Below are 125,942 nucleotides of genomic sequence, written 5' to 3'. Positions count from 1 at the left end.
TCAGATTTTAAATGCAAATGAGGGAAAATCTGGCTCATGTTGGGTAACTTTTAACTCTGTTGACAATACAGAAATCAGACGTCTTGTTTATGCTACGTCCGTGGATAGTCATTATGCTATATGTATGCAATGACAACACTGCCGTGTGGGTAAAGCACGTACATCAGCATGCCTGTGCAGTTCCATAATGTATCGAGTACACATTTGTGTTTACGCTACTTACAGTATGTTGCTCTGACCACCTCTGCATATCACTTGAGCAATCTAGAGTAATCTTAGAATATACCATATTCAATAACACTCACATTCAAGTCAGGAAGTCACTTGCCATATTAATATTTAACTGTGGACAGTCATCCCCTTAACCCGGTGGTTTAGGTCACCCACCTTTAATAGTAACGCTTTACTTTAACCCCCTTATTGCATTTATAAGGACCATCTAAATATTTAAGAAGTTAGTTTATCAGTTGCTCACAGATATAAGAACATTTTAAAGTGTTTGTTAATGTGCAGTAAATGTCAACAATTATACCTTCTCCTATGGAAACCAACAAATTCTCAATCAGGTGACCCTCATCATCTTGGTAGCAATAATAAACACATGGTTGTGAAACGTTCTCACTTTGGTTAGGTAGAGGTTAGTGAAAGCCCTGTGTTTGACCCAATCTCTTTTTAACAGCAAACCCACTGCTGCTATACGTTTTGGAATGTTTATTCCCAAGAATTTCACCTTCAATCTGTGCTGTTTTCCAGAAGTGGGGGAGTAATCTGACTCCCATAGGAGGTTTACTCCTCACTAATGACATGGGAAGTTTGTGTGGGATGTTTGATTAGCTGGACTTTCTCTGGAGCAAGCACACGAACATAGACACAGCCATATGGCGCTGGCCTTCTCCATCTTTATTGGCAGTTTTAGAATTGTGCAGTCACTTTTTTTGGAATATTATTATTGAATTCAATTGAAGGAATGCAAGAATTGACAGAGGAGTATGGACAAATCAGGACATGCCCTTCTGTTCCCTTATTTAGAACAAAGGGGATCTTTAAGCTTTAATAAGGCTCTCAAACTGTTGGCACTCAACACCGTGTGAGTGCAAAACATGCATAGTCATAAACCGCAACAGTAAAATAAACAACAAAATACAGATCTGCACTTGTAGGAGAGAAAAACAAAGAATGGGATATTCACTTGCACATTCACACTCAAAAGCAGACTGTTTTAAATGTTTTAAATGTTACTCAGGGAAATCTAAGCGTGCTTTCACAGGGTTGAGGTGCAAGTGCATTTCAGCAGCCAATATATTTCTTTATGGCGTTTTTATTAGTTCCCTGGGGAAGACCAACCACCAGGGAAGCTGAAGTTTTGTCACATGACCTGACTCATACATGACCCTACTGCACAAAGTGGACCTGAGTCGAGATGGGTGAGGGGATTGAGGTGGGGAGGGGGTGGTGAGGAATGGTAGGCTTGGTGCTTAACCTCCCCAGGGGAACTCAAAAATGTCTCTGGTTTTCCCAGGCTGTGACAGGACTTCTTTTCAGTTTTCACTTGTCAAATCAGTGTATCTCTACATACTCAAGGCACTATACATTCAGCAATTACAGTATTTAGGCTTCAAATGTAAGATATAAAAATATCAACATAAATGTTCTTCAGACCTCATAATTTTACAGACAGGTGCCAGTCTTAGAAATGTGATGTGGTTCCGCATGTTTCATTTCAATTCACTTGAGACTTTATGTTGAAACTTTATCATAGTCGTGATTCCAACAGATGGAGATCATCAGTGAAAAATGTATCATGACATAAGAATGCACCATCAGTGAGAATCGCTCTCCTTAACTGTGATGTCCAGCTACGGGAACTTAACCGGAAACTGAATCATGTGAGTCTCCCTGTCTCTATGTTTGAAGATTGTATGTTGTTCTCCTGAGCCTGTTTTGTTTGTATAAGGCAGGAAAGGCAAACAGAGTTTTACATGGCCACACACTGCACACCCATATTAAAAAATAAATAACCTATAAGGTGTCTCTCATTTTTCAGCTGTTAATTAGTTCACTAAATCAGTTGTCGGGATTCTGAGTCTGCAGGTGCAGCATGTTGTACTGTACTGTACTCTAAACATATCTGCGTTTTGTGTTCTGTCATTACTCTTCCTTCCTGTCAGGTTGTGACCTTTCTCTTCTCTCATCTTTCCTTATGTTTTGTGCCAGAACTACATAGAGTGGCTATCTAATTGTAAATTGTTGCATCCACCCACAAGATGCTGCTGAAACAATCCACAGGTCAAGCTCAAGCTCTGTATGCTACATAATCAACATTCTGACCGTACAGTGGAAAGTGGTTGTACAAGAGAATTTTAAACTCTCTAATTTATTTATTTTCTAATTTATCTCTAATAAATTTTAAACTCTCTAAGATTCTACGACACCTAAAATATTTGACTAATTTGTGAAAGCGCCACAGCAGACATGTCCCTGAGCTTGCACCATTGTTCTTGTTTTGCCATAATGTTTTGCACCCTTGGGTGTTTACGATTTTTCCCTCTGCTGCCAGCCATCGTGCCTCTACAGTTAAATGTTGTTTTGCCACTCTACCACTGTGCCAAAGCCACATCAAGTGTAAACCAGACTGTACAACCTGGTTGGGCATTTTATTTTAAGAGTAAGATAGCTTCTACCCCGAGGGGGAAAACAAGTACAACCTAAGAACCGCTATTATTAAGCAGTATTATCTTTATATGCTCAGGAATATACTTGCCTGTTGCTGATATTGAAAGAAAGTAACATGAAATAGGTAATACTTTCGATTATCCAGAATCTAGATGCAAACAAATCAGAGCTACTTATAATGACATAGTAAACTGTAAATTACAGAATAAAAAATTTGGTGAAGCCTTTTAATTGACAGGTGATAAAAAACTGTCTGTGAGTGTAACAAAGTAATTTATTTTTAACACCATCTACAGCCTCCTCTGGAGTTAGCAGTGACAAGAATCTTAAAGCTTCCATATTGGAAGAAAAAGAGGAAAAGCAAAACATTGCACAAAATGAAGGGATTTTAATGTTTCAATACAGTGTCCAAAACATTATGTCTATAATGTCATCACTTCTTCCTCATACATTAGATTTACAGTAAGCTGATGAAGTGATTTGATTTTGTGCAAAAATATACATATTGATGAGGGAAATGTTAACCTTAAAGCTGCACTGAATGATTGTAGGCCACTAGGGGACTGGAAAACAACAAAAACAAGTTGACTGAACGACAAATATTGCATGTCACAGGCTTTTAAAGTTTTTATAGCTAACAAGCTGAGAATATAATTTCCTCCAGCTGACATAGAGCAACATGTCAGTAACATGACTCCAAAGGAGTCGTGTTTCTGACCAACAGATGAGTGTAAGTCCAAGAAACAATCTTGGTCTCCACCAACTACAAAAGTATCTGCCTTTCACCTTTTCAACTTTCTTCACTAGCTAGACTCTAATGTTGCATATCTGGTGTTAGGTGCTGTTAAGGTAATGTGCAGTAGCTTTAATGGACTTTGTTTTCCTCGAAATGCTAAAATTGCAGCTGAGCGCTGAACTGACTTAGCCAAAACAAAACCAATAAAAATAACTTATGAAAAAAGCTTAAAAAGTTTAGAGCTGCAGAGATAATCATTTTTGGTGACTTTGGCAATTTGGCAAACGGTTGATGACCCTAAATAAAAGGCATGAAAGTAAAATATAATTTAAATGCAATATAAATCCCCCACTTCTGTAGCTTGTCTGTCAGTCATATACTCACATACTCTCCCGTCTTGACTTGGAAGCATTAACAATTATTTTCTCCCACTTGATCTAGTTCTAAACTGCTTACATCATGCATACAAATATAAATGTTTAAAAGTTTGTCAATATGGACCTACTACACATCATAAAATCAGTGTGATTGCCCACAGTTCAATCATTCAGTTAATTTTATGGAAACAATTCAGACTTACTGGTATGGTAAACAGAAAAGCCACATTTTTATACAAATAAACTAGTTAATGATAGCCTACTTCCCATCTTTGCTGAGTAAGAGTTTTGTGCAAAAGAAATGTAAAGGCTGTCCCTTATAGATGCTGGTCCCAAATATAGACATTGTGAGTTCAGTGACTGAAGCAAATGAAAGCACAGGATTTAACAGCGATATCTTAAAATGACAAAGATTCTAATCAAATGGAATTGTAGACAACACTTTGGGGGTCTGTCATGTGGTGGTTGGGACATGGTATTATATCTATATGTAATACATATGGGGTGGTGATGGAACAGTGGAGAAGACACACTTTTTGTCTTTGAGGAAAACATCACCACAAGGTCAGAGGAAGTGGTACCTATGAGAGGTTACGGTATTGTTAGGTGGAATGCATGACACATTTTAGCATGCACAGCAGATCACGCCACCACTTTGTTATAGTGTACAAACACTAACATCCTGCTCAAACATTTTGTTTACAGGCAATAAATAACAGAATTGATTCATCAGCCAGTCTCTGTTTGATTCAGTGAACACACTATCAACTCCCTGACTAGTGTCCTTGCAAACATTTGGATATTTATCTGCTGCAGATGTTTTTGGTGAACACAATGAGCTTGTACAAGTAAAACTAGCATCAAAAATGATGTCAGACATACACTGATGATGATGCACTGTTCATGTCTTAAAATTGCATTTAATTTCATTGAGCACTTCTTTAAAATTAAAAACTTTTTGCCCTTTTAAAGCAATATATTTCTTCAGTTAATGTTGAAATGTTTAAATTCATTGAGATTTTGTGCAGCAACTTTGCAAACTTGAACTTACTCAGGGGAATGTTTACAACATCTGAAACCTCGGTTAAGAGCTGCTATTACCACAAGCCAGAAGTACGTTTGGATGACGCAGTGGTGTGCTTTCATGTCTAACCTTTGTGAGTGTGAAAAACAAAGTTCAGTAATAGTGTACTGTAATAGGAATTTCATGAGAGCCATCTTTAAAACTCTGCCATGCAACTCTGCAGAAAACTTGAATACAATTCACAGTAAGACCATTGTTTGCCTAAGCTGTTTATTTAAACACACTTTTCCCACTGCAGTACATAAAGTGGGTCACTTATTTTGTACTCATTTGCAACCTTTTTGAAGCTTCGGATGTACACTTGGAATCACACCTGTCATTATTATCACTATTGTGACTTCTTTTGTCTCAGTACTTTAATAAGCATGTGAGAAACATATAGTGAAGTGCAGCTTTGGTCTCTACAGTTACGTAGGGTAACTTGAATTACTTGTCTTAGGTATAGCACTTTGAATTGCAATGTTGTTGAAAACTGCTACACAAAATAAACTTGCCTTGCCTAGAATAAGTACAATTTTGGAAATATTGCACTCCACATTTATTAAAAATTAACATATAACATATATTACCAATTTATAAAATCTGATTCAACGTTCCAGACTAAACTACCTAGGACTATGTAAAGTAATATTAATTTACTTCGTCTCAATTTTAATATTTTAACAAGCAATATTAATTTTAATTATTGTTGTATTCTGATATATTTTTGGCTTGCCTGCTAACTACATTTTATTCTGTTTTGGGGGTCCATAAACCTCAACCTATACACATCAAAACCCTGATAATATGTTAAATTAGCAGTCACAAAAATCCAGTAGAAGTAAAAGCAAATACTCAAGTAAAATACCTCAAAACTGTACTTGAGAAAGTGCACTTTTTGTTCCACCATAAGGAACATCTCAGATTTATATAATATGTGTCAGGCTATATCCACAGTTTATATAAAAATCAACTGTGCAAAATGATCTGATCAAAATTGGCATAATGAACAGAGATGACAAATCCCTATAATAAATACTCTGGAACTGTTGTCAAACTCTCAATGAATCACTACCATCTTTTGTTGATTTGACACATTTGAAAGGGAGGTCCAACTCATCTGCAGTTCTGTATCCTCAGTATGTTGTCCAAGCATAATTTGTTCACTCGCAAGCTTAATCCTTAAAGTGAGACACACACTTTATTAAGTAGGTTATGTGGTACAAGCTGTGGTCTCTCTGTTTGGGTCCCCCTTTGTGTTTCACAGTGGTAGAAGAAGTCTCCATACTCCCTACATTCAAAATCACATGAGTAGGATACTTTCAGTTACAGTAAAAAAGTAAAAGTACTGTAGAATTGCTTGTTTCATATACATATCTAATTAGATTAATATTACTGATGCATATGTGTGTAAACTGCATGTTATGGCTGTAATAGGTTGAGGTGGAGCTATGTTCTGCTAACTTCTTTGTGATTCAAATAAACCTGTAGAACTGTAGAACCTGTATCTAAAAATAAGAAGTAGGCTATGATGCATGTTGTTAGAACTAAGAAAAATTTGATTTCATAATTCATACTAGGCTGGGGCATTATTCAGAAAGAGGGGCTAAGACTCCATTATTGGCTAAACAATAGACTAAACCGACTTGATAATAAAGGTTTTTGCATAAAAAAAATACATACATAATTTAAAAGGAAATGATTTGTATGAAATATCTTAATCAGTAAAGTAATTAATTGTGGTTGTTAAATCAATGTGGAGGGAAAATATACTCTATTTCACTCTGAAATGTAGTGGAGTAGAAGTATAAAGTAAACGGAAATACCCAAGTACAATGCAAATAGTCTACTTCTACTTGCTTTTGATCGACGTTTAATCGGATTTTATCTCACACACTTTACATGATGCACGATTATTTCAACCTGTTTATATATGCAGACTTCTTAATAAAAGCATTGACGTTGTTTAAATCAAGTGACAGATGTGACTTTGCTGATGTTAATTGACAGATGACGAGGATGATATAGGTTCACGCTGCCGGAGCTGCAAGTAGGCCAAATGTCTGGGGGAATTCAGTGGCAAGGAAGAACTGAAACTGGGCAGGACACCTGCCGCTGCATGTGGTGCTTTGCTACACTGTCTCTCAAACAGCTCACTGGTTAAATGAAATGCAGAGGAGGAGCTGCCTTCAGTGGCCCCAGAAGAAACTTCCCTGTCAGTTGAGAGTGTGAGAACAACTTGGAGTGCAGCACGCAGTCAGTCTCGGAGCATCGCTTGAAAACCCAAACCACTAGAGCACCCTAAGCATCTTTATCCTGTGGATTGTTGGTTCATCACAAAACTGGCGGATTGTGGAGTTTCCATTCTGTGCACAAAAGATGGATTTGCTGCTTGTTGGAGAACCTGGAGATTGCTCATTAATGGAAAGTGTCACTATTTCGGAAGTGAGAGGAGAACCTTTTCTTAGTGTGAAACAGTGAAAGACGACTCTGCAGGTATGAACTCCACGGGAGACACAGAGAAGAGATTTCCACCGCCCACCATTCCGGTGATTATGTTTATTTTCGGGGTGGTGGGAAACGTCATTGCCATAGTGGTTCTGAGAATATCACGGAAGGAACAAAAGGAGACTACTTTTTACACACTTGTATGTGGCCTGGCGGTGACAGACCTCCTGGGCACCCTGCTGGCAAGCCCTGTCACCATCGCAACCTACATGAAGCGCTCCTGGCCGGGAGGTGATCCGCTGTGCCAGTACTCCGGCTTCATCCTCCTCTTTTTCTTCTTGGTCCAGCTCAGTATTGTGTTTGCAATGTCAGTGGAGAGATACTTGGCAATAAACCATGCGTATTTTTACAACGAGTACGTCAACCAAAAACTCGCCGCGCTGACTCTTTTGGGCATTTACATTTCCAACATCGTGTTTTGCGCGCTGCCCGGCATGGGGTTCGGCGAGGTGAAGCTCCAGGACTCGGGGACCTGGTGTTTCATCGACTGGCAGACCAATTACACAACAGTCGCGACTTTTAATTTGATGTACGCGGGTGTGAATTCAGCCATTGTGTTGGCCACTGTCATATGCAACGTGATGGTGTGCGGGGCTCTGATCCTGATGCACAAGCGGTATATCCGCCGCACATCTTTGGGCACAGACCAGCGGCGCATCGCGGAGCTCAGGCGCAGACGGAGTTTCGGACGATTAGCTGGCGCAGAGATCCAGATGGTGATCCTGCTTATAGCAACCTCCGCTGTGGTTCTCATCTGCTCCATACCTTTAGTGGTGAGTATTGGGAAAATTTAACCTGTCACCGGGTTTGTGCATAAAATATTGTTTAGGCATTAAGAATGGCACATATTAAGTGTGAGAAAGAAGAGCTTACAACTAAATTCTTGAAAAAATAACAAAAACAAACGGGGGAGGTGGGATAATTATAATAATATGTTAAGTGAACTTCATGTTCCAGTTCTAGATCTTTGTGGTCAGATGACGCATTTCCCTGAGGCACCAATGACAACGCTCAGGCTGCAGTCCTTTCAGCTTTGTTAACAAAAGCAGCATTTCCATAGTTTTAGTATTAGCATAGTAGGGAAATATGCGGCTGAGAACTGATTACCGGCAACAGTCACTGAGGGGGTTTGCAGCTCTCTTCACCAGACGGAGCAAGAGTCGCTTAGAGAGTTCCCCAATGAGTTTGCTCACGCAGGATGGAATGGAAAGCAGTTATCTCTGTATCTCTGATTTCAGTGATAGTGTACCCATGTGTGCACTTACACTGTTTTTGCAATCATTCAGGTCTCCTTCTGAATAAAAATACATTCAAAAGTTAAGCTGAAGTTACAAATAAAGTGAGCATCTTCTAAAGTTGATGTCTTTTTAGTACAAAACTCCTTCATTGTTCAGCTCAGCCCGGAAACAGTGTCCCCTGAAGTTTTCACTAAAGAGACTGTAAGTGTGTAAGATCCCCTCTTATATTGTCTAATTGCGCATATCAAGGACTGCACTTTTGATCCCTCATCTATTCCACTGGAATAGTTTTAGAAAGGGATGTTTTAATGGCCAGTAGGAACAGGAGGAATAATTATGGCTAGCCAAATCTGCTTTAAAGTGGGTGTTATTTTAAGACACACTTGGAAAAACTGTTAAATTATCGTTTAAGGACCTCACTTCTATACTTGAAAAAAATAGCAAGCCTTTTGACTCTGGCTTTATGATGAGGCTGATTATTAGACTCTGGGGAAGCCCAGTGGCCAAATGCTGTCTTATGATGAATGATGATGAGAATTGTAACTCTGTTTTTATTGGCCTCTTGCCATCCCTGCTGTGGTTACACAGAAGTTACACTCAGTATCTATTTAGATTTGACCATTCTGTGCTAGCCATGTAGGAATATGTAAAATAAACAATGATTGTACTCTTGTAAATTAAGTGTAGACAAGTTTGGGCTTGAAAAAATATGAGCTCAAATTGTTTCTGCATTTGAAATGTGTTTCCACGTTCCTTTATGTGACAGCCAAACAACTTGTGGATGCTTGTTAAGTTCCTAAATGTGTCTACCATTGCTCTTTTCTCTTCTATGCCATCAGTGGAGGATCTTTGTGAATCAGCTGTACAGAAACCAGAAAGACCCTTTAGACCTGCTGGCAATCCGCATGGCCTCTGTCAACCCCATCTTAGACCCTTGGATCTACATCCTGCTCAGAAAGACAGTGGTCCTCAAGCTGATGGAGAAAATCAAGTGTCTGTTCTGCAAAATGGGCGGAAGGGGACGAAGGAACGGCGGGCAGTTCCACTGTGCCGACGGCCACTTCTCCTCCTCCATCATCTCCAGGGACTCACCCTCACTGGTTTCACGTGAGCTTCGGGAAATGATGAACACCTCCCAGACCTTCCTGTACCCATCTGAGGGACACACCGGGAGGCTGGGGTCATTTCAAGCGGGGACGCAGGGCGGCTCCAGGCCATCGACTGTACAGACGTTACAGGACCCCCAGGAGGTCGAGGGGCCTCAGAGGGGGCTTTCACAGAGTGATTTAGAGGACACAGCGCCGGGCAGGCCAATGAAAGAGCTTCCATTGTGCTCAAAGGACCCTGCCCTACATGTAACCTTCACAGATGAGGCTGAAAACATACAGGAGAAATGCATATGACAGTCAGCGTGATTTCGAAAAGCTGTCATCACTGTAATAAAAACGCCTCGGGACTGAAGATAGGAACTAATGAGAGCAAAAACGTGTTAATGAGTAATGGAAAAGCGTGAAGACTGAACTATCATCATCAATCTATAGATATTTAGTGGAGAGCAAATAAAAAGACATTTGACAGAAATTACGGAACTACATAGCCATTATCAATATATTACTCCTCAGTCATAACTTAACACAAACACCATATCACAAAATACACTTCAGTACAATCACAACAGTTATATCATCAAAACACAGAGAACAACATGACGTACAGGAGCTCCTGTGTTGCACTTTTTGAACTCTGAAACCACTTCTAGGCTGTTAGTAATGCTTGTTTTGTAGCATTGCACAATGACTGTAAAGAATTCATGTTAAAATGTGAAAAGTTATGTGTTATGTTAATAGTTATGTTAATTTATTAAGTATGAAACTGTACGTTATCATCTTCTCTGTGAGAAGGTCCAGATAGTTTGGAGCCATTTTAAATCGGTACAAGATGAATATGTTCTCTCTCTTTTTTCTTTTCTTTTTTTTTGTATGTAGGAACATTTGCAGACAATTTGGTCAAACTGTTTGACAGAACATCAAAGCTACAATTCCCTACATTTCATAACAAACGGCAGCTATACTATTGGCTTTTCCACAATACAGACACTGGGGGATTTTAGGAGGCCTCCTAAAGTAATGTGTTAAAAAAAAACATTAATTTGCTTTTTAAGGATTAATCCAATTACATATTATTTGCATCTAAATGGGGAATTAAGAAGGGGAAGGAGAACTGAAGACATTATTCAGTTCGTGTCTGATGAGTTTAAAGGTTTTTGCCTTTTCTAACAATGGATTTCCTGGTGTAACACAGCATTAATGCTATTGTTGCTATAAAGGTTGATATAAAAACCATTATATATTTCAAGACTAATGTTGTACCAAACTGTGAATATGGTAAATATTCATATAAATAAAGAACTTGCGTCACTCTTTTGCAAACTGTAACAGTTAAGGTTTAGTATGATAGTGATGTATTGCAAACTCTGTCTTAGTATATGATATTAGGCTAAACATGCATGGTGAATATGTATAGTGTGCAGTAAAGCAGGAAGGGAAATTATCAGGAACATATTTAGAGCTGAAACTATCAGCCGATTAAGCAATTATCATTTAAGTCATTTTTGAAGCAGAAATAACCAAATTGCACCAGTTCCAGCATCTTAAGTTTGAGGATTTGCTGCTTTTATTATTGTAAATAAAATTTTTAGGGGGACAAAAAAACTACTTTTAAGACACCACCTTGAGCTGGACATATTTCACTATTTTTGAAAGAAGAAAATAATCTGAATATTAATTGAAAATAATCCATAGTTGCTATTGTACAGATGCTAGTGTATCTGTACAGACACAAGACATAGGTCAGCAAAATCTAAATAACCTGCATGAGGCCTCTATGAATCTTTACTGAAAATGAAATATTGATGATCCTCAACAGAGCAACTTTAATGATTCAGTACGTATCTTTATTGATCAAAACAACTGAAGCTGCTGGCAGGTCATGTGCAAAGACATGCTGCAAAGCTTTTTATGACAACCCTAATTAATAGTATTTACTGGATGATTCATTTCTATGTCAAAACAGATTCAGAGATAGCTCAGCCAGATCCCAACGGAAATTCAAAGCTGTCTTCAATTAAATGCTCTACAATAACATTTTCTTTTGCCAGCCTGTCACTGCTGCAGAGAAATTACAGGTCAGCTTTTATTCCTTTCATCTACAAGAGCGCTATAACACATTTTTAATCAACAGCCAGTTCAGGTGGCATGGCACCGCTCACCTGCAGACAGATTGTTTCTTGACCCCAGAAAATTTCCAGGTCCAATGTGGCCGGTGCCCAGAGCCTTCCGATAGCAGTAAAAACCTCCCTCTGAGAACAATATCCCATAAAGAGAGTGTGACCTCAGACTGAGAAATCTGTTAAAGCTGTTGAGTCTCTCGGGAGGCAGGGAATAGTGTTGACAAAGCAGTTGTGATAGCATTATAACAGGGCAAAAGTAAAAATGATTCTTTTTGGAAACTCGTCCCCTCCTTCCCCAACTCATCAGCTAAGGCTAGTAATACACTTTGGTATGTGTGACAGACTGTTTTAGACATTTATACCCCTGCCATGGGGAGCCTGTGAAAACAATCAGCTATTAGAAGATGCCACTCAAAAAGCAGTGTGCTCATGTTGTGGCCTTTTAGCGAATGAATGGAGTTAAGAGCAATTGGAAATTCCAGGACATGATGGATCTAAAACTAATAACAGTATTTGTACTATTGTATTTGGGCTATGGCTAATTTTAGGGTTGAGGTGCATGAGGATATAAAATTAGGTCAGATATATTTAGGATTATATTTATGCTAAGGTCATGGTTAGCATTACATGAAGCAAATAATCCAGAAATGGAGATCTTTTGTCTTTATCATACCCTTCAAGGCATATCACCACTGTGTTTGTGCCTTCCACTGGTTGCTGGTGCTATCTTAGCTTTGACAAGTCTATTCATTTAGTCTATTCATTCATCATTTCTTTTAGTCTCAGGCGCTCTCTGATCCCATCATAATTGTCATTCTTAATGTCTATTTGCTGTTTTGTTTAGACTTAGACCAGCTTTGGAAAGTTGAAATAAGGCATGAGGCAAACCATGAATTCTTTCTAAAATGTCCATTTTATTTTATCATAAAATGATGCACAAGACATCTAGAATATTTCCATATGATGGAGCTGTACAGCCATAAACTGCAGCCTTACCAGCAGCTCTGACAAACTGTATTTAGCCACAATGGTGCTTTGAGCTAACTGGTAACATCAGCATGCTAACATGCTCACAATGATAATGCTAGCATGCTGATGTTAAGCAGGTGTAATGTTTGAATTATTGATAATTAGGACTAAAGACAAAGCTGAGGCTTCACAAACAGCACTCTCCTGGGTAAAAGTCCGGTGTTTGACCCATCCATCCAACCAGTCTTAGGGCCAATACATCTATTAGATGTTCAAGTATTCACAGCAGAAGTGACAACTTTGACCTGCTGGTGGCCCTACAGATAAAGACAGGCTATCACAAATTCATTAAACCAAATTTAATGGCAATCCACCCAATATAGCTTTCAAGACATTTCACTAAAAGCAAAACAAACATAAAGCTCCTGGTGGTGCTGGAGAAAAAGTCAGGGGATCACCACAGTCAGTTTCATTTTTCTTTCCAGAGAGCCACGCTGCAGGCATATCTAAAAACATGGTGTCTTGGGTTTGAATACTTCGCTCAGTGTAAACATCAAATAACTACAATGAACAGTTGAAATAATCTGATTATGTCAGACAGTGTGGAATAAGATGATATTAACAACTCTGATGCTAATATAATTAACTTGTATGTTAAGGCCTAACATTAGGTACTAAAAGGGTGCATGTTCTCGATATCACAAGCAGCTGTAAGGTAGATAGAGTGTAGGTTTGGTTTGGTTTGGAAAAACAGTCAAACAATTAACAACAATCAATTAAATGGGATTTTCTTTATTTATTCTTCATTCCTTGCAATAAAACATTTTGTTGTCATAACACAGTGTTAACCAAGAAATTGACTAACCATCCACTGGAGCATCCAGATACATGTGTATTTAAGCTAAAATACTTGGCACACCTTAATTAAACACAGGTGACCTCCATTTATCTTATTATGCAACTTTTAAAAACAACAGCTGCAGTAGAAATGATTTGGGTGTGTCGCAGACAAGGGTGAGACAACTTCAAATCATGTTCTGAATATGATCTTGGTCTTGACATTTACAGAACCGTTCAGAATGATCACATGGCAGAAACCCTAACCATTGTTTACATGACCTGCCAGTGGTGCTGACTAACCACATACATACAGGATAAACAGGGTATGTTCAGATCCAGTTTTCAGAGTTATTCATACAGAACCTGTATTATCTCGAGACATCCAGTGGCCCTTTTATAGGAACTCAATTATTTCTATATTTACAATGCCCTACAAAGGAGGAGCACCAACTGCTTGAGAAGTGAAGCTGAAAATAACTTAATTTTTTTGTATCTAACGTCCACACATGTAGAAGGGTTTCTTTCCACAGGTTTGAAACAAAACCACAGTCACGATTGTAGTAAGCTGAATCTTAATATTGTAACAGTTACTATCTCTACTGACATTTTACATTAAGAACATTGCCTATACTATAAGTTATACTTTAGATCATATGATGTTTGTTTTTTTCTTTGACTGTTGTCGCTGTTAACTGGTTTGGAAACAATGACTTGCTGGAAAAACTGAATAAAGCTGTTACAAGGAAACAGAACACAGCTTGTCGTTTACTGCGTCGTCTTTTATATCCTTCATCGTGTTTGCTACTGCATTTGACTCTGTAGCATATTATATAGAAGTGCAATTTGTTTATTTGTAAAGGGTCCCCATCGCCATAGCAATCAGCTAATCTTTATTTGGGAATGTAGCCATGAATAAGTTGCCAGACTCATGTTCTCTAACTCAGTGGTTCTCAAAGAGAACCAGGGGTGCTTGAGGGGGTTCCATGGGGTCCCCAGCAAAAACGGGAATAATTTATTTTCACTATAATTCCATCCATGAGTAACACAGTGACAGAACATACGCCTATTATGCTTATGGGTTTCATACACCTTCTTAAATAAATCATCTAAGTCAAAAATCTATCAGATGGGCAATCCTGGGACAAAATCTTTTCAAATGGGGGTCCATGGTCAAATTTGTGTCAGTTTCGGGGTCCTTCACATGAAAAAGTTTGAGAACCACTACTCTAACTGATAAACTACCTACTGAGCCTAGTGCTCACTTGTCACTACCCGCAATTCATTCAGTGTTTCAACCATTTCATTTTACTCCTCTAACAAACTGGATTCTAACAAATCCGCAGGTCCTGACGAGCTTGATCCTTACTTTCACAAGTTAGCTGTACATTTGCCGTTCACATAACACATTGCAAACCTTCTTTCCAAGCTGCAACTTAAATTAAGTTTATTTTTTAGGAATAAATCCTGTTCCTGTATAGTAGTTCCTAATTGCTAAACGCATGTTGATTTTGCTATTTGTGCTCCAATATTGTTCTGCATATTCAAATTTATTTCCAAGATTCATTCAAGTAATCTCCTTTAAATAGCTTATTATTATTATTATTATTATTATTATAGATAATGGTCCCCAGAGGATGAATTGTAATGATTTTAATCCCCTGTCCTTTTATCTATTGTGTTTAAGTCAAAATCTGAGTTTGCCCAATGCTTTGGACCGAATACCTGCAAAACTAATGACATTCCCATCAGCCTCAGCTGTACCTTTATTTGTGTTTAGTGCTAATCAGCAAATGTTGGCATACTAACACGCTAAACTAAGATGGTAAACAGTGTAGCTGCTATTTGCTGTCATTATGTGCATGCTGCTGCTAACATTTAGTACAGCCTCACAGAGCTGCTACAATGCCTGTAGACCCTTATTATTGTTACTAACAAACTAATTAATATTGGGTTCAACCTTGGAACAACTTGGGAAAAATCTAGCAAGTCATCTCCAGAAAACATCTAAAGATAAAAGATAACCACCAGACTCAGAAAACCAGCAAGACAGAGCACGACAGGAAACACAGAACTATCACACATTTTGATTCATGTTTATTACTCATTTACAATTTGCTGAGCATGCATGCCCTTTTTCAACAACCTGTTTCACAAACACAGACGCATCAAAACATCACAGACAATAACATCTGACTATCAGAGCAGATGTGCCTTAATTGATAAAGACCTTCATCAGGTCACCTAAGGAAGCAACTATTTTATTCCGTTTAATCTCTACCACCTCTCTTTCTGATTTTGATTTGTGTTCATAAACCTTAATTAAATTCTGAAAGATTAATTTCTTAAATGTAGGCTACTACTGAACAGTTTTAACTCAAATGTTTGGGTTTCTTCAATAATGTGCTAGCAGCTTCATTTACAAGATACTTAGTGTGTTGGAGCTTCTGTTTTCCTTCTTAATTTGTACATCTTTTATGTAAACTGAGTCTAAATTGTATAACAATCCCAAATAAAAAGGCTTGACAATTCCAACCAAGCTAATTTGCTAAATGTGAGTAGAAGCTTCTCTTCCAGGGACCGCCAGATGCTTCTTGGCTGAAATATGACTCTCAAGCTGTTTTCTTGGCTGTCTGGAACTGAAGGTGATTTACAGTGATGAGCCAGAACAGATTTAAAATGTCTTTAATCTTTGGGTGTGCATGCAAAAACTTTACATGCACATATAATGCAATTAACATTAAAGGGACGGAAAATGTAAAACAATAAACCTCAATTGTATTTTATTCTGTTGCACATAATCCTTCACTAGACATTGTCAGAGCATGTTTGCTTCTAAAGAAAAGTTGTTATGCTATAGGTTAACACACTCATTGCGGTTTCTGAAATAATCCCATTCCAATCCTAAAAAATGGAACCCAGACATTCAATTCACGCTGAGACCAGTTCAAAGTCCTCTTGCTTTGACAAACTGTTCCTTTGATGGTGTCGCTGTGTCCTCTGATCCCCCTTCACCAGTGACTACATTTTTTATATTTCCCTCAGCGTCTATGACCACGGCGGTCCTCTTCAGCTCCTCATAGCGCATCTGTCGCTCAGCAACGGCCTCGCAGGCTGCCAGCACCTCATCCGACTCAAAATCATAGTCCTGCTCGAGCTCAGGGGCATTAAGGATCTGTTTTTTGGTCTCCTCCTCTTGTCGAATTTTCTCCATGGTAGCTAAGTGCTGCTTCTGTAACCTGCACGCCCACGCCAGGTCTTCCTGCCACAGGGTGCGGTCTGACGGACACAGGTGGATCGCAACCTGAAAGGACTTCACAGCCTGCAGGGACAGTACTGCGTGAGATCAGGATTCATACACAAGCTTTTAGGGGTGGTCAAGATGAAGGAGTAATTGCTCACTCTGCCAGTGAAGACAAGTTCATAGTCTCCAACAAATCAAATGTTTAGCCGAATTCTTTCAGGCATATTTATGGGCTCACTGTAATTATCAACAGATGAATGGTGTGACACTGGCATCTGTGCAGCTGAATGAGCAGGTGAGCACATCGTCAAGGCCCTAACATTCATCGCACTGTATTGCAGGCAGATTTTTGGTTTCATTATGAAGACATCAATATCTCTTAGCTGACTGTGCAGCTGTAGAGCAAAAATCATTGTCCTATTGAACAGGAATACAAATGGCTGCAATAGTTTATGGGACCTGATGTTTGATGAACTTTCCCTGTGACCACTTGCTGCCTGCATCCCAACATGCTATTTGAGATGACCAATGAGCTCATAAATTAATATATGATAGTCTGAAATCTGTCATGCATACTCTAAAGTAGAGGGATTGAAAAATCTTTGTGTAATGGGAGGTCCATGTTATTATAACGAAGCCAGTTAGATGAATGAAATATGAGTAGCGCTGCAGCTAACGATGATTTTATTACTCGAAGCTTCTATAGATCATTTCATCGATTCATTGATGCGTTGTTTAAGAAGTACTTTTGCCTGGCGGCGGCGGTACCGCCCCCCACCCTGGTCACAGGATCAGCTGTGTACGTTGATAGATGATAGATATTTATAAGTCCTTTCGGAAATTCATAGTGTGTCATACAGCAAACGTCAGACCAGCAACCAGACAGCTGCTTTACCAACACAAACATCACCTGAGTGCTATATAAGTTATACTAAAGGTGCAGCTCCCCGACACCCAGTTACCTCATGACTGTGATATTACAACCCTTAACTCACTGCTCCACCAGAAGAACAAACAACACACGTGTGTGCATTTTCAGCTGAGGACTGCAGCTTACTTTGGCTACCCTTCAACTCAACAATCAATCATGATTTCAGTTAAAAGCTAAAGTTACTGTTACCTTGTCTGTGGTCCGGGTGCTTTCTGATCAGGTGCTGTCATGCAGTTGCAGTAGGCGACATAAGTTTCGTTTTACGTTGGATGGACTGTAACATTACAGAGCTGTTGTTTTCTTTTAGCTTGAAACAATCCCATACTTTCTTTTTTGTCCCTCACTATTTTCTCTCTCTTCCTCCACCTTGCAAACAGCGTAATCATAATCACATTGTGTTCACACAGTGCAAGCGCGATGTGTGACAGTAATAAATGTCTGTGTGAAACAGTGTGCTGTATAGTTATGTGGATTAAACGAAGCGTTGATGCAAATAATTTGTGTCGATTCATTTTAGTAATCGATTTAATTTATGAATTGTTTCAGTGTGAACTTGACTCCCCCTTAAAGTTGTTCACAATTATCTACGTGACCCTGGCTGGAGCTTGAAAACCTGTCTGCATCAGTAGTGCACCAAATCACAGTTCTCATACTCCCACTTTAACGCCTACGTTTGCATGAATTAGCACTAGCCAGTGAAGATGACACAACTCAAGGTAACAGAAAGAACACAAGTTAAGCTAATTTCAAGGAGCATTCCCATTTTAAGGAGCACTACTCAGGCTTGAAAAAAAAATCTATATAGTTCAAAACTATATACGTAGTTGAAAAGCTTAAATGATTGATGTGATAAAAATGTAAGTTTAACCGTTAGACTGTGACTCGATCAGCTACATTGTTTTACTAGATAAGACATATTACTCTTTTGTAGTTTTCGGAACCACAAAACACTCCCACTCTCGATGTGTTACAGATTTAACTTTCTTGCCTCACAAAAGATCTTTGTGACAAAAGCCAAGTTTACTTTTGATCGGTCATCAAGTTACATGTTATTGACAGCTGATATAACGCTCGTCATTGGTTTTGTGAATATTTTATCATTGCTCTTTACGAATGGGAACAAGACGGGAGAGAGAAAAGATTCAATAACAGATTTGTGTCGGAGCTAAGAGAACCCGCACTCCGAGTCGCTTGCACCAGCGCGGCCAAATAATTTCTCACGCTTGCACTCTTCCCCCAATGGCTTTAAGAAAACATGGACTTGTTGCAAGGAATTTTTTAGTAAACATAAAAGTAAACTGGTATGAACCTAATATTTGATTGGATTCCATGTGAAAGAATGATCGTTCTTATCAACCTCTTAATGGGAATCTCGCATCAACTTGACGTGAAACGTTCCCCACCTGCAACATAAATAACTGTACTGTCAAGTTCAACTGAAAAAGTTTTTGACAGGTTAACTATAATACATGTTTGACAAATGAAACTGTCTGTGCCTAAAACAACATGTCGTGTTTCATCTTGAACAGACTAGTCTCTTGTTTTTAAAGTAATCCTTTAGCAGACAAAATGCTGCAGTAGGCAGATTAACTGGCTTCTCTGCGAAAATTGTGGCTTGAAAATGTAATGATGATGAGATTAATGGCAATGTCCTGTCAATGTCAGTTTCCAATATTTTTTAAAACATTAAGAGAAGTGACAAAAAACTAAATCAGAAGCTAAATGCTTGTTTTATTTGGGTACTTTCTATTTTCCTTCAGTAAGGAAGAAATAAATGGAGATTAAAAAGAAAAGGAAAAGAACAGGCTCATGAAAGAAAACATGACGAATCGCTGCACTCACATTTGCACACACAGACACTACTCGAACATGTCGATGCATACAAAGCTTTAAAACTAGACTGAACAAGCCTCACTAAAAATAGATGTGCGCTTCCCCCCCTTCCTTCCCAATAGGTTTATTATACAAGGAGGTGTGTCTATATTTGGTTTAGTTTTAGCTCACATAACTTTCAAAACTTCCCATTGTTGATTTTGGTGCCGTAGGACAGGTCTCTTACTTAATGCACAGTGCCATTAACCGGAGGCTTTCTGAGTTCAGCCCTGTTTGCTTGGCTCTGAATGGGCGAACAGTGTAACTATGATCTGCAGGTTTCATACACCCACAGGTCCCTGCGTGTTTTGGGGCAATTTAAGCAATCGTCCCAGCCCCAGGCACCAGGCCGTGCTTTGAAAGAGGCAAAAGGTTGTAAACAGAGATAACTGACGGATCTTAGACACGGCTGATTTAGAGTCATCTACAAAAACGGATCATTGCAAAATCAAACATTCAGAAATGAAAAGGGAACATTCCGATGATCATTTGTGACTGACTGCGCAAGAAGCCGTTAAATGTTATGCAACACTACTGAGTGAATGTTGGTACGGCCAATACATGCCAGCTCAAATTTTGGTGTATTGTCAAAATGGCGCCATTCACTACAACCATGAGATGCATTCGATTTTAATCACTGCAGTGAGCACGGTTCAGCCATCCCCAAAACATTTGCATCTCATTTAGTAAAAAATATTCTGTAATTCCCCCCCAACCACAGGTTGTGTGTATTTCCTCCAGCTATGATTCATAAATTCCTCTATCTAGTACTCGCATTAGTTTGCAGCCCTGAATTCAGGGGCATGGTGGCTGCTGAGGAAGTTCTGTGCGAGTGCTGCAACAGTCAATAAAGTAGCAGTTGAAAGCCTCAGCTAATCTATATAGGTCTGAGTCAGATTTCCATCTAGGTCACTTCACTTCTAATTTGATTTCCTGACCTGTGGTCTTGGCATTGTCTCTTGCCTTACTAATAATGTTTACAAGAAGTTAGCCTTGGCCTTTCTCAGTTCCTTAATTACCTCGTTTCTTAACATAATAATTATGTTTATCATGTTCTAATTTAGATTTAAGAGCCATGTTTTTTTTCCCCAATTTGTTTCCTTTAGTGGGATTATAAACTGTTCCGGCTTTTTTAGGAGTAGAAAAATTTGTGGGAAAGTGTCAAGCTGTGATCAGTGATCATCTGTTATGAACATGGCGTATCTAAATTAATTTTCATTTGGAGTGTATTGCAAGCAATACTCACCAGGTCCACCTCTCCCAGGTTGAGCTGGGCACGGCCCAGAGTCTGCCAGCCCTCCCACCAAAGGGGGCGGAACTTCACTGCCATCTCCGCTGCCTTCACAGCAGGGAACACTTCCTGCAGAATGGTCAGAACCTGTAGAGAAATATGATGTGGTTCAACGGTGGGCATGGAGTACCCTTCACAAAGTATAAAAGTGGGATTCCCAGTGTTAACACAGTATGTGCACTACATTAGAATGATTTTATGAATGTCCAACTGAAAGAGTAGGGCTTCATGCTCTATATTGTATTTGCCTTGAACAGTCCTTGAGGGTAGTCGCCCACCTCATGTGTCTGCTCAATACAGCTATCTATAGAGGCTACGTAATGATTGTGCTTCATGCATATAACACTTGTCCTTAAGCTTATTTTTATGATTAAATTAAATTAAAAATTTTCTGCCATTTCATCATTATAGATACAGTGATTATGTACTGAGCTCTGAACGAGTTGGGCAATATTTGAAAGATTCAAGATTTGAACGAGTTGGGCAATATTTGAAAGATTCAATATTTGTAAATATTTTAGTTTTATAAATTCTATGTAGTGTGTAGAGCCAAACAATTAGTTGATAAATTGATTGATCAACAGAAAATGAAGTAATTTTAATAACTGATTAGTCACTGATTAGTGACGTGACTCATTCAAGGACATACGGCACAGTGTGGAACAATAGCACAGTCATGGTCATAAGATTACTCTCTGTAATTTGCACTGAGCTCGTTAACCTCTGTAACCTTGCCAGACGCAGTGGAGTCTTATGAATCATCTTTTATTCAGACATTAAGTAGATAAGTGCATGCAGTTTTATAAGAATACTTTTACTTTTGTCACATAGGAAACAAGCTGTCAAGGAGCTTATACCATTGTGCATGTATTTGCATAAAAAACGGAGACAAAACATTATTCAAAAGGCTCACTAATTACTGGCTGTGCTGTTTTTATTGTCAACTGCAGTGTAATGTTCTGTCTGGCGCCGAGACTGTGACAGAAGTGCCTGAAAAATTGCTGCTTTTTCTGTCAAAAGATCATACATATAGGTTTATGTTTGTGTAAAGCAATTCTACTTTGACACAGCAGCCATCTCACCATCTCACCATCTCACCATCTCACCACGATACACATGTCTAGTCACATATTCAGTGGAGACACGAGTGCACTTTTGACCAAATAAACCACAGAACTAAGAGTGAGGAGCAGTGGCTCTTCTGTGTTGAGTGTCTTTCTCTGTAGCACTTCAACAAGAAATTCAGATGAAATAGCACTACTGCATGATACAATTAAATTCAAAAGGGTATCAAAAGGGTACACTGAACCCAAACCAGGTCCAGCATCTAGGTGTAAGTTTTATTACAGCCTTTATACCTATGCTTGGCACATAGGCCCATTCAGTGATAAGCCACTACTAAATGTCTCTCTCTTAACACTGAAAAGCAAAATGGCCCAAGACCTGTCTGCCTTTGTCTCATACTGAAAGAAATTTACAAATACACACATCCCAATGAAAAATAGCAATAAATGTTAGTTTAAAAAGTAAATCCTAACTTTACCACAAAAACAGTTTTAATGACCAAACAAGCCACCTCTCACTATCACCAAGATCCCCTTAAGTTTAAAATCCTTTACATGGCCAGGAAGAAGTGGTGACAGTTTTACAAATGCAGCCAATTTTCTGTAGAGCGCACTATAGTCTGCTGTGGCAGACATACAGTAGACATATGCGGACATACATGTTGGTAAATTACTGATTGAGTTAAATGAGAAGAAAGTGATGAGGGGAAGTAAATGACCAGCATCAGTGTAACCATCTTCGTCATCTGGGCCAGTAATGGGAATAGAATGAGGTTGAGCCAATTTTCAACCTAATGAATGTGAATAACATCAACACTGCTAATGGATACTAATAGGTTACATGGGCTGCATGTGTGTAGTGAAACACACTGTGGCTGAATCTAAGCAAAAACAGAAGTACGCTTATTTCGTGCTTTAAGTCAGTCATAACATGGGGGAAAAATCCCTTTTGTGGTGTTGCTTTCCAGGCGTGGCCCTCTAATGATTTCCTTCTCAAATATCCTATAATAGATAATATTACATTAGTCATACAATATTCCATGTGATGTGAAGGGCTATAAGGAGATATTTTATTGTGTTAGTTGTAGTAAATGAATAAGCAATTATGCAGAGCGTTCTGTCCGTCTGTCTACCTCCTCTGAGGAAAAGGAGAAGCTACAGCTGAGGAATGATGACAAAAAAAGCCTCAAAGACAAAGACATCGACCGTGAGGAAGTGAAAGGGACAAGAGAAAGGGACAATGAAATGGAGCTATAAAGATAAAACATTAAAGCTGTTGGAAACATGCTGCAGACTTTCTGTGCTGATATCACTTATCTAGCTCAAATGCATACCAAAGTGGCAGCTGAAAGAGGGCCTACGTGGCTGGGATGGCTGATAAATAATCACACACATAATACACAGGCGGGGATGTGTATACGTACATACACAGGATGTGGTCAATAGCATTCCCAAACAGAAGGACATGAACTTATCTTGAAATTTCAAGCTGTATAACAAATTGCTGCAAGTGAGTGATTTACTGTATGTTAGCTATAATTTCCTTGGTATATCCAGAAAACAAAACCCCGGACATATCGTCCTATCCAGATGTATAAGCAACCTCCTGGGCTGAAAAATTAAGCCAAAAACTGCAGTTCATTGAATGGCCACTTGAGGCTGGCTCCAAAATCGAGTCAGTCACTGTAGACCCCCATGTCAAAATTCTCAACTTTACAGCAAAAATAAACATGTTTACAGCCTGGTACAGTTTTGGTGTCTAAAGTTATTTCCCCCCCATCATGACAACTGTGTGAGGGTAAAGTTTTATATAACTTATACATATAAATCATATTAAGGCTTAAAGTTATGCATGATTAAGGGTGTGGCTGTTTCGAATGACAGTCGGTTGCCCTCTCATGTGGCTAGCTGCTAGATGGTTCAGCAACCAGGCTTCATTCGGCCCACCTTTGGACTAGCCAGAGTCAGGCACTGCCAAGATGTCGTTAGCTGGAGAAGCCCACATTGAGTTCTAGAAACCATGTTTAATACGGCCTATGGTACACCCTCAAACTCTGAAGGTAGGCGTTTGACTCCTTTTACATTTTGTAAACATGTACCAGGAAACGGAAGATACATACTATGTCTTAGACATGTGGTTAAAGACAATTTTAACCACGTTACCTCAAGACTAGCTGCTTAGAGCAGAGGTTCATACTTGTTAAAGTCTATCTTGATACAACACTCATATGTGCATATGAGTGTGGAGGTGATATTTCTGGTTCTGTTGCCTCAATTTTTATCCTTTCTGTTTGATTGTTTATTTTTAAAATACTGTCCACTGTGAATCCAACAATTTTACAGGAGTGGAATGCTTAATCGGTGTACTCCTTCAAGCCAGACTTGAAATACTCATACTTTAAAAGAAAAGGAGCAGCAGATATGGCGAGAAAGGTGAGAAAATGAGTAAATATCAAAATATAGGTTTATGATATACCTGAGACTTCATCTCATACAGTACTGGATTGTCTGGAGTCAGCTGAATGGCTTCGTCCCACTTCTTAACAGCCTCCCAGTGCCTAAAGAAGACACACACTGTAGTTCAAACATACATGGTAAAACTGGGGGATTAATCAATAACATGAGAAGAGTTTGTTTATGGCATCATAAAGCATAACCTGGCTGCTACTGGTGCACTGTATACCTTTGCAGTGTGATACACTACTAAACCACCATGCATCTGAACTATTTATGTTGCGTGGATGTTTATTGGTATGACTTTCAAATTACCCAACGCTATCAACACCATACATAGCGGGTGTTGCGCATGTTGCACTACATCAAGGTAAACATGACTTTGGATTGACTTTGGCTGATGTTCAACTCTTTGAATAAAGCAATGCTAAAGCACGAGAGACTCAAACAGACAATCATGTAAAGCAGAGCAATCAGACGCTCACGTTTCATCGTGTCCGCCCTGAGATTTCGATGTCACCTAACGCATGGCCACGTGTTTGCTCAGTGGATTTCTTAAAGCTGTTTTACGTGGTAATTTCTTGTTATAGAGAAGTTGCTTGTGTTATTGGAAATCTTCCCCGATCCTGTCTTTCCAGTCTTGAGGTAAATAGACTTCTCTGAAACATGACTGAGTCTTATTTCAGTTAATGTTTACTAGTCTTATTTCAGTTAATGTTTACTAGTCTTATTTCAGTTAATGTTTACTAGTCTTATTTCAGTTAATGTTTACTAGTCTTATTTCAGTTAATGTTTACTAGTCTTATTTCAGTTAATGTTTACTATCACTTACGCATTTTAGTTATTCCTTATTTTCACTCAAACAAAAAGCTCTAAATCAAATGAACTGATCTTTGTTCTTTAGACATGTATATAGAGTGAAGAAGGATAAATGGCTCACAGGAAAGCATGACGCTGTAAAGCTGCAAGCACACCTGTCCACCTATCTGACAGAATGGCATCACAGGCTAAATAAACACACGCATGGCATGTCCACTAAAGTGAATAGACAGGTCTGAAATGAAACTCTCCCCAGGGAAGCCTGTAATGCAGTCCGTTTCTTATCAGATAAGACTATCTGAGCTAGGGATACACTAACATTGGTTACTAGCTCCCTTTTTAAGACATGCAAAGGGAAAAATAAATACATTTGGGCAGAAGTTAGCCTCACTCCAGGCAACTGTCAGCACTGAAGTCAACTGATCTGTTTTGCATAGATGTGTTCACAATTATTTAGGTTTTTGTCAAGCCGATATTCACTGAACGGACATGTGAACATGTTCATGCTCACTCTAACAACCCTCTCCTCTTCAAGTCAATATTGACTTAAGAATCATTTCAATAGCCTGATCAAGACAACGGCTTGGAAAGATTATGAGGCGAAATCCTGGGTTTGACAACACAATGTGTCTGTCGTGTCTACATCTTTTATAGCTTTATTGAGAAGGATATCCTGGAAACAAATCAAAAGCAATTAAAACCACACAATGAGACCATTAACACTGATCGGTTACAAAACTTGGATTACAACCAGAACCAGGATCAAGCCTGTGAAAACATATGCCACTGCTATTGAACAGTCAGAGAGAAGAAGAGAGGAAATGGAACTACAGCAGTGTAGAAATCTTCCAGATGAGGCAAAAGGCACTGCAAAATCATGTGCGGAAATTAAGCAATATGACAAACTCTACTGTTATCACAAGTCTGTACATCAGTCAAAGCAAGGGGCAGACAGATAGGGAGAGACAAAGAATGAAAGTCAGATACAGTAAGAAGCCTGCAATAATTTGAATAATATAAATGGTTGTTTAAGTGGTTTGAAGAAAGAGTGAACAAATGTGCAACTAATTGAGATATGTTATTGTGCTGAAAAAAGCAGAGGGTTGGGACATTCTGACCACTTTATACACAGCCGTCCAAAATAAGGAACCATCCCGAACACATGGTTATGGTGACAGCACAAAACCAGTAAACTGACTGGAATGATTAATGCTCAACGTTAGAAATAGCCTCCGAGAGCCAGATTACATCTTGCAAGCTCAATTTTGTGAAAATATTGACTCAGCCTGACAGCTAGAATACCATGTTTTTTCAGTTTGGACGGGATCAAGCTGGTATCTGATTGATGGAGAGAACTTTCAATCTGTCATCTTTTGTACGACCTATTTGAAAAGACAACGGTCTCAAGCAAATGCCTGTTGAGCCTTGCTACGGTCTTTGCGTGACTATTCCAAATGTTCAGAAGACTTAAGGCTCTCACTTCAGTGGAGAACAATAAGTAGTGGCCCAGAGTTAAGCTACATTTACAAATGAATGTATGACTATTCTTTTTGAGTGTTTTGTTTTTTCAACCACTTGTTTATCAGTCAGTTAGATAGTGGGTATTATTTTATTTTCTGTGCAGTTCATGAATAAAAGTGTCACCCAGCCTTTTCATGCATATATAACACTGACAGGGCAGTCTGTCATCCTTATTAAGATTCCACTCTGCACAGCAGCAATAGTCGATATTACAGAGAACATTTTGGTGTGCTGCTGTATGAAGGTTAATAATGCGACTTATGACCCTTATACATTTACATTGAAATTATATCTGCTGACCATAAAAATGTGGAAACCTATCTGCAGAACATGTGACTCAAGGGCCTACATTAGGAGCATCTAAACCTTCTAATGTCATCAGAAGTCAATATCGTTAGAGGAGAAAAACTACTGGCTGACATCCCCGACCAGACACCATCTGAACAGCCATTATGGCGCAGCATGACATCATTTCCCCGGCAAAATCCAGTTTCTCTTTGCAAATCCAATTACAGGCAGTTACTAAGGGTAACACTATTAGATCTTCTGGACTGGGGTTTTTCACAAAGTGATTGTCACTTGGCTAAAAAGGTCAATTATAATGAAATAAATATCAGTTCCTTAAGGAGGCCTATTTTGGTCTCTAATATCTGGGTCAATCAAAAACAACTTCATGCAAAGTCAGGTGAGTGATTTTTTGTCACACAATATAAATACTAAATATGGTGTTGTTAATTGTTTTTTACATTCACAGGCAGAAATCACTTAAAATAATAATATTGGCTACTTTAATTCAAAATAACATATTCCACAGCAGTATACTTCAAGGGGATTAAAGATGTCTTTTTTATCACTTAAGTTTAAAACCTTTAATTAAATTGCCATTTTTTTTATTTCACACCCTAATATTAAACATAGGTTGACAGGCATGAAGAGCCAGCTTGTCCAATGGCCAAAATGAAAATGACTGCCGTTATATCCAAACCCAAATCTATACAATAAAGTATCATTGCAGACACCAAAGCACAACTTGTGCTTTCGCTAAAAAAAGCCATAAAATAAAATTCAGGGAAAACCTCAAGCTTAGATGGCTCTAACTTGACTGTGCCTTTAAAACACATTATTTATTGAATGTTTATCTTTATTAGCAAGTCAGTACAGCGCTATTAGCTGTGTTAGATGGGTATGTGCGCTCTGTACAATGGTGCCCTCTCTTGGAAGATTTCTAATATCACATGTCCCAAGCTACTGGCAAAGTTGACCTTCTTTAGGCTATTCTATAGAGAATTTAAGTATGTCCTCACCAAAACACATAGTAAAAGCTGAAAGTGTTGTTATCCTTGTTGCACTCTCCTCTCCCTCCTTTCTCACAATAAAATTCCTAATCATCTTGCTTCAGAAGATGAACAGCTGATGGTTCACTGGCTACAGCAATAACTGTTTCTGGACAGTACCATCAAAAGGTGTAATTAAGCCCCTGCTATTCAATACTGTAGTGCACATAAGGAATCCAGCAGCACACAAATAGACAGGAACCCCTCAGTATCATAGAATAAAATTTGAATCAAGTTCTAATCCTGCTTGCTATAAAACTGGCACAGAGTACGGAAAAATGTCTTTCAAAGGAAATAATAGTGCATGTAAAAAGCTTGTTTGTTCAACACTAGTCCTTTTCATGCAAGAAACAGGTGAGCAAATATTAAATGTACAGTATATATTCTTCTAGAATTGAATTTATAAATGAGCAAAAACATCTAACTAATCCTGCCACCCATGCAACAACTAATTAGTGTACAGCTCTATGAAGAATTAATATGTGACTCCATATACAATGAATTCAATAAAGAAGTTACAAAGCTGACCAAATAATGGATGTTTGTGTGTTTGTGTTATATTTTAAGCTGTCACTGATGTGCACAAAGCCAGCACAGAAACTGCCAGCTCTTAACAGCGTCCCTCACCTGCCTTGCTCAGCCAGCAGTGCACCCTCATCCTTCAGCCTCTTGCTCTTGGCTGCGCAGTCCTCCAGCAGGACCTCCCGCCGTCGTTTTATTGCGTGCAGCCAGTCCACATCCTCGTCCTGACTTGGTCCATCATCGTCAGCCTTCTCTGCCTCAGCCTCAAACTGCTGCACAACTGACTTTAAAACCTTCTCACCAACTTTCCTCTTCCAGCCAAATGAAGCCATCCTGTAGGGAAACGGGAGTTGACTGACTGACACACGCCGTGATTCCAGAAATCCTACCTTCTTCTAAAATCAGCATGCAATCAGTAGTAGAAAATCCTTGGAGACAGACCTTTATTTTGAAATATCAGAAAACTGGCTACATTTAGATGTATCTCTTATTTAAGTACAGGACATATAAGTTAGCTAGATACCTAAGAGCTATAAATAAAAACACTGTCAACACAAAGCTAGCTAGCGTGAGCTATTTAACTTAGCTAACGTTAACATTTGCCCATACTCTTGGCACCTGAGTACATTTGCAAACACAAAGTTGCTCTTGATTAAATATTGACATAATTCATATTGTTATTATTTTAAGTACAGTATGCTCATGAGGGAGCTAAGTACGCACAGGCTTCTGCAGCTTCCCGTGAGCAAAACTAGCTAGCTGAAGCTAACGGTCAGCCATATTTGGTAACTCTTCCTGTATGACCCGGAAGCTGTGGTGACGTTTACATCGTCTCTTAAAGAAACACGAATCGTATTTTAAAGATGATCTTACAGCATGATAAAAACAAATACTCTAACTAATAATGCTTTTATTTTTCAAGAAATGCCTTTACTAAAATGTAATGTCTGGAACAGACCTCAATTGTGCCCACTAGATGGCACCACGGAGTGCAATTTCATACCATACAAGATGCCATTTTTAATAAAGGTCACAGATTTAATCTAAAATGATTATTGCTTCCCATCACAGTAATGCCATACTGCCATCTAAATTAACAGCTAAAGTCAGTGCTATTTCAAAGTAACAAAGACTAAGGACAACTTACATGTGAGAGTCAGTGAATAAACCTTTCACCTCTGATATCCCATTTACATTGCAGGTAAATATGCAGCATAAAAGCAGTAGCAGGTGGAAAGGTTCAATGTGAACACCAGAACCAGACAGAGATTAAAGCCTTAGGAAACCTTTGCAGGTGTTAAGTTTGAGTTAATTTGCTAATTAGACCTCTTCAAAGGTCAATATTTCTGTACTTTTGATTTCTATGATGTATGCCGTAATCATCCATTTTAAAACAACCCAAAAAAAGGCTTTTTAATTAGTACTACATTTCAAGTTAATGTGACTTAATTGTTCCCCAAAGCTGTCCAAGCACTAGAGAAACTTCAGCAGAATTGTGCAGTTTAGCAGTTTATTAGGCAGTTGTGTATACAAATGATTTCCAACACTGTCCATTCAGATTTACACTGGTCAATCTGGTAGGGTCCCTTTACACACCAAACAAAAATAGAACAATATTTCTTTGAAGCAGTTCAGAGACTGAATTTATTTGCCAACAGTCCAAAAATACACTACTCCATAAGCTCTCAAAAAAAGGTCAGTTTCACACATTCATCTTTCTTACAAAACCCGACATGAAACCCATGAAATGTTTTGTAATCAGAACTTGCAACTGCCCTTTACAACTAAAAATGTTTAGTTTGACAATGTCTTTCCAAGACCAAAGAGTATGTTTCTTTACCATGATCACTATCTTTTATAAACTCTTGTTTAAAACTGAGACAATGAAGGTCAAAGATCAACTACATATTTCAGTCCAAACCTGCCCTGCAAGACCGCAAGAGAAACAAGATGATCACAATTTCTGTCACTCTTGGCAATATTTGCTGTATTATCTCTCTGAAATTGTTTATACAAACATATTTTTGATTTTTAAAGCTGTGGAGGGCTAAACACTGGAAACCTAGACTTCCGCAACTGCCAACACCTTAATAAAAATACATTTTTCAGTGTCTGATATTACAATGACAACATGCAAAGTGTACTGAAGACAAAATTGATGATGACGAAATGACAGTTTACCTTTGAAGTTTGCTTTTTTTTCCTATTGCCAAAATTAAAAGGTGGAAGCAGTTACTGAAGTCTACAATAGTTTGGCAACAACATAATCAGAAGTTTTGCAGTTAAGAATTCTCTTTTTTCTGTAACGCCAACACATGGATTTTAAACAGTAATTGTGAATGAACACTGACAAACTAATTGGTGGACTTTAACCCTTAAATTTGAAAAAGATGCCAATAATTCTGACCAGCACTAATTCAAGCTTTTACTGACATAAAAACTGATCAACAGTACTGATAAAGATAAGGCAGCCAAACAACAAACACCACTTAAAACTTTAAGACTGTGGAGAGGAAATGGAGGGAGATAAATGATGCTGAAGACATATCTAAGACTTTGTGAGCTTGCAATTATCAGGTTCTGTCTGACATTTTTATCAAATAAAAATCAGCCACACATTTATGATCTTAATATTTGTGTGACTTCTTTTCTTCATCAGAACTGCAGGCCTTTACATTTCCAAGCTCACAAGTCTTATTCAGGTTAAACAAATGTAACCTTCAAGGGAATGTGTGGGTAATCAAAACATAAACATATCCAACAGTGGCAATATTTCGAATGTATTTACCTGCCAATATACATTGTCCATGCATTGCATGTAATTGCTACTACTCATTTTCAAATATAGCCCAGAGGCCTATACACTTGTGATGGATTGGCATTTACAATTTGAATGTAGGCAAACGGCATTTAACTCAGTAATTATACTCAAATCCTAATTCTTGATCTAAAATATAAGAAATAGAGAAAATACAACAAAAAAAGTGAAAATCAACTTGTCATTTTAATATGACACTGAAAATGATATATTTCTAGAATTTGACCATCATGGCAAAATCTCTCTTAAATGGTAAAAGCAGGCTATATTTATCTGGAAAGACAATCAAGTATCAGAATAATTGTGATTGAAGGAAAACTAAATTGTGATATTGATTTAAAAACCAGACAGTAAAAAAGGAAAATATATACCATCCAGCAATAGATCTTAATGCAATAAAGAAAAAACTAATCCATGTCCAATATAACCAACACTGCGTCCACTTAACGCACTGATAAATATATTCACGTCTTTATATATAAAAATGTAGGGGACAGACAAATCCAAACAATTTTTTACAACAAGGACAAAACCATGACAATTTAGTCTCTGACAACTCAGATTCTCAAAAAAGAAAACCAAACATAAATCTGATGAAGCATTCGGTTTGTCCCTGACACAAGACAGAAATACATGGGTCATCTTCAGAGTCCAATGAGTGTGATGGGCTTGACAGCCCTAGTTATAGCCAGTGCAGTGCCAAAATACATCTGCACCACTTCTCCGATCCCCACTGAGAGAAATACAAGAGCAGCAGGAAATAAAAAGATACTTGTGCAAAAGTGCTTACTGCATCCTATACGCCTACCACCCAAATACCCAACCAGCAACATGTGGCTTCCTTCTCTGCACGTCAAATATTGATCTTGTTCTCCGTACTGGACAGCAGTGCTCACTGGCTACAGTACAGGAAATTCAGTGTAATCACGCATATATGTATAGGTGGGATGTGGATATTTGCTATTACATTGATCAAAATGTTGTAAAACTCCCTCCAAAATGTTTTCTGTCCTAGCTATTAACTAGCTTGTCATTCTTTCCCAGTAACCCCTTCCATTCCCTGCCAGCTCTGTATACATCTCTTCTGCTTAGGGAACACTAACCTGCATCAGTGCCATGGAACAATCACTTCATCCTCAGCCAGGATGAATTGAGCCATGAATCGGTTGCATGCTTATTGCTATAAAGACACTCGGAGAGGAAAAAGGCTAGCGATTGTTTTGCAAGCTATCGTGCAAGTAGTTTAATAAGATTTGCACACATCTCAAAGAACTCGATGGTGTGGCTTCCTGGTCGAGGGACAGGCACGATGTCCCCCCCTCCCGTTGAGTCGATGGATGAGGTCAACGATGACGCTAAGGAGCCTTCTGCGGCCTTGGTGGAGTGCACAAGGCTGGATATAGCTGGAGCGTCTGCTCCATCTACATCGTTCTTAATAGTGGTGCGGTAGTTGCCCACAGACCCAGAGCGGAGAGGGGTAGCAGTTCCAGATTTTGTCTCCAACATGTCATCTGAATAACACAAGACACAAAAATTTTCATTTCATATCAATGTCTATAACCTGGTTATCTTCAGGTCTTGAAAAGTCTTAGAAAGCACTAAATTCTGAAAAAGGGTCTAATTAAAGGGTGCAATTAAAATGTTTTTGTATGCGGTAACGACTGTTTGGATAAACTAAAAGTGGGATTGTTGCAACAGCTGCATATAGCAAAAACACATCATTTTGTATTCCAGGTAGCAGCTTCAGCCAAATTTGAGACAGACTCAAATTTGCTAATGATAATTACTGTTGTAGGTTAGCAAATGAGTGCATTTTGCCAAGCATATGCAGTGGAACTCTGCTCTGTAGAGACTGGCTGTGGTAAAGGAGAGCAACACTCACCGGCTGAGGTGGACAAATACATAATACAGTAAAGAAAGGATTGGGTTTTCATCCGTTTTATTTTAGCTGATACAGATCCATCAAAATATGCCCAGAGCAGCCCTATTAAGATCCTTAGGATCAGCTCAGGAAATCTCTAAATTATTGTACATTCTGCTGGGAAGTAGACAAAAATGTGATATAAATATCAAAACATTTGTGGACTAACTGACTTCACTGATTTTATCTCATTCTTTGACCAGTGTGGTTATGAAAAATGTATTAAATCTAATTCTATGTGATATTAAAATGGTCTTGAAAAGTCTTAGATTTAATATGATGAAACACGCTGTACAAGGAAAACCCTGTATAACGTCTCAAAAATCAGCTTTAGACCTTCTGCGTTACTGAGCAACAAGCTCAGCCATAAATTAACAAGCTCAACATAAACAGTGTGGCTCACTTTGCCGTAGCCTGAAGTCAAGCTTTAGTCTCATAACCTTTACACAGCATGCCTGTGCTATGTTAATGGCCTATAACAGTCTTATCTCATATTTTCCTTTGATGTCCCACTGCGCACCGACAGAGACGGTGCAAAAGCCCAAGCCCTGCCGAGTCAATCATTTATGAATACTGCACTGACGCAGCGTACTACAGGACAGAAGCCAGGTAAACACTACCTAGATACAAGGAGCAGAATTCAGGGCTTTCCCCAATATCACATCAATGTTAAGAGGTTATACTTATAATTTACACAACGTAGTGGTATGATAATAGTTTAAATGATACAACTACCATTAGACTACTGAACTATCAACTGAATTATAATTTCTTTTAATATCTTTTATTTTATTTTCATTGGAGAGTTTAATCACTGACCAGCTTTTTAATTCTAAGTCTGTTTTTGTAAATATGTAATGTAAGCAAAATCATAATTTTTCTGTGTTTTTCTACTGACTTGTGTTAAATGTAACTGAACCAGAACAGTAAGGTTAAAACTTACCGTCTATGCTACGGAAGTCTAGGAGGTAGGTTCTACTGTCCACTTGGTAGAGTTGAAGGCTCATCTTGGTTTGCATCCCAGTTATAGGATTCTTCCTTCTCACACGCAGATAATAAGGATTCACAACCTGGAAGAGTTGTGAAGGTTGAAGAAACACTGACTGTACAAAGCAACCTACTTAAAAGGTACAGTGATATCACAAACTGTTACTTAAAACTAAACATGATCCTAAATATGTGAGCCCATTTCTTTTTAACTTAACACTATTTTAGGCAGATTTTCTCATATACCCCTCTAATGGATGTTTTTTTCCTTACCTTCCACTCATAATCCAGCTGTTTCATTGCACGGCACACTTCTGACATGATATCATTTGGTCTACTCTGACTGCGGATACCCAGGTGCCACTTGGCCCTCCTAACACCCTGGTGCTTGGATTTCTGTGGGTTCAATTCATCCAATGTGTGGCGAGGCCTGGGCAGAGTCTCGGCCACAAGGAAGGGTACACGCTCAGGGTGGGGCTTGCTAATTCCGGTCACAGCTGCACCAGATGAGGTCAGGTGCTGGTCATCTAGAAAAGAGTCGGGAGGACTGGACGCCAGGTAGAAATCCTTGGCTTCATTCATGATCCGACGATTGTCAATGATGAGATGGTAGGCAACGGCCAATGGATCCTGATGGTTGCGACTATATATGCATGACAGGACCTCCTCCTCTGTGCACTCAAACTTGTCACATACCTCCTTCAGGGCCTCGTCATCAATCATGTTGTTGCTGTAGGAGGGGTCCTCAGGGAACAAGTACTTTGGTAGGTCCTGTTTGAACCAGTCATCCTCTCTGGGAGGAGAAATAATTTTTGTATTAAAACAAACCACAGATCATGAATGCAACTGTGTCAGTAAGACTAGTTTTACATATTCACTTGCCTTCAAAAAGACAATATGCTCTGAAATCTAGGCATAAAAGTGGTTGGTTATAGAAATAGCTGCCTGACTGTGTAATTAATCTCATCGGTCTCACCGGATCTCTTTGATGGTGGCTCTTTTCATTGGGTCCACCTGTAGCATGTGTTTAAGGAGGCTAATTACTGAAGGGTTCAGATACTGCGGGGTGAAAAAGATCCCATCACAGATCTTCTTAAAGAGTGTTGGCACATGGTCGTCATCAAAGGGAAGTGTCCCACACAACAAGGCATAGAGAATGACCCCACTGCTCCAGATATCTACCTCTGGACCAGCATATAACCTGAGGACAAGTAAAAAGAAACAGTCCTGTAATCACGAAAGCAACATTTTACTGGCTTTGTTTATTCAGCATCTTGTAGTAACACAACATGAGAATGCTTTACGTTCTCTCACGTTGTCAATGTCAACTTCAGATGATAGAAAAGGAAACATTACCTTCCTGAGATGACCTCAGGAGCAGCATAGTTTGGAGAACCACAGCTTGTTCGCAGGAACTCTCCGTCTGACATCATGTTTGATAAACCTGCACAGAATTTTACACCGCACGTGTATAAACGCCCATGGATTTAAACCTGAAATTATGGATTTGTTGGCCATTTAAAGGTGGCAAACAAAGCAAAGTCAACACAACTCTGACATGTCACCTTTTAATTTGATATGGCAAACTTGTTAGCAAACAGTTGGATATTTACACATCCAAACGTTACAGAACAACATTATCATTCATCTGAAGTCATGTTTCTATTTTATAGTCACTCTCTTTTAGCGAAGACAACAATTTTAATAGTGCGATGCTGGAATCAGACATTCAGAGCTACTTATATGAGCCAGAATACAGTGTGGAGGAATTATGGCGTATGGAGGAGGAAGAGACTGCCACAGTGGAGAGTCAGGCACTGCCAGCTTGTGAGGATAGCAGCACAGAGCTGCCCCGTGCCAGGGACAACTGTGTGCCAATCGGAAACAGAAGTGGAGGTTTAGCTGTCATAATTCAGGATCCCAAAAAGAAACTGGAAACAACAACCACAGCCAGTGGGGTGAAGCAGACGTCTGATCATAAAGTAAGTGCAACGGCGACAGTGTTTTGTTACTAGCATGGCAGTGATAAAACATATACTGTAAAACTTTGAATAATAGCCCGGGCTTTTATTTGCTAAAATCACTGAACTGACCCTGCCTTTATTTGGGACAGACTTCCATTTGGGACAGGCCTTTAATTCCTTTTGCACAAAACTGAAACTACTATGAAACAGTTTATTTATTTCAAACAGAATAAATACACGTTGTTCATTTCAGCTAAAGCAGGCGACCCCGCGGGGTTTAAGAGGTTTTATACATCCAAAGAACTTCTATAAAAACTAGACCAGGCATTAAATTGACGCAGGCGTTTATTTGTCAAAATGTGTTCCCTCACCAGGCCAGTAAACGGGATAGGCGGCTATTTGGGACTTGGCTATCAATTGAAGTTTTACGGTAATACATGTTTTTATGAGGCTTAGAATATACACTACCAACATACACTTACAAGTTTTTTTACTCAGCGGTACTATTATAGTTTAGCTTTAGGTTAGTACCTCTGACCAGCTGTTTGTAGATTTTTGTGAGATTGGCCTTGGAAGGCAACAGGCACAATGCATTCTGGTAATTGTAGGTTTTCTACATTTTGAGCAAAAGGGAATACCATAGCCCATTTTCTCCATTTTTCTGTGGTCATGCAGCTCCAATTTCAAAAATGTTTGTGTCTGCCTACTCCCCACTTTAAAACAGGTAAATATCCCTTTAAATACGTATCCGCAGTATCATTTCAAAAGTTCAAACGGTTTGATTTTGATATCTTGAGGACGAATGTTCCACCTCATCCTGCTGGCCCCAGTGCAATTAAACTTTCAGTAAGCACAATATGGTGCTACACAGATAAAATAATGAGTTATTTAGTCCCCATAAAGTAAATGCTTAAGTACAATTAATATTATTCCCATTGTTTCTTGTTTATTCTAGTATCCACAGCTACTGCAAGTCTCCTGGCAAGGAGTAAATGCCTTCTTCTCTCGAAGTATGATGTGGTACATTGCCTTAAGGTAAAACACTACATTCAGCACTTTGCATGAGAAATACAAGGTGAAATTTAGATTTCAATAACCTGTTCTGCATGTGTGCTTAGCAAGACCTAGTCTTTTTAGTAACCTGTTGAGTTCTCTTGTGAAGAAACACATTTGCATTGAGTGTTTCCAACCATGAGGCACTGTGTGTATTACCTGAGGCTTAACACACATGTTGAATATATTTCCTTCCTTTTAAAAATATATTTGAAACCTGGATTGTTTACATCCATGTTTACTAACAGTTAGTTTTCTTCTTCCTTGCCTTTGCTGGCACATTACTATGTTTCTTTGGCTAGCCGCCAACTGTCGGTCAGTAGAGTGAAAGCATCAGAATGATGGTGATCAAGAAACTGTATTTAATGTCGGTCAGTCACGATACCCAACATGCAAGGTCAGCATATGGTCAAACACTCCATATAGTACTAGGCTTGGGTGTTGTTTTTTTGTTTGTTTGTGTGTTTGTTTTTTTCACTGGGGTATACATAGGGCAGGAAAATAAAACAATGACAATAATTATCTCAATTTTTTTTTTCAATAACATGAATTTGTTCACTTGAATCATACACATATTAGGACTCAATTTTTAATTCAGATGTTTATTTTGTTGAGGAAAAAGGACTGAAAAAAAGCTTTTACTTAATTTTACTCATGTATATTTGTTGAAAAGATTTTATCATAATTGTTTTGAATGTTCTACCTCAGATTTGAGAAGTGATTCACTGTTTGGCATCAAGTGTTGACCATAAAGAAGAGTTTAAACCACAATTAACCATCAGGTTTCTTCAACTTTCACTCAGGAGAAGAAATCAGCCTTTAAACGTAATGAAATTAAAGAAATTTATTAAAGAAATAACGATTTGATACTTATCGAAATTAAACTTTTTATCGTGATAACATTTTTGGCCATATCATCCCTATGTGTTTAAAAAAAACAAAAAAAAAAAAAAAAAACAGGAGGTGGATAAGACAGGAGTGAAAAACCACTTGTGTCATCCTCTAATACAAACACATCAATAGGCTGAACGTTTATCACACAGCTATATCTGTGTTGGCTGCCTCAGCATTATCATCACGACTAAACCCAAAACACTCCAAAATAGGGGCAGAGGCATTTTTCTTGTTTACAAGTCCTGTAATGTTATTCCCACCACTCGCAATCGAGTAGCTCCTTTTTGTGTGCATAATGAGTGTGTGGTTGAGGGAGAGTGAGCAAGCGGCAGGAGAATACAGCAGAGCAGAGGATAAGGTGAGCAGTGCTTAGCAGTAAATGTTCAGTGAAGGTTACAGTTTGTCAGCGAATAAAGGACCAGCCTCCAACTGCTGGAAAGTGAAGGGGGTTAATGCAGTTACACGCTGTATAGCTTGCCTACATTGAGGGCATACACTACAATACAGCATGTCAATACAGCATTTCCGTTTCACTTGAGTGATACCTTGATCCCACCCAAGCTTACATGGGACATTTAATCTAGAGCTACTGAACAAAGTCCTGTACTATTTTGTCCATAGCTTTCATATTAAAATAATGTCACCACTTAAGACTCCCAAGTTTGGGACTGAGACACTTACCAAAGTCTGCAATCTTGGCATTCATGTGTGCATCAAGCAGCACATTTTCAGGCTTGAGGTCTCGGTGCACCACCATGTGCCTGTGGCAGTAGTCTACTGCTGAAATAATCTGCTGAAACAGCCGACGACTCTCCTTTTCATCCAACTGTCAAAGCAGAAATTATCCATTAGGTGAGATCTTCCCTGTGACTCAGTTAGCGCATCACAGCTGACTAAGCAGAGCTTCGTGCTGTGATTTGGTATCTTTTCCAGCCGCTGTTGGTTTTTGGTTCACGGGTTACTGTATCTGCACCATAGGCTGCCAATAACACAGAGCACATAATGCATTTCTGTTTTCTAGTCCCCCCACTGATAATAAAATACACAACATATGCTACATGCTACACGTGACAAGATGAAAGAGTGATAGAAGTATGGGAAAGCAATATACTAGACTCTAAAACATTTTCCAGTATCACAGTGTATTACCTTTCCATTTTTGCAGATGTAGTCGAAGAGCTCGCCTCCTGAGACATACTCCATCACCATGAAAATATCTGTAGGGGTGCTAATAACCTGATACCTGCAGACATTAACACAAAGTTGGTGGGTCAACAACAATTAGTGGATATTACACTGTTGAAATATGGACAGTTATATAGACATATAGGCGTTAATACTTCATCACTGCTGAAACATCAAAAGAGACCAGAAGAAATATCTTTGTATTCTCCGTGTCTCACCAAAGCGCAAGCAGTAAAATGGCAGAGCAACGATATGACTAATATATAATATGTTGGTATTTTATGTCCTGATAACAAAAATACCACTTTAATAAAAGACAAGTATGATATACTTGTCTTTCACTGCACCATGCATTCCCTCCCTCTCCCTTGCCCTCAATTGCTGTTCAGTAGTAGAGCTGCAACAATCGATTAATCGTACTGAGTCATTTTTTAAGAAAAGAAAAGTAAGAATCTTTTGATTTAGGATTCTTAAATGTGAATATTTTCTGGTTTCTCTGCTCCTCTATGACAGTAAACTGAATATCTTTGTCTTGTGGACAAAACAAGACATTTGAGGATGCCATCAACACTGATTGACATTTTTTGAAATTTTATAGACCATACAACTAATCGAGAAAATAATCAACAAATTATTCAACAATGAAAATAATTGTTAGTTGAGGCCCTACTCAGTAGTAAATACATTTTCATAAATGATGTTTAGGGCAGTGTCCAACACACTTTCAACCAGGGCCAGGAGGCGGATTTACAAATCCTACTATGGCGAAGGCATGAAGCACCGTACTCTGTCTCTGATTGGTGTAGCATGATGATAACATTTCTCACGTAGCCCTACCCAGCAGTTAAATAAGCTCAATCTAGTTGCGGAGAAAAAACAGTAATGCCGCTTCCAGTACATCAGACATAAAAACACATTTAAAAACCTTCCTTGTTTAAATACAAAAGATATTTAATAAAAAACATACACCTCCCACCAGGTAACAACTAGGTTGTTACCTTTATTGTGAACAAATGCGTTTAAATGTCAGTAGCACAGAAACCACAAGATTTAAAATACTAAAAAAATAGCAGCAAACTAATGACAATGTAACAGAGTTAAGATATATCTTCAATCCACCAGCTGTAGTTCATACATCACAAAATTAGCCAGTGCTGTCTAAAGGTGAATTTTTAGCAGGAATGACCGATGCTGACTAATAGCTAATAGCATGTGTAATGATTGATGCAAACATCCTGTAAACTCAGTGAAGCAGTATTGTATTGCTGTATTTGCCCTCACTAGACATTATTCAGGATAAACAGGAAATGCTGCGCACTCTGCTCCAGTGTTCCTGCACACTGTCTAAGAGCCACTATCTCTCTCCCTCCCTCTTCCTCTGTCACATACCAGGCAGGAAGTACCTCAGCAATTTTCCATCTACATTTTTGATCAGTAACTCATTTAGCAACAGTGTACCACTACAGCATTTTTGTATTGCCAAATGGAGTGTTTGCTTCAGGCTAACAGGGGTTACCTGTGCTTTAAAGAAACAGGAGAATACTGAGCTGGCCTCGATTAGCATCACAGTCAGTCCAGACTGATGTTAAACAATGAGTCATTCAAAATCACTCAGTTGTGTATCTATCTGAATCAATACATGCAAATGTCAGCAGTTTCATCAACTTTTTAAAACAGGATAGATAATATGTTTGCTTTGACAAAAACACAAATTTGGATCACAGGTGACAATTCTTTCCTGCTGTATTAGAACTGCACTTTACAGACCAATGAGTTCTGTAGTGAGTACACTTCTAGTGAATAATAATTTAATAATAAATAATTTAAGAAGAAGAGGTCACAAAGCGTTTTTACATTAAAGTGAAAGGTCAATAGAGGAGATAACCAAATCAGCCAATAAAGCAGAATGAGCAGAGGACTGAAGAGAGGAGACTGGGTCAGAGAAATATTGTCCTAGATGGATGTACTCTAAAACACACCATTATAGCCTGGAAATAGCTCAGTGGGTGGCATTAATGTGGCGGCAGGGGGATTATGGAGCAGCGAGCAGGGTATAATCTAGGACTTACAGTTTAATTATGTGAGGATGCCTGAAAAGCTTGAGGTTCTGGATCTCCCTGCGGATCTTTCCCACCACGTCCAAACTGCGGATCTTCTGCCTGTTCAAGATCTTCACCGCCACTTGGTGCTTGGTCAGCTCATGTTGGCCCACTGCAGGATAAAATGACATAAGCGCACATGAATAACACCAATTATAGCCACGATACATAAAAGATGAAAAGGACCACAATTGAAGGGGAAAATATTACGTAATGCAAGTAATACAAACTACTGTTCCTATGAGGTGAGAACTTTGTACCTTCAAAATGCCAGTTTTTCAGGAACTAAGACAAACATTAACGTTTTGAACTGTCTTTTTGGCCACCTGGGGAACAAGCTGTAAACACACCATCGACATATTTTCACCTCATAAAGTTGCGATGGCGGACATGTTAGTTATTTATACATCCAGCAGACACAGATCAACACCATCACTGGTAGTCATGTTTCTGTCCACCTGGTTAATTTAAGTCCAATTTTCCAGGTGGGTTCATGACAGCCTTGTTTAGTCCGGTTGAACCAAACGCGGGAGCATTTACCCCCTTGGTGCAGTTCATTTGGGTTGGTGTGAATGCCAGACTCAGACTCTGGTGCGGGCCAAACTGCTCTCTGGTCTCTGGTCCACCTCTCGGGCCGCTGTCAACTCTGGAGCGGTTCATTTCTGGTGTGAACGCCATTTGAACATATCACAGGAAGTGTACCATTGTATGTGTCATTTAAAATAGTACTTATTTATTGTACTCCTAATAACTGTACTATTAAATGTATTATTGTTATTTATAATATTTCATATTTATCAGAATATGTTTTATTACCAAGTAGGTTTTCACTGTTGCCAATTTGCCTTGGTGTTTGATACATACAAAAAACATATCAACAGGAAATAAAAAAGAAGGCAAAGTAGTGCAACAGTCAAGAACGTAAATATAGAATAGGAAATTACAATAACCATATTATCCATCCATCCATCCATCCATCCATCGTCAACCGCTTATCCTGCGTACAGGGTCGTGGGGGGGGGCAGTGCTAACCACCGCACCACCATGCCGCCCAATATGAAAATATACACTAAAAAAATATGTACAATATATAATAATATGTAATATTTGTATGTAGGGCCATATTTGCAATAATTCATTCATTGAAGGAGAAACATTTGGATGATGTAAATACAGCATGTTTTTATCCTTTACTAGTCTATTTGCAACTTTGTGATCATTGGGTGTTTTCAAGTGTGGCCCACTTCCTTCACTGGTCTACTTTGTATGGCAAATGCAAACAAGTCAAGGTATGATCTGTGAAAAGACCGACTAATGGCAGTGTCTTCCTGTATTGTTAAATTATTTAATAACTGCTTTCTTCACCGTTCATCTGCGCTGTCCTCTAAAGTCTGCTGATGTGTGCTCCAAACCAACACCAACATGAATCTGACGGTGCTCAATGATGTACAATATCTCGGAAGAAATTTGTTGTCTTTTTACCTGCCGACTCCATGACCATTAATCACAAAAATTTCGACCACATAACTTTTGTTTACAATTTCTGGACCGTTTGAGTTTTGCCTTTGTGAACATAAGCCGGACCAGTTGGAAAAGTTAAACAAAGTATCATCCTTGCATTGGTTCGATTCAGGAAATGGACTTTTAGGTGTGAACCCAGCCTCACTCTTGATTTAGCTCTGGTCTGGGCTCCACAAACTCCTGAGGTAAAAATCTGGCCTTTAAGCTACACAATGCTCCACTATGAACACCAGCTAGTCACTCACATTGTCTGTGCGTCATTTAGTGCAGGGCAGGTAGTTTATGGTAGGTTTAATCAAAGCTTTTTGCTGTTGCAGACTGGGAAAAAAAAAACAAAAAAAAAAAAACAATGAGCTAAAAGACACTAAAATGCTCTGTAAAGATGAGGGGAACTGCAGAGTTGTGGGATATTTCTCTATAAAGTCATCACTATGAACAATCAAATTCACATACAGGTAGTCATATGATCTATTGTTAATATGAAAATAATGATTATAGCAGCTTTAAGTGTTACAAACTGCCATGGAGTGTTGTTCAGAGCTCAAAGTGCATCTGCAAAACACTGAAATATCAATGTGCCTGTAACCACAACACTCAAGACTGAAGACCCTATTGAAGAACTATTAACTAATGAAAAAAACAATTCAATTCAGCTTGTTTTCATCTTGAGGATGTGCTTTAGTCAGCTGCTTTTCAAGGGGGTTCCAAACCCAAAACGTTTGAGATCTATCTAAACCCAAAGATGTAATCCTTCAGTTGAAGTGAAAATAACCATAACTGATGCTGCAAGAATTTCACATGACAACTGCAATATGAAACATTAGCAGCCTGGAGAAAAATGTGCAAACAGACCGAAAACATGAGAATAAATATAACATCTAAATGGATGGTGGGAGGACAGGATACAAACTGGAGTTACAGCTGCTACTGATTTACCAGTTTTGCTGGTAGTGAACTATTAACCAAGTCTCCAGTAATCAAGACCATAAACTCCAGTATACTGGAGTCCTCTTCCTTACAACAACAACAAAAAACAGAGATGACTCACTGGGAATTAACTGAGGGTAAACAAAGCTTGTGGTTGTTCTGACTATTTTTCTAAAGAGGGTCTGGTTGGTTCACTTCATTTAGGTATATTACTGCTTAACCATGTGTTCCTACGGGCCAGAAACTGTTACGGGGTGAAACAGAAATCAGCCTAGAGAAGAGTTTTTATCCTTTTAACTATCCCATCAAACGACAATAGGGGCACCTGTAAAAAGAAAATGTGAGCAAATACAAATGTACGTTTTCCAAAATCCAATAGGTATTTCAGACCAATACGTGTTGATACAAGCAAAGCTACGTTATATATAGACATACTAATTGTACCGCCCTCTAGACTGACAAAACTGGGCGTAACGTTAGATCGGGCTGGGTTTGCCCCTTTCCCTCCCCATACACATCCAGGTATTATAAACTTTAAAATAGGATAGTAAATAACGTTACAACTCATAAGGAGGGAAGAGTTGAGATCAAATGTAGTGCCAAGCTGCAGAACTTTCTTATGCTTATAAGAGAGGAGTAACGACACGAATCGTGATAACGTTAATTAATTGCTTCTCTTTAATATGTAACCAGCTAGCGCTAACACCAAGACGGTCCCACTGACTGTCTTGACAAGCGACTTGTGGCTTTCTTGCTAGCTCACAACGCAACCGACGCTAACTGAATTATAAGTGGCTAAAAAGACGCTAATGTCATAAAACCTGCATTGTTTGGCTGACGACGGTAACTGCAGCTGGATCCCAAAAAACGCTCACGTCTGTCACAAACAAGTTTAGCTAACTAGCAGGACAACAAGTGTGTTACCTTCCTGGCGTTGCGACAAGTTAGCTTTCGTAGCAGGCTAGATTAGCAGCTACGCTAAAGGCTCCATCTTTCAGTTGGTAGGATGCACAGACGTCAAGACAGTCAGACATACCTTTAACCTTTCCAAATGTCCCCACTCCGAGTGTGTCTCCGAGAATGTAATGTCCAATTTTAACTCTTCCTTCATGTTTCGGTTTTTCCGTCGCCATCTTCCCGCGGTGGCCTTGCTGCGGGGCTAGCTAGCTGCGGGCAGAGATGGACTGATCTCCGCTGTGTGCGTCTCTCTAGCGGCTCTGTTCCGCACGGAGGGTGGGAGGCGCCCCGGCTCCTGTGCGATTCGTCAAAAGCGTAAGCGACGTAGTATGGTGCCTTCAGGTAAACAAGTAAACTCCTAAATCTGGGCGTGATTGTCAGCTTGTCGAGGATTAAACTTGTTTGTACCTTGAAAATATTAGGTGTGTAGTTATTTTGAAATCAAGGTCACAGAGAAAGTTACATTAGACATGGATATTAGACATTAGACACATATGTTGTAATGAATGAGAGACAAAAGTAAGACAATATTGTAAGCATGGGCACAAAGGAACAGAATGTTCAAATGTGCAAATGTAACTAAATGTAACATTAATCATTTACAGAAATAGTTAAACAGCACTGAGGAAACTTTTTTATATACAGTCTATGTGGGGAACTGTAGATCAACTCAGTACTCTAGTGCCATATACGGAGCTATAAGTTTTCTTAGCAGTCAGACCAACATTATGCATTCTGTTATGACCTTTGTCTAAGAAACGGCATACAGAATTAGACTATAACTTAAAGAGAGTTATAGACAGGGAGTTTTTATATACAGTCTATGGTTTAGGCCTACATATCTCCCTGTTTCTAGTGAATGTGATTCTGTGGTCACACAATGTTGCTCAATTTTAAATATGTGGCACGCCCAAGAATAGGAAACAGTCGTTTACATTGCGAGAGTAAGTGTGAAAGAAAAACATGTACATACACAGAAGAACTTTGATTTTTCTAAAACATGTTTCAATAAATGAAAAAAACCTGCAATATGTTAGAGAAACTTCACTCCTCTACAAATTTTGACAAATATCTGTATCCTTCTTTATATACACATGGTTTTAAAAAAACTGAACTTGATCTGGGTACAGCTCTTCTCAAACTGACAAGCTCATGTCTCTTTTCCACAACTAACAAGGAGAACAAACCAGACCAAACCAAACTGAGAAGAACTTGCTGGAATAAGTATGTATAATACTGTAGGTACCTGATCAGAGCAAATGTGTGTCTAAACAAGGCCCAAATGAGAACATACTGTTTCACTGCATAGCTGAATATACAGTTGGCTGATACACAGCTAGGCAAAATATGATTCTTCAGTAGTTGACCTTTATCCTACATACATAACTCATGTCCTAGATTATGAGTAAAGTATTCCAGTATAGGCCTAATTACCTAACATTGGTGCCTAATAACCATTTGTCAACAAAAGCCTATTTACTGTCACTGGTGACATTTCTTGTCTATTACTTGATTTTATCAATCCTTGGATTATCGTTAAGGCTTGGTCACAAAACTATGCAAGTGTGTAAGGTGAGTTCAGTGGGGTGACTCACTGTAATATAATGATCATTCTAAATCTCCTCCAGGCTGCATGCCGCAGTGTCCATGGATTTTTGTTTACATATATAGGTGCTGTCAAAGATAATAAGCAGGTGGCTTAAGAGCAGAGCTGCAGAGCTCTGGGTCTAGAATGAAGCAGGCAAAGTCTGCTGAAACAAGCCTGCTGAACCACTTTTCATGCTGCACAATCTCCCAGACAATGGCAGCTATGAATGCCAAAAATTAATCTAAACGAATCTTAGCCTCTTGATCAGAAAATCTCTTTTCATCGTGTTATGTAATTATTTCCCCAATAGTCAATTTTGTTTTCTGTTTTAGGCTCTTATTCATCATTTAGACATACATTTTGTCATGTCTCAGTATTGTATTCTATTTTAGGAAACTATTCAACGGTTGAGAGATGAGAGCAACCATATGGTAGGTTTAACAGCAATAAGGTCACTCATCTGCCTCCAGAGACTGAGATTTGCACCACTTTAGTAATCATGGGAACAGTATTTTAACTCATGGTATAGATTCTCATAATGGCATTTCAAATGTGACATACCTATCCCATACAATCTACAGGAAACTATTATAAACAAAGTTGTTTATCAGTCTACTGTGTACGTTTTTAATTGAATGGCTTGCTGGGAAACAATTTGACAGCCCAGATCTTCTCTGATATGTGAGACAGATGTGAACTCCCTAAAGTCCTCCTGTGCCCACTTGCCCATCTTACAGATGGGACTTGTTCAGGGCTGGTCTGGGCTGGATCTCCTTGTGAGTTGTGAACATGTCCAGAATGAGCAAGTCAAAAGTGGCTGAACTTTGCTGTGTAGGATCAATGGTGCTTCTTGACTCTGAACAGAGCCACTTCTACCGTATCTCATGACCTGGGAGACTGAAAATTCCTCATAGACATGATGTGAATAACAATCAGCTTGTCAAGGACTGCTCAGTGTCAGCAATGCATGACCAAACACCCTCAAAGTATCCCAAATCATACCCCAAAGCACAACACAATGTACTACAACTTTTTGCAAAACCAAACTGTAACCCAAAGTACAGGCTGAACAAATACCTGTTTCACTTTGTCAGTGAGTGATTATTAAAGAAAGAATTGCCTGGTGATCAGTTACCATGACTCCCCTGAGAGATCTGGTAGGAATTAACAGTTAGTACCAAAATGTCCTCAGTGACACTTGGTGTATGTTTGTGTATGTGTGTGTGTTTGTGTTTCATTTTCTTATATCTTGGTGGGGACTTTAACCTGAATGCATGCTAACCCATGAGGACTCGTATCACTGGGGGGACATAAACAAGTGTAGAGACTGCCTTTTGAGGGTTAAGATGCGGTCTTAGGGTTCAGGTTACAATTAGGTTAAGGTTATGATAAGGAGTTAGAGAATGCATTATGTCAATGAGATGTCCCCACAGGCATAGTGGGAAAAATTGTGTGTGTGTGTGTGTGTGTGTGTGTGCTTTGAGATGAAATGATACTGATTACATTATACATAGTTCCCCCCATTTTAGGGAACAAGATGCTCCTGGGAAGTTTAACATCAATACAGTACCGTGTGGTAGTCAGGTGTGTTGGAAATTTTAATTTCTAATCAGAAACCTACAAATGTGATCACACAAAATCCCCTCAGTGGTGACATGTCTTGGTTGCTTGTCAATCTCGCAGGTGCGATTTCTCAGTAGAGGTTCAGGTCAGCTCTTCTTGTTAGAATGAGTGGCTCATTGACACTAGATCCAAGATTTATGTATTTAAAGAGACTCTAGAGGCAATGCTACATATCATTACAGACAATTTTTGCATTTACTATAAGAAGTAGTTAAATGAGGTTTTACATTTCAAACCCAGATGGGCTGAAAAGTAATTTGAGATACTGGAGCAACTTATCTAGAAAGAGGACACCTCCACCTTAACACCTGTTCATAATGTTAAAAATGAGGTCGATGCTGAAACCAAAAGGAAGACAATTGGCTAATTAAGTCCAGTGATAACAAGATGACAGACATGGGCTATTTGTCCTATGCAACAATCACTTGGAGGAATTATAAATGCTAAATGAGTGTTTATAATTATACTTGACATTATAATAGTATTATAGTTCTCTGCTGATAATGATGCTTAATGAAGGCCTCCAGCTTAAGCTGGATTTTAGCACTTATTGGCTTACTTATCACCATGAAAGATGAGGTATCACACTATTATATCAAAATGAAACCTTCATTATTACATTTTTAATGGTGTTCCACAATGTAGTTCCTCAATTTGCATGAATCCATTTCAGGTAGTTTGTTCAACAGTATGTCACTTTCTCATTACGAGTCAAATATCTCACTCATGTCCTGACTTTGAGCCACCAGTAGATGGCAGTGGCAGAGCAGACACTGAGGGGGAACATCTCCTGCCCTTGTGTTACCAGTGTGTTCGTTTTTCTCATGTCAAGTCACGGCAATTAATGATCATCACTGCAGAATTTTACAACTTTTAAATACTGATCTTGAGTCAGCAAACGCTATGATTGAAATGAATACATCAAAAATGAATCAAAAGTGAGTCAGTGACTAGAACAAATTGTATATATGCTATCTTCTGAACGCATAGCTGAAGCAGACTGACTGCGGACATTCAGATAAATAAAAATGTTTGGGTTTTTTTAGTGAGAGGGAAGGGAGTGAGATGGTTAAGTACACAGCAGAGAATTTAAAAAGACTTTCTTTCAACCAGCCTGATATCTCTTACATTTGAGATATGAAAAGGTAGATGAAATGCAACAAAAAGCAAAAGTAAATTTGATGTTGCTAACTGTAGCAACCATAATAAACAAATTTGGACCTAACATGGGCCCCAGGGTCAGTGCCATAATCATTAGCTGGATGTTTCATTTTTCCTTATATGAGCACTGTCCAACTGTTGTAATTTCTTCCGCTGTGCCTATAAACTCCTGGCTGTTCATTACATGCAACAGTGATGATCATTTTAATTACAGAGGTGCTTATTATAATCCTACTTGGTCCGCCTGTTCGCATGCTTGTTAAAGTATTGCTTACACTTATTCCACACCCAGGCACATACTCTATCAAATTAAATAGGAATGACCTTTACATACGGAAAATAAGACACAAATCAAACAAGCAGCTATTTCCTTTTTTATATAAGCATTTTATTGCTCAAGAGTATGTATGCATATGGCTGCATGTACATTAAGTAGCATGAAAAGTGAAAGAGACAAAATATGGAATTAAAGTATTTTACAATGAAACAGTGACTTACTTGTCACAGCCATATATTCCCACACAATTTACCTCTGCCTGTGAATGAACTAGAAGATGATCATGCAAAACGGAGACTGAGATTATATATATGTAATGCATGGGTTTCACCTTTACATTTGTCATCACCGACTGTTGTTATATGACCTTTTTCAAAACCACAATCCTTTATTGAATACTCCCTTAACTCGATGGACAGCCAGTCTATGACTGTGGAGTTCTTTGTAATGCCATTCACTTTTCAATGTACAACACAATAGGCTTCAGTAAATAGTATTACTGCATCTATGACTAAATCTACGTCTCAAAGTAGTACATCATCTCCTGCTATAAACGTAATAGTGGAAATGTATGATGAAATTAAACACAGGTGTTCATAAATGAAATAAAAAAACACTACATTTAAACACTAATATTAAAGAAGTTAAACCATTCATTTTACACCCAAACTCAAAATTATTTAAGAGTTTAAAAGAGATCTCCATTGCTGCAATAAACAATTCAAAACTTAACAGGCCAGTGTAAGAAGACTTTTAATTCCTTTGGTGTCTGCCAACAATGTGCATCTTAACAACAATAAAATATGCAATGACCTATCAGACTGAAAACAAAACAACTTAATAGTTTAAAATATATTAAGTGGGTTAAAAATACTACGAGTACCAAATTCACAGTAAATAGTGTGTTACAGGAAAATTTAAACTGGAGAGACCAACACTGAGGCACAAATCACAGAATTCACAGGACAATGAACCCATGGCTGGCTGGTGAAAACATATATGGGAAAGGAGATGCGTCAAAAACAATGAGAAATGAATAAAACATGTATGAATTACAAGACAAGTATAGGGTAACCTAAACAGTAAAATCACCCAATAAACAGGTTAAATGCTCGCTGTGACATAAAAAAATAATGTTAAGAAAAGGGACAAGAAATTACATTTAAAAAAATGTGAACGTCACTTACTCAGAATGTTGTGGACACACCATATCAATATAATTCAACAAACATCATTAAAACTAGCTTACCAAATAAAGAACATTGTTCATTAGTGAGCTAAGAGGACTGCTTGAACTGAACACCATCCTTTTTCAACCTATATGTTTAAGCTCTACAGTATCTGCATGTTGAGGCACTTGGAAAGAATATGATTGTACTGTGTGTAGTATATTATGTACATTTGTTATGCCTGTGTGCCTGTAAATCACACTCCTTCCAAAAATTAGCACGTGCTTAACCTTACAGATCTAAAACTGAGTCACTGTTCTTCAAGCCACATATCGAAACTAAAAGTCCCATGGTCAACATGATCTCTTATTGTTCTCACAACTAGTGTGAGTAGTCATCTACAAAAATGGCCATGATAACCTAGTTACTGATTCCAGATCAGTATTCCGGCTCCAAAGGCAGTCGCCATTGACCCAGAGGAAATGGGCTGGGCCTGTAATCTCTGGCACCTGATCTAAAGCGAGAAGCTGACCAAGATTAGCCTGGCATGTATCCATCCAAGACCACTGAGGACAGTGCAAGAATGTGTTGGGAAAACTGCTTCTTTTCCTTGTGCTTCTCCAAACGCATCCTACCCTCGCATGTGTTAAAACGAAATATGTCCCAAAAATGAAACAAAAGAAACAAGCAAAGGAAAAACAACCTGTGGAGAATTTTGAGTCTTCCCTTAAAAATATAACTATGAAACACTTACTACAAAACTTAATTTTTCAAGCAGATACAACTATCAATGCTACATTTTAATTAAGTAAAAATATGAATGAATAACAATATTCACAGTCAAACATCATTTAGTGAGTTGTGGTCTTCCAAATAACAGACAACTTGCACACACAGTATATCACAAAATAACATCTTTAATCAGTGGTCCCACACTAATACAACACTCAACATGTTAAGAGAACGACTCAATTTCACGCAACCACTGGTCCCTCTTCTCCGCTAGTAGTCTGGAGGCTGACATCAAAACTTAAGGCAGGCTAGCAATGTCCCGCTTTGGAGGGGGTCCGTCCGGTTTGCAGGGAGAGCCGTTGGCTTTGTCCTCAAAGATCAAGACTCTGCGGGGAGAGAGGAATCATAGCAATTCACTAGCAGTGTTTACACATACCAATATCAATATCTGTGATTTAAAAAATATATAGATAGATAATTATTGTCTGACATACATACATACATACACAACAATATAACAATTATAACATTAATTCATTGTGATGAACATGCGCAGGGTTGGGTATTGATTCAATTTTAACAATTCCATCGCTATCTTTTTTAGTAAAGCTCAGCTATTCTTTGAGCATTTGCTGTGGTCCACCAAGGTCTAGGAATCTAAACAGAAGTAAATGTAAATGCTCCATATTTGTATAGCGCCTTTCTAGTCTTTTTCGACCACTCAAAGCGCTTTTACACTACATCGCAATCACCCTTCACACTCATTCATACACTGAGCATAAGTGCTCAAACAGAAACTAACATTCACACACATTCATACTGTACATTGGTGGAATAGCCACCAGGGGCAATTCAGGGTTCAGTATCTTGCCCTTGGACATTTTGACATGCAGCCTGGAGGAGCCAGGGATTGAACCGCCGACCTTCCGCTCCATCTCCTGAGCCACAGCCAAGAAGAAGTGCTCTCTTCTCGCATTCTTTGGTGGTGTACTGTGTGACAAATGACGTGACGTTAGGTCTGTGTAGCACGTCCTGGCAGATAAGTGCAACTTTTATGGATTATGTAAAATGCTCACTGCAGTTCACGACTGAAATATGCAAATAAATCATGAACCGATAAGCAGAATGAAAATGCAAGTGTCTTATCGAATCCACGGTTCTCTAAATTTTTTTTACCGATTTCAACTTGGCACCGGTTCTCGATTCCCAACTCTAAATTTAGATTTGACAATGCCATATTGAAGTGTGACTAATGAATTAAAAAGAAAATTACATACTGCAGTAAAGAGTGTAAAACTGCAGCAGTTAATATACATTACAGTTTCAATTGTATTTAAATGTGCATTAAATTGGAATTAGGGCTGCAACTATTGTTTATTTTCATTATAAATTTATTTAACAGATTATCTTTTCAGGCCCTGCAACGGACTGGCGACCTGTCCAGGGCGTACCCCGCCTTTCGCCCGATGCCAGCTGGGATTGGCTCCAGACCCCCGCGACCCTGTACAAGGATAAGCGGTTGACGATGGATGGATGGATGGATGGATTATCTTTTCAATGAATAGACTAATGGCTTGATGTATAAATGTCAGGAAATAAAAAAGAGCTGTTACAATTTCCTGAAGTCCAAGTTAACATCTTCAAATAGCTTGTTTTGTCTGACTAACAGCCCAAAACACAAAAAATATTAAATTCCTTTCTCATTAGAGAAAAAAATGTTTAAGGTTTGACTGGTGTGAGAAATGGGAAATCAAAAAAGCAAAACAATGTAAGGTGAAAAGTCTGATTATTCCTGACCCATTATAGAAATTATAAAGATTCTACAACACCGAACAAATTTATATTTTCTATTTGACTCTTTTAAAAAAATATTTAAATGTATTTTTTATATTTACCTATGTTGCTTGTATGTTTTATGTAAAGCACTTTGAATTGCCTTGTTTTAGAAATGTGCACTACAACGACACTTGCCTCACCTTAGTTGTCAGTTCTCACAGTAGGAGCCAATCAGAGGTGAAGAACCTCTAATTTACAGTACTGCTTCAGATCAATGCCGTTGATTATGCCCCATGCTGCACCCTGTGCCGTAGCCTGTTGTGCACCTCCCAAAAAGTTTAACTACACATCATGGCTCAACATAGCGCCACGATCAAAGACATTCGGAATAAAGAAATTGTCCAGCGAAATGTTAGTTGCACCAGTGTGACCAAGAAAAAACTAGTCGCATTCAACATTTTTTTTGCGTGCACGTGCAACCAAATTGGTCGCACTCTGGAGCCTCCATCGACTAATGGAGTAATCCACTTATCGCATTAACTGAAATTACTTTAAACAGGCACAGACAGGGACACTTGGTTTAATGGCTTCAGCACCATGGAGAGAGGCATGTAAATGTAAATTAGGAAAACAGAAGGTAGTAACAGATTAAAAAGGTGAACGACAAAAGTCTAAACAATACAAGCAGGATGTGCGAGTCTGGCTACTGGAGGAAACAGAGAGCCACAGTTACATTCGGGGTGTGAACTGGCTGAGCCATAAGTGAAAGGACGGGAATGAAGGGAAACCACAAAAGGGCTGAGGGGAATAGTGGTTTAGGCTGTACATAGCAGAGTGAGTGATCTGACAGGAGCTATTCAGAGCGAATGCCTGTCTTTAATTTCCTTTTTTGGAAAACTCTGCAAAGCCCCACTAAGCCCATAAGGAGCAATGATCCCAACGACGAAACCGGCACTTGCTCAGCAACTCAAACTCTGGCAATCACTTTTCCTTCACACGGTTGGAACCTCCTGTGCTACCCAACGCTGCACAAAGTCGGTCAAGTCACCACTGACACTGACAGTCAATTAATACTGATTGAATTATGATTACTAATTACTATGAATTAAAAACTCTTGTTTTTGTGATTCATCATACACAGATGTGACTTCAATGTTTATCACTCTGTAGCCAAAAAATTGATGATGACTAATTTTAGCATATTGCCATGTTAGGCTAATCTGTACAACAGAAGAGCTTAATAGATAAAGTGATCAGCTGACTTAATCTTGTCATTGTGTACATACCACAGTCAGATGATACATACCAGATATGTTTAATCTGTATAAAGGATGAAAAAACATATGTACTCTCATTCATACACAGTGATTAATTCAGTAGGTAGGACCCCTGTGATAATCTAATTTAACAAACAACAAAGTGGACTTTCATGGAAAGTGGCATTATGTTTTGAGTAAAGACTAAAAACAACTGTTCTGTAGTTAAGATCCCTGACAGCTGTTGCTGTTAAACAGTCACTAGTATACAATAAACGATCTGTAAGGCTCTTCGGTCTTCAAAATGTTGGTTAAACAAACTAAAGTGACGTGCGTGTTTGCAGACTTGTGTAATGCACTAAGTGACTTTATTCAAAGAGCTTTCACAAACTGGTCCACAATGTGGAGCTTGACCTCAATCATATTTCCTCTGATTGCGCCAAAATCACCTGCGGCCCTGCTACATGCTTTGAATAACACCATTTTAAAGCCGTTTTGTTCCCCTTAGCTTCTCCCTCCCCTCTCAAAAACAGAGAGTAGGGAGCAGTAGGATCCCAGCTGGAGTTAAAAAAGCACAAATTACTAAGAAACAGCAAGGCGCTCTGTGTAGGTAGATAAACCTACACGCTGTTAGCTTTGAAATCAGAACAAGGAATATGTACAGTCGATGTTGTTAGGGCTAGCTCGAAGCTTCTTGTTTGCATGTCTGTTCATTCTGTTTAAACCCGCTAAATTAGGCTACACTAATATTATTAGTATTATACTACTTGTAGAATTAGATTTCACAGGTGGCTGTGTGGGATTGTTTCCAACTTGTGTGATCCAAACATTTCCAGTAACTCCAGAGCATTGTAAAGTCCAAAAGTCAAAATGTATTGAAAAAATTATTCAATACAGGTTTTTAACCAACAAAAAATTCTGCTTCAATCCATATGTGGTGGTATTTAGCCTTTCAAAAACAACATTTTCACTGTGGTTAAAAAACTGCTTGCTGCACACAAAGGGGGGAGCGCACCTGTTTTAACAGGGTGGTCTAGCAGCAATGTAACAGCACAATAAATTACATTAATATAACCACAGTAACAAAAAATCTGTTTTAGCTCCAGCGGTTTGTGACGTTGCTACCTAGGTTACCGCCTCCATCCTTTGCACAACGAGTGTCACAACAAACTTCTGCACTTCAAAATGTTTTCAGGATAAGACTGCTGCCTACATGTATTTAGGTTGATTAAAGTATTAGGTGGAGATGAGTATTATTCATTAAACAAAGTTGTTTTAATAAATATATGAATAATTTATCTAATCTGATAAATTACTTTATTAATTTTGTTTGAAGTTTTTTTAGGGTGATGTCATAAAATATGAAAGATACAAGAAACCTTGAATGAGAAAAGAAAAGGACATATGATACAGCCCTATATACACTACAAAATGTCAGTAGTCATCAGAAGATCACTAAAATAAACACTCCTTTCCTGTTTATAGGTTTTCTAATTCTGCAACATCCTGCACAGCAGAGTTTAAGATTTCACAAGAAGGAACAAAATCATCCATTAAAAAATACTAACCCAAAATGAACATGAGATTTCAACATCTGTTTAAATTTGCTGATCTGCTAAGTCAAGAACAAGACATGATCACTGGCGCAAATTTGCCTGGTGAAAATAATTATAAAACATCTTTTTCTGGAGTGCAGGGAATATCTTGTACTACCAAGTGGGCAACTGAGTCCGGAAGGAAAAGAAACATTTATAAATAGCGACTGCGGGATTATGCGATACACTTTCGAAAAATGGTTGAGGCCAAAGGAGTTAAACTTATGCATTTTCTCTGCTTGGTGTTTTGGGGGATTATGAGATTTGTCTACTAAATGGTCCAGCCAGCTTAGTCCAGAGCTGACATGCAGCAGCCAATACACTCTGGCTCCTCTAAAAGCCTCACACTGCCTAGACTAACCCGTTTCAGAATAGCAGGAAATGTCACCCTATCTACCATGGACAAGTGAACAAAAAAATAAATTTAAAGAAAAAAAAAAGATGAGTTTTATTGATAGAATCTGATGAGTTTTGGTCTTCTTGTCATTCCTACATGACTGTCAGTGGTTAATCAGCCTATCGTCAGTTACCTAAGCACATGATCCCAGCTAAGGATGAGGATGGGTTGACTATGGATAGGCCCCATTGATGGGGTTTGTTGCCATGGAGATTAACGACTAATGCAGCATGTGGGTAGTGACATCATCGCGAGTCATCCTACAACCCCCTGCTGACGGATGAAGCAATTGGCTGATGCAGCACACGATTTGTATCCTCCCCCTCAGACATGCAAACACACACAAACACAATGAACCAGCAGATGGTTTATTGACAGAACTAAGTCTGTATATAAAAACAGGTTTTACACATGTGCACAGAGGTGTACTTACAGTTTGAGCACAGCGGAGCGCTTGCCCAGCATCATCTTGACAAAGTCCCTGTAGTTGATAGTGTTGCTGCTGCCACCCGTCACCTCAACGATCATTTTTTTCAACTCTAAGTGGGTCTTGGGCACGCCAAGCTTCTCCATCATTCGCTTCAAACCCATCATGTCTGAGAGAGGGTACAGATGACAATCAGATGTCTGCATTTCTAACATAAATGAGATTGTAAGGAAATGGGAACATTGTCTAAGTGCTTTATTTCATGTATCTGAGGCACTTTAAAGGGTCACTCCAGCAATTTTAAACATATTCAGTTTACCCATCAAAGGAACAACTACTCAGCCTGTGTGAGGCTGTACATGGTCAGTGTTACGTCAGCATTCTAACATGCTGATCTTTAGTAGGAATAATCTTTACCATGTTTACGTAATAGTAAGTGTAGTAGTAATAAGTGTTTGCATGCTAACATTTGCTAATTAGCAATAAGCACTAAGTGCAGGTGAGGCTAACAGGAATGCCATTCGTTTTGAAGGTATTTGGTTACAAAACAAAATATTGGACAATTCAGAATTTTGACCTGATGCTAAAGTGGCTAAAAAATAAGTCTTAAAGGGCACTTAGCAGCTCCTTTCACGGCCTGCAGATGCCAAATCTGCTGATGACTCCCACACTACAGTTTATCTCACATCTGCTCAAGAACTAAAGACCTCTTACAATGGTGCACAGTATGGAGTCACTTTACATCAGGACACAGACATGACACATGAGCCTGTTGAAGCCCTGTGCTCACACTGGTCAGACAACACACACACACACACACACACATTATTAATTACTGTTCCCTCCTGTCGATACAGCACATGGCTCATCTGACAGTTGTTATCTGGGGTGCAGTTGTTATTTTAGCGCTACTATTACTCACCAATCTCTCCTTGGTCATTCAGGTCAAACTCAGCATATTTATCTGCAAAACGAAAACACACGCAAGAGATTGTTACCAACAGTGGTAATTCATACGTAGCTCACACACCACATCCCTTTAGTGCAACATTTCAACAAAACACCAATCCCTAGCCAGCCATAACTGTGAACACACAGTGTCCACTGATCTCACTGTCTTACAATCTGCTGACAGCTGACCTAGCAAATGGAAAGACACAAACAGCTGATAATGACAGGTGTGTTTTTGTCTGTCTGTGTGTGTGTGTTTTGGATGTCTGTCAGTGAAAGCAGGCAAAGGGCAGCTGAGTGGGGGTGGACATGTGAGACAGATTAAAGTGCGGGGGTCACAAAGTTAAAAAAAGAGAAGTAAAAGTTCAAACACAGCAATGTGGAAGGAAAACAAAGACGATGAAATGGAGAAATTCCAAAGTTCAGATACAGAGTTTTCCCTCATGGTCACTCACTCAAATAAAATCTGATATAGAAATCTGATTTTTTAATTAGCAACGAGCAACGTACAGTACACAGATGGCCATTTAGCTTAATGGAATATTTTTGGCAGTTTGGAAAATATGCTTATTCTTTTTCTTGCTGCGAGTAAGATGAGAAGATCGATACCACTCTTATATCTGTCCGATAAATAGGATGCTGGATACAGCTAGCTCAGCTTAGCATAAAGACTAGAAGCAGGGTGTAACATTTAGCCTGACTCTGCACAAATGTAAGAAAAATGTCTAATATTTTCCCGAAATGTCTCACGAGGAAATGTGTCATCTATCTGGAGTTTTGATTGTATTTAAAATTCTTTAAATTGTTGTATGTTAAACCTGCATAGCTTTGACAAGCAAGCTGAAAATCTTCCGTAAGTGGATTTGATTCCATGTTCAACTATCAAACTGCAACTCAAAAAGTAATATTATTTTGCTTTTAGGTGTTGATTCTGGTATTTGTCATGTGCTTGTGTGGTTTATTCTTTGTCTGGTCTATAGATAGAGTTGGACAATATGACTGTATACACTGTGCAATATTTGAATTTACAGAACAACAAAAAATTCCACTAAGTCAAAGAAATAAATAGCATGCATCCTGGTTCAATTATAAAATCCAGGCTCAGGTTTCTCCTGAATGGCTGCTGACTGCTATGTCAGCTGAAAAGTCGATCATACTAAATTAGAGCTGCAACGATTAATCGATTAATTTACTTGTCAACTTTTAAATTTATCGCCAAATATTTTCAAAAAGTGAAAATTCTCAGATTTAGGCTACTTAAAGGTTCAGTGTGTAATATTTCTGAGGATGTATCGACAGAAATGCAATATAAGATCCATAACTATGCCATAATATTAACTTGCATCAACATGTTTTTCGGTTAGCTCAGTTGGTAAGTTAGAAGATTCTGCAGCGGATGTTTCTCAGATCACGGCATGTGCTGTAGTGTTTTTGTTTCGGTGTTTCATGCACATCCATCAACCTACGGACACTTTTGCAATTCCCTAGTATCTCCAGGCAGAGGACATTTAGGGGAATCACGTTTTCTACAGACTTTGTCGTTCAAATCTTTCAAAATAAAAGCTCAATTCAACTCCAAATACTGCAGTACAGTAAACAAGCTTCTCGTCCTTTTATTTTGTCGGCAAAACCACTAAAGAGGAAGTGATTATGTTAATAACTGTTGCTGTCATGACTGAGATCTATTTCAGCACTGCTATCAAGGTATTTATTTATTTATATTTTTTGCCCTATCAAAGCACCCTAATCTGACCGCGGGCCAGATGTTATTGTTGGCTGGCAGTTTTAGAGATGGTCAATAATCGCAGAGAGAATTAATGTGTTTCTCTTGTCAATGTTTGCATAAACTTTAATGTATGGTTTATAATGGACTGTGGTGCAGAAACAGTGACAATGTTACACACTCTTGGCTTACATTTTTCATGTTATCTGTCAGTGGTCAAGTCACAATAACATATGGTTTTACTGAATAATTAAGTAAATATAATTTCTTAATAAATATACATAAAGAAACCTCATTTCTTGACTGGCCACTCTCTGCTGTCTCAGAAGACACCTTTTATGCTGTGTCAGCCACCGTAGCTGTCCTACGCTCTTTGAAAAGTTAGGGGGCAGTGGTAGACTGGACAGTTGGTTGCAATTCACAACCCTCACCACTAGATACCACTAAATCTTACACACTGAACCTTCAATTGTGAATATTTTTGGGCTTCTTTACTCCTCTAAAAAGTAAACTGAACATATTTGGGTTGTGGACAAAACAAGACATTTGAGGATGTCATCTTGGGCTTTGGGAAACACTGATTGACACTTTTCACCATTTTCTGACATTTTGTATTGATCAATTAATAGAGAAAATAATCAACAGACTTGAGAATGAAAATATTCGTTAAATGCAGACTTTCACTAAACAGTAGGAGGTTGTACCGCCAATTGTTTCAAGAGAAATTTGGCGCAAGAGCGACATTGAACCTGGGGACGCTGAAATGCTAAGGGGGTTTTGGGGCATTCCCCCCCCGATTGTTTTTTTTAAATGAAGCACTTAAATTTCTAATGACTTTTGGACACAATCTATTTATTAGTGTGGCTCAGAGAAGGTACTTCCTGTGAAAGAAGATGGAGAATAGACTGGAGAGGGGAGATTATGAAGACTTGGGTACACAGTCAGAGAGACGGAGTATAAAGTAACCAGAACAAAACCGACTACATAAAAACAATGGAACAGCTGCTAGTTAATGTAGCTAGCCACAGTACAAATGTATTTAGTTTAGGGCTGCAACGATTAATCGATGACGTCAAATATAAAAATTTGTCGACGTGAAATTTCATTGTCGACGCATCGTTACATAGATGCCATTTAAGGGAGAGATAGCAATCTTGATATTAGCAACATTTCTGGGTGTTTATTTCTAACTGCAATGCATTACAGGAAGTGCTGGGGGCAGTATCGCTTCCACCGTCTGCCATGACTGCTTGACTGTAACAACTCACGAAGAAGAAGCATTCATGCGAGAAGCAGAAAGTAACGAAAGAGGGGAACAGCAGAATGCCTTTTTTTGTTTTACAAGTTACTAAATACACTTTTGAGCGGTTTTGAGGTGAAAAATCAACTGTGTAGAATTTGAATATTGGCAGTTTTACCAAAGTTGATGGCGAATTGAAAATGTGCTCAAACGTTTTCGGGGTTGAGAAGCTCCACAAGTGCCGTGAGATTAGTGGTGCCGGCCGGCCGGCCAGTCACACCCACAGAGCCTGGTCCAAGTTACTCAGACCACTGCAGCAGCAACAACAGAGCTGCAGAGACAGAGCAAAGGCAGTGTTTCCTATACGTTAATTTATTTGTGGCGGCCCGCCACAATATCAACGCTGACCGCCACATACTGATTTTGTTTTTTTTAAATTTTACAAGCCCTATCTAAAATCTTATTTGATTGCAGATCAACGTCGTAGCACATTCGCGCAGCATATCCTCTCGCTCGTGTGTCTCTCTCTCTCTCTCAAACACTGCAGCACAAATCTGTCCAACACAACTTTGGCAATGTTGGAGACCCACCTTTAAAAAAGTTATTAGTAATGAGTAATGGTTTAAAGTACATAAAGGAACATCTGGCTCGTGATGTAGCCTACAAAACATTCTCCACTGAGTTACTGCCTAAAACCTATAAGCACTTTCGAAAAATAAACTACAGAAGCAGTACGAAAGGGGACTAATTTGCTTTTATTTAGTTCAAAAGCATAAAGCTTTGTTAAACAGTTGAAAGTTTTAAAGTTTGTATAAATCAGTAAATTATAGGAGTAGCCTACGCTGTCTTGTCTTCTTCCCTGGTTTGCCCCCTGGCGCTGATACTAGTTTTCATTCTGAATAGTAAACCCTGTTCACTTAATGGTAATGTTAGGTAGTTAGACTGTGTGTTGGAGATCAGTAATTCACTTGAAATATGTTAGTTAAATGGTTTATTTAGGGTTAGGCAGTAATCGTGACTAGTCGTCGACTAATCGAATAAATAATGAACAGATTAGTCGACTATGAAAATAGTCATTAGTTGCAGCCCTAATTTAGCTATCCTAATGTTACACTTGTGAGTTGTCTGTAATATTTCCTGTCTCTCAGTTGGCCCTGACTCTCCCTGCAACAAATGTTTGTGAATTCAGAACGCTTCAATGCAAACTCTGATGACTTGCTGTTGGCCTAACAAAGTCTTTTTACTACGCGAGTTTTAGAATTTACTATGTCAGTCTACTAGCTATCCATACAACTTACAAGCTCCGTCCTCCTAAGTTTGTTCTACTCCTCCTCCTGTGACCTCTGTCTTCTTCCTCTTAAATACAAAGCCTTGCCCTCATCTCGGCTGTCTGTCTCATGTTCACCATGTCAGCCCTAGTACTGGGGCTGCTGGCCAGTGGCGGGTGGAGTACTCAAAATCTTTACTCAAGAAAAAGTACAGTTACTCCCATAAAAAGTAAGAGGAAAAAACCTACTCAAGTAAAAGTATATTTAATAATATATTTCATCGGCTGTGCATCAGGTTTTTTCTAGAATGCAATTTGAGTATTTATTATCTGTAATTGAGCTATTTCCGTTTAATACAATTATTTTTTATTGATAATATCACGCTTGCTGCCTAGCCAGTACTGTTGCCTGTCTTTTTTATTATGGACATGGACACCAACCAAACCACTTACTTTGCAGTAGCACAGGCAGCCAGTACAATCTGATTATTTCTAAAGCGTCTAAATAATTTTTATAATGCAAAGAATTATTGTGGCAGTAACACAGGAGCAGCTTGTTGTTGAAGCAGGGTAAACCTACATTGAGGAAGCTGTGAGTCATGCGTAAAGCCAAAAGCACTGTTTTATCTTCCCGTAATTTCTCTCTCTGTCTTATATATATATATATATATCAAAAATGATTGTTTCCTGAATAAACAACAGCTGGTAGCTGCTGAGTGAAAGCCAAGATTAGTTTCACCGGCGACATTCTGTTTATGGACTCACCATCCGACATCGCTTTAAAACAAATAGTAACCAATCTTAAAAAAATAAGCTAATGTCCATCAGAAGAAAGCGATGCTCTTTACAACAACAGGACACTTAATATATCAGAATCAATCCGGTGATCATCAGACTTAGATGTTGATCTGCAGAGACTAAATACGCTTTTAATACGACATTAATGGAAAGTGATAGTATTTCACTTGCCGGCTTGTTAAGGAGAGAAGCAGGTTTACCAAAACGTAGATGTTGAAATGTGGGGGCGCAGACATGTATAATGGCTCCTACGCATATGGTTTGCCGACATTGACAGCATCAGAGCAGCATTTCCATCAAAACCTCTCTGTTTCCATCACAGTTAGTTTTGTGGTTTGGTCATTTTGACTAGGTTTGTAAACCTTTACAGTCTCCTACGCTGTTATCCCGTGTTACACTGTGTACTCATTCACGTATAAAAGTGGCTGCTGCTGTGAAATACCAAAAGCAGACATTTTCCCGCTTCTCCCTAAATTTCACCATTCTCTTTTCTCTTGAAGACCACTCCAGTCAGATTACACTTGCCATTTCTGTCCCACACTGGAAGCTCTGTGTGTGTGTGTGTGTGTGTGTGTGTGTATGTGTGTTGGGAGAGAGAGAGAATGAGAGAGAGAGAGAGAGAGCTGTGTTTACTGCAAACCCATGAGGAGTGGGACAGGACAATGCCAACCCTGTTCCTAAACTCTGAGGAGTGGGCCTCCCACACACACACACACACATACAGGAGCTCTTGAGTGGGCAACTTGTTGTAGAGCAGCCTGTTGATCATCCACAGCCACAGAAAATGCCTCAACTGAACAAAACCTAAATGTATCCTGGCCTACATTCCTTCAGCTACTGATGCAACATTTTCTACTTTAATCATTTTTTTCACTACTTCTCTTTGATGTTCATAAGGTGGTCTGTGTTTGAGGGTGCGTGTCTACTAATCACTCTGGCAGCTATCATTCGAAGGGGGTTTTCCATTGTAGAAAAAATAACCTTGCTGATAAAACAGTGGAAATAGATGACAACTTCCTCTGCCACTTTGGCCCACAGATAAAGAAAGAATTTACCCAGCCTTTTATAAGACACTGACCCTGTGGCCAGACAAACGCCTCAGTGCAGGCTTCAAAACAAATCTGTTTAGTCAAACAAAGTTATAAAAAAACCCTGAGCCATACAAGCTCAAGGGAAAATATGATATGCATATGTTTAAAATTTGTCAAGTGGTCATTTGGCAACCACAGCTGTCCCAGGGCACAAAACACACAGGGAGCAACACATTTCCAATTTTACTTTTTTCAGCTGTTACACTGTGCTGTCAAGCGTGACTTGACAGTAAAGTAAATATTCCACATGAGTAGCAAACTACTACTTTAGAGTAGCAAAGGAATGTGCTCTTACATCAACCCATATCCAATTAAGAGCCCGATCGATATTGGACATTTAAGTCCAATGCTGATTTCAATATTTGAGGATTTTAAAATCCGATATATCGGCCGATATTCTTTTCCCCCTTATTTTAAGAAACGCATGACATAAACAAAGATTATCCCATCATGCAGTATAAAAAGAAACTTTTTTATTGTTATAAATAGTACTTTAAACAAAAGTACAACAAAATATTTTAAAGTTTTGATAAATAAGAGTCAAATGTATTGAAGTACAGAAAACATTTTTAAAAAATATGGAGGGGACCAGCAAAACAAAACTATAACAAAAATACCAATATAATACTACTACTACCACCATATATCATCTCTCATGTCATTGCCATAATAATAAACAGGGGCCTGTTACATAGGCAAAAATGTATATATATATTTTTTGTCATGTAATAGTTATTACCTTACATTTAATATGCCACAATGACTTTCTACTATGTAGCATATTCACATATAGCTTATCCCTTTTATAACTTTGTTTGGCAGGAAGCCATGTTAGATTCTTGTTCAGCTCATGATTATTTACATGTTCCCTCTGGTTTAATCATTTCTGACACGCTGACTGTAACTACAGCCAAGCGGCTCGCAGATATATTTAGAATAAGTTAAAGCTACTCTTTGCAGTTGTTTCTACATGCTCCGGTAGACTCCAGTCAGTTGATGTTTTTCTCTGTGGAGCAGTGTTTTAAACAGACGAGCTGCAGAGCTACCTCTGGGGGGCAAACTATGCAACACTCGTGATGTGATTCGGTTCGTGGTCAAAAGCAAAGTGTTTGGGTACTGACTTCGGGGTCATGTGGACAGTATGGAAAAAGGGAGGGAAAAAATAGAAAGGAAAAAACAGCATCCCTCACAGGACCAGGGTGTCGGGTCCCCTTTCTGTTTATATATTACTGCTCCATTTCCTCCAGCAAGCATAGATTGTAAGTAGGACACTGGAGCATGTTTCTCATTTCAAGACATATGCCCCCTGTTAGAATAAACAGCCCCTATGTGATTCTGTCTGGAAAATCTAAGATAAAATACCTGACAGGAAAAGAAAACACTCTGCATGCTGCGAGAGCATACATGTGTAATATCTAAGCAATGGGGAGGAGTTTTTCGGTAAATCGTGCTATTTTCTTCCCTTAATCAGCTGCAGCATTATTTTTTCTATTCCCAGGAGCTTGGAGTTTACCCGGCAAAGTTCTGAATATTGTAACAACAAGCAGAGGAACGCCCCAGCACATTCCTCCAAGGCCACGGAGGACTTGGCCTTGCAAGCAATCTGTCTTTCCCACAGAGAAAAACAAAATGCTGAAGACTTATGCGGGTGTGCTGACAAACAAACAAATACTGAGGCAAAGACAAAAGCCAGAAAAAAGCGAACACTCCTTCGCAAAGACAAGCGCATACTTGCAGATACTAAAAACCACTGAGGGAGGAAGGACTGGACTTGCTTACTTTTGAGGCCTTCCAATTTTTCTGCCAGGTCCTCTTCATCCCTGTATTTCTGGTCTTCCAGATATTCCTGTGAAGGAGGAAGAGGGGTGAACAAACGGGATGTCATCAGAAAAAAAACCTGGTTTTTCAAGTTTGACTGAAACTGAACCCCCACCGTTAAATCAGTTTTGGTCTCATCTCTAAACTTTATGCTGAGAAACTTCTGGCTGTGTTATACAATACACGATCAAAGAGGAAAGAAGCCCACGCACACATTAGAGCGTTAAGTACATTAATCTGATTGTCTCCTGTCAACTGTGTCAAAAACGTCCAACTTGAGAATGATGACTCACAATCTCAAGATGCCCCCCCCCGCTTCCCCCTGCGGATTGTCATTACTTATCATTGTGTTCATTAAGTGGAACACCTCACAAGGGTGTAAAAGGAAAGAGCCTGAAGGGAAGCTATTCTAATGAAATTCTAATGACGCAGTCTGCCATGTGGGAGTCAGCTTCGATCTACACGGGAAGCGTAGAGAGAGAGCAAGGAAGAGACGGAGCGTGATGTTGTTCTCCGCACTGACCTCTATGTGTCTGTCAAGCTTGTAATTAAGGGTGAAGAGGATAAACACCAACAACTGGATGTTTATCAGGGACGCCTGACTCAGTCGTGCTGAATCACCACTGCCTCCCACACACACACACACACACACACACACACACTGGAATGTCCTCTCACGGTCACAGCGTATCATAAAAGTATGCGAGTATATTTAAACAAGTGTGGTGCGGTATTATAAGGCAGGAAATCTTCTCTACAATGAATGTTTTACAACACAGAGGTCAAATACAGAGTGTACTGTAAGTGTTTTTGGAGCTGCAACTAACACGTATTTAATTTTCATTATTAAACTGATAGCAAATTGTTTTGGCTTATTGTTTGGTCCATAAAATAACAAAAAACATCCATCAGAGACCGAACAGACTTGTAAAAATGTCCCCAAAACCCAAAGATACTCTGTTTAACATTAGAGAATGACTTTTACATAGATGAATTGTCTTTCAATCAAGTATTTTTTATATTTGACTAATCATATCAGTGCCAAAGTATTTATCATAGAGGAATAACCACCCTAGATATCTAGCAGTGCTAGGATTTGAAGTTCCATTCCCACATGTTAATGTAATGGAGTGGATGTCATTATACAAAAAACCTTGGATTTAATCATAATACACCTGTTATTTTTACACAGCCTCTTCGGAATTAGTGGCCATTTCCCCAATGAACAAATGCAGGACATTAAATGATGACATAAATCTCTATAAAAGGAACAGGGAGTGTTTGCAACTGTGCACTGAATTGTCGCAGGCGCTCCCGGCTGCCCTCTTGCCGCGACCTGGTTTTCATGTTGGGAGCTGATGACAGCCGGCCAAGGAGGGAAACAGAGATTAAACAGACATCTCGCTAATCTGTGGGAACCACTGCATAGTTATCTGACGAAGCGAGGCCTACTGTTAGACAAAGAGCTCATTCAGACACAGGATTCCCGTCGGCGGGGTCAGCAGTGAAGCCACTATGTGCACAAATAATAAGGAACGGCCACAAAACACGCTTCAAATGCATTTTTTATTTTTTTTAACCGGTGACCAAACAGATCGATATGATCAGGTCAGAGGGAAACGCTCACAGTCCCTCGACACCAGAGATGTGACAGCATGCAGCCTTTCAACAAGTGCCACGAGACTGCAGGAGGGGGGAGAATCAATAATATGCATCAACTGCATGGCTGTGATCATGTAGCATGTGGGAGAATGCATTGTTTACAGCTCTGCTGAGATACTTCAGTCTAACTGCAGTGAATCCCCAGTGTGGCCGCACACGTTCAAAAACAAGGCCAATGCCAAGTCAAGTGTATGCGAGCTCATTAAATTCAAATTCCCCTGAGGTGCCGTTAGAGACGCTGATGGCAAATAAAGAAGAGAACATGCGTACCTGGTTTACTTCTTCCAGTTTTTGCCTCTGCTGCTCCTTTAACAGTCCAAAGGCTTTCCCTCCTGTAAAGAGAAAATCACATTATTTTAATAGCATGCTAGTTAATATCGAAATAGGCTTAGCTTGGTCGGTAGCACCGGGTCGGCCTGCTGATGCTCTATTGTAAAGGCTCTAGCGACAGACACAAGCAGATACCCGGGGAAATAGACAAGGCAGTGCGCTGTTGTATTATTTATTACCTTGGGTATTTTTATTTGAAGGCATCCCGAAATGTATCTGTGATGTAGAAATCCAGAAAAATGAAAAATATCCAAGCCAGAGGGCTACCGCAACTGTTGGCCGTGGCGATACTCCTTTTCTCCGTGAGAGACTGGGTTTAGCGGGCCATTGGGCACTGGTGTCAAGACGGACGCATTTAGAAAGGGAACATCCGGTTAAAACCTTCAAAATAAACTACTTTCCCACTTTACGTGCCCTTGCTGCATGCAGAGTGTTTTGTTTTCTTTTTCTGTCAGGTATTTTTCAAGGCAGAATCAGATAGGGGCTGTTTATTCTAACAGGGGGCATATGTCTTGAAATGAGAAATATGCTCAAGTGTCCTACTTACAATTCTTGCTGGAGGAGATGGCGAAGTACCAACATGTTTTGTTATGACTTTGTGGTATGTTGATGTTAAGAAAGAGTGGATGGAGTCTAGCATGCAGTGTGTGTTTATTTATAGTATACATCAATTAAATAATATAGTCGGAAGCTCTTTCCATGCTGTGGAACATTAAATATGAAGTTGACAAAAAATGGGCTGCACCAGAACTTGATTAATCCCTCAATTAATTTTAGATGAATCAATTGATAGTTACGCGAATAAAATGTCAGAATACAAAAACAATGCTCAATTTACAGTGATAGAAAGCAGAAAAATGTCAAATACTCAGATCTGAGAAGCTGGAACCAGCAGTTATTTAGAACCTTTCCTTTATAAATGACAATTATTTGATTTTTGACTTAGACTTAGACTTAGACAACTTTAATGTCCCCAGAGAGGCAGTTTGGGGTGCGGCACAAAATATTTATCAACACAACACAAGAAAACAACGCATCAACAAACAGAAACAACAATAACCTAAGATCATCTAGCCATCATGATAAAATGGTAATAAATGAATGAATCTGTCTAAATTTTACTTGAGCTATTACTCTGTAATTTGTTTTGTGGTATAGTTTGCACTGATGTAGTTTAGGTTTTATGTTTCTATTGTTCGATGTTATGTCACATGTTATATATTACAGACTAGATGTTTTTAATAAGTGCTCTCACTTCAACATGGTGTCTGTGTTTTAATGATCCATAAATAGGTACATTAAATCACATCAAATCAAAATTGGATTTAATTTCCAGCTACACTGAAATATTTCTACTATAAATATCTGTCCCCCCGACCCTGTACGCAGGATAAGCAGTTGACGATGGATGGATGGATAAATATCTGTATTTATGTAGGCCTATAATGTGCTTTATGGAGTCACAACCAAATTATCTCTGTTCTAACTTAATAATATATTTGAGCACCACAGTACCAAAAATGTTTTGTATCTTTCTGCAAGATCTTTGTATTTTCAAATATAGTCATATCAATAGGTCCATCAACATTACAGATGAAATATGGATGCCACAATGTTCACAAACAAACAATACAATGCATTTTTGCTTATTTAATGCTAAAAAAGCTCTTATTCTGAAAGCCGAAACATCCAGTTTCCCGCTATCATTGTGCAGCACCGCTGTCCTCATCAGTGAATGATGCTCTTGTAGTACACTGGGACGCGTCTTTCTCGCGCTTGCCATCGTGTGGCCGATAAAGAAATTGCACATAATGAGGGTGCGACTCAGACAACACCTGCAGAAATGGACAAATGGACCCAATCAACTTAACATAAGCTTATTTCAAATAAATTAAAAACATTCTGGTCTGCAGAAACACATTTAAAAATAATTAAGGTAAGACACCGTAATAGTATCTTCCAACAAAGTGTGACAATCCTCAATTAAAATGGTCTCTTTAAGCCTATTTGTTTCCAAGTAGGTAATTGTCTGGTGTAACACACACATAATATGCCACTACAAAACTGAAATTCATTATCTTCAGTCTAATGATTATTTCTCCATGGCTCTTAAGGTGATGTAGGCTAGTCATGGCATTTCCGCCCATGAAAGACCCACTTGGAGACAGTTTTTGGGGATTAATTTTGTTTTCTGGAAAGCATTTTGGGATGATTTCATGTCTACACCTGCCTGTTCACAATCAAACAAATCAAACAATACAGTGCCTACAGCTGTATAGCATAAAAAACATTCCCCAATATCCTTTAACATCCAGCTTCTATGACTTTTAATATCACAAAATTGTAATGTTTGTGTTTTCATCATGATTAACCAACAGCAGTTGAACATTGAGTCCCAGAACTATATTTAAATGTCATTTACTCCAGCAAAAATAAAATGTAACAAACCATCAGTGACATGAAATAAATTAAGATGCATTATTTTGTTTTTTCTAACTGTAAAACCTTCAAAATATTTCAATTAAGGTCCCTGTTTTTAAAGAGCAAAATCATTTATGCTCTAAAGTTAATTCTAAATGAAATACAAAGAACTGAGTATTTTGAGTATTTCACGAGAGTATAGTTGAAAGCCAGTTTATTCATACCTACCATATGCTATTCATTGATTTACGCTCACAATTATGATTTACGTGTGAAGGTCAGTTTTATTATCCTTCTTTGAAATCATGTGTTATACAATAAACAAGAAACCCTTTTTGAAACATTCTTAACAAGTCATATATCATTTTAAAGTGGGTTTGAGATGATTGTTTTAAATTGCAAGTGTATCATATTTCCTACTGATCTATTAATCAGGTCACATTGTGTGACCTGATTAACTCTATTCTATTCTCCCAAGCATCAGTGATAACGGTGAGGTGAGGTGTCTGTGCAGAGCCCAAAGGACACTAAAGGACCCACCCGAGCCACAGCCTGTTCACCTTGATGCTTTTAGAAAAATAGAGATATAGAAGTTCCTGCTGTCGCACAACCAGACAGCAGAGCAGCTTCCCCCCCCAAGCTGTCAGACTCCTAAACTCTAATTCATCCTCAGCACTGCTCCAGTGATGATAGTTTATTTCTGTTTACCATTTTTCATAAATGATTCTTTATTAATGCATGTTGTCTGCTATATAGCAAAAGGGAGTTACAAAACTTGTTATACTGTGACAATAAACCTACCTACCTATTCAGAGCTTCTGGAAAATATTTAGAAAATGCACAGTTGTTGGAAATGTATTAAATTAAAACTCCATCCTCAATAATATAAACAGATTTCAAAGTTATTGCTTTGGAACATTTAGCTGTGAAAATATAGTCAAGTTGTGTGGTATCATTTAGGGGTAGGGTAGTTTGTCACCCTCTTGTGGTCATTTATTGCAAAATCCTTTTTTTTTTTTTTTACTGCATCCTGACAGAGCATGCAGTTAATCTTGAAATTTGGGATCCATTTGCTTGTGCAGTATCGCAGATGAAGATAATGTATAGTTTTTATTAGTTTTTTGGAGGGCTGTTAAATTATTCTTTCTTGTATTTATTAAGCTACTTATTAGCTAACAGGTTGTTTAAGATTGGAAGTCTGCCACAGTGTTTTACATATTTGTTTCAGTTTGTTGTTTGTTTAGATGCTACTCATGGAGATGGTTTGTCACACTGGGTTACCCTGTTTCAGTTTTACAGGATGTTTTTATATTAGTGTAATTTAATTAAAACATACTTCATTGGACTATTGGACTACAACTAGCTATTTATATTTATATTATATTTATAGTTTTAATTGCAGATTGCATGTAGGTTATTATGTTAGCATGTAATAGTTAATATTTAAAGGAGTTGCATTAAGCAAATTTCTACCATGATCAGAAACATCACACATTAGCCTTTATAATAGGTCTAAGGAACAATTTAAATACTTGTTGTTATGGGTGCTATATAAAATATGTCGGTTGTAACATACTGTGAACTGAAACAACTTTTGATTGTGGGACAATAATCAAACAGCCTCAAGCTTCAGTGGCCTTGGTCAGGGGGCACAATCCAGTGAACCAGTAAAATATGAAGATACTGTGGCTGGGACTTTAACAAGAAGGAGCTTAATCAGGACAATTCTCAGAAACAAACACACTGTAAAAAGAAACATAAAATAACACAAAAAACCCACAAGGGTACTCATTAAAAAATCTTATGCATAATAATGTATTATTATCATTAATGGTTGAGTGGTTTATTCAGATCCAATACATTAAATCCTTTGCAGTACAAGTACTAGTACCACCCTGAAGATATTGCTGCAAGTAAAAGTCCTGCATTGAAAATGTCACTTAAGTAAGGATTGTATGTCACATTAGGAAAATGTGCTTTAAAGTATTCAAGGTCCTCAATTCACAAATGTCCCCTGTGACTGTTAAAATTATACTATACTATACCTATACTATTATATATCACATATCTTTAAATTATTATTACTTTAATGTAAAAGCAAGGTTTTACTCTTGTAGTTTGTTGATGTGGAGCTAATTAAAAACTTAAAAAAAAAAAGATTACTTGTAATGGATTAATCTGATTATACTGTTCTCCATTAATAGGCGGATACTAGGTGGAATGATAGGCTGGAACCATGAAATGTTTTTACATGAAAAGTGACAACAATCACCAATAGTAGTCAATTCAGAGGATTAACTGGCTAATTGCTAACTGTATCTCTATATTTTCACAGGTTTGCGTGCAAAAATCTTAAAGCTATCACATATAGAGGAGTTAAATGCACAATATTTCCCTCTGACATGTAGTGGAGTAGAAGTTGCAAGAGAAGAAAGTACCTCAAGTACAAGTTTCTCAAATTTGTACTTACCATTCCACCACTGATCATATAAGCTGTTGTCTGTCTAAATGTAATGTTTAGCTTTTTCCAGTGCCATTGATTGACCACTCCACCCTTGATGGGTCTGGCATGGAGACTCTGCACAAGCTCTTCTTTTTTTTTTTTTTAGGTTTAATGGAGTTTTCCCCCCAATGGGGATCTCATTTCCAATGTCTTTAGGGGTGTCATGTTCAATAATTGTTTAATAATGTAGGAATTGTTAAAGCCTTTTAGAGTACAACTGCAGGCTATTCTGTCCTATTAGCCTTTTTCAGATATAGCTCGACTTGTCTTTGCTAATTCATATGTGTTATTTTTGTTAAGGCGAAACATTGGCAAAGTCTCACCTGATTAATTAGATAGCAGTCATTTACATTTGATAATTCAGGAGTAATGTTCGACCCACACATTTAAATTCTTCAAATGCAGAGTAGTGGCTTTCTGGAAATGGCTTTGCTTCAGAGAATGCACACATTGAATAATAAGCTTGCTGAGGGCAAGGCCTTTATCAGGATTCAGCACATTTCAGAATGTATTTTTTCAGCTGAAATAAGACTAAACAGAAGCATAACAGACCTGTCTTTAGAAAGCAGAAACAAATATTGTACAATCAGAAGTCACGACTGTATGTGATTATGAAGACATTGTTATTCACATGCTACATTTTATACTCTCTGCTCAGAAAACAGGCATAGAGTTGTATCTTTTGTCACCGTGGCTGCATAACAAAACACAAAATTTACATAAATGACAAAACGTGTTTTGAGTGTTTTATGAGAGTATAGTTGAAAGCCAGTTTATTCAGTTTACAACAGTGACTTTAGTTTTATTACAGAGGACAATTTTTATGCTCACAATTCTGATTACACAACCTGGTCTACTGGTCTTCCTTTATAACAGCTAGCTATAACAGAGACTAGACTACATCATATTAATCTATGAAACTCAGCTGAAGATACACTGACAGCATACATCTACTGTTTTTAGATGCAATAATTTAGTGCTAGATCACAGGGCTGCTTGGTTTTAAATAAATTATGATCTTGGCAAGGACCCAGTCCGGAACTAAATCGAACAGACTGCAAAGGACATTCAAATTATAATAAGTTGCCCTCCCAATGATGTTCAAGCTGTCTCATATTTGTTGATGTTCAGAAATGGATGATGTTTCCTCCTTGAATGTTTCGTAGCACATGTTGACTGTTTGACTAGTGGAAAAAGTCACTTTATAAAAGTCTACTTATTCTATACTAGTCACAGTACGCACTACTCTACTGAAACATAATGATTGATCCAGAGAAGACTACTCAATCGCCAGAAAGCTTTTCCCAGGGTACTGACTGACACAGTAATCTAATGGTCAGTTTGTGATATTGTGATGGCTGAACTTTATCTAGGGTCAGTAAATTAGGAATATGTGCTGATTTAGAAATCATAACTGATTGAATTGAAACTGTGAGGTTGCAAAATAAAATGTTCTCACTTATCCGTTATTCTCACTTACCATTTCATCTCAGAAGATTTTGAAATAGTTTTCAAAGGAATATTCCATGTAATGATAACAGGTTTTTAAGGCAGTTTGAGATTTACCAGTACGTTTTTTTAAAAGTTGACTAGTCAGTCAGGCTCAATCCTATTAAATTACTAAACATTTGCCTCTTCACTTGGAACAAATGCACTTTGGATGTGTGAGTCCCACAGACAAAGTGGGAAATTAAGTATGGAGAGAGACAGACTAATTCATTGTTGTTTTTGGTCTTTTTTTGTAATGAGATTTGTTGACAAATAAGAAAATTATAGACTCACAGCAGCCTTCCCATTTAAGCTATCACTTTAGGACTTAAAGATGCCACAGTTAACAGTGGGAGACAAGTTACACAACTAATGAGCTTCATATGTGCCTTGTTATTGTTCAACGAAAGTCCCCTGAGACCAGGTCAACAATGAACATCTGGTGGTTTAACGTGTCAAAGGTAACTGCGGGTGAGAGCTGTGAGGAATGAAAGAGTTGCAGCAGTGTTAAAGGACAGCAGAGACTGGTGTTTCAGTACATGGTTTTAAAACAGACATTGGGTCCGACATGCATTTGTGAGGACGTGCTACATTTGAATGTTTGAGAAAAAATAGAAAGTGAAATACTTGTCCTCAGTTTGCGGTCATACAGGGTTTAGTATAGTCAGACTTAATGATCTGACAGAGGCTGGATGGGAGAAGGTTACTAGGGCAGGCAGCAGGTATGACGGTAGAAATTAGTTTTTTGGCACTTCCACAGAAAGAGATGTTAAGTCAGAATAAATTGATGAAAAAGGAGGTTGTAAGTGAATTAGATCAAGGGTTAAAGGGTAATTGCATCATTGGAGGGAGTAAAACTTATTTTCAATGTAGGAGACACGGTTCTCGGTGGAAAGAGAACAGGGATAAATGGCTGCAGGGAACTGAGGTTAGAAAAGGTTTCATCAGGATCTATAAGGGAAGAGGAAGGACTCTGGTAGAGAAAATGAGTAGTAAATGGAAGGAGAGGTTGGTATGTATTTCTCTGAGTAATGGTGAGATGAGACAGCAGCAGCTGTAGCAGAGAGGGAAATGGGGACAGGATAGTAGAAGCTTTACAATCTATCCTTAAAAAGACCAAGACAAGTTGATTTACTGAAAACATAACAAGGCACCAAGACAGTTTAGATAAGACAATAGTTTAATCATTACAGATTAGAACAAAGTATTGAACCAAACTGTGAATTTGCTCCTAATTTTAAGCAATTATACCACCATCAGAGCATACATAAACAAAACTCCCCAACTAAGCATATCAAGTCTCAGTGGCCCACAGGCAGATGGAAATCATTTGAAACAAAGCCATTGCTTTTCCTTTGTGGCTTTTTTTGATATACTGAGAGCCAAACACACCACATGAGGGCAGCATTGACTCACACTGCTGTGGACTGTGTGACAGTAGGGCCATGCATGTAGTACATCATTTCAAAAGCAGAAGGTCAAGGAAATCACTCACACAAATTCTTAACCATAATTAATTAAAGAATACTAAAAACATACAGCCAGTAAAATAGACGAGAACACTGAAGAACACAGGACACGGACAAGGGAAAACAAAGTTCCTCATACAATGACAAACATGATAAACATACATTGACCCAAACTTCCATCGTCTTATATCTATCAAAGGTGTCTAGGTGGTACACTGGTAGATTAATGCATATAATGTGCTGGATGCTGAATATCAAGAAAGTAAATATTCAAATTAATCATAAGGAGTATAAAGGCCAGCTAATGCTGCAGTAGCCAGCTAATAGTCTCATAAGCATCTGCTTGATAGAGTAAGAGACTTAGTTCATGCTGAGCTGTTGAGCTTACAAAGATGAATGTTAGAAAATACAGCTGAGTTCTTTCCTAAATCACAACTGAAAATCCACATGAAGTCTATCATAATAAGAAAAGACTGAACAGAGGAAAAAAAAAACCCTTTCAGGTATTACTCTTCACCCGATGAACCTGTGTATTAAAACGACGGGTTTCAACTTTACTTCAATGTCCTTGTGGTTTCACAACTCAACTGTTAAGCATTTAAAATGTAGTAAGTGTTGAAATAAGATGTGGAAACATGACCGTAGGTCACACATGCTTATACTTAGATTATAAGCACTCCTTACTCCTAAACATCTTGTAATCTTTAGGCATCACTCTCAAGGAAAACTGTCCAATTTCTTAACAGATGTAGGACAAATGCTAAACAGATAATTAGGTACATTTTCTTCAAATAACATCATTGATAATTAACTCAATCATTTTAATTATATCGTTTACTATTAGTAAACAATCTAAGAAATTAACAGATAGGGCTTGCTGTTTAATTAGATGGCATTTAACAATGACTAATGCGCTGCTTTAAAGTGATTATCAGTATTAGCACCATTCATTAACTTTATCTGTGATTGGATCATGTAATATTTTTACAGCATGAAATAATGATAATCAAAATAATTATGTTGTTACCACTTATCATACTAAGCTTGCAAATGTGCCCTCACACTTTTAGGCTCTGTGGAAGGCAATGTCAGTATGTTGGTTTGCCAGAAATGTGCAGACATTCATAACTTTGGTGATCCCTTCACTATTCAGCTAACACCATCATCAAGTCAAATGTTTATTTTGTCCAGTACTTTGGTTATACCTGAAACACTGGCATTCCAGTCATCTCAGCTGTGCAAATTAATCACAGAGCTGCTAGTTGACATCTAACCTCTTTATACTAAAATATCATTGCATACATTCTTCCGGCCATATTCTTAATGCTTGTCCAGGTAAAAGCTAAAGTGGAAAAAGCAGAGCAGCCCTGAAAACCCCATTATGTCAGCTACTAAAAATAATTGTTTATTCTGGTTTAACATCATTTATTATGTCTCCATATCTGCCTCAGAGAACTAATTTTTCTGCCTCTTTGAGAGGCTTTGTGAGTGTTGAACACAAATATTTGATAAATATAACGTAATTGTTTCCTTATCAGATTACACTCACACATATTTATGAACACATTGATAAATGAAGACCAATGTGAAGAAGCTTCAGCTGGACCCTGAGGTCTTTTTGCATGACTGAGCCCTTCACCTAGTCAAGCTCAATAAAATCAGCAATGCTCTGGAAGAATCTATTTTTTACAGCTTACGTGCACAATCCTTTGGTGCTTCCCAAAGCCTGTGACTCTAGGTGAGTGTCAGACTTAAGTTTGTCCAGTAAATTGAGATTTTTCCTCTGCGCCTCAGCTGCCTGTGCACCACCACAGTCCCATACAAAATCTGTATTACTGCAGCCAGTGCCCTTAACTGAGGTCAGTCCTGTGATCCTTCTTACCGTCGCTTGTGAATAAACCACCTTTTTGTTCAGTCGCTTCTTGAATTGCAACCTTATCTGGAGCAGGTGTGTGTGCCTCAGTGACCCTGGAAGCAATGTTTTCAGGAACATGAGCTCCAGTTAGGGACACCTGAGGCAAACTGGTATCAGATGAGGAGTCAATAAAGAGAATCGCCCCCAGAATAAACCAGGGCCCAATTTTGAAGCCAGTCTAAGGTCTGAGGCTACAGCCTGGCTGACAGGACACAGGAACTAAATGTGCACCAATGTAGACCATGTTACACAAAGATTTAAAAAAAATTATGTGTTACCTTCTGTCCTCTGTTCTTTTGTGCTCATATTAAAGTATGTGTCCCATTTGTGGCCTTGATTATACTCTTTGCTAATGTTAACATTATAATGTGCCATCTAGGAGTGGGCTGGCATAATCTACATCAGTACAACAGCCAAGTCAACCTTGTATGTGCTTGTATGAATTCATTCAACAATTCTCTTGAAAAGTACAGCATGTAAAGCACAGAATATAATGACTGACATTAAAAACAGAAAAAAAGTCAATGATAACAGTCAAGCCCTGAGGCTTGTTTTCATTGCAATTCATTTGAGGATTTTGTATGTATAAACGTCTATGAGTGCGCATGTACTCTGCAAGAATAGTGCGCTTTGAGATGTCATCAACAAGCATCATTATAAATTAAAAGGCAGAATAACAGCTTCAGCTAGCATCATTGTTGCTTTCTTGTCTTAGTATCTTTTTAATCTTAGTGGAAAAATTTGGTTTCTCAGTGAAGTTTGTTCAGAACCTTTTTCTTCCTTCTTGTGTCTTACAAATATCTAAATAACCAAATAATTAGAAAACAATTGAACAAAAGTTCCCATAAAAGAAAGAAAAATGAAGAAAATCCTGAATGCACGCTTGAGAGGCCTGACACACTATAGACCTACTGAGACAAGGTTCCCCGAACATCCGTCACCTGTTTAACAACTGTAACTAGGCACAGCCCGTTTGTCTGCTCTCATACTGAAAGCCTTTCCTCTCATAACATAAAAAGCGAGTAAGTAGTATGTAAACTAAGCAGCCACAAACTTATGTTATGTGAACACAGTGTAATTTTATTTTCCAAATGACACCTACCACCAACTAATGCAAGTCTACAATGCTTCTTTATTTAAAAATCCTCTACATGGATAATCAACTAAGGAAGCTGTTGACTTTTTGCCTTGGACATGTAGCTTTAGTCTCAGAGTTATAAAAAATGTCATTCTCTTATTCTTCTCACTGTACTTAGATTTTTGTTTATCTCAGTTCTGTTTTGTCAGCCTGTGTTACTGTCTGCAGGGACAAAGATTTTTTGCGCACTTGCTTTAGTATTTAGTTTCCTGTGAAAGGGCATTATATTATTTGTAGCCATAAAGTATGCATTTAAGACAAGATTTAGGCTTTTAACAAGATTTTCTTTTTTAAATGAGTCGACTTCAAACATTAAGAAGTCACACGGAGAGAGCGTTTTCAACCAAATCATGGAGTTAACGTTAGCTAGCTAGCTAACGGTACAGCTAATAAAATCTGCCTTCAACACACAGGGGTCATTTCAGCTGGCAAAACTAATGGCTGCTGGCTAGAAATAGAAAGAAGCATGCTTTTGTCCACCTTCGTCTGAAACCAAGGACCCATTGTTTCAAAACAGAGCTTCGAGCTGTAAACCTGCCAACATTACCATTGTAAACAGCATTACAGAGAGCAGGTGTAGCAACAGTAACTAAGGCAGGTGGTGCTGGGCTAAACCTACATTGAATGAAGACACAGGGCTCTACAATGTCAAACATCACCATTCCTCAGAAATGCCTTTATCTATTCAACCACCTTACTTATGATTAAGTCAGTAAAAAAAATCTGTGGAGTGAGATCTAAAGATAAAACAGGACCCTGCACACTGCCCTAAGCTTGCAGCCAGAATGTGTGAACAGATACTTTAAACCAGCAAGGATCTTCCTCAGGTCTCCACAGGTGAGGAAGGATGTAATAATGGATCCATTGGGGGGTCCAGCAGGATTGAGGAGACACCGTTTGCTGTTCATTTACAAGTAAAAAAATCTTTTTAAAGGGATTTAGCCTATATGGGTAGCCATAGTTTTTAGAAGCAAATCAAAAATTCACATCAAACATGTCTATGGCCCTGTGTATCAAGCACTGAATTTTTAGATAAATAATTATAGTAGCTTAGGGGATAGCATGCATTTAAATTCTGTTTGAACACCTCCAGTCACAGCTCCATCTCTTTACATGACACACTACAACACAGTTAGCAAGTTCTGTGTATTTTTTTTCACTTTTGGTCAACATATTGGTCTCTAAAAGAACGATGTATAGGCAAGACATAAATCTACAGATATTAACGCACATGTCCACACACAAAACCTTTCAGAACTCATCAGATAACAATAATGAAAGGGCCAGTTGTGTGTCATCTCTCATGTGATTGTGCATCTTTGTCTATCATCCTTTGTTGTAGTCTAGGCCTACTATATTCAGCAGTTGACTACAGCAGGCAACAATGCAACCTGAATGAACAGGAGACTAGATTTATAAAGCTCTTGAAGAAGGACATATGCTGGGCAAAAGTGCAGACAGATGCAGAGTCTTGTCTCTTTTTTTCCCTGAGTGAATAATCTCCTCCCTTACCAGTCTCTTGCTACTCCTCAGTTGTGATGTCTATTCCGGAAAGCCTGGCTGAGTGGGTAGTGTCAGTGTCCAAGTGTCAGCGGTATACTTTCACTGTGTGAAGGTTGAGTGCATGTAGGGATTAGTGGGAAGTGGTGTTTGAAGTGGGTATTACCCTTTTTATTCACCTCATGTGTATCTTTTCTTTATTTGCCTGGCGTGCCCAAGCAGCATGGAGAGAGTGGCATGTCGAGGCACAGCAGAGTGGGAGAGAGGAAGACCAGGTCAAAGCTTTTCATTCTTGTACCTTATTTCAATAGTAGAATGAAATATACAATCAATTCTATTTCCATATTGTTAGCACATAGCTGTATTTTGCATGTACTATCCACGAGGGTTGTAGACAATATAAATGGTGACATCACAATAAAAGCCTCTTTTATACTGGTTGTGCAGGTGTATGCTTTACTTCCTTGGAGATTAAATCTATTTATTTGCTTTTACTTGGCATTAAATGTTTTTATCTAAAACCTGCATTAAGCCGGGGCTGCATCTTGGCAGACACAGAGCCCTGTGTTCCCCAGCTAGTTCCTAACACTGTGTGTTTGGAACTGAGCAGGTAGTTTAGTCTGTTTTTAGATCTTCGTCGAAAACGATGCTAATGAAACTGGTGAATGTGAACCGCAACAATTAAGTGGTGGGCTATAAAAACAAAACTATTAGCTAAAAGAGGCTGAAATGCTTAATAGACTTAAGGGAAACTGCAGTCAGGTGATAATCATCTGTGGGCTCGTCACTATGAGCGACCGCCTTTCACATTACACATAATCATTTGATCGATTGTATATTTATAGGTATGTATTAAAGCAACATTGACTCACAGACATTACAGTACCTGTCCCTTTAACACATTTTAATGAAATATCTTGACTTGTCCATTTGTCGAAAATAACAGAATAACATATGTATTTGTTATCAAGTTCATTGCAGTTTCATGATTAAATAGAGCTAAAGGAATATTTTCTGTTACTCCATGTATACTGAATGATACATATGATCTGTGTATTTGTGGTATACAGTATGTTTCATAATAATATTAAAAAAAAGACAAAACACAATCCTCAGTCACAATAAAGCACCATGACAAACACACGTGTTAGTTAGTTAGTTAGTGTAAAACACATAATGAACCAGTTGGGGTTTGGTCTTTTGAAGGGTCAGTCCTTTAGAGCTCTGCATGGGCTGTTTTTCTCAGAAGTGGAGTTTCTGAGGCTGTTGTTCCCCTGACAGCAATAGTCCAACTAATAAACGCTAGATAATGTAAACTGCACTTACCCGTCTAGATGAAAAACAACTTAGCTCCTGTTTTCATTCCTTCTGTCTCATCAACAGAACTTCCAAAGTCTACTGTTGTTTATGACCTGACTCTATCATTGCCAATTTGCAAGACGTACTGGAGATATTTGGGTACGAAGAACTGAATGCTGCTCCGTCTTATTTTGCATTACACACCTGTCGTTGGTATGGTTTTCTGAACCTTTCTAAAGGTCGGTATTTTACAACCCAGAAAAATCTACTTAAGTTTAAGAGTTTAATTTAGAAATCACACAATTTCTTCTACCGAAGAAACAGTTCTGGTGAACCAAAACGATTGGCATGGCTAGATATAGGACATAATGTAAAAGAGAAAGTACTTGGGTGAATTAACCGTCAGACAAAAAATAGTGTTGTGGAAAGAAATCCAGTCTGCAGTATAGCGCTGAATCAGCCCTGCTCAGGGTCTCTAACGACATGTCTGTAGATTCTGTTAATTGTGGCATTTAACTGTGTTTGACCCCTCTTGCCACTTGTGACAAATTGCAATCTAGTTTGCATATGCTGTGCCACAAGCATGTGTCATGCATTTGCCTCCTATTTTTATAACAGTTAATTTTTAATTGTTAGAAGTGGTAACTCTTCTCCTTCCTCTATGTCCACCTCCTGTGGAGCAGGTCATTGCTCCATTTTTGGACAGAGTATATGTTCCCACACAACACTCCTTATCACGTGTCACTGAAGATACACAGCTGTATCACAGCTCATTTGAAACTTGACACTTTTAAGATATTCATCTTTGACTGGAAAAAGTTCCCGTGGCTAAATGAGAATAAGATAGAGAGATCCTACTGTTAGTGGCCATTAAGACTCCACTGCTGTGCCTCTCTCCTCAAATGACGATACCATTACCAGAAATCTTTGTGTCATCTCTGATCTAATCTTATCATTTGACAAACAGTGAACACTATTGTAAGTAACAGTTTCCATCTCTGATCTGTTGCAAAATTAAAATAATTTCTCTTGGTTAGAGATCTGGAGACACTTCTAAAAGCCTTCATGTCGTCCCTTTTCAATTGCAAATCTCTTTACACAACAGTCAGTTAGTCAGTCTCTCAGTTTAATAACCACCAGGCTCCTGACTGGCACTAAAAAGATGGAGCATTTCTCTGATACTGGTCTCTCTTCACTAAGAGTTTTATTTTTTATAGATCACATCATGGTACCAGTTTACTCTGACCACATCTGCCCATATTCCAGCACTGTTATTTTCTCTCAGTTCCCATGCCTCTCCATGTTTATGTTATACTTCTTAAAAGCAAAATTTTACTAAATTTTGTGTATTGTCAAAATATCAAGAATCTACCTCAATGGCCAATTATGTGTACACATACACAGATTTCACTCTGGTTTTAAACCCTTAACAGGAAGACAGAAAAAGACATACAGCAAAAAAAAGGACAACTAAGCTAAACAAAGATGGGTAAAAATAAATAGAACTATTATATACTATATATATATATATACATACATACAAGTAAGTAAAAACACAAGTATATATATATATATATATATATATATATATATATGTATATATATATATGTATATATATATATATATATTAGGTTGCCACTCAAAAATAAAGTTTCTAATTTTCTCTTCCCACCCCCAAAATGTAAACCAGATAGACTTTCAGATAGACCTTAATTAAGTGTTGAAGTGGCATAAGTGGGCAGCTTTGACTCAGGGTATAACGGTCATCACCTTAAAGGAAGGTTGGGAACCCGAAATTGCACCTGGTGGCTGTGCCATCAGTGTGTGAATGAGTTAATTTCTCTTTCTGATGAGCAGTTGGGTCTCTGCTCATAGGTGGGTGAATGTGATGTAGTGTAAAGCACTTTGAGTGGTCGAAAAGACTAGAAAGGTGCTATACAAATACAGCCCATTTACCATATGTGACAGTTCATTCGGAATTGGGGGCGAAACTGGAAAATGTTCAGACTGTAAATCACCGAACCCGGTGGAAAGCTCTGAGAGCCTAAATAATTACCTCCGCACTGCGCTCCAACAAATAGAAGCGACAGCTGCAGAAGAAGCTCTTGTTAAGTGACCTCTCTTGAAGTGTACTTCTTTCCTGTACCAGAAAATAACTGGTAGGTGGTGCTAAAAATGAGAATAATTAAGATTAACATGACACACAGATGCGACGTGGTGGTGCAGTGGTTAGCACTGTCACCTCAGAGCAAGAGGTTCGGTGGATCGAGGCCCAGGCTTTTCGTTGTGGAGTTTGCATGTTCTCCCTGTGTCTGTGTGGGTTCTCTTCATGTTCTCCTGCTTCCTCCCACTGTCCAAAGACATGCATAGGTTAATTGGTGACTCTTTGCCCTTAGGTGTAAACGTGTGTATGACTTGTTTGTCTCTATGAGTTAGCCCTGTGATGAACGGGCAACCTGTCCAGGGTTCACCAATGACAGCTGGGATTGGCTCCAGCCCCTTCACTACCCTGCATAGAGTTAACTATACTACTGTCTACGGCTGCAATAGTGCTAACCCAAAAATATTTTTCTGATTACATAGTATTTAAACCAAATAATAACACAAATCAGAGTATGAAAAAGAACAGTTAAATGATATAAAAAATTATAACAATACTTACTCGAGGATTAATTTACTTTGGTAGAGAAATTTTGAATTAAATAACATTTTATCGCAATGACAGTAAGTATAAAAACATTGAGCCCATTGAGCTACCAGTAATTATTAATATATCTGAATGAAACTTCTCACAGTTACTATGCATCATAAAAGGTACAGAATTAGGGGGTGGGACCTGGAAAATGTTGAAAAGAAAAATTGGCCATTACATTGAGTGGCACCCTAATATATATAAAAGCAACAGTGACCAACATCATACAATGTCTATATATAAGTCAAGTGTTTCTGTAAATTATAAACAATAGAAATAGTGAAAAGAAATAAGTGGGTTTCTATGTACAATATATGCATACATGTCTATTTACAGTGTATCCAAATTCAAGCAAATGCATCAGAATTCAGGAAGAGACTATAGAGCTTTTCTTCATTTTGTGGCGCTAACACCCACAAACATTTGTGTGTTAGTTGGCACCAGAAAACTTGGAGAGGGATAATGAGAAACACAACAAATGTGCTTTATCAACAAAAAGCCTAAAGAAACAGATGCCTAAAACAAACCCAAGTAAGTTCAACAAAAACAACTTGAAAGTGAGGTAATAACAAATGATACTCCTTCAAGCATGCCTCTTTCTCCTAGACCAATGACTGGCATTTTAAAAGCCTTACCTAAACTGGATCATACTGCCTGCTCAGGTAAACATGGGCATAAGCTACACACAGGTGTACACACACAAATACATCCAAGTACACAAACACAAAAGTGAATATCATGTGAATATAACAGTTTATTATTTGACAGTTCCTAATCACTCACTTAAAGGACATCATGATGCACACCTGTTCATCAGTGATTATGACTTTAAACTTTAAACTCATCACAATCCTGCACTGATTTTTGTCTAAATTGACTGATAAAATAGTTAACACCAAAAGTAATGAACAGAAATCATGATAGTGTTGGGTAACAGGTATAAGTCAAAATAGAATAAAGAAGCTATTTCCACAGCAATTATAATCTTTTATATCAGGGCATTCATATTTGGACTCATTAGGTACCTTTCATTCTAAAAAGCGTGTTGCTGCAATGAACGTCTCACATATAATAAATTAGTCATTTTCCCCAACAGGTGCTTTCGTTTTTAAGACACCTTTAAATTTAATCAAGAGCACAGAAACTCCAACAGAGTGGGCTGAACCACAACAACAACAAAAAAAAACGTGCCAACTCTGAGATTTCCCAAACTTCAAGTCACTATCACACAGGTGAATCTCGATTATGAAAGAGAAAAAAAAAATGTTCCTTTTCCTGACATCCGCGATATCCCTTGCATGAAGTAACCCCACAGAGCTAAAAAAGAATTCCATTTAAATTGATAAAAAATAAATTAGAAAATATGCGATAAGAGACGGTGATAAATCTGTAATACAGACGACAACAGCACAGACAGTGTCTTTACTTTTGGGTTATCTTCTGCCTGCCTCGATGAGGGGGTAATTATTACACATTAGTCAGCCTGAGCCTATTTCTTCAAACACTAGTTAAAAGCATATTTTTCAAATTAGATCTACCCAAGAATAACACCAAAGCATGCCTGAACACATTGACATGACAACTTGACAGCTTTCTAAGAGAACTTTGAGGTCTAACAATGGTCTCAGGGCAGAACACGTGGATACAATTTTAATCAGAATCAAAATCAGAATCAGAAGGAGGTTTATTGCCAAGTAGTGTTTTACACATACGAGGAATTTGCTGTGGGGATAAGGTGCTGCACGTAGACAAACACACAGTCGACATAAATAAATGTAGAAGTATAAAAATGGAATAGAAGAACAACGTTGCAGATATATACATGTGCATTATTCTGGGTCTGTGCCGTGCAGAAGTAACGCAACGGAAGAGAATATTGTGTACATATAAATATATAAACCGACAACATAAAAATATACAACAACAAAGATCAACAATCAACAACAAATATGTGTGACGTGCCAGGTCTGAGCCCGACACAAGATGAAACAGTATTTACATGTGCAGAAACATTTGTATCATTTGCATGGGGGGAGTGTCAGTGGGGGACCTGGGCCTTGTTAATGAGGCTAGCTGCAGACGGGAAGAAGCTGTTTTTGTGGCGAGAAGTTTTGGTCCTGATGGACCGCAGCCTACTGCCAGAGGGGAGAGTCTGAAACAGTTTGTGTCCGGGGTGGGAGGAGTCAGCTGCAATCTTTCCTGCTGGCCTCGGAGTCCTCGAGGGGTACAGGTCCAGAAGAGAAGGAAGATTGTAGCCAATCACCCTCTCTGCAGAGCGAATGATGCGCTGCAGCCTGCACTTGTCCCTGGCAGTGGCAGCAGCGTACCAGATGGTGATGGAGGAGGTGAGGATGGACTCAATGATGGCGGTGTAGAAGTGCACCATCATTGTCTTTGGCAGGCTGAACTTCTTCAGCTGCCTCAGGAAATACATCCTCTGCTGGGCCTTTTTGATGATGGAGGTGATGTTCAGCTCCCACTTGAGGTCCTGGGAGATGATGGTGCCCAGGAAGCGGAAGGAGTCCACAGTGGTGACTGGGGAGTCACACAGGATGATAGGGGGAGGGTGGGGCTGGGCTCTTTCTAAAATCCACGACCATCTCCACTGTCTTCTGAGTGTTGAGCTCCAGACTGTTCTGACTGCACCAGATTACCAGATGGTCAATCTCCCACACCTGTAGTCGGACACATCCCCAGATGCGCCCAATGAGGGAGGTGCAGCTGTTGGTGTACAGGGAGAAGAGAAGGGTGGAAAGAACGCAGGGGATCCGGTGCTGATGGTCCTGGAATCAGAAACATGTTTTCCCAGCTTCACGTGCTGCTTCCTGTCTGTCAGGAAGTCTGTGATCCACCTGTAGGTGGAGTCAGGCACGCTCAGCTGGGAGAGCTTGTCCTGCAGCAGGGCCGGGATGATGGTGTTATCCACAAACAGGACAGTAATGTAATTGCCTTATAAGTGCACAATTCATTCATTAATTCAGTGTTTCTCATCCCAGTTTATGTGTTTGGAAATTTCAAGTTTGATGAGTACAGCTTTATAACAGTTGTAAAGGTAATTAGAAAATACTTGGTCTTAAACTACCTTTTCCCTAGAAACTGTTGCTCTTGCTTGTACCATTAGTGCCTGATAAAAACTTACATATTCATTATTGATTTGTTTTGAGTAGCTAATCTTAAAGCTGCACAAATACATATTTTTATATCAATAATGGATCAAATGATTATGTGTAAACTTAAAGGTGCCCCTCGCAGTGACTAATCAGATTGTATAGTTTATCCAGCTTTACTTAGCATTTTAACATCTTTTAGCTCATTGTTTTGGGTCTCTTTCAGCCCGCAAGGCAGATGTTTTCTGCAAAAAAGCTCTCATAAACTAATTTTACGCTACAAGCCTAGCACCATACAGACAAGTCAGCGACTACCTGGCGGAGCATTTAGCAGCTAAAGAGCCAGATATCTGATATTGTAATATTCAGAGGTCGGTAGAGACCAAAACAGAGCTAAAAGAGTGAATACTGGACCAACATTTGCAAGGTGACCGGAAACATGACTCCAAATGAATTACAATGTGTCTACTGGATGAGTAAATATACCAGCCAAATTATTGGCTTTCCCATCAATCATCCATGTGTACTTTGGGTACATCTGAATCATCTGTGGAATAATTTTGGCACCATATGCAACTTGTTTACCCTAAAAGATGTTGTGTTTGTTTTTAATATGCTAATCTATATCATCTTCCATCTGCCAGTTCTTTTTACCGCTCAGCATTGAAGACGCACACGCGTACATACACACACACACACACACACACACACACACACACACACACTTCAGCTTTCAACAACTCCATAGCTTTCATTTGGGTCCTTTAAAGCTTAACTATTCCCAACAGGACCCATAGTATGTTCTTCTTCAATGGGAAATGCAAGAGGACTTGAGGCATGAGGTGTGATTGTAAATGAGGTTACAATTATTTCATCATGCAAAACCCTTTTCTTTATAGTTTCAATTTGAATGACTCCACTTGTTGCAATGCAGGAAGCAGATCTGTTTTCAAGTCTCGTCACGCCTCAATCTGACTTCTCCTTCATTAACACAATCATTAACTGAACAAGTCGAATACACTGAATTAGGTATTTTAAGGAACTATAGTCGTGTTTTTGACCATCTGTGCCTGTGTCACTTTGCTTCAGTTTAGAGAGTACACATATAGAAACATTTTGGCATAGATTTTGTGCAGCAGATGATAATTAAATCTGGGTGATTTACTGTAGCATGTGTTGAGTACAGATGCTCTGCAGTGTAAAAGAAAATGAAGCATATTGCAGTGTTTTTACTGTTATGACAATAAAACAGAAAAGGTGCTCCAAGAATCGTAAATACACCTGACACCATGTTTAAAACATATTTCCGTATACAAATAACAATGTATTGATGACAACTGAAAAGTATTTATTTGAATATGTCTACATGATTTCAAAAGGCAAGTCACAGATACAGTACAAATCCCTCTGCAGTTATTTGCGCAGGGCTTTTTTTAACCTGCAGTATTTACGAGTCATCTAACATTTACTTTACACAACATTTACCTTGTTATGGGCCTGTTTAATCTATACACCGTACTTATAGCATGATCATATTCAAATTCAAATCCACTGTGTGATTGCTTGATACCAAAGCAAATAAAAGGGATGAGGAAGACGGCAGCTCTTGGATTCTATATTTCTGACAGTACACGGGGCATGGTTTGGAGTGAAAAAGTGAATTCATTTGTTTCCTTTCCTGAACTCATTTGATGACTGGCTGTGATGTGGGACGAGAGGCACAGCAGGGAGTGTGTCAACAATTATCTTTGATGTTAAGGATTTGCACTTGTGCTGCCTGCTCAGACCATGTCAGGCATCTGCGTTAGGTGCTATTTTTTGTGGATTTTAAAACAGTAAATTTGGCTCAGGAAGGAATTAATAAAGTACAATGTTTTTAATTCTAATAATCTATCCTTAGGATTGCTGAGTGACTGACATCCAACGTATGACTGCCAGCATGCATCTTGACACACAAGGAGGGAAATGTGAAGAGTCCTATAGTCAAGGAGCAGCCGGTAATCTATCCCCCACCAGTATCAAACAGCAAATATGGTTCACTGCCAGTTTCTGTTTGGCTCTTGGCTTATTATCACTGAACCAACTCCAACATCGAGCAACAGTTCTTGGATTAGAACAACTTCTTAACTAAATGCATTATATCCTCCCCAGCCAATTTCACATTATCTGCCCACAGCATGTTACTTTTCTGCTCATGGTGATTCCCTTTTATGGACATTGGTTTTCTCTGTGGGAGAAACTTTTTTGGCAAAATCAGACTTCAGACAAGAGTTATATTTGTGCAAATTTGTGAAAACGTCGACTGCCAAAATGATAGGGAACTGAATTCCGCTCAACACGGATTCAAGGAGAGTAGCAATGGCATTTTTATTTACTCAAAGTAAAGACGAACGGTTTGTCTATGTATGTCTATGTAAGTATGGAAGCTAAGCAGCCACATACATACAGTCTCCTTTCTTAAATCATACTGATTAGTTTAACTAAAGTTAAATTAGCTTATAGAGCGGTAACGTCATGCTAACATTGCTGAGTCGCCAATTCTCCACCTTTAATCTCATCCGTTGTCAGGTTTATACAAATTAATATGTCAAATGTTGAAGTGATCCTTTTACCTAGTTCTATGAAGTAATTAGTGTGAAGAGTCTCGTCCGGCTAGGATCTCTGGATCTCCAAGTTAACGGCTTGCTGACTGTCGACTGTCACTTGACTGAATGAACAATGTAACCAACTGCAATGGCTGCTGAAGCTCAAAGGTGAAAGCTGACTGGTCAGATGGTGGATGCCTCCCCTCACAGACTGCATAAAATAAGTGGACGTATGCTCTATCAGGGCGCACATTGGTGTGTGGACTACTGTTTTGAATCCTAGAGTTTGGCATTTTGGCCACTGCCATCTTGGTTTTTTGGAACCACAAGTGACCATATTCACACGAGGCGGTGCTAGCTTGGTTATTAAGGTGCGTCCGTAATTAGCCGTAAAAATAACTGTGACATTAATATTATAATTTTCACTAGCGAAAAACAGGCTTAAAATAGAATGTACTAACTGGGGGGAAAAATGAACAGCAGACTTCTGAAGTGTCTTTTATTACAACACTGAACACAACGTTTTTAGGTGACCAAAATGCTAACTTTCGTAAACTGAAAACACTGTAAAATGGTCAAAGCTCATAGATGAAAACAGCACAGCACTTAAAGTTCACGGCTAGTTAAATGCAGCGTCGTAAAATAAGCTTTTTTAACAACGCTGTTTAAATGTACACAGTGGATACTATTTGCCTCTATTCTGATTGACAGGTCACCATGGTAGTGACTTGAAGTATTTTTCTCTTTCACTTCTATACAATCAGACTTCTTTTTGCAACCGGCAGAGCTGTTGGCCATTAGAAAGAATGTTGGTTTAACACACTTCTGCATTGGCTTCACTTTTCAGACCTGGAGTAGAGCGTGTGAGTCTTTCATCAAGCTTTAGTTACAAAATGTGATGACCTAGTGAACTTAATACTTGTAGCATACACACAAATCCCCGCAAGTTTTTTGCCTCACAGCTTGTGTAAATAAGTTTGAAAGCCTGAATCTGAATGCACAAACTTGCAAAACGAAGTTTGCAGGCAGAAAGCTAAACATACAAACGTACAAAATGAAGATTCCAGATGCAAGACTTTTCAAGCACACCTTTTTGAATGATGTATTCCATAAAACATTATCTTTATTAGCTTGATAGCTAAGGCTGATGAAATCTGCCAGCAACAGTTTCAAATGGCAAAATCACTTAGACATGCCTGCTTTTATCTACCTCTGTTTGAAATCAAGAGCCCAAGTTAAGGTTTGAAATGTGGTGGAAGAAGGTTTGAGGGTGTTGAGCTTTTCTGTAACTGTTGAAAACAGTGAGATCACTTGGAAGTAAGTGTTCTTCTGATGCTATCATTTATCTTTGCAAACTTTCAGTTAAAAACAGCCAACTCTCTTGTCAAATCCGTGTGATCATCTGTGACAAACACATTTTCTTCAGAGAGTTCTTGGGTTGGTTTTATGCCCCTCCAGCTTTAACTCCTTTACTGTAAACTTCAAGTAACAGAAATGTACAAAATCTGAATACATTTAGCTTGAGAGACAAATGCCACATTCAAAGTGACCCAAATCAGATTTATTTGCTCATATGTGACTCAGATCTGATTTTCTTGTATGAACAGCCCAAATCACATGGAATCTGAAAAAATCATATTCATATTTCACTTTAATGCGACTCTCAAGTCACTCTAGAGCAACTTTCATCACAATTCTGCGCTAGCGGGAGCCACGGTGAATGCAAACATGGAGGACAGCAGCAATGGAGGTAGTCAGTGGTCTCTCTTTCTCCTCTTCCTCATTATGATTTCCTCATGAATTCTCTTTCTTCCACCTGTGAGTATTTTTAAAAATAAAACCAAAGACGCTAAAGTCTGTGGCCTCCATGTTTACATTCGTACAACAGCATGCTGCGCTTGACGTGGTATTATTCTTTTGGGCATGTGGGTCACATAGCAACTGGAGTCTGATACCCTAGCCCTCAGACAGCCTGAGTCCGCCACTGGATTTAAGTTCATGCAAATAAAAAATTTGCTGAAACCCTTCTCCTGTACTACAACACTACAGCTGTAATGATTCTACTAGAAGGCTGCCCTTAATGTGTTTTGTGCTATTTCTGCACATTTAAAATGTCTGAGGGTACAATCACTGTTTGATTGGTGTTGCTGAGTACCGAACAACTCTAATATCTAAATTTAAACTAAAGATCAGTGGCAGTCCAGCATGTGTCCAGCACTCAGTTACATAAAGAAACGTTGATGTCTGCGAGAAGGAAAGACCTGTGTCCCTTAATTGGCACGTGTTCAGAGCGATATTGCAACACCAGTGTATTACATGCAGAAACAATGGGTTCCCTAGGTGCTTTTAATGTGACTGAGAGCAGATGATGTGAACCGTTATTGAGGCCACCTCTGTTGGACTTGTGCATGTGGACATGTAATTACCAAATATCTAGACAATTTCAGCTAATATTCCCTGATACACTCATCAGGGAGTCACACAATGCATCAGGAAGAAGGCTGCAATTGTCATTACAATATGAAGCATGGAAACTGTAATAAAGTAAGGACTTTAAGGACTCTGTGCTAATCTCCATCTCCATACCACCTCCTGAAAAGTCATAAATTTGGATTTCATTTTTATATGGTAATGACACTCATCTCTACTTAGCCGCTAAACTGCATGAAAATGACTACTCCTAAAATTTAGGGCTGAATTTATCCACATGATGGATTTACATGAATGATCTTTTCTGTGTCATTGTGACATTTTCATCTGGAATTTAGTATTTCACCAGAGTTTTACTGTTATCGAATGTATTATCTTGGTAAAAAGTGCAACGGAGACACTGCTTTGTTTCACATACAGTATACAGGACATGCATCAGTCATTGCTGGCAGGTCAGAAGCACAAAAGCAAATGTTTATATGAGTAGGCTCTGCAATCAATGGGTATACCATATCTGGCACAGGATATTGTTATAATTGTGTTTTCGGAATTAGTTTGAAATCAAAGAGAGCACATTACAAAAAGAGCATATTATCTTCACATTTATTTAACTCCACAGTGGAGTTAAAGGAACAATTTATATTATATATTATGATATTTTTATTATATTATATTATTAAAAAATGCACAAACAGCAAGCATGGTGTCCAAAGATTTTATTGTTTTTGTTTTCTGAGAAATTCTTGAACCACCATCTATATTTTTTGTATCAGCTGTGAGTAGTACCTCTATTTCCATTGTGCACTGCACCATTGTACAAGAAATTTGAGACATTTTAGTATGCAAAATGTCCCTTTCAAGTATACTTTATTGTGTAATGGTTTCTATGTAAAGGCCTTGCATATTGTTACATAAGTAGATGTAGATGTGTAACTGGGACATACAGTGTGTATAAGAACATTTGTCTAATGTCTGATCAGTTATTTAACATGGATAAAAACATAAAAATATGTCTCTTACATAATTTTGGTATACCATCACTTGATAAGGCTTGTCAATGCAATATTTGCTGTACGAAGGTCACTGGCTTTTACATTTTGGTCACCAGGAGCCAGACAGTGTGACCAACTATGACCCAAAGACAAGGGATGACTATTGGTACCATTTGGTAGTGACAGAGAGAAAGAAAAATGGAGAAACCACAAAAAATGAGAGGTAGGCACTGCAAGAATCCCTAACACAGGTTGTGTGCTGTTGAAGCCTGACCTAAACCCCAACGAGGCCAAGAGGACTAATTGTTAATTAAGCCAGGCTGATGAAAAAGAGCTCAAGTGTAAATGAATGTGTCAGTTTGGAGAAGCACTCAGACACACCTTTTACCCCCACAAAGGAAAATCAGCATTATTTTAAACTTGACAGTGCACTCCAGCAGTTTAGAATGGCTGCTTATTATTCACGGTGAAATTAAACTTCTGATGTTGTTGGTATGAAAGAGAGTGGGAGAAAAAAAATGAGGGTAAAAAAACACAAGGAAGGTATTAGGTATAAAGCATTGGAGACAGTGGATAAGTCTGGGGCTTTTGGCGGAAATATGTGTGTGTCACTGTATCGAGGTGGTCAAATAAATTGTACCTTGGGGCAAAAGTTGGAAAAGAGGGAAGAATATGACCGGATATTACTGACTGTTTTTAAGCAGAATAAATGACCTCAGCCCCTTTTATTAACAACCCCCCCCAGACTTTTCTGATATTCAGATGTCTAATCAATGACTTAATCCCCCGTAATCTACTTTATCTAGCCTTTGCCTGTTGTGGCCTGGGGACAGGACTGAGGCAGGTTTAAGACAATGTCCCTGAGACTGTCTCTCTCCTCCCTGATCTCCTGTAAGTCCTGTTCAATGAGAAACATCCGGCTCTGTTGTTCCTTAGCAGCCGAATGCAGCTTCTGGATCTTTGAGCCCAGTGTTGGACTTTCAACACTCCCGCGAAGCATGCTCAGACGGCGCGCTGTCTCGTTCAAGATCCGGTCAAAGCTTTCCAGCGGCACGCTCCCATCTGGACAGGACATGCAAGAGAGAGGACAGATGATAAAAAAGTTAGTTAACATATTAACCAGATCCCCGCCTTTCTAGTTAATTTACAAATTGTACAATACATAATACAGGAAATGGGTTTGAATGAATAGGTCAGATAATAACAGCTCTGAAATACACAGCTGAATAATTTCAATACACCGAAATTTACCCACAAAGAAAATACTGCTGGGCCCTGAGAACAGCAGTTATACTTGCTCTATCATGGGGATAAAAGTCTGCTAATATTTCCATGTTAAATGAGCCATTAAAAAGCACAGAGCTTTTTAGTGATCTGACATTTAAGATATAATGAAGATTTATGAGTTTTATAGATATGAAAGACTAAAAAAGTAGCCACAGTGAAAATCATCTATAAGAGAGTGACTTACCAATCTTGCTGATTAGCTCACTTAGTGTAACAGAATAGGCCTTTAACTGGAGCTTGGCTGCTTCCATGCCTTCCTTTACACTGGTCAGGGACACCTCAGACTGGGAACAAGAAGACACACTCTAGAAACAGTCTTTTAAGCAGCACAAAGGAAGCACAGATCAATATGTATAGATTCGGCTATTCAGATGTGTATACGTATGTCTGTGTAGAGTACCTACCTCTGAGGAGATCTGGGAGTTTGCTGTGTCAGTTAGTATCTCCTGCTCAGCCAGCTGTTGCAAAGCAGAGTCTATATGGGAGCTAAGGTGAGCAGATGCAGTCCTGGTATGTTTGGCCTGGGTCAGAATGGCTTTGGATTCCTGCACACAAATACAGAACTAAGGAAAGACAAAACGCAGCCGACTAATGAAGCTAATGCCAATGTCAGCATACTAATATGCTTACAATGACAATGCTAACATGCTGATGATCCGCAGGTATAATTTTTTACCATATTTAGCATGCTAACATGCTAACATTTGCTAATTAACACATAAAGCACAAAGTACAGCTGAGATGGTTGAAAATGTCATTAGTTTCAAAGGTAGCAAGTAAATATCGGTTACATTACAAATTTGAACTGATGATGGCGCTAGATTAAAAGTTAAGAGATCATTAAGTTATTACAATTAATCCTGAGGGGGGGCTTGAATGTAGGCACCAAATTTCACAGCAATATATCCAATAGTTTTATAATAACTAATAATAATATGATAAATATAATAATACAAAAAAAAAAAAAATGTTAATAGAGACATTTCCCAAAACGTCAGCCTGGAACAATCTGCTCCAAAGTGGTGGGCCGTCTGCAAACACACCTTTCCCGCAACATGTGCGGTTTGTTCAGCCTCCTTCGTGGTGTTGGTGAGGCTGGAGTTTTCCAGAGCAGGTTTTAGCATCTTCTCAATCTGTGAGACCCTATTCCTGACATCAGCTAAAACCTTTTCCTCTAGGGGTTTCTCCTTCTTCATTGCAGCCTGTATCTGGTCCTGCCGACGGGGCCACTCCCTCACCATGTCTAAATGAAGATTGGGAAGCAGGCAGGCAGTAGGATTAAAGGCTCTGAAAACTTGGTTTCAAATCCCTAATATGTGTCTATAAAATTAAATAGTCATATAAACAACAATCAAGTGTAAAGTTAGGAAAAAGACAACCCACCAACTGTTGTCATATACTAGGTCAAATGTTGCTAAATCCTGATTGGTACTTGGTGTATTTCTGTGACATTGCATATTTTCAACTGAGCCCTGCTCACTTCAAAACAATGAGAAGATTTCAGACAACACCACAAATACAGAAATCTCTCATGTGCAACAACCAAAACTATTCCAACTTTAGGATACATGTTTGTATTCATGCAGGACCCCATCATTCATGGTAAAAAGCTGATTAGGAAAATAGGTTTTCAGGGCCTGGATTCAAGGATGTATTAAAGTATAAAATGTTGGATTCAATTGGGTTATTTTCTACTGGCTGAATGTTATTTTCATTATTCATCCTCTGCTTATTTTGTGCTACTTTACTATTCATGAAGTTGACACTGTTACAATTCTCAAAATATTCCACTTCATTACATTTTTCACGTAAGCTGTTGCTGCATTCAATACATGAGAAGTAGGTCAAAACATTACAATGGTGATGACATATTTATTATAGTAATATCCGAGTCTATAGTTCTTGTTTGTTTTCAGTCTCTCAGTTCAGTTAAAAAAAGAAAGAAAAAGACTCACTGTCTAGTTCTCTGTGCAAGGCAATGGCGTCTGATTCCACCTCTTTCCCTGTCACCACGGACGACAAAGCCATGACCTTTGCTTCTTGAGCACGAGCTTGCAACTTGAGAAAGAAACACGTAGGATGAAACACTACCTCCAAGTGTATTCAAAGTTTGCAACAACAGGTATCAAAGGCTTTCACATAGTGTAAACTGGGGGGAGGACAGCATACAGTCAATTAAAAGAGTTTACAGCCATGTTAGCAGCTCTGTGCTATGCTATTTTTGGTCACAGTAGAGTTTTGAGCTAAATGTTAATCGACATGCTAACATCATCACAATGTTAATGCCATCATGTTGATATTTAGCAGCTGTAATGTTAATCATGTTCACCATCTCAGCTTAATGTGTAGGTATGCTAACATTAGCAATAAACTAATTAAACTAATAAATAATTAGCAATGAACACAAAGTACAGCTGAGACTGACGGATATGTAGTTTTGCTAGCATTTGGTTATAATATATAGTAGTTTTTCTAGTATTTGGGCATCATGGAAATCCATCCAGTAGTTGTCCAGATACATTTCATTCAAAATCACACATGTCAACCTCATGATGGCATTAGAAGATAAAGTCAGGATTCTTCCTCTGGTGACCTTGAATGTCTGTACAAAATTTCATGGCAATCCATTTGATAGTTGTTGGAATATTTCAGTTTAGATCAAAGAGCTTAACCAACCAACTGACAAAATATCTTGATAGAAAGCAACATGCTGCAGTAAATGTAGTCACCTCATTGATGTCATCCACCATCTCCAGTTTCTTATTAGCAGTCCGCTTTAGAGGCTTTATCTCCTTTCTGATTTTACTGGTGAGATTGTCTTTGGTCTGAATCTGCTGGTCAAGCTCGTCGGTCTGTTTCAGCAGTTCCTCACCCCACTAAACAGGAAGCAGAAATACAAATTTATTGCTTTCTTTAAAACAATCCTATTTTGCTTTTTTTTTTAATTACTTTTGCAAAAGATTCTGCCTTCATTCATTAGCCTATTTCTGTGCCATTTTGCAGTGTTTTGTCAGCTCAGTGAAGCTACAGTGGTTAATCACCCTCTTTTGGAACAACATGTACCCCATGAGCAGCAAATCCTGCCAGAATCTTCTCTCCTGTGCCTACTCAGTGTCCCCCTCTGCTTGCCAAATGTTAAATCAAGAAAAAAAAATGAAGTGGAGTTAACTGCCCACTCTTCAAAAAATGAGAGACACTTGGATCTCTATATGAGCCGGAATGGCTTCTTATATATGTGCAGCTATCAAACCAGCTCTAACTAGACTAAATGATTCACTCATGGGTCTGTAATGTAACATAATAACGCTTCAAGTTCCATTTGTACCCTGCAGGTGCTGTCCAAACTCACCTTTCCTGTGTGGTTGTTTGGATGTGTTTGGTTGAACTTTGTTTGGTCAGGCTCTGGTGATGGGCTGGTATCTGTCAGAGCCAGCTGATGTAAGGATGATGTGATATTACCCAGGGCAAGCTTTAAACCAGCAGCTTCCTCCTCAAGGGCTAGGTGTTTGGTTCTAGTATCATTGACCTGCACTGTCAGATTCTCCTTCTGCTGCTGCATTTGTGTTATTCTGAGATGAAGTAGAGAAAGAATGCAGAGAAAATGTGATAAGGTATAATTGACTGTACAGCCACTTTTTAAAAAATAGTTGTTCTATTCATATCAGGATATCAGCATTAGTGGTAAGATGATGAAACCAGATACTATACTGCAGACTCATTAGAGCCTCACATTTAATTCCCATCCTTCGTGCATTCAATTTAATTTATTAGGTTTGAGAAATATAAAAAGGATTGTGCCATGTGGATAACTGACTGATAATCTATATATAAGTCTGTGAAGAAGACAATGCAGCTTGTACTAAGCGAGTGAAGAGGAGTAAAGAGAATGCAACATTGTGCAAAGAAAAGCTGTTGAATTCATTGAAGACTGTGCTAGATACAGCACAGTAGATGTTAAAGTGCCATTTTTATCACCTCCACAGCTGTAATGATATCCACACTGTTTTGCCTCAGCAGAGCAGATACACAAAAATCATGGTATGTTGCCCTTGCTTTTATTTTCAAATCCTGTGTGCACAACAAGCACATGCAATTCTCTTGGGTCGCAAAAAGTAATTAATTTTTGCAATAATTAATATCAAATGCTTGGTAGAACACTTGGAATTTGTTTATGAGTGCCTTTCAAAACAGTGCTTCAGTAAAGGCAACTAAAACTACTTGGTTACGTTAGGGAAAGACTGGCCACATGCTTAAAAGGAAGCAAGAAGATGGGATGGGAACTGTGTCAGCAGTAGAAGAAATGCTCACATCCTTTGCCAAAGTAAAAATATCAATACAACATCGTAAAAATACTACATTACAAGAAAAAGAAAAGTCTACTTTAAAAATCAAAAGTAAAATTACTGATGACTATATTATTATTTATTACATAATTAGATCAAAGGTTCAGTGTGTAGGTTTTAGTGGCATCTAGAGGTGAGAGTTGCGAATTGCACACACCCTCCCCTATCCAAGCGAGTTGTATAGCTACGGTGCCTGAGACAGGACAAAAGATGTCCTCTGTGAGATTGCAGAAAGTTGCCAGTCAGTAGATATATTAAGAAATTATAATTACTTAATTATTAAGTAAAAACATGTGTTTTTTATGAATATTATTGTTATTTGTTCCGTAATAAACAACAGCCACATCAAGAAATGCTACAGGATGTCTCATACTACAACTTGGGAGGGTTGGCTCATCTGGACTAACATACCAAAGAAAATGATATCTCACATCTCTGAAACACTGTCACATCTAGTGCATCAAGTATGGCCACTGACAGATAACAGAAAAATGTAAGCCTCACTGTTTCTGTACCACAGTCCATTATAAACCACATAATACATGATGTTTACAAATGCTTTGCTTAATTAATTAGATAGGCAATTTGCTAATCTTACCAAAATGTTTTTTTTAATTATTTTTTAAAAATACAACAGAAACACAAAGTAGTACTGACAGCCATAATTTCAGCTTGTGGTAAAACGGTGCAATGTTTTTAATGGGAATTTCACATGTGAAAGTACAAATTACACAATTGTGTGCACAGAAAAAAACCCCTGTTTTTTTAATGCAGATTCTGAAAGTATTCACTATTGGTCACTTGATAGGCACACGGTCATGTTATGTGTCACTATTAGCAGTAAAATAAATGTTTTCCACCAGGGCAGTATTCAGCAGAAGTTTAGCTGCTGATCTGAGCTTCCCTGCTGTTACCGTTTTATTGCCAACATTATTCATCAGCGGTTTGTCTCAGGAAGGTAAGGGAACATTTCTGTCCAGGTAGCAAAGCCATAGAATAACTACATTAAATTACAATACAACAACATATATTTTCTACGAGGGCAGCAAAAGTTTAGCTGGCTGATCTGAGCTTTCATGCTGGAAGCTACCTTTTATTGCCAATTAGTGATCATCTGATTGTCTCACCAACATAACTGACAAAGTCAAAACAAGGCACTGGAGAGAGAGAGAGTAACTACATATTTTACACCACAAGCCAAAGCACAGTGCTGGAGAATAACTACATGAAATTAATCAAACAACATATTTTTTTCTACAACAGCAGTAAAAGTTTAGCTGGCAATAATTGGCAATAAAACGTTAGTTTTATTGCCAATTACTGATCAGCTGACTGTCTCGCTAACTTCACTGGACAAGCCAAACCACAGTGCTGAACAACAACAAGGCAATGAAATTAATCCAACAAGATAAGACACTGACGGGAAACACGCCACGGCTCTCTGTGATAATGGCCAGCAAAAGCTAAAGCTATCAAACAACAGCTTTCATTTGCATTGCTAAAGTCCGACAAACTTAAGTTAATTACCCGTCCAGCAGAAAACAGACAACTTCAGCTCCACTTTGAAAACATCTGTCCCACATCAAAGCCTTCCATCTGGGAAAATCCACACAGATTATATACTGATTTCTGCCGTCAGCTGTTTGTATCTGTCCCAGTCTGGCTTCATGGTATAAAGATCCACAGGCTGTTGGCTCTAGTGTGTGTGCTCATTCATTTGTCCAAATGTCACTTCTCTTCTTACTTCTAATAAATGAGAGGACTACTCAGAGACTGTATATTATTATTATTATTATTATTGTTATTATCATTTCCTCTTCTAGGGACGCATTTAATGTAGCGACGCGTCTACACTGCGGAATTAGAAGAAGAAGAACGCTGTGATGACAAAACGTGCTCTGTAGGGCTGTTTGTCCATTGTCGGCTATTGTAGAAACATGATGACAAAATACAGCGATCTCCATAGAAGGGGGTGCCCGCGGTTAAGTAGATATAAATGGCTCATTCTAAGGTAATAAAAACATAATGGTTCATTATGCAAGGTCTTTATACATCACTGAAAACATAGTTATAGATATTAAATTGCATTTCTGTCAATGAATCCTCAGAAATATTACACACTGAACCTTTAAGACCGAAGCATCAATGCATAAGTAATATGTTAATGTTGTAAATTGTCAAGGTGGAGCTAGTTCTAATTACTTTATACACAGCTAAGTAGTTTAGTCCAGAGGTTCTCAACCGAGGGGTCCAGCCCCCACTGAAGGGTCACAAAATAAGAAGGTAATGAGATGACTGATGGCGAGGGGAAGAAAAAAGGTTCTGCATACACATATACATACTATGTTGGGGGGGGTTTCCCTAATTCTTGTTGTGTTTTGTAAGACTTTGCATATGTTCACCTCTTTAGGAAACGGACAGAAACCTTTTGCAAAGTTTAGAGGGATAATCTCTCTTTGGTGACTTGTACGTGACAAGTTGCCTCAGCTAGACACAACTCCTTTTTAAGGAGGTCACAAGCCACAAATGTTAGGAACCACAGGTTTAATCCCAGAGTAATTTAACACACCGTGGAAATCTTGTTTTTGCCGAGCTCCAGTGGTTTAATGTTTCACTTTTTTTGCAATGATGTACAGGTGTACTTCAGAACCCCGTGACATCACTGTTGGGTGTGGTTACAGGTACAACAGAACACACACAACACACTTCTGAACCACACCTATTTTGCGGTGGTAAACGTCACACTACTTCGGCTTTTTTCTGCTAGTCTAAATACAAACACTGATTGTTAGTAAAAAATGTTGGAACAAATGAGCAAAAGCTTCTAATGAGAACAGCCTCAACTACTGTTAAAGACACTGGTCTTATCTGAGGTATATCAATACAGGCCTATTGTTTGTGACAGGTTGAATACTTATGTCTTTTTTCTGATTGGATAGCTGTCCTGCCTATGAAATGCACCGGATCTGCTTAAGTACCAACACATGGGGAAATATGTGTGTAAAATGCAATTTTATGCTGCCCATCTGTGCATAAACTGCTCAATTCGCATCCTATAAAGTGACACACACACACACACACACACACACACACACACACACACACACACACACACACACACACACACACACACACTGTTGTACAGCAGTGCTGCAAAGATTAACAGAACTCTCCTGAACCAAGCTGACTAGTGTCAGAAGGGGGGTAATCAATTTTGAGCTGCTCGCTTTTTTGCTCTCATCATGGCCACCGGAGGGCTTTTTGCATCATTCTGTCTAGCATTCAGGATAATCCTCAGAGCAATCACACGCTAGGAGATGCAGCGAGCGTGCGGCAAATCCAAGAAAGCAATAGGCTTACAGCGGAGAGAAGCTGTCCCCCTGTGGCTAAATGTCTTACTCCTAAACTCCAGTGTGCTTTAAAAGGCCGCTGTGAAGAAGAGGACCATGAGCTGTAATACAGGAGTAGGTGCACTTTGTTAAATATATACTACAAAAGCACAATAATCCAGGGAGTCCTGCAGCTTGTTGGGATTTTGCACTAAAATATGCTTTATGTTAATGGGAGACACATTTTTCTGCTTGGGCTTGTCTGCGTGGGCGTGTGTTTGGATTAGTTGTTGTGCTTACTGCTCCGTTAGGTTCCTGATGTACTCCTCTGTGGAGTTGTCCAGCAGTAGATCCATCAGGAAACGCAAGGTCTGCTTAGAGGCTCTTACCGCCCTGCTGGCTATGGCCTCAATGTGGTCTGCCATTTCTCTGTGACTACAAGGGAGGAAAAAAGGAAGACAAAGCGAAAGGAGGAGGGAAAGGAGAAAGTGAGTAACATAGAATAACAGACCATTACAACTGCCTGAGGAGAGATGAAATAGATTTCAGCATCGATGACTTCCCCTCACTGACTCTCTGGTCCAGATTTCTGTAACTACCACATAATAGTGCTGCATACTCTGAGCAGCTGAGGGCATCGATTGAAAGTGGCCTAACAACAATGTGACAAACTAAAAGAAGGAAGCAAGGACAAATGAAGTTCCACAGATTACTACAGTGGTCTTTTTCTTGTAATTAGCCACTAAAGGTCCATTGACCTGACTTACCTTTTCATCAGGACCAGTGAGTCATTGACCATAATGTTCCATTTGTTTGGTCCTGACACCACATCAAAAGGACTGATCTATGAAAAAGGTAGAGAAGGAAAGAAACATGCTGAGCAGGTCTGAGAAATGACAAAAAGTAAAGTAAAGGTCAGGCCTTGAGGAAACTTCAACATGTTTAATAATTTGAACTAAAATCTCCAGAAAAGCTGTCTTGGGTTTGCCTCAAAATGGTGGTCTGGGGCTTGCTTTAATTTTGCAAATAATAAAACTCCTCTAATGAACCACTACACTTAAGTACATGTACTTTTTATTCAAAAAGGTTGAATGCAGGGCCATATGGAAAAACCTACCTCAAAATAAATCCCCTGAAGTTTTGTCCTGATAAATGTAATGTGTATACAGTCAAATGCAGAATCCTTCCCCGAGTGACATTTAATTTGAGAAAATGCAAATTAAAAATGGGAAAACTCAATTGAAACTCTTTTTTTCTTCATTTTGGGTGGCTGCTCTGCTTATTAATATGGAATTAAATTGCAGCTGCTTCAGGCTTACCCAACTGATAAGGGCTACGGAGGTACAGTGTATCTGCGTGAGCACAGACACACAATCAGAAATAGAAAGCTATATATTGGCAAAACCAGCTCTCTCAACTACCTCAACCTAAATAACATGGCAGCAGTATCCATAATAGATTCCTGCAAGCATCGTGAAGAGACTATGTAAAGCCTCGTGGTGTGTGAAGTTGTTCATTTTAGCGTCCACCCAAACATTCTTTGGATTTCCCTTTGGAGGAAGGAGGGGGGTGGAGGTGTGTGTGTATGTGTGAAAGAGATATTGTTTTGCTTTGGGGGATCTTTGTGGATCTATACAGAGGAGCTCTGCCAAGAGTATTAAACTGCAGCATCCCATAATAAGAACAAATCATCAATTGCGTTACATACAACATCAGCATGATTGTGGACCAGGGGAACACTTACACAACAGCTATTCAGAGTATTTTATGCAACTAAATACCTGGAATATATGCTAACTATGTGGATCATTAACACAATGTTAAAGATACGATATGTTTGATTCACCTACCATGTTGTCCAGGTCCAGTGTTGCCTGCTTTAGCTGTTTCTGAGACGCTCTGATCATGAAAATAGTCTCTGTGAAGGTTTGACACACACCCCTGCTCCCTTCATCCTTCCTCCTCTCCTTCCTCTCTCCCCCTGTCATGCTGATGCTGCAGTTCAGAGTAAATGTAATGCCATGCAGCTGGGCTAAGAGTTTGCCTGTAGAAGCTTCCAGTGAGAAAAATTGTTTTATGAAGGCCTCCCGTGCTTCTGAAAGAACAAAGAGCACAAAGCACACAAAATAAAACCACAATAATTATTTTACTTGGAATATTCTTCCAGCTCGAACGCTGTATTTTAACACATCTCTCTCATTTACTGTGTGGATTCAGATTCTCACCCTTCCTGCATATCTGTTTGAAGAAGTGAAAAAAGAAATCCATGTGGAATTCTGTCCAGATGTTAACGCTTTTGTCAAAGTCTCACTTTGTATTCAGTGGTGTTTCTAGATTTACTGCAGTCAGTGTGGAGAGTACAATTAGTACAATATGTCTGGATGTTTGTTTCTTCATTTTCTGACATACTTTGCTTGTCTCTTTGTATTTGTGTCTTATAAAATGAGAGATTACAAGCGTATATGTGTGTTTCCCAGTGTGTGCCCTCACAGTGAGCCTGTCGCTCCCCCATACTCATTAAATTATTATTGGGCCACCCAGCGTCTTAAAGAGCATGGCTGGTATGTGTGTGTATGTGTGTATAAGTATGTGGGTGTTGGGAGGAGGATTGTTAGACAACTGTTATCATGATTGCAACTATAATCATAATAAACCAGGGATTAGAGATGCACCGCCTGTCATATAAATAGGGATTAAGTTGGTCACACGGCGCCTTGTTCTATATTGTTATGATTTGTCTCCATTTGGCCTGTGCAGCTGAGCCTGTAAGCCCTTTCCCCTCCAAAGATAATGAGGATATATCAGCATTGTGTTAAAGTAATTGGGAGAGGTTTGTATTGTTGCCTACTTCCTGATTTAATCGCTTTGTTGTGTTGTATCTGTGTGTCTGTGTCACACCGAGGAGACACAGACAGAGCAACGGCCCATTTTCAGAATGCCGGGGGCGGTTTCATGTCAATTTTCTTAGCCATGCTTGCTGGTCTTGTATGTACTGATATGGCATGTTATCAACTCACAGCCAAAATGTGACACAATAGTTACAATGGTGCATAAGCGAGCTTTTCACATTTCACAAAGCCAAGGCTGCCAAGTGTCTCTTACATGACCACATAGGAAACATTAAAAGGAGTGACAGGCCAAGTGGAATTATCTTGGCTTCTGGCTGCTGTTACCTTGGAAGGCCAGAAAATCCTCCAGAGCATTGGGTAGAGTATCCTCCCTCTGGTGCTCATGCTCATAAAGCCTGGCCATGTGATACTTCAGCAGGTGGTGCTGCTTCCCAAATCTACCTCGGCAATCAAAGTGAGCCAAGAGCTTCTCCAAATCCTGCAGGCGAGTCCTCAGCTTTTCTGCCTGTAATAGCACGGAGATTTATCACTGTCAATGAGAATACAGAAGACCAAAAAGACACAGGGCTACGACAACATATACCACAACAAAATATCTATGCATCCAGATCTGTGTTTATTTATTCAGACGCAGGAATTGAGATGGGACTCTGATTCTTGGTACACCCCAACATCAAATGTAGTATTTCAACAAAAGCAATGAATAAATGAATAGCAACACCAGGATAAGGATAAAATACGGTTTTCATATCCGCATCCACTCACAATGTTCTCTGCATACTGTAGCAACTGGTTGAAGAAAGCGTTTCAGAAGATAACTAGATTAGACTTCTTGGAAAATGGAAGTCCAGGTTTGAAAATGGAATAAAGGTGCTGTGATGGGCACCAATTTGCTGATAAAAAGAGCCTACAACCTCGCTGTGATCACACCTCTTTTTCAAACCACTTATAAGTGTTGCACATGTGTGTGATCGTCAGGCATGTTCTCTAGTAGCAGAAACATTTGTGTTTAGTATTAAAGTATAGTATAGTAGTATAGTGTTATTAGCAGTCAAGGTGCTAATGAGATCACATCTCCAGTTCATTCATTTTAACACTAGGTATATATTTTATTAAAAAAAACACTGCGCTCTCCAGTGATTGATTCTCGTCTTTGAACATGTACCATATATCTTTCTCATTATTTTGCTTTTTTTCACTTTCTTTTTAATATCTGTCTTGATCATTGATCGCACATCTCTGTCTTTTTCAACCTTGCTCTCTTTGTGCTTGTTAGTCTTTTCCTTCCTGTGCGTAAGCCAGAGGAAAATGTGAGCAGAAAGATAGAGAGTGGGAGCAGCAGAAAAGGAGAGCTGGGGGAGACTGAGGATAGTGAGAGTAATTGCAGGTGTTCAGAGCAGACAAGGCTTGGGATGTTCACTGAATTGCTAACACTGTGGAAATCACAGCATGCATTCACACAGGTACAAGCTGGTCCGGAGAGAACTCACAGCCACTTTAGCTGGAACAAGAATATGTACAGAGAAAAGACATGTCGGTGGTATTGGATTGGCCTCAGAAGGTAAATCCAGGGATGCAGCACCTTAGCATACAGGCGTGGGTTGCTACAAATCTAAAGGGACAGGAAGAAGCAGCACAGGAGATCATTAGGGTAAATGTCTCTTTCTGTTTCACTGCACATCTACTATTTACTTGCAATCTACGAATATAAAGGAACCATATGGCTGTCATGGGGGTCTACAAATGCAAGATGTGCTGTGGGGATTGTGCTATTTCAAGAACAAACTGCACCTCGTGATAGTGAGAGCCAAGACACTAAGCATGTGCAAAACACTTATGTGAATTTGTGCAGTAAAATGTGCAGCAAACATAGGACAAATAGGACAATGACTCAGAGAATTAAAAATGGGCCATAAGTGCATTTATGTAGTATTCACGATTTAAAAATATTGACACCTAACTTGAAGTTAGTATTTAGTCGATCAGCAGAAAATTATTGACAATGTTGCTATTTGATTAATTGTTTAAGTCATTTTTCACAAAAAAAGTACCAAACATTCCCTGGTTGCGCTGTTTTCTTTCTCCTGTTTCAAATCACTTTAAGGTGAATAGCTTTGTGTTTTGAGCCTTCAGCTCTGCAAACTTGCGATGGCCATTCTTCAGCATGTCATAGGCTATATGTTTATTAAATATAGAATTGACAGAATAATCCCTGATGAAAATGGTTGTTAGTTGCAGCCCTAAAACATACTATAAAAGGTTATAATACAATGCTTTCCTGAATTTTTTTTTTTTTTACTACTATTAGTCAGTTTTTAAAGAGGTCATATTATGCTTATTTTCAGGTTCATAATTGTATTTAAGGGTTGTACCAGAATAGGTTAACATGTTTTCATTTTCAAAAAACAATATATTTTTTGTCATACTGCACATTGCTGCAGCACCTCTTTTCGCCCTGTGTGTTCAAAGCTCCGTTTTAGCTACGGAGTGAAGCATCTCACTTCTGTTTTATCTTTGTTGGGAGTTGCACATGTACCTAGTCACTGTGTGTGCTGCAGCTCAGTGTGTTTCTCCACCAGTGTTTTTGAGGGCGTGTCACACTTGTTGCTAGGCGAGCATGTTACATAGTGATGCTTATAGGTTGCACAAGTAAAGGCTGTACTACAATCAAGCTGTTTTCAGGCAGTTTAGGAGCAGTGTTTTCTGTGGGAGATAGTAACTCCTTTTGGGGGTGGACTTTGGGCTTTTTCACTTTGCTAATACATGCACAAAAAAGATGTATAACATAATAAAGGAAAGGGAACCTCTTTAAGTAACTCGCCCCTGCTGTCTCTGAGATGCATATCTGCTGGATGTTTAAATAGGCAATAGTTTGCTTAGGTTAATCAACCTAAATGGTGATGATATTTGTTTGCCCCCTAAAATCAGTAACAGGTTTAAAGCCATTACGTGTAGAATTTGAAACAGTCCAGATTTTGGTGCCCCCAAATGGTGGTTCTCACACAAACACACACAGATAATCACAAACAACAATAAACTCACCTGTTTCTTGACAAGGCCATAGCAAATTGGGCATTCCTCACACTGGTGTGTGGCTCTGTTGTGGAAATAGTTCAACTCACATTTGTCACACTTATAACCCACGAAGCCCTGGCGACAGTGGCAGGTACCGTTACTGTGACACTGCATGGAAATTGAACCCATTGGGTCACAGTTACAGGCTGGGAGAGGACAGTCGACAGCAGGATGGGACCACAAGGAGACGGGAGAGAAGTAGATGTAAACATTTTAAATGTTAGAATTGCCTTCATGTGTGATCTGTATTAGAAGATGTGCTAAAGGATTAGAGGATGGTACAGAGCAGTTGTGATGCCTGAGGTATAGTCCTGTACCTCTGCAACCTCGTGACGAGAATCCAAAGAAGCCCACACGGCAAGAATCACACAGTCTCCCCTCCACTCCTGCGCGACACACACACTGCCCTGTGATTGGATGACACGCGATGGACGACGAGCCAATTGGATTACACTGGCACCTGAGGAAGGCAGGAAAATATCTTAATAATAGATTCAGTTTGTAAGCTCAATTATTTTATCTATTCAACAAATCCACCTAGCATTTCGCAGGTAATCTTTATACCTCTCACATCCTACACCTGCTTGGAGGTTGAAGAAGCCAACCTCACAGTAACTGCAATCCCGTCCGGTCACATGACTGAGGCACTGACAATCTCCTGTCTGAGGGTGGCATTCGTTTACATGCCCAGCGGATCCGGCAGGATTGCAGTTGCACACTAGAGGAAACAAATAAAACAATTTCATTATTAAAACAGTGATTATATTACGCCGTTAACAGCTCAAAATGTGGCAATGCATCACCTTAGCATAGAGGACTTTTTATTGATTTGATCCCAGAGTGCTTGAGGGAAAAGTGGAAGGAAATGACAGACTGTAACAGGGAGACTCATGGATCTCTTTCTGACATTGTTTTGTACAGAAGTTCGACCTGGGGCTTCCACGTAGAACTGAAGTATTATAAAAGAATCAGAGGATGAACACATCACAGCTATTACTCTTTGGGTCTCTGTCTCCCTTTGTAGCTTTATTTCACCGTTTCATTCACTCAGACCTTTTTTTAATTCTCCCAACCTAAAGACTCTCGTTTTCTTTTGCCTTTTATGACTCAAGGGTGCTACACCTGTTGAATTTGAACTCCTGAGTTAATTAATCAAGTCCATTTGAATGCACCACAGTATTTTCTATGTTCCTTTAAAACCTAAACCCAAGGCCATGTAGTCCTTAATGGAATTTGTTCAGAATACTGTTCAGACTTGACTCTACTTGTCCTGTGTTAAACAACTGAACCATCTGAATTTAACAGTCATTCTAATGGCATGTCAAGAATGTCTTGAGTGAGAACTCAAGGATTTGTAAACATCCCCTGCAAATATGTTTTAAGATAAATAAACATACTGTGTGTCTGAAATGGTTTTTCCACAATCTTTCAGTTACCACATTCTTAAAATTACATCTACTTCTTCTCTCTCATTGTAAAATCTATTAATATGCAAATATTGTTCATTTCAAAAGTTTAACCGCACAAATTTCTCCTGTTCACTGAAAAGTCCATTCACGCAGCAGAAATCCACTCACGCCTTCATGTTTCCACACCATACCTGTGTAAGTTGCACATTCAACCATGATTGGCCTGTCAAATGTACTTGTTAAACATGGCCAAAGCTTCAAATAATGAGAAGTATTTTAAACAAATCCCTGTGAGCTAAAACCTCAGATTTTCAGCTTCTGAATGCTCTGTTTACAAGAGTTTTTTCAACAGCTTGGTATGACATCATACCCAGTCAGATTTCCATTGATTGTCATTTATAGGCAGAGAATGTCAGCCACGCCCCCACAAAGGAACGAGCAGCCCCATCCTCCTGGCATCCTTGTAGAGAGCCTAAGTCCCTCCCCTTTGGGTGGACCACCATGGGACCTTACTTAGGAAAATTTGTACAGTAGTCAATAGTGAGAGACAACACATTTTTTGATCCCATTTGAATTTTGCCCTGAATTACACATATGATGATGGTATATATATGATGGGGGGGCTTAAAGAGACAGGAGTATCTACAGCTTGTTTCAGACAGAGGCTGAAATGAGGGCCTGCATGAAGTGCTAGTATAAGATAGAAAATAATTTTTTCAACTTTAAATCATTCAAAGCTGCCATAGGAGTCACAGTACTATAATATAGGGCTGGAAATCCCTCCTTCAGCAGGTGAATGCGAAAGCAGCCTTCTATTGTCAAATCAAAAGTAAAAACATAATGGTAAACTATTTGACCAATGTTCCATCGCAGTCCCTTCTCAGTAACTCACGCTTGCACTTTTGGCCAGCTGTCTGGTTCAGGGCATCGCCGTAGAAGCCCCGCTGGCAGCGCTGGCAGCGGTCGCCCTCTGTGTGTCCCAGGCATTTCAGACATCGTCCAGTGATGTGGTCACATATTCCCACAGCGTTGAAGTCCACGTTGCCATTGCAGTCGCATCTCAAACACGGTCGAGCTGCCCCAGATTGTCCTAGGGGGTCACCATAGTAACCATCTTCACACATCTGACAGCGCAGCCCTACGCAGGGGAAAGGGGGAAGAAGTGGGCAGGAGTTAGATGGATGACTGAGCTAGAACACAGTTGGAGGTCATCCTCATGTCACCTCAGAGTCCATTATAATTAAATTTGAAACTCGTATCAGCTGTGTCTGAATAACAGGTGGCGCTGTAGAATGGCACTCCCTGCAAATGAGCTGCTTTAAAGCTAGTCATTTCAGTATCAAGCTGTCTTCTGAAAATTTTCTTATCATTTTGTTCTTGACATGAAGCCCATTATTTACTGCATGGTGCCATAAAAATTATTTTACATTGTTGGTGGTCCATCTCACCTGTCTGTCCTGTAGGGCAGTTGGTACAGACCACCTGTCCTGTCTCTGCAATTTGGGCACAGCTGGTACGGTCCGGGCAAGGGCAAGGCTGACAATCACCAAGCGCGCCAATCAAAGCATTGCCATAGTAACCATCCAGGCACTGCTCACAGGTCATCCCAGTGGTGAAGTCTGAGCACTCACACACACCTGAAACAGAGAGAGGAGTGTAGCAGTTATGGACTCGTTCTACACACAAGCACACCTGCTTGTGTTCGTCATTGTTTTTCTCATATTGAGTTTGACATAAATAGACGGTTTCCTCCATCGCCAGCAGAGTGCGCTGTGTCTCTGACCATAACTGCTGCCACTCCATAGCCCAATCTGGAAAGAAAACATTCCCCACAGCCCACCGTGGAGAGCAGAAGACAACTAAATTTACCCCGACTGTAATTGCTTTGGGAAATATAAGAGCCAAATGCAGTTCGAAAGACCTTCAAGAAGTAAAGCAATTCCCCCACCAAGTGGGAGAGATTACCAATTCTATGATGTCCTAAAAACAAACTGTTGTTTCGAAAGCCTTAAAAAAAAACAATTTACAGTTTTAAACCACTTTAAAAGATTTTTTCATGTGCGTGTGCTGATATACACGTACACACCAAATCTCTGATGAATTCTCAGTTTATTGAGCAGGTTTTCAGTCGGTATTATGCCACATTTCAAATCCAGTAAGCTACAGGAAGTGCTAAATGATATAACATGATAATCAGAAAGAAATATCCACAGTAGTGATGAAACTGACATGATGTCTGAGCAGACTATATGAAAATAGCAAAACGACTGAGAGTACCATGTCTCTTGCTGCAGTTTAGTGACCTGCAGTGGCACTAACGTCACAGACTCAGATGACAGGACCCACATACACCCTCAAAACCTTCTCTGTGCTTGCTGGGACAGCAACTTCTGAAATGAAACAGTGAAAATTTGACATAATACACTGTGGCATTCTAATTTAATAACTGAGTGACTAAAGCTTACAGAGGACCATAAAGTGTTCTTGGAAAACCGTAAAGAAAAAAGCAACTGCTAAGATGCTTTTAAAGTTAAATTTATCATAAGATCATAATGAGCAGACGTTCATAAAATTTTAATCAACATTTATGCATCTTAAAACAAAATCAGAGCTGCTTTTCTGCTTATGTGTGTAACTGCAAGAAGATATTAAGCATTCCTGTTGCAATGCATGGTGTTTGGCTTTTAGTATTCACAGAGCGTCTGGATATCACAGAACTTACAATAATTTGAATCATTTTTTAAATTTCAAAGTTTCTCAAACGACTTCAGCATGGGTTGATAACAATAATTGCACTGATTTTCTAGAGAACACCAATAAGATCTTGATGCATAGCAAATAATTTGAGGGCATGATTTTACAGAGTCCTCATTAAAATTTCCCATCACTCCCTCATAGCCTATGGTGTGATTCAGTGAGAAGTACTTTGCTGTGCATTTTTAAATCAGCTCACACCACTGAATACTGGAGTAAAGAAATTCTTGCCTCTAGTTATGGGGTCACTGCAACCAATGTCTCCCATCACTAAATAAAGCCCTGTTAACTTCAGACCTGTAAGTCATGAGATAGAAAAATGGTTGCAAAGATAAAATTGATCACATAGCCATTAGAGGGAACAATTATCCCGTTGCCTGATGAAGTGCAGACTTCTGGGTAAAAATCATTAGTTCTTCGGTGAACTGGGGTGAATAATACATGACTTCCAAGCATGTAATGCCAGTCATTTAAACAAAGTATTTAGTAATAATGATTGTTCCTAGCATAAAGAAGTGAATCTTTCTAGGATTTCACAAGGCATTACAATGACACTGATGGTGTGCAGTGTCAGTCCCCAATGAGCCATAGTAAATTTAATGGCAGCAGGAATGTGCTGACTTTACTGAGTGTGAAGATGACTGAGCGTGATATGAGGCAGTAGAGCCACTGAGGGCCTCCTCGATATTATTATCATTCCACCGGCTCCTCGGAAAAGCTAACGGCATGCATCGCAAACTGCGGCTGAATGGCAGGATGGCACGTCACATGATGTTCCTCATTGTCATGCTAATCAGCATTACTTTATAACGTCCCTGCAGAATAGATTTATCAATGAATCAATGACCGTTCATTCAGCCCTAATGAATTGGGATTTCTGTGAAGCTCCCTGTTGAGCTGCGCACTTTGAATCCTTTGACGAATCCACACAATCCTGCTATTCTGCTCTCGCCCTCTTGTACTCCTCCCCTTTCAGCTATGGAGCGCAGCCCTTCAGCACTCCGCCTGAACTCTGCTTGTCTGTTCTGTGATGGCAAAGCAATATTTTTGTATGGGAAACAAGCAGTCTGGTGGGTTGTTTTTTTTCAAGAGGTACCCTCCATCATATACACATCACACTCCAAAGAGCTCCTTTCTACCAGTGCTCATTCTACCTGCACCTCATCTCTCCACTCTACTCCTCATTGTACTCTCTACAGAAATACACACACACCCAGGACTAATGCACTTCATTAAGGAAGCCACTTGTGGAGGATAGGAATATATTGGAATACATCACGGTATGATAGCTGCAGGGGCACAGACAGGTACTACAGAACAAATGAAAGACTGGTAGCTTTGCCATCTACCTTTTTCCACATTGCTGTCATTCATTGTGTTTACACTTGTGCGTCATTCAATGTTCCTCTCAAACAAAGTGCAATGAGTAGCTCTTCTAAAGATAGTGGTTATCATTGTTTGCAGTAGCTTGTAATAACTTTGGCACCAGATGGAGATAGAAAAAAGGAAAATAAAATAAAAGGAGAAATGGCTTTAAAATAAGTATATTTTTGTTTAGGTGAAGATCAGAGCATGCCTCACTTCTGTTATTACATTCTTGCCTCCAAAAACTAACTCATTGTATTCATTTCACAGCATCTTGGGAGGTCTCTCTGAAGGAGAAGGGCAATGTGTGGGGTCTTTGATGATGTGTGAGCCCAGAAATATAAGTAAAACAAGCACATGACTTCAACGCAACATGTGGCTGAGCAAGTTATGTGACTGTTTAGTCTTCTTTTTGTTTTGCTCTACAGCGAAGTTGCAAAAAATTGCAACAAAGTAATTCTATAATAAACTAAAAAATGGATTTATATTTTCTTTTCTGCTTTACATAAGCACATATTACAACATGGTTGAGATGTCAAAAACAGACGCTTTTCAAGACTGTCTACTTAGTCTATTGGAACATTAAAAAGCTTCAGGCAAAGGAAATCTATTTACTAATGCATGTGAACACCCTGTTTTAATGAAGGGAAGGAAACAAACCAGAAAGAGAGAGACAGAGAGAGAAAATTTTGTCTGCAACTCTCAGGCCTTTAGGGTAGAAGTTGGGGTAAATCTGCTGCGGGACTGTTTGATGGCGATGTTGCTCTCTAATTTAACACAGATATGCTGCCATCCCCTGCTGCTGCAGATGTGGCTTGTCAGTGGGGTCTGAATGAGTGGACTGCTGCAGAGGATAATGTTAATGTGCACAAAACGGATGACTGGGGAAATACGTTTTGTCACCCTGTGACTGTGGAACATAAATGCATCAATTCCTGTTTTGTGTATAGAGGCTGTAAGCCAAATTGTTGTGGCTAAGGCCCTGGGGTATCAGGCATGGGAACACTTAACAGCAGTGGTTGTAGCTCATGTTGTCTTGCCATGGCTCTGGGTCACCTAGCTGTTATAGTGGAGCTTGATGAATGATTTACTGTGTATTTTACTCAAATGTCAATCAATTCATGAACCTGATGCAATAAGCTGCTAAATCATTAGCCTGGATTGATTGTGTTTGAATATCTTGAAATTTATTCAGTTGATTTAACAGCAAGGGTGAGACTTTCTCTGTGGACAAGAACTGCAACATACTGGATTAGGTGGAGACAAAAATACTCTTTTTTTAGCCAAGCTAGTGGACTGTAATGACGGCCTGTCGGTCAGTCCTTCCACCACTTTGATCCAGACTCAAGTATGTCAACAACTATTATTTCGATTGCATGTTTTTATTCTACAGATATTCATTGTCAACAGATAACCCTGACATTTTGTCTGGTGCCACCAGTAGGTCAAAGTTATCACCTATCCTGTGAAAAATCTGAACATCTACTGGATGAATTGGCTCTAAATTTGGTATAGCCATTCATGGTACCCACACAATGAATTCTACTGACTTTGGTGTTCCCCTGACTTTTTATCTAGTGCCATCATCAGGCCAAAACTTTAATTTGTCCAATGGTATGGTTATTGACAAAATAATTGCAAATGACTAACACACTAAACTAAGATGAAGAACATTGTAAACATTATACACATACACTATAATTTAAGTGACTAAGCACAGCCTCACAGAGCTGATAGCATGGCTGCAGACTCTGAGTGCACTGCATGTCCCCCAACTATGAGAAAATGCAATACTAAATTGTTGGAATGTCTCTTTTATCATATCTTCCCAGTTTCTTCTGTTTACATTTTACATATCAGTAACAACAAAGTGGAAGAGATCAATGTTTTTTTGTAGCTCTCTCTGTAAGATACAGTGTATTGTTTAATTCTTAACTACAGGTTTGCTTTTCATATCTGCTGTTTTTAGGCAGGGGAAACTTCCTCATTTTCATTCATTTTGGTGATTCACTAGGTTGGTTGTGAAAAGTTTTCCTTGTCTAAATTAATTTTATCAAGGGAAAGGTTGAAACCTTTTCAAACCAGCGATCTCTTGACAGTGTGACTGGAAACCAAAGGCAGGCAGACAGAGTGTGCACATTGTTTATCTTTCTGTTTATTTTTCTGTAAAATAAATGCACTGGTTGTGAGGAGATAAGTAAAGCGTGCTGAATGGGATCAGCGGGAGAAATTACATGGTAAGATTCATTCTAACTGACTACATCTGTTTTTTGCTCTTTCTCACTTCCTTTTCCCCTCACTGTCGCTCCTCATATCCCATCACGCTGATACAGACCGGCATCTCAAGGCTTAGCCTGCAACAAATACAGCCCACCAGAGAGATTAGGGGGCTGAATAAGCCTGCACTAGAGCCAGCTTCACTCTCTATCAGTTTGTCTGCCTCAACTTTTTCCCATAGATTTTTCTAAATAATGACCTTAGAGAGCTGAAGATGGCATTTAAGCAGGCATTTGGAAAATGCACGCCCTGGCTTCCTCCGTCTCATTTTAAAGCGGCCCTTTGTTGGTAAACACTGACTCACAGTATCCTCCATTTTAACTTAGCATTCAAATGAGTATTGCAGTGAGCAGCATGTTTGGTAATTTCTTCATCTGTACCCTAATTCATGTAATGAGACAGGTACTCTGGGTGATGGCCTTTATTAGGCTGACATCAATGTATTTCGCTGCAGGAGCCCCTGGTGGTCCGTTCTCCTTCACAGACCAAAACCAAAAAACACTTCTGTTTCCCGACCTCCTCCACCAGTGCAGTGGGCGTGACATTTAGCTATGCAAAACCACTGCGCATTATTCAAAAAATTTGGCCCCGCTCAAATGTCAAAGTGAGAAACAAGCATATGCTGTTATGAAACAGAACAAGGAACAGAAGGTCCTTATTTATTCTGGGGTTTGTAGAGCAGATGCATAGTGCCGTGTCTAGGTACTTGTGGTCAGCAGAATGCAGCTAACTATAGCTGGCGTTCTTAATAGCCACAAGATCATAGCTAGAGTAAGTGGTGAGAACACGTGAGAACAGTCTATGCATTGGGCAAATGATCCTACAGCAGTGTGACTGTGGATGTGTCTACAGACACAAATAAAGATCACTTTGATCCATATTTTTAAATCTTCAACATCATAAGAATTATAAGAATGCACAAATGGTTTTTGTGCATGACATTTATTGAAAACAATGGGAAGTGTGATTAACGGGCTTTTAACCTAATTAAAATGTGATTTCTCATTAATAATGTGTCACTGATATGGACAAAAGGAAATTTATGAAATTATTCCCTAGCTGTGGTTCAAGACAACAGAAAGTTTTTGGCTTTCAATAAAAATGTGATATTGCAGTTTTGTCCCAAATTAGCCTAGTATTGTGTTTTGTATGCTAATTATAATGCATTGTGTAGCACTATGGCTGAGGACAATGGGGAAAGGCATTGAGATAGATGAGACTGAGGATCCAACTGATGAGACCTCTCTACAATAGGTTTTGTACCTACAGTACATGATTAGGCCAAATTTAGATTCTCTCATTCTAGAAACTTATAGCAGAATTTACGATGATTTAAGAAAATATGAACTAGTCTGTTAGCATGTTAAGATTTGATAAGTGCACTAAGTACAGCTGAGGCTGATGGGAATGTCATTAATGTTGCAGGCATTTGGTCATAACAAATTAAAATTATTAACTGATGGTGCGTGCTAGATTAAAAGTTAAGCGATCACCAAAGTTGTTACAATCCATCCTGAGGGCGACATGAATGTCTGTACCAAATTTCATTGCAATCCATCCAATGGTTGTTGAAGTATTTCAGTCTGGATCAAAGTGGTGGACACTGTGTGACTAAAAGGAATAGTCAAAATCAAAGCAACAGAGGCAGAGATATCCTGACTTTTAGCACTGGCTCATTCACCTACCATAATGCAACTAGATAGCCTATTTTCATCAGACCTTCCCAGCCTGGCAGATACCCAGGCCTTTCAAACCTCATGCTACCAGTTTGTAACAGACTTTCTGTTAAAAATGTGTAGACCTCGCTTGCTTGAGTAAATGTCTCAGATGTAAGAGAGCTGCCTCTAGAACCAGACATTGCACATCTATTTTCACAGGTTTAGTAGTACTCCCCATGACTACCCCTAATTATTTAGCAGTTTGTGATTTTGCCACTTTCAATACATTCATAGTCTCATATAATTCATTTTTGTTCAAACGCATCTTCAGATGACATTGCTCTCTGGAGATGTAAGTACAAGTGTAGTTCACGATGGAGGACCAACACAGGTCTATTAGAGAGCACGGCTAACAGAGGAGCTCTAATACAGCACCTTACTTCTCAATACCCAGAGACAGTGTCGAGACCACTGTCATTGACGTATTTCATTTGTTTAGGTGATTAATGAGCGTGGACTGCAGAGAAAATTGAGTGTCTCCATGTTATCTGTACATTACAATCATATCTCTACTTCCACAACACTCTCCCTCAAGCTTATAAATGATATTATAAATTTTAGTCTCTAACAAATTTTATGGATGGTGTGTGTGACATTCACACAGTATATAATGCAGAGAAGCATGATACACAGAAATGAAACTATGTCTAAAACTGTAGAAACACATGAAGTACACACACTGTTTTATCTAAAGGATATATGTTTGACTTCATCAGCCGTGCAGGGCCAGCGGGCGGCAGAAATCACAATTTGCTCTTCCCGCCACAAATATTACCATTTCCAATCTGTTGTGTTGCGCTACAGCAAATAGAACCGACAACTTAGAGAGTGTTAATAAATCATGATTATGATGCACCATTGGCTGCGACTTCCCTCGGCAGCCAGTGAATAAACTCCATCCCAATTCTGTCTGTGGGCACACCCTGCATGATGATACAAGTCGTTAGGTAATTATACAGCAATTAAGATTCAGATAGGAGAAACAGCAGGTTGGTCCGCCCTTGTGGTGACAAATGATGAACAGGGTGTCTCTAATCGACTTACTTTGATAGTTCCCCTTGACCTGAACTTATAGATTTATGGAAAGAGCTTTGGCTGTTTGTTTGCTCCCTTTTTTTATTAAAGACAAGCCAGCAGGCCTTCAGAAGATGACGTGCCATCATCATCCATTTGAAAAGGAATGCTAATATTAACTAGCTTCCTTTCCTGATAGTCAGCTAATGCTATTCAACCCAGGACATTCATGCCAAAGGACACAACACGCGGGGGATTTTTGATCCATGACTCAGAGGACACATCGCGTTCCATATTTAACACTCATTCATCATTTGCATGGCACTTGTACCTTGTAGATATCTTTAAAACATCCTGAGAAGCATGTGTCTCTATAAAAATATCCTCACAGTGTGTGGGGACCTGTCAGGGAGGAACTCTATTAAGATGATAAATACCGCTAAGCTCAACCTGCAGAGTGTAAACCAAAAATGCTTTGATGTTAAACAGTTAAACAGGTTCATTAATAAATAATGGGGGTTTCCTTCCAACAACTCAACACAAGCACATTGGTGTTCAGACCGCCCTGAAAACTCTTTCCAATCTTCTGACTATTTAAATCTTTTTAAAGAACAGGGGAAAAATAAACTGCCTTTTCATTTTTTATCTCACCACTTTTCCTCTCACATCTGCTCTCTGATTTAGGTTGAAGTTGTGAAGCTGTTGTGCACTAAATCCTGTTCTACATAAAAGCACTTACAAATTACACACTGCATGAAAGAACTGAATGTTGGTGCTATATTAATACAAAGCAAATGTATCTATGAAAGACAGGACGATATACAGGAAGTGGAGGAGTCTGCACAGAAGGGAGTCAAGGACAATAAAAACAAAGTCAAGGTGACTGTGGAGAGCAGGTGATGAGAGGAAGAAGGAAGCAGAAGACAGCAAGAGGCTGACTAGGGAGTCTGGGGAACAAGAAGAGGCAGTGTGTGTGTTTGTGTGTGTGTGTGTGTGTGTGTGTGTGTGAGAGAGAGAGAGAGACATCCAGATTGAGAAGAGACATAAGAGACACAGGAAATCTGCAAGCAAATTAGACATCATTAGCCAAGAGGCGGTTAACAAGTCTAATTAGGGGGGAGGCAGGCAGTGATACCAGACTTGCTTCCGGACCTCAGACACACACACACACACACACACACACACACACACACACACACACACACACACACAATCATATACACACACACACACACACACACACACACACAGTCACAAACATAATACACACTCACAGCCAAAGCTTCAGGCATCTCCTAACTAGGTCAGATCTCTGATTCTTTAAGGCTGAGGGTAGGAGGGTGTGATAGAGAGGAAGAAAGAGATTGAGGAAAGATAAAAGAAGGAGGGTGGGACCTTGGATGGGAGAGTTGTCTGCTCTTGGTGAGATGGAGAGACTTGTTTAAAGCTGCAAGTGTGAGATAGCGTGGAAAAGACTCAAGAAATAAGAAAGGGAGTACATATAATACACACACACACACAAATAAATAACTGCAGAGAAGTTGACTTATTTACACGGCCAACAGCTGCTGTTTTACTTCTGCCATTTACGGGACGTTGCGTTTAGGATGTGAATCTGAAAGAATACTGCAGCTGCTGTTATTATCGCCCATAAAATGACAGGTGCATTAAACACACACTTCTAGTTTAGATGTTATTATAAAGATTAGTTGCGTGAAATGAGGAGAATTGCTGTATTAGTACAGCCATCCAGTTCTCCGTTTGAGTGATAGCTTGCCAATGCTCCTGAGGGATAAATGAGTTATACTCCCTTGAAGCGATGATGGCTGAATGTCAGTTTTGGGAAGACAAAGAAAAATGCTTCAGTCAAACAGCCTACATCTCCTTCTGTTCCCTCTGCTCTCTCAGAGGCACAGTGACAGAAAATATTGTCTCAACAACCTCCGATGATCCCTCATCTCATGTAACGCTGGCTGGATGCTTCAGAACAATGACTTCATTGTCTAACTAGCAATTTGGATCAGTTAATTATTCTATAATAATACTACAACATGCTGTTCTGCTTAACAGTGAGCAATGAGCAAAACTTGTTGCAGTGGCCAATAATATTAGTGGTAATAGTGTTGAGGACTAATTTGAGAAAATGTAGACTTTAATCACAATACTCAAGCTATGTTACATGACTTTTTAAAAGAAAAATCAGTCTTACAAGTATGATTCAAACGTTTTTTTTTGGGGGTTTTTTGATGCTACACCTTTAAATGCAACAAAGATAATGAAATATAATGATGGATCTGATTTACTTTCCCTACTCCAGTGACTCCAGTATTGTATTGGATGCTCAAATAAAATGGCAGACAGTAAATATAGTGCACTAGATGGTAAATAGTGAGCGATTCTGGACACAGCGCACATTTCTCAAACTTAACTTTCTATTGAGTATTTGTAGTTTCAAGCTCAAGCCGATATATACTTTCTAAGTATATCCATATATTTACTTAAACTTGACAAAGCTACTCCAAATCCATAGAAGATATTGTACAGCTGCTTTCACGTACTGTGGAGCATTTTCCGAGACAAGTAAATTGACTTTGACAAGTAAAACTGGTGGAGTTCTCCTTTAAATATAAAATGTTCTGCACTTGATTTATGAATTTACTTTCCACGCTGTTTTGGGTTTTTCTACATGTGCAGAAGTCACTGAAACAGAAACATTGTCGATTGGTTGTCAAGTGAAGCTGCACCAAAGTCATCATGTCTTCCTGACATTTTCCAGATTTATCATTTGAATACAGTTATGTACTTGCCAAATATACTGTAAATATTTACTTATTACCTGTCTCTGGATGACACGTTCCATGCTGGTGGCAGTTGCACGGCACACATGTTGATAGAGGCCCCTCGCTAGGGTCTTCCCAGGTGAATCCTGGGGCACACCGCTCACAAAACTGGCCTATAAAACCAAGGGGGCAGGAACAAGATTCCACCCATGGGGCAGGAGGGCTGGCTGGACCAGAGGAGATGAAAGCTGAGGTCAGGGTTACCCCCGCCAGCTGCGATGTGTCTAGAGAGGAAGGAAGAGTAAAGAAGGGAACAGTGCTTTGTTTTAAAACTGATGCTTACAGAGAGCAGTAATAAACTGATAACTGTTGCCTCAGAGGCCTGTTGAAGTGTTTGGGGCACCTGCGTTTCTCTGTAAATAGAGGAATGAATGTGTGTGTGTGCGCGCTTGTCTGTGGGTCTCTGTATCTCGTTAAGCAGTAGGTTATTAGCATTTGCTGCAGTGCTGTCCCTCCCTCACTGTCTCATTACAGGTTCTGGCCTGTGTTTACAGTTTACAGTCTGACACACACACACACACACACACAAAACAGATTCTTCCACCCACACGACCGTAAATGCCACACTTAATGCTCACTTGCACATGCACGTGCGTACGTATGTGCCCACACACGTACACTCATCACCCAGGGAATCTTTGATATAGCAAATGAATAAATCACTGCAGCAGAGCAAGACAAGAAGAAAAGGAGACAGGGAACTCAGTGGAGGTATGTCAGACGTGCAGTTCCTGTGGGGTTTCAAGATCCCTCTCTCCTCTCATGAATAGTGATGGGGGGCAGGCCATCCTGAACCGAAACCCTTTCACCCTGTTCTCTCTAAACCACAGCCACAGAACACAAAATTACTTTTGTTCCTGGCCCATTGCTGTGTCTGCTCTCACTGACGACTCGATAGATAGATAGATAGATAGATAGATAGATAGACTCTTCTGGGAAGGCTTGTAGTTTGTCTGTGGGAATATTTGCTCATTCATCCAGTAGAGCATTTGCGAGGTCACTGAAGTTGGACGAGAGAGTGCCTGGATCGTAATCTCCGTTCTAGTTCAACCCAAAGGTGTTGGATAGGGTTGAGGTCAGGACTCTGTGCAGGCCAGTCAAGTTCATCCACACCAAACTGGCAAAACCATTTCTTTATGAGCTGGCTTTGCACACAGGGGCACTGTCATATCAAAAGGGGAAAAGGTCAAACACAAACTGTTGGAAGAAGTATTGTGTAAAATTGCATGCTGTAAAAACTATGAAAAAACAGCCCCTACCAAAAGGGGTGTCCCAGTACTTTTGTCTATATAGTGTAGCTATGTAAGAGGGAAGGACAGACGGATAGAATATGTTGTGCACGTATGACAATGTAGCTTTGTCAGGTATGAAATAAAGTGTGAATAAGCGGCAGCATAATGAGGGAAAACCTAGTGGACAGTGAGGGGTGAGAAAGTGGAAGAACTAGAGCAGAGGATAAACCTTCTTTTAACAACTTGTTCTCCAGCCATTCCTTCAGCAGTGATGAAACCCAGTTCATTTGCACCTCTGAGGGGTAATCAGTAGGCAAGCCTGCCCTCTTCCTTCTCCATGACTTGGCCTCTACCCTTTTACTCTTCTCTACCTCCTGAATTCTATTAGCTCATTCAACTGGAGGAAAATGTGCAATTAAAAACGTTTTCAGACACCTTACCCTATATTTCAGTTAATTAAAAACATTTAATTTGAAGTCACGCTGTGCAAGTTCTCTCCATCAATCCTTTCTCCAAGAAACCTTGTCAGACCAGTTGAGATTTTAATTCCCCTGAGTGGCTCACTGACAATTTAGGTCTCTTTAGGTACCTGTACAATATGCCATTAAGCCATAGACTTCTCATAAATTTCCAATATGCCTATGCACGCATTTTTTGTGGTAGTGAAAATGAAAGGTCTTTACTGTGACTGCTGTCACCGCCTGCTTTTAAAGTCTAAAGACAATACTTTTATTAAAATAATACAGTTATAAGAGACTCTCTGTGGTGCAGAAAGACATTTAAAGAGCAAAGGAGAATGTGAGAGGGAGAGAGGAGAAAGATGAGAGGACAGCTTTATGGGATTTTGAAATTAAAGTTTGCCGCGCAGCCTGCAGCGATAAGGCACTTCTAACATTGTCTGAGAATAAGTTTGAGACCTAACACAAATCATTAGAAGAGTTTCTCCTCTGTGATGTGCAATAGATGCAGTGTAAACTGTGTGCTTGACTTTGTTTGCACATTCATTTGGGTGGGTCGCTACAGGAAACAGTTTGATGGAATATGCATGACTGCAACTCTGTTTCTGTGTGCACAAACTTCTGTGCCAGTCGTTATGCAAGCCCAAGTGCACATGGAACTACACAACAGTGTGTGTCACAGCGCCTGCACTGAGAAACTAATTAAAATGGTGTAAGCAAGTGTGAGAGAGCTGGTGATTTTGGCCAGCTGTTCTGTCTTCTTGGTGCTCTAATCCGCCGTAATGCCTCTCAGATCCTGCCTGTACTTTACAATACAGACTATCCGATAGAAAGGGAGGAAGGACACAATAAAAATAAGAGGAAGGTTTCAAGAACTACTTCCTAACATCTGGGAATAATTGTCCTGTTTTTTATTGAGCCGTAAGAGTTAAGCACTCCCTGAACACAAACACTGACGTTGTTTTAGCAACTATCTTTGGTGCAGGTTTAATAATTTGTGCTAACTATGTGAAGAGTATTTTTTATTAATACAAATGTGAACAAGTTTTGGAATCTTTCTGTGGCACTTAAAATGTTGATGACCATCCATTCAGCAATAATGTTGCATAATGTTTATTTTGCCATCTTAATGCCTAAATGCTCTCAGTGATATACATGTAACACAACTGTGCTCAAGTATGGTTGTGTGTAAATGCACCTCATGGCAAACTTGTGATTTGTGATATTGGGCTTTATAAATAAAATTGACTTGACCCGACTAATACACACAAACACACACTTACAGTTGTGTCCTCCAGCGTTGCTGATTCTAAAAGTTGTCAGGTTGTGCAGGAGATACTGGAACTCAAAGGCAGACAATTGAGGTTTAAATCTCATCTCGTTTTCATGAAGCCTGTGAAATGAGAGAAAACACACAGTTTACATGTTTGTGCAGTGCATTCAAAAGCTAACAAACTATGATTATATTTGTTTGTGTGGCTGATTTATGAACAACTGGAGCAACCACAACAATACAGCAGTTTAATTACTCTCCACAACTAGATGATGGGCTTGACAATTTAGGTAGGTTATCTACAGCACTATTACATAGACACACACAATAAGAAGAAAAATTTAAATGTGCTGACTTCAACACATTTTCAGGGTCTTGATCATTGAGCTTTGCCATCTGCTGAAGGGTGATCTGAGAAGCAAGTCTGCACAGCTGACATCTGCCCACTTTACTCCAGGTATCTTGCACTCTTTCCATTTGATGAGAGGTGCTGTGTCAGCACCACATGGGCAATGCTATGTTACAAAATATTCTCCCAGTGCCGTGGGAAGGTCCCAAAGACAAGGAGCAGCAGCATGAAGGAACATAATGCATATAACCTTCATGTACAGGTGGAAAAAAACACAATTACAGGTAAAACTTTCAACAACTTCGTACCTAGGAATGAATGAGTTTCTCTTTTTCTACAATAAGACATTAAGTCTGCATTTACAAATGTTAATAACGTTGGAAATAAATGGAATTTGGTCCAGATGCTCTGCAGCTTTTTCCCACAGGGTTAGGGTTAAAAGGCTCACTGCAATCTTCCTAACAAATTAAAGAGCTAGCTAAAAAGACACTTGTCAAAGCACTTGTCTCCTGCTGAAGGAGGAAAATTAGTTTTCACAACCAGGGAATGCCAGACATTACAGACTATGCTGGCCCCTTAAGCAAAGCCTCATTGAGCTGCTAGCATGACTGTAGATTCCTAGTCTTGTTTAACTATTAATAAAGGCATTTGTTACAACTTATAAACCACATTTATAAAGGGCACCTTATTTGAAAGTGGTACTCAATTATAATATATGAACCTTGTAATTATAGGCAAGAGCCATAAAAGAATAAAGTGTTAAACCTTTAGTTTGTTGACCATATCAGCCCAAGTCAGGCCTTTCATGTGTGAGTGTTCGATGACCTCTATTTTATTAGTTCAACTGTTCTCAGCGAGACACTAACTCACTTTCAAAATGCTTTATTTTTGGGCATGGCCTCTGTCTTAGCATTCACATTTATACTGTGCTCATGAGAGCA

The 125,942-nt window shown here is 39.0% G+C and overlaps 5 protein-coding genes across 7 annotated transcripts in view; 1 reads left to right on the top strand and 4 right to left on the bottom strand.

Annotated features, from left to right (window-relative positions):
• Window positions 1-6,936: 6,936 nt before the first annotated feature.
• On the top strand, window positions 6,937-11,030 carry ptger4b (prostaglandin E receptor 4 (subtype EP4) b). The gene is made up of 2 exons (XM_046066622.1): window positions 6,937-8,130; window positions 9,435-11,030. The coding sequence occupies exons 1-2, from the start codon at window positions 7,348-7,350 to the stop codon at window positions 9,996-9,998; spliced, it is 1,347 nt and encodes a 448-aa protein (XP_045922578.1). The 5' UTR covers window positions 6,937-7,347; the 3' UTR covers window positions 9,999-11,030.
• A 4,682-nt stretch (window positions 11,031-15,712) lies between these two features.
• On the bottom strand, window positions 15,713-29,528 carry ttc33 (tetratricopeptide repeat domain 33). 3 transcript variants are annotated; one of them, XM_046066624.1, is made up of 5 exons: window positions 29,406-29,528; window positions 28,788-29,015; window positions 24,509-24,590; window positions 20,924-21,055; window positions 15,713-16,952 (listed from the first exon to the last, which is right to left on the bottom strand). In XM_046066624.1, exons 2-5 carry the CDS (start codon window positions 29,012-29,014, stop codon window positions 16,578-16,580), a joined length of 816 nt encoding a protein of 271 aa, XP_045922580.1. In that variant the 5' UTR covers window position 29,015; window positions 29,406-29,528; the 3' UTR covers window positions 15,713-16,577. The 3 variants fall into 3 exon arrangements, with proteins under 3 accessions (XP_045922580.1, XP_045922579.1, XP_045922581.1); XM_046066623.1 differs by lacking the exon at window positions 29,406-29,528 and adding an exon at window positions 29,124-29,373; XM_046066625.1 differs by lacking the exons at window positions 24,509-24,590; window positions 29,406-29,528 and adding an exon at window positions 29,124-29,388 and having other exon boundaries at window positions 15,713-16,966; window positions 28,792-29,015.
• A 650-nt stretch (window positions 29,529-30,178) lies between these two features.
• On the bottom strand, window positions 30,179-45,367 carry prkaa1 (protein kinase, AMP-activated, alpha 1 catalytic subunit). The gene is made up of 9 exons (XM_046066015.1): window positions 45,088-45,367; window positions 41,574-41,715; window positions 39,469-39,562; window positions 39,001-39,145; window positions 35,765-35,852; window positions 35,385-35,609; window positions 34,682-35,201; window positions 34,365-34,491; window positions 30,179-33,011 (listed from the first exon to the last, which is right to left on the bottom strand). The coding sequence occupies exons 1-9, from the start codon at window positions 45,182-45,184 to the stop codon at window positions 32,728-32,730; spliced, it is 1,722 nt and encodes a 573-aa protein (XP_045921971.1). The 5' UTR covers window positions 45,185-45,367; the 3' UTR covers window positions 30,179-32,727.
• Window positions 45,368-51,725: 6,358 nt separating this feature from the next.
• Window positions 51,726-68,227, bottom strand: aif1l (allograft inflammatory factor 1-like). The gene is made up of 6 exons (XM_046066016.1): window positions 68,069-68,227; window positions 67,830-67,891; window positions 65,859-65,925; window positions 57,932-57,973; window positions 57,016-57,178; window positions 51,726-51,944 (listed from the first exon to the last, which is right to left on the bottom strand). Exons 1-6 carry the CDS (start codon window positions 68,091-68,093, stop codon window positions 51,857-51,859), a joined length of 447 nt encoding a protein of 148 aa, XP_045921972.1. The 5' UTR covers window positions 68,094-68,227; the 3' UTR covers window positions 51,726-51,856.
• A 24,911-nt stretch (window positions 68,228-93,138) lies between these two features.
• lamc3 (laminin, gamma 3) overlaps window positions 93,139-125,942 on the bottom strand; it is a 114,233-nt gene continuing 81,429 nt past the window's right edge. The window contains exons 11-28 of the mRNA XM_046066348.1: window positions 124,663-124,772; window positions 121,686-121,913; window positions 111,170-111,358; window positions 110,614-110,859; window positions 108,877-109,030; window positions 108,630-108,772; window positions 108,280-108,458; window positions 105,562-105,742; window positions 104,239-104,483; window positions 103,156-103,232; window positions 102,689-102,823; window positions 98,066-98,285; window positions 97,446-97,592; window positions 96,672-96,774; window positions 95,760-95,959; window positions 95,121-95,261; window positions 94,901-95,000; window positions 93,139-94,491 (exon numbers count right to left, since the gene is read on the bottom strand). Of these exons, the coding sequence (XP_045922304.1) occupies window positions 94,232-94,491; window positions 94,901-95,000; window positions 95,121-95,261; window positions 95,760-95,959; window positions 96,672-96,774; window positions 97,446-97,592; window positions 98,066-98,285; window positions 102,689-102,823; window positions 103,156-103,232; window positions 104,239-104,483; window positions 105,562-105,742; window positions 108,280-108,458; window positions 108,630-108,772; window positions 108,877-109,030; window positions 110,614-110,859; window positions 111,170-111,358; window positions 121,686-121,913; window positions 124,663-124,772 (3,058 nt within the window). The 3' untranslated portion in view covers window positions 93,139-94,231. The remainder of the gene's footprint in view (window positions 94,492-94,900; window positions 95,001-95,120; window positions 95,262-95,759; window positions 95,960-96,671; window positions 96,775-97,445; window positions 97,593-98,065; window positions 98,286-102,688; window positions 102,824-103,155; window positions 103,233-104,238; window positions 104,484-105,561; window positions 105,743-108,279; window positions 108,459-108,629; window positions 108,773-108,876; window positions 109,031-110,613; window positions 110,860-111,169; window positions 111,359-121,685; window positions 121,914-124,662; window positions 124,773-125,942) is intronic.

This window comes from Micropterus dolomieu, linkage group LG13, assembly GCF_021292245.1.
Source record: "Micropterus dolomieu isolate WLL.071019.BEF.003 ecotype Adirondacks linkage group LG13, ASM2129224v1, whole genome shotgun sequence".
NCBI lineage: Eukaryota > Metazoa > Chordata > Actinopteri > Centrarchiformes > Centrarchidae > Micropterus > Micropterus dolomieu.
The sequence above is the reverse complement of the archived record's forward strand: the minus strand, read 5'-3'. Positions and strand labels throughout refer to the sequence as shown.

What these genes read in the sequence shown, in the direction of transcription:
- ptger4b (XM_046066622.1), top strand. Translation starts at nt 7,348, where the DNA reads ATGAACTCCACGGGAGACACAGAGAAGAGATTTCCACCGCCCACCATT. An exon ending in TCTGCTCCATACCTTTAGTG is followed by an intron (nt 8,131 to 9,434) that starts GTGAGTATTGGG and finishes CTATGCCATCAG; the next exon opens with TGGAGGATCTTTGTGAATCA.
- ttc33 (XM_046066624.1), bottom strand. Translation starts at nt 29,014, where the DNA reads ATGGCTTCATTTGGCTGGAAGAGGAAAGTTGGTGAGAAGGTTTTAAAG. An exon ending in TGTATGAGATGAAGTCTCAG is followed by an intron (nt 21,056 to 24,508) that starts GTATATCATAAA and finishes ATTTCTCTACAG; the next exon opens with GTTCTGACCATTCTGCAGGA. An exon ending in ACCTGGGAGAGGTGGACCTG is followed by an intron (nt 16,953 to 20,923) that starts GTGAGTATTGCT and finishes CTGTCCCTGCAG; the next exon opens with GCTGTGAAGTCCTTTCAGGT.
- prkaa1 (XM_046066015.1), bottom strand. Translation starts at nt 45,184, where the DNA reads ATGGCGACGGAAAAACCGAAACATGAAGGAAGAGTTAAAATTGGACAT. An exon ending in GCCACCATCAAAGAGATCCG is followed by an intron (nt 35,202 to 35,384) that starts GTGAGACCGATG and finishes TTCTCCTCCCAG; the next exon opens with AGAGGATGACTGGTTCAAAC. An exon ending in AGCTGGATTATGAGTGGAAG is followed by an intron (nt 34,492 to 34,681) that starts GTAAGGAAAAAA and finishes CAACTCTTCCAG; the next exon opens with GTTGTGAATCCTTATTATCT.
- aif1l (XM_046066016.1), bottom strand. Translation starts at nt 68,093, where the DNA reads ATGCCTTCAAATAAAAATACCCAAG. An exon ending in TTCAAATAAAAATACCCAAG is followed by an intron (nt 67,892 to 68,068) that starts GTAATAAATAAT and finishes TTCTCTTTACAG; the next exon opens with GAGGGAAAGCCTTTGGACTG. An exon ending in AACTGGAAGAAGTAAACCAG is followed by an intron (nt 65,926 to 67,829) that starts GTACGCATGTTC and finishes CCTCCTTCACAG; the next exon opens with GAATATCTGGAAGACCAGAA.